The 144,179-nt window shown below is 35.6% G+C and overlaps 1 protein-coding gene across 1 annotated transcript; it reads right to left on the reverse strand.

Moving 5' to 3' along the window:
• Positions 1 to 29,194: 29,194 nt before the first annotated feature.
• LOC149535347 (aspartyl protease APCB1-like) lies at positions 29,195 to 104,594 on the reverse strand. Its single transcript, XM_089805627.1, has 9 exons — positions 104,011 to 104,594; positions 31,657 to 31,774; positions 31,074 to 31,303; positions 30,723 to 30,959; positions 30,479 to 30,632; positions 30,302 to 30,387; positions 30,057 to 30,174; positions 29,864 to 29,936; positions 29,195 to 29,531 (listed from the first exon to the last, which is right to left on the reverse strand). Exons 1-9 carry the CDS (start codon positions 104,514 to 104,516, stop codon positions 29,419 to 29,421), a joined length of 1,635 nt encoding a protein of 544 aa, XP_089661753.1. The 5' UTR covers positions 104,517 to 104,594; the 3' UTR covers positions 29,195 to 29,418.
• Positions 104,595 to 144,179: the final 39,585 nt, after the last annotated feature.

The following is a 144,179-nucleotide window of genomic DNA, read 5'->3' on the forward strand; positions in this document are numbered from 1 at the left end:
TTTTCAAAATGCAAGCATCTCCACACACAATGAAGAACCATCTCCACACACCATAAAAAACCAAGTGCACCATGCAAATGTCAAAGATGCTACTACAGAAATAGGATCTAAGATAAACCTCCAACATCTGTAAACACTCAATAAATACATTAATGCCAACAACTCTCACTCAGTCATGATACCATGTCACCCATGGCATCATAATATCCATCTCCTATATGAAGATCATCTAGGTCTACACACACAACCAAAATGTCAGTACCAAGTGAAACCAAGATCTCCTACCCAAGAAGATACAACCCAAACTAGGAACTAGTCATGCATTGTCACCTCATCACTGCCACAAGCTTCCACTAAACCATGTATCCAAGATGTCCATGAAATCATGTTGAAGAACCATCCTCTAACCACGATAATCAAATAATGCATCAAACCATCAATGAACTCGAAGTGCACATCATGACCTCTGCAAAAGAAACCAAATAACCATGATCCTCAACCAAAGATATACTACCATAACCAAGTTAGAAATCCAAACCAATGAACATCAAGGATGTACCTATATATCCAATTATATCATGCCAAAATCTACGGCACCATGATCACATCCATAAACTAAGAAACTAACTCTCAAAATATCCAACATGTCAACATAAAATAGTCAATCACAATCCTCCACCATGACTGTACCTAGTAAAAACATCTCATCTCCTCTATATGAAGATAAATCAGTGATTCGTGTGACTAAGAGAATAAAAAATCCAAATCCAAACACTAATATGAATATGCAACAATAATGAAAGATCAATAGGCAAAGACAATCCATATTCAAGCCATAAATGCAACCTATAAGTATAGATGGCTTATAACACTACACAACTTGTAGACCCAACAAGTCATCATACATATCCAAATCAAACACTGATAATCATATCATCATGAAACCAATCTAAATATAAACTGAGTATACAATGGCATCAAATCTAAATCTTCAAAATACACAATGTCATAAACTCACAATGTTACCATAGTAAATACATATCATAAAATGTTTAGATCAATATATCATCTAATAAACTATGACAAACCTGCACCACATTTGAACCAATGTGTATATCTCTCCAGGAGCTTTATTTTGACTACTCAAAGTCCAAAATTTGACTCTGTATGCCCAAGTTATGTCCAAATTTGTGCTCAAAATAAGGGCTTTTAAAACCTAACCAAATGTCAAAATCATAGAATGAAACATGTACCAAGTTGCAGTGCTCTGAATTACCTTTCCAATGATTATAAGAAGTCCAAAATCTGATTTTCTAAGTGAAAGTTATGGTCATTTTACCAAGAAAGTATTTTTACCATCTTCATTGCGATTTTTTTTTTGACAAAAATTCTGACGGAATTAAATTTGACGGCCATCACAGGATAAAACTAAAAAAACTTTTTTCGTTTCTATCAACATAATCAAACTAGATCATGATATATATCAAAATTTATCAAAAAACTCAACCCGGATCCAATGGTGAGGTCAATTTTTACCCAAGAGATCATTTATGCAAGCTCCCCCATAAAACCCTCATTTAGATGAAACATCCAAAAAAAGTATTTTGACCAATAATTTCACTTTTCCAAAATCTTCCAACAACCCATCATAACAACAAATCTAAAACCCTTAGATTTGCAATAAACAACCTACGAAACCCATATATCTTGCTCATTATTTTATCCTCATATGGGTTCAATCTAGGGTACAACAACAAAACCATAGCTCTAATACCACCTGTGAGGAAACTCGCAACAAAAATATATAATTTTTTCCCCATAACCCATAATAGATCTAAAACAAATAAAAACTTAGAATCCAAATGCAAGATAATAGACAATATACCCACAAAATGTGACACAGGATATACTCTGGGAAACTCTCTTGAGAGAAAAAAAAACCGAACCTCCAAAAGCATCCATCACCATGTATTATTCAACAAAACACCATTGTAATACAACCATGGAAGTCTTCAAATTTATAGCCACAACCAAGCAATCCATGTGAACAAGCATGAATCCACACATCCCATGTCATGCTTCCAACCTTCACAAATGCTCCATTAGCTAACCTATCATGTCAAGTCTTGTCTTGTTCAACTTTCATTTTCACATTTTCCCCTTTCATCATGTCTCTACAACTACCCTCTTGGCTACTTATATAGTAGCAAGTCTCATAAAACCACCAAGGGGTATTACATAAACCATGTACTACCTAACCCATTGATCCCACATTTAATATTGGACATTTAATTCTTTTATCTAATATTGAATAATTACATCAAATATTATGACAATGTTACAATACAACTCATCAAGTATATCCCGTGTGAATCTTTACATGTTGTGCATCCATCTAAGTTCTCCTAGATGCAACATTACATAATAAAATAAAATAATACAATATAAAAATATTATACAATGTGTGCAACACCCATGATCTCAACCTAAAAGTGATAGTGGGACACATCCACTAAAGGTGGATCACCCTCTAAAGTTGGAAAGGTGAAAGTGTCACATGTCCACTAAACTTGAATGACCCTCTGAGATGGAAATATGTGTGTACATGTTCACAAAATGTGGATTACCCTTTGAGTGTGGAAAAGTGATAAAGTGATAAGTACACCAAAGGTGGAAGTACCATTAAGATGGAAAACTGATAATGTCACCAAAAGTGGGAATTTTATCATGTGGTCCCTAAGTAAACTTAAGCAACATGTGTGTTTAGAACCTAGTAGAATGACTTACTAGGTGCAACAAATTAATACACCAACATATAGACTTTCATTAAATATCAAGTGCATGGATAAGAATAGATAGAAGTTTTAAGTTAATTGGATAGGTGAAAAAATCAATTGAAACTACTTTTTGTAATTTGAAACTCCTGTGAGGTTAATATGAAATATTTAATTTATTAAATGGATAAATAAGAAATTTTCAATTCAAAGATATAATTCATCGATGAAGGAAGCTTCTATTTCAAAAAAAGGTTAACTAACGAGGTAAAAAAATAGAAATTTTATTTATTTATTAAAAATGGATAATTGACCCTCATTAATGAAATAATAAAATAGTATTCAATTAGTAGATATATTATGGATAGTGATGATAATAAGTGATATTGATTAGAAAAGTTGAAGTGATTAATGTTGATCAATAGTTACCCCCTTTAAAGAGGCTCCAAGGATTGAGGCCATACTCAAGTACAACGTGGTTAAGTGGAAACCACAAGAACATGGGTGATTAAAAATCAATTTTGATGTTTCAATTAGAATTTTGTGATTTATCCTTAGTCTCTAATAATGTCAAAAATTCAACCTTTCCAAATTTGAGACTAAAGGGAATTTAGCCCTTGGGACTAATGTGACAAGGAAAATTTATTTACAAGGTCTGAAACATTATTCCTTGTTAGATATGCCTAAACCTTTTATTTTGAAATTATAAGTATATATGATCGATCGCATTTATCATGAGGCTACTATGGGGGTGGAGACTCTTGTGAGCTTATCAATCAATGATAATAGTGATTGGTGCAGTGTCACAACATTGATATTTAGGGAGATGTTGTATGACAAGTGAGAGTTAAAAGGTACAATATTAATCATTATCTGATCATCATGAGTTAATAGCAAGCAATTGAGTGATAGGCCTATGGAAAATACATTCAATGGATTTTAATTTTGGCCTCCCTTCTGCATGTGATATAGATGAATGAATGAAGACTTTTAATGACATCCATGAGACAAAATAGTCTATACAACCCAAAGTTGAGAACAATGATATGAGCCTAAAACAACCAACAAAATGCAAATGCAGCAAACATAGAGAAACCATTTTTATTGGCCAAGTTTCTTTTGTTGTGAATTTTAGCTAAGTAAACTCTCATCTTTACACTTTGTTCCCCTCCAAAAGTTTTAGGATGGGGTTGAGATTTTATTATCAAAGAATATTTATTTTCCCTCATCTCTAGATTGAAGACTTGACATTGTTAAGTGTGTTTGATGGAATCATAATGTGATTGCTACTTTGTCAATGAAAAATGGATTTCTTGATGGTTACTTAAACAAAATATTTATCTTTTCAAAACACAGGTGGAATAATCCTAATCATATATTGAGTTTTGTGGGATAATTCTATGAAGGTGGACCACAAATATGAGGTTAATACATATATGGTGTGTGCATTCATAGTCTCTCTATTGGACCTCAATGAGATGAAGGATATGATAAAAAACCTTTCTCATGCTTATATTTTAAAAAAAACTAGGAAATTTGAACGATGTTCTAGGGATGACTCACCACAATGTTGGTGTCCCTTTATAATTGGGTTTTTTGCTTCTAGAGATGGCCCAATGGTGGAATGCTTTCCATTCCTCTCATATCATAGTTCATCCTCTATCACCCATCTCCCCCACCAAGTTGCAAAAGGAGCTTCCTTTCTAAGGAAAAATTTACAACTTAAGCTCTGAAAAGTAATTGAATGACTAGTTGAGATCATCAACTAGGATCATTGAGTAGCCTACACTTGTTTTTTGTGATAAAATGTAAATATCTTCTACAAATTTTATAATTAATGTTTTTCTTTTGGATGTATGGTATGTGTGGCTTTGAGGTTTTGTTTCTCCTCGATATATTAGGGGAAAATAAGTTGTGCAATATCAATGTATATTCATAAGGTCATATATGTAATGTATCTCTAAGTGTTGCCTCATAGATTTAAGGGTTGAAATGTGTAGTATCCCAAAATAGAACACCTTAAAAAATGAGTACTATATAACAATGTTCCTATCAAAAAGTTAATAAATTACTCATTGATTAATTATGTGTTAAATGCTATATAATGATATGATGAGAATTAATGTTGGACATTTAGAGGAATATTTTTAGTTTCTAAAACAACAACAAAGAGTATAGAGAGAGATCAACGTTAGGCATGAAGACCAAGAAATTTGAACAAATCTACACAAGATGCCATGTCCAAGATTCCATCTTAATCAACCTTTCTTTCTAACATAGATATCCCATTTAGGATCATGTCGACCAAGATAGAAACCCTATCGTTGATCATTTATAGAAGCAAGACAAAGTCTACTCGCATTTCAAGATCTTGTGAAACTTGCAAGTATTGTGTATAGATGAGAATAATTTTATTATTAGAACTTGTATTCTATTTTTTTATTTAATATCATGTTCTATGATTATATGTTTTCTTTCAAGTCAATATGTAAATCTAAGAAGTGTTCAAAAGTGCTTGTATGCTTAGACTAATTTCATATTGGTTTGAAATTTTAATTAAAATTATTACCAATACCTTTAACACTTTGCATGGATATATATGACTAAATTGTACTAGTTTTAATGTCAGATAGCTTATTATTGCAAAGTAAAGGTGATTATAAGGTAATGTGTGAAAAAGAGACTAGAACATAGAAAGCCCACCACCTTATCTTTTCTATGGCTATAAAATTTGTAAAGGTGCAAATTGGTCCCCCTCGGCATTATAAGAACCAAATTCTTAGAGCTATTCATGTGATAAAAGGGCCCCCACATGTTATCATTTAACAATTTCTTAGAGGTCCTTATGTGCAAAGAAAGTCACCTTGCATTATTATTTACATACTAACCAATTCTTAGAAGTGCTTATATGTTAACTGAATCCCTTTTTCTTCTATATAGCCAAATTCTTAGCATATGGGTCACATGCGTGCATTTGCATCATGAGCCCACCTTGAGATTAGATGATTTCATATGAGATATATGAACTACTTTCTAGATGATAGAGAAATTGATGCAAGTGTTTTGTTATTTTTCCTTTTGTAGCTCAATTTGTGTATATGTCAATTAATTGAAGGCATGGATTTGTATACTTTTCTTCTTGTGTTGATGCAATAGGTTGATTGATAATGGTCAAGTGTTTGCCTATGTGTGATCTCAATTGGATTCCTATGAGGGTCAACAATCCACCTTGCACCTTATTTTCAACAAGAAACGGGGGAATTACTATAATGTCCCCACTATTAGGGTTAGTTTGGGACACATAATAACCATAAAGAAGTGATAAGATCACAATAATTCTAACTACATATTTCATATATCTAATAATAAGTTATCTAAATTATCATTCAGATGTTCTCCACCAAACATAGTTTGGATCACATTATGACATTCATAAAGAATGCCCTCTAATTAGATCATTTCATGGCATTCACAACGAATTCCCTCCACCACGTCATACTTGGATCATTCCATGACATTGAAAATTAATGCCCTCCACCAAGTTTACTTGGATCATTCTCCACTAAGTGCACTTGGATCAAAATACGACATTCATAATTAATGTTCTCCACCAAGTTATACTCGAATCATTTTATGACATTCACAATGAATGCTCTTCACCAAGTTATCCTTGAATCAAAGATATTAAATTCATTCTACCTTTTCTACTTCTAATTGTGTGTGTACACCATTTAATGTCACATTCATCATCTCATAAAATAAAGAAACTTATTTATTAGTTTCATTATATATCATGTCTTTAATGAATTGATTTTCATAACATATATACATACCCTTATAGGAATCTGATGCCTTTAATATACTTGAGGACCCACCATGGTTTATCTCTTTAAATAGGGCACCATCTACAATGCAACTTATATGTACCTATTTTCAATGAAAATATAAGTCCTTAAGACTATTTAACACTTGATACGAGTGCATATAAGTTGCCCTATATCCACTAGCTTTAAATAGTGCCTTACTATGATTGCAATATCTTGTCATTATTCCACGTGGATGTCTGTGGTCTTGTCTTACCCATGCCAACGTGTCATGCGATGTCACCTTATTAATTGGTGTGTTTGGAATGGTGTAAGCATGGTGTCGACTATGAGTACAACCCACACCTTCTTCCTAGAACTTGATGGTGTTCAACCCATACTCTCCATCCAGTCTGCTATCTATGTGGATGTCTACAGTGTTTCCTTGTCCCTTTTCTACAATACTCATGGCAAAGCAATTACATCCAACTTTTTATTTTAATTAATGTGTAGAGGTGGTGATATAATTTGATGCCCCTCAATTTATAATCTTAATGATTGCGAGGTCATGATACTTGACTCATAATAATAAGTAAAACATTTTATAAGTGGAAGTTAAGTATGATTACTATAAGAATTATTATTATATATAACATGATTATTATTTCCTATCATGTTGAATATGTTTATTTTTTATTAAGGAAAACACATTTTGAAGGGTGCTTGAAACCCTTTACAAATTGAGATATTTTCAATGAAGTCCGCACAAAAATACAACAACTCGAGGGTGAAACAAGTCACCAACCAAAACAAAGTGACCAGAGTGGCCTCGTAGATAACATAGTAGACTTCTACCACCAAGACAAGTTTTGAACGAGAGACTAAAACCCCATGGTTATAAAAGAAATAGACAACTAGTCCTAAACCATGTCAAACTACAAAGAACAATAGGCCAAAAAGGCCAGAAGAACCAAACAAAAAGGGATAGCCTCAAAAAGTACAGACAAGCAACAGGTAAAGAAAACCAAGCCTCAAGATTTACATGTTAGTCTTGTCTTTTGAGAACGTAAAGACATATCAAACAAAGGAGTGGAGGGCTTGACCTTTCTTTCCCTTTATTGTTATCCATCCATCCTCCAACTTCCCAGTAGCCTTTTGACATACAAGGTCAACAACACTGCAACCAACCTCCAATATCCGCATGGCAGGGAAAGAAACACCACCATCACACGGTGACAATACCACAGCAGTAGAAGGGATAGCAGTACTGTCCTGAGATAGAGCTGCAAGAGGGGCAACAATCAGATCAATAGCAACAGCAACCAAAGGTGGGACAACTATATTGGTCACCATTGTAGGGGCATCATTTGAATCATCAAACACAGCAACAGAATCTACCACCAAGGAATCATGAGAGGAGCCAACCAACCCATCCCCATTAGAGGATACTTTCAGAACCATGTAATGATCATCTAAAACACCCTTCCACCAAGAAGGTGACTTCTTTGATCTAACCTTTTTAGAGGAGCATCGTGCAGTGAGGTGGTCGATCTTACGACATTTCTTGCATCTGAAGGGAATACCCTCATAATCGAGAAGTTGAATCCAAGAGCCATTACGAGAGGCCAACTTAATCATTTTGGGGAGCCCCTTGGAGACATCAATCTCCAGAAGAATGCGAGCATACTTCATCTGATAAACATTGGAAGATGTAGAATCAAGCAGCAAGAAGTCCCTGAAGGCCTCCCCTGCAGCCTCCAGGACAAAATCCAGCCATAAGTGAAGAGGAAGATTTGACAACCTAACCCACAGAGGAATCCTACTAAAGGATTTAGGCGACGAGTCAAAATCCTTATACCAAGGTTTAGCCATCAGGGGGAACCTCTCCTCCCAAGAGAAACCGCAGTGCAGGATGACATTTCTATCTTTAGTATTAGTAAATTTTACTATTAAAAAAAACCCTTGCCACAGGGTAAATCTGAACTAAATCCGAAATGATAGGCTCCCAATATTTGGATATCCAAGCATGAAAATCCGATAAAGATGACCAAAAACCCCTAAAATGAAAGATAGCAGTTGTAGAAGAGAGTTTGCCACATATGTGGAAATCTTATCAACTATATTAGACTCTAGATCAATCTTAAATGGGTTACTTACAACAACTAGCACAGAAAGATGAAGCCCCAAACGTACAACATGACCTCCAATGCCTGCCTCATAGGTAGCCACATCAACATAAGAGATGGCTAAACCACTCACAACACCTCAAGGAAGAGCATCATGTCATAGAGCCAGCCTAGCAGGAGCCACAGGAGCATAAGCCCCACCCCTAAATACAACAGAGGGGCCACCCACTGCCATGGCCAAAGGACGAAACCCAACACCATAGCCCGCTAGAGAATGGGTGAGAGAAAACATGGATTCAAACCCAAAAATAGAAGCAGGAGCGGGAGAAGTGGTAGCGGTAGCGGGAGGCATCATAGAAATCTATTTTGTTGTACCGGTAGTAGCCCTATTGAATAACAAACATATTGAATATGTTTGTTATTGTAAGTATAAAGTATTGATTGTAAATCAATACAATATCATCTTGTTAAAATAGTTGACACTATAATTATTAATGGGTCATAGTATTTATTTAGAATGAATTGAATATATTTATATTTATATTAGTGTGTGTATTTACATTAGCTATATGTCATTATGGATTTGTGACAGTTACTTTATATTCACTCTCATGTTTAGTAATAGAGGATGGGGGAGTTACCAATTCTATTATGTAACCAAGAAATGGCTATTGATATAGACTTGCAAGAAGGCTTTGATAGTTTATAGAAAATAGATGAATCCCTAAAGAAAAACTCGAACATTATTTTCTGAATTCTTTGGAGGTTATTTAATCAAGGTTAGCGTAGGCACAAACCATTTCCTTTGTTGTCTCCCTAATTGCAGGGTATCCCCTTGGCGGAAAATATTCTTCTAAGATCCTAGAAATTTCCTTAGCGCATATAACCATTTGAATCCTTACAAGAAATAGCCTATTTGAAGATAAAACAATTTTCTACATATCATGCTGAAACTTTGAAAGAAGCATTTCTATTCTCTATGTAAAATTACGAAACAAATTTTGCAGTAACTCTAAACCCTTGAAAGGAGTCAATCTAACTTTCCATCTCATTAGCCCTATTTTTTTGAGATTGCCAATATCATTTTCCTTATCAATAACTTGGAGAAAACTTTTCCTTTCACGGCATCTTCTCCAATGTTTTACCATCTAAACTCATTTTACAATATACTAAGAATGTACTTCAGCCATGACAGTAATCTTGAATCTCCAACTACTATAGGAACCAAGATCCATACGATGTTAGTCGTAGATACAATCTTGTATGCATAAAATAGAAACATCTAATTCTTGAGATTATCCCCTACTAATTATAGAAATGCAGTATTTTTAGTTTTCAATATAAAAATGCAATTCACATCATACCTTACCACTCATATGGATACAATCATCCAAATATATAATATGAATGGTGTATTTAAGATTTAAAGAAAGCTGAATTTTTTGTCCTAGTAAACTTCTAAGTTGAGGATGCAAAGTGCTTAAAATATATGACAATATTAAGGACTTCCATTGATTCGAATGTCTAATTAGCAGAGTAGTGATGTGAAGGTTACAATAAGATTGTTCAACCTAGACAAGAGTTTCTCTAATCTCATTTATTGATTGGGATCTCAATGTACCAACTCCTGGTGCCAAAATTCTTCTACCCCAAAACAACTATGATTACCCCTTATGCTCTGTTCTAGTTTATTTAAAACAGTTGGTCCACCACAAAACACTATTCCCTAATACTCAACCTTTTTCATATTTGCCTTTGACAATTCTCATAATTTTGCCCAATTTGATCACATGTCTTAAACAAAGTGAAACCCATATACTATGCCTACATGTAGAAGAAGAACATTATTCCACCATTGAATCATCCTTCCTATGGGGATTCCCAAAGCGAATGCCACAAGTAATGCCTAAATTTTGTTCCTCAAGACTAGATAAGCAAAACCCAAGGACACCAAGATAGTGTTTCGAATATTGGATCCAGCAAGGGTCCAACTTCTTACCAAAAAAAAGGCTCTAAACTTGGGAGATAACAAGCAGACTAGCATGCACATTCTTCATTAACTTCCAAGACAAGGACTAGATGGGCATTATATGTGTCAAAATCTAGCCCAAAACAAGGACTAGATGGGCATCATATGTGTCAAGATCTGGCCTAAAACATTGTGTCAAAATCTAGCCAAGTGTGTTGCAAATGGAATCCAATAATGATACTATAGGGCAAAAAGTATGTAAACCAAACATTCCCTACGCTCATGTCCACTCGATGCTCCTTAGAAAATTCTACGTAGTAGTTTATGAATCATGTGTATCATTATCACCCATATTACTATATTTTAGGTTGTCTTAAAACAGTGCCTACATTGTACACACCTTTCTACAACTAAAAATTTAATGCCAACCTTGTGAAAGCTTTTTTATGTTTTCTAGGTTGCTTCTCCTTACCTTGTTCCTCTTCGTTTTACAAATGGTGAGTCTTTCTTTTGATTTCATTGGACACTCCCCATACTTGTATCAAATTAGAATGAAGTTAGATTGTTCATCAATTTTTTTGAGATAATTTCGATAACTTCTACAAAGACAATTGGATAGAAAAAGATACAAAATCTATGAAGATTGTCCATTAAAAAAATAGCACCAACAATCACCTAAATGCTATTTAAATAGAATATTTGTGTTGTTCCTTTTAACTTCATATCCATCTTATCATGATACACCCTTCATTAATCATTTCCAGAGTTCAAAATGAGATTTAAATAGTTCTTTAATTCTTTTAGAGAAAATTTTGGTAACTTGTACAGAGAGAATTGAATGGGATAAAATTTAAAAACCTATTTAGCTGTCCATAAACAATAGCACTAGCAGTCACCTGAATTCTATTTAACTAAAACATTTGTATTGTTTCTTTCTCATAGATACCACCAATAACCTTCAAGCTATTTAAATGATTACTAGAGTTCTTCCTCTCTCAAACAAAACAAATGTAACCATTTCATCGAGAGGAAATGTATTTCCACCAATTGGTATCTAAATCATCCATAAACCACTTTAGATGCTTTTATCATGACACATCATCTTGGGAAAGAAATTTATTGACTGCACCCTCTTCTTGCTTCTCAACTTAGTTTATGTCATTAACAAATCCTCTAGTAATTCAACCTATTTAGTGAGTAATTTAGTGAGTATCCCTATTTACAAGAAAGAATACATGCTAAGACTTCAATAAGGACACTACCCTTTTGCATTGTTTGCTTTGCATTTATGTGATGTTTCCATGAGAGGATTTGGCATATGGGAATCCTCACAATATTGAATAAGAATCTCCTCTTTTATTTTGATGCCAAATTGCTTACAGAAACGCATTGCCTTTTCCCCTGATCTCTTCTGCTTTTTCCATTTCATGGACATACCTTTCAACTCCAGGATATTAGTTTTTCCATTTTTTTGCACAAAATAATGTCAATATCAAAATTATCACAACCTGTGCAAAATGCTCCCGAACACAAATATAAGAAGCAAGAGTTTTGTGAAGATAGTGTCCCTTGCTTAGATTTTATCAATATAAGTGCCTATGATAAAACATTACTTAAAATGTGAATTACTATAAGCACCCTACAATTTGCTCATAGAATATTTAAAATGCATAACAACCCTAGTTATCCTAATTAAAAAGATCCCCATTTCAGAATCGTCAATTGAGCTTCCATGAATATTTCATCGTCTAAAATCATTAAATAATTTTGCTTCAAATTCCTTACAATTGTTGGAATTTATATTAAATATAAAATATAGTTTAGTAAAAATCAATGTCAGTTCAAAAATAAAAGTTAAAATATCCTGAAATGATCAAGTTGGGAGTTATCTCCCAAAGGCTATTGAATAGAGGGGTTGATGTACAGGAAAAAATTAAACACCTTCAACAGCAAAAACATATGAAACAAATAATCACGATGGAACAAAAATATTATAATAGCATTTGAGGTCTTATTGTAATTATAATCGAGAAAGCTTCAAGGTCGACTCAATAAATTATTTTGAGGGCTTGGTATAAAGGAGAGATATTTTCCTTGTGATAAATGACGTAAGTGTTGCATAGAAGTAAGAAAATGAATTGTAAGTGCGAGTAAGCGATTGAAGGGATTATTATGATGCAAGTTTGCGGATCTGGTATTGAGACACTGATCTGATAATGGTGTAATAACATATGATTTTCTCTTATCAATTTCAATTTGGCACCAAATCCTTAATGACAACATACACGTGGTAAACCAATGGAGATGAAAATTTTATTGGAAACGAAGACTGTAATGCCATTGGAAATTGTTGTATGCTAAGATATTTGTGATCTTGGTATTTTGAACCTATAGACTAGCATTGAAAAACCTATATGGAGTGTTGAAAATTCTAGAGAAACAACAGAAAATTTAGTACCAGGCATGAAAAAAGGAACAAAATGTTGTTTGGTGATGGAATCATATTAAGGCATTGAACTTTGTGATAGGCATTTGTTTATATCGCTTGGATTGAAATATATGTTTAAATTTGCCTAGTGTGATAAGAGGCATTCACTGAAGATGTTTAAATAGTTGTTATTTGTTATATTATTTTCATTTTTTTGTTGAAGATATTCAGGCATTTGTTGCCTATTATGTTTATCCTGACAATGGCATGCCATTCATTTATTTTTTCACTAAAGATGTTTGAATAGTTGTTGATTGTTCTATTTATCATGACAATGGTGTGCCACTTTTAATTTTATATTGTGTCAAAGTTTCTACACTTCTACAGAGGCATAAATATTGGCTAGAAAGAATGTTGAAAAAATATTGCCAGGAAAAGGCATTGGAGAAGGGTATGAGCAGGTGACATATCATAAGGAATCTGCAGAATTTGACATATCTAGTAAGTGGAACTATGCCCAGCCCGAGCACATATACTTCAGAAAGGCCGACATGTTTGAGGATTGGTGTGAAAAGGAGAATGTAGTTTAATGGTTGAAGCATACCACAAGTCCACCACATAAGCTTGGAAGCACTTCAATGGAAATGGAAGCATAGCCATAGCCTCTATGGAAGATTGTACAAAATTTGTTAAGAAGATTGTTCAAAGTAGTTGCTAGTTGCATCAGCAAAAGCATTTACTTGTAACTTATAGATGTGGGATACGAACTCCATAGATCATCTCTTATGCACCATAAAAAGTACATTTCTACCTATTTGTGAGGTATCAGGTTTATATTGTTGCCACTCTAAAATAATTTTATAATTAGAGTCTAGAGATATAACGAGATATAATGTGATTAGTATATGGATCTATTATCAGTCAAAACTAACACCCATTATTTTTTACATTTAAAAACAAACACCTAGTGCTTGTACTTCCGTGATCATCCTTGCCACATCTGCAGAGCCTCCACAAACTCACAAGCTTGCACTATTGGGTGCCTATTGCAACATAAAATGAATAAAATGTAACAAAGGTCGCAGATGAGTTTGGTTCTTGCCCCATTTGAGAAGATTTGAGAAGCACCATTGCCCTTGTGTCTATTTGTGGAGAAAAGGAGGGCTCAATAGTTTCATCTATTGTATCTATGAATAATTGAGTATGCCTCGATCCCAAGTCTTGGTGATTTATATCTATGGATAGTTAATAAGTCAGCCTCCATAGAACTGACGAAGTGCACCTATGGACAGTTGAGCATGTGATTATTTGTAATGAAGTGTTGTTTGGAATAACTATGTCTGGATTTACATGAATGGTGAACTTGGGAATAGCCAAGAGGTCGCAATGCACAAGTATTATTAGACAGTTAAGACACCAGCTAATATGAACAGTTTGGCATGTCTTGGGTGAGTGAGGAGATTTGACAAAGGTACCTCAACAAATTTCCACATGAGCTAACAAGTTCAATCCACGCAATGTTTTGTCCTCTGTTCAAATTGATGTAATTAATGTGGTGAAAGATCCCCAATCCCAATGACCTTGGAAATTGATGTTTGCTTCAAAATTTGAGACTTTGACCTGAATTTTGTACCTCTGAATAGATTTTATAGAATTTTGATTTAAATTTGGTTTTTTTCTCATTTTCAAGTTTTTAGGTGCTTTTGAAGATACATGAAAGTAAATAACAAATAACAAATAACTTCAAACTAAGGATGATGAGTAGCATTCATATATTGAAAACACTTAACAATTTGGAAATGATTCAAACCATACTAGGCATAATATTCAAATTTTTGCAATCAAAGAAATAAATATATCAAATGGATTCGTTGATGTCTACAATGAACTTGACGCCAGTTGTAGAGGGTTTTATAATCACAACAGATGGAGGGCTTGCTGCCTCAAACCCTTGTATGATCTCAAAGCTACAAAATGTGGCTGCTAATAAGAAACGACACCCACAATACAAGCCTGAGATGCCTCTGGAAGAAACGCCCAAGCTGGAATAGGCTAACTACCTAGCTAAATGTGATGTTTCCTTCTGATAAATGGTGCTATAAAGAATGTCGATCCTTACCACAAAGAATAGTACCTTCCAACTCCTATACTGAATCACCAAATCCTTTTTGAGGTTTGCGTCCCAACACTCCCAACTTAGGGTTTTCGTCCCAAGCCTCTAAATGGCTCCATTAGAGTAATTTCAAATTTCACAAGTTTCAAAATGTCAAAAGATACTCCACAATTAGGTCTTCATCTCCTTATAACTCCCAAGTGAAAATTGAACCCTAAATGAGAATAACACTTTGCACTTTATAATAAAATAACATTTTCCCAAATAAAGGCATCCAAGCTATGGGAAAAACATTACTCTATTAAAATGTCATAACTCGAAGTGCCAAAAGGTCTCTGAATAGTGAAAATAGTTTATAATAATTCAAGACCTTTCCAACAAGCTCTAACACAAGGGCACATCTAACCAAATGAAGCCATATTCCCCTTATCACTATGAAATGGCTATATAAACAGCCTTATTATAAATTATTTAAATTCTAACTTAGGAAATATTAAAACATATTAAAATATTTCCCATTTTTCCTCTAAAAGCCCAAACCAACCAAATAAAAGTGAACCTAACTATGTCACCTATCTGTGACTAATACCGGATGACATGGGTCAACTGGTAGTCCCTTCCCTATAATCTAGGGATGCTCCTATAAACTAGGGAACACACCCTGTCATCTTGAAACTGAAACCATGGAACAGTCCCATGGAACCTCACATCTGGAAACTGCCACATCCTCCTAAAATATAGGGATACCCCCTAAAATTAAGGAATTACACCCAACTGGCTCCCAACTATCTGTAAAGTCAAGCCCGATCACTGAATACCCTGTATGGGTCTCTATCCGCAACTGCTAGCCTACGAGACCCCCATGATAGGCTAACTCACATAACTCTACTAGTCAAACTAAGGATGGGACATGATAGTCCTCCCTTCTTAGAAATGCTTTCCCACATGCAACTGCAATGTTGGGTGTTGTGAAATGGAATCACCCTCCCAAGTGGTATCCTCTATGGGTAGACCTCTCCAGCATACCAAATACTCCCAAATCACTCTACTTATGAGTCGTCATTCCCTCACCTCAAGAATCTCCTTAGGAACCAAAGTCAACTTGTCTTCCTCGTCCAAAGGAGGTAAATTGGGTGATGCTACAATATGTTGCCCCAGTGCCTTCTTCAGGCATGATATGTGGAACACATTATGAATCCTACTATCAAGTGGTAACTCGGCCTCATAAGAAACCTCTCCAACTCTCCTAACAACTCTATAAGGTCTGTAAAAATGAGGTTTGAGCTTCTCAACTCTCCCCCACCCCCCACACCTGCCCCCCCCCCACTTTAAGGGTGCTTTGTCAGTAAGGTTGTAAGCATAGGAAAACTATGTCATCCACCTCAAATAACCTCTCGGTCCTATGTCAATCAACATACATCTTATGTTGATTTTGTGCATGTGCATGTTGTAAGTTCTCCCTGAGAGAACTTGTGATATCCTGGTTCTATTGTAACCAATCCTATGCCAAAGGAATTCTATTGTCACTCAAAGTCAAATCAACAAAAGATAATGCATCATAACCATAAAGATCTCTGAAAGGAGACATATCAATGGACATGTGGTGTGTAGTATTATAATAATACTTGCCTAGATACAACCAACGCACCCATGCCTTCTGCTGCCCTGACACATAGTTACAAAGATACCCCTCAATCCACATATTAACTATCTTTGTCTGCCCATTCGTCTAAGGGTGGTAGTCAGTACTAGGTGTCAACTCTATGCCCACAAGCCTGAGAAGTTCTTACCAAAACGAATTCAAAAATTTTGTGTCCCTGTCACTCGCTATGGTCTTAGGGAGACCATGGAGTCTGAACACCTCCCTGAAGAATAGCTCAACTACTTAAGATGTTGTGAAATCAACTGCAATCGAAAACAAATGGGCATATTTAGTTAACCTATCCACCACAACATAAATACAATCCTTCCCCTGTACTCAAGGAAGACCTGTAATGAAGTTCATAGAGAGTCCTGTCCACTTTTGCTCCAGTATAAGCAAGGGCTGCAACAAACTAGCCAGGAAAGTATGCTATATCTTGTTCTGCTGGAAAGTCATGCATTCACAAACATGGCATAAAACATCATCCTTGAGACCCTTCCAAGAGAATCTCTCTCGTACCACTCTATATGTCTTACCATAACTAGGGTGCCCTGTTGTAGGAGTATCATGGAGGGCATGCAAAATTTGGCCCTTTAACTATGATTCAGGAAAAAGGGAGACTCTATTTTTGCAGTAGATGACATCATCAATCACCGTGTATTTATTTGCTTGTACCAATCCATCCATGATCTCACAAGCATGCTGATTTTTGGAATACTCAACTAAAACTTGAGCCTTCCAATTTGTTGAAATCTCACTCAATGACCATAGGGCAATAAGTGATGGTTTCTTAGAAAGTGTATCAGCAACAATATTCTTCTTCCCCTTAATAAATTCTATGTCAAAATCATAGGTTTGAATCTTGTTTACCCACTTTTGATGACGATCATTGAGCTCTTTTTTATCAAGGAAATATTCAGACTATTGTGGTCAGTTCTTACCACAAGTTTGTTGCCAACAAGATACTGTCTGAATTTGGCTAAAGCATGCAAAATAGCTAACATTTCCTTATCATAAGTAGAATACCTCTCATTATCACACAACTTCCTTCTCTCATAGGCAATGGGATGTTTGTTCTGCATCAAAACAACCCCTATACCATCACCTAAAGCATCACACTCAAGTACAAAAGGCTGCAAGAAATCAAGGAGTGTTAAAACCAAACATGTGCTCATAACCTCCTTGAGTCTATCAAAGACTCCCTATGCCTACTCTGTCCATTTGAAGGCTCCCTTCTTCGTGAGATCTGTCAAGGGTGTTGCTAACTTAGAGAATCCCCTCATGAACCTCCAATAAAATTCACATAAACCAAGGAATCCACATAACTCAGTAATGTTCCTGGGATAGGGCCAATCCTAAATTGCTTGGATTTTCTTCTCATGCACCTTCACTCCATCATTCTTGATCACATGGCCCAAATATAAAATCTCACTGAGTCCAAACTCACATTTGGACAGCTTAGCAAATAGAGGTTGACTCTCCATGATGCTAAGTACCTCCTCTAGGTGTCTGAGATGGTCCTCCCAAGTACAACTATAAATCAAGATATCATCGAAAAACACTCCAACTGATTTCCTCAACTACTTGTTGAAGATATGGTTCATATAGGATTAGAAAGTGGCCAGTGCATTTGTGAGACCAAAAGGCATCACCAAGAACTCATAATGCCCATAGTGACAATGGAATGCAGTCTTATAAACGTCCTCATCTCGCACATGTATATGATGATAGCCTAAATGAAGATCAATATTAGAGAAGTAGATAGCTCCATGAAGCTCATAAAACAGCTCATCAATGCATGGAATGGGATATCTATTTTTTATCGTCTTCTTGTTCAAGGCCCTATAATCTATACACATTCATAGATTCCCATCATCCTTCTTAACTAGTACCACAGAAGAAGCAAAAGGACTAGAACTAGGGCGAATGAACCCCATGTCTAACAACTCATGAATGATCTTCTCAATCTCATCCTTGTATGCTCTAGGATGATGATATGGAGTGGTGATTACTGGCTTAGCTCCATCCTCCATCTCTATCCCATGCTCAAATCCTCTAACAGGAGATACACCCGAGGGTATATTACCAAACACTCAACCATGTCAATCTATCATTGACTGTATATCAACATGAAATCCTGAGGTGTAGGTGTCTTGGGCTTCACATAACAATGTATAGCTCAAATCACGTCATCATGTCTAATGATAGTCTCCATCTTGTGAGAAGACACCTTCCTAGGTCCACCATCTAATGTTGCCCTCAATATAGTCTTCTTCCCCCCAAAAAGGAACTCTAACTGCATGCGGTGGTGGTCAATAATGTACTATCCAACACCCTTTAACCACTGCATGCCCAAAACCACATCATAATCCTCCAGTGGAAGTACATAGAAATCATTTGTCAAGGTATAATCCCCCATCCGAATGCTAAGCTGAGGAATCCTCCTAATACAACCCAATAATGCGCTATCTACAACCTTCACCCCAAAACCAGCAAACACCTCATATTGCAAGCCACGCCTATCCACTAATTTCTTATCAATTAAATTTTGTTTGGTGCTTATGTCTACAAGGCTCACAACCCGTTGGCCCTTAAGTGTTCCCTTCAAATGAAAGGTGTGAAATCTAGGATAACTAGATAGAGTAGCCATAGTCACTTTGGTTGTCAGCAAGGGCTCAGGGATGTCTATCTCCAACTGCAATTGCTCCTACTCAACCTCCTTCAAGCTATCTTCACTATTAGTGTTACATATCTCCTCAACCCCCAACTCGGATGTCACCTCAATCAAATGAACCTTGCCCTTACCCATACAACAGTGCCCAGGCTCCAAGGCTCCTTGCAGGAGAAACATAGTTTTCTCCTTCTCAAATTATTCCTCGTCTCTTGGTCCATCCTGGTACGTCTAGCTGATGGTCCACCTCTATTATGTGAGGTATTAGCCTTCTGTGGAGGTCGTGAGTCCCTGACTGGCTTCTTATCTATCTGATAAGTAGGGGTCGTGTCTAGTCGCAATGTTATATCAATGGCATCCTTAAGAGTGGTAGGCTTGAAAGCATGTACCAATCCCTTAAGCCTATCCTACAGTCCCTCAATAAATAACATCATGCTACGCCTCTGAGGCATATCAGGTACCATAACTACAATACAGTGGAACTCATTAACTTAGGCCTCTACATGTCAAGTCTATATAAGATGCACCAACTCCCTATAGTAGAATTTTGTGTCCTTACGATCAAATCGAATAGTGAGACGCTCAGTGAACTCTGCATAGGAGTGAACCATGGCGTAATCTTGGGTGACCAATCCATGGTGCCACCAGTCATAGGCAACCCCATCTAAATGCAAGGTCGTAAACTGAATAGCATCATGCTCAGGCATGAGCCTCAAAGATAGATATATGTCCAGCTTGTGCACCCAAGCTCGTGCACTCATACCACTAGTACCATCATATGTGGCCAATGTGATCTTCCCAGTAGCTCTACTAAGGTCATTGTTATATTGTGGCCTATGGCCCTTGCCTCCTCTAAATTTGGGAGCATCTCTATGTTGTGCACAATACTGGGGAAGAGGAAAAGTGTCCCTAACCTCCAGAGCTAGGGCTCTCCACTCATCTGTGGCTGCCATAACTAAATCATGAAATTCCCCCTCGGGTGGCTCTACCTGTGCTAGCTGCTCACCTGGTACAAACTGCGAAAGTAGGGGTCTATCCCTAACTGGTGTACGAGGGCGTGCCTACCTAGTGGAATGAAGGGAGCTCCCGACTGATATGGGGGATCTATGACTATGTTGACTTCCTACGACTAAAATTGATCTTCTCCACCCCTGTCTCTATGTCTATCCAACTCCATCCACTCCAAGGTATCTTGTAACCTTTCCAAGGTCTGAACTATCATGGGTTGCGTAGTAACGAGAGTTCACATCATCTCCCTCTCTTCTTCCTCCTATTGGTTCTGTCTAGCACCTCTTTGTTCATCTTCCATAATGGGTTCTTGTTATGTACCAATTTCCAAATCGAACCAAGTTCTTCGACGAGTGTAATACATGTATAAGTCTTCTCTTCCCGAATGCATATAATATGTATTTAATCCACCAACTAGTGACTACCCAGTTACTAATATGAATTATCAAAACTTTTGATCCAGTACCCAAATGCCGAAATGAATTATCAAAACTTTCTATCCAATACCCATATACCAAATGAATTATCAAAACTTTTCTTGAAATTTGTTGACAATTTCTCACAAACCCTACAGGCTAGGAAGATGTAAGCTCTGATACCATTGAAAGACCCCCAATCTCACTAACCTTGGAAATTGATGTTTGTTTCAAAATTTGAGATTTTGACCAAAATTTTGTAGCTCTAAATAGACTTTATAGAATTTTGATTTCTTTTTGGATTTTTCTCGTTTTCAATTTTTTAGGTTTTTTTTAAGATATATGCAAGTAAATAAAAAATAACAAATAACTACATTAACATGGTGTTTTCATCTGCAACTTCGACCACTTTGTCTGCATGGGTGACTGCTCTTGTTTTTGCTATTTTGCAAGCCTCAATGCGAGCCTTTTCCTTGGACGTGGATGGTGTTGGGTTTGGCTCGGCAACTCCTGTGTTTGCCTCTTCTATTCCTGACTCCATCCTCTGCGGCATTGCCCTAGAAAGGATTCAAACTCAATCCTCTCCCGCCCTTGCCTTTGGGGTTGGTTTTGGCAGCTCCTTTGCGGTTGTTCCTGCTAGGGCGACTATTGCTCTGAGTAGTGGTGATGAGGGTAAATCCGCCATATCTTACGCTGATGTAGCCGCTTATGAGGCTGGCATTGGTGGTGGCTTTGGTGGTCAGGTTGTGCATTTAAGACTCCAGGATGTTGTGTCTGTTGCTGTAAGTAACCTGATTATGCTTCATTTAGGGTCTGATATTACTGATGAGATCTCCACTTATGTGGATGACTTCTCTTTCGCTATTGTTATTTTTCATTTCAAGGGGCTCTAGCCCTTTTGGTTGGATCTGCACGCTTGGATCACCCGTACTTTGGGAGCCCCTCATTTTGGAAATTGCCCAGATTTACCTTGTGGCAAGAGGTTTTTTCATTGTGAAATTCGCTACTACTAAAGATAGAAATGTCATCCTGCGCCATGGTTTCTCATGGGGGGAGAAGTTTCCCTTGATGGTTAAACCTTGGTATAAAGATTTTGACCCATCGACGGAATCCTTTAATAAAATCTCGCTATGGGTTAGACTGTCGAATAGGGTTGATACTGCATCTTCCAATGTGTTTCGGGCGACATATGCTCGCATTCTTGTGGAAATTGACGTCTCCAAGGGACTCCTTGAAAAGATTAAGTTGGTCTCCCCTCTTGGCTCTTGGATTCAGCTTCTTGACTATGAGGGTATCCCCTTCCAATGCAGGAAATGCCCCAAGATCGGCCACCTTACTGCCAGATGCTCCTCTAATAAATCTAGACCGAAGGAGTCACCTACTTGGTGGAAAGGGGTTTCAGATGATCACTACACGATTCAAAAAGCCCCCTCTATTGGAGATAGTGGCTCGTCTCAAGACACTTTGGAGGTGGATTTGATGTATGTTGATGGTACGAATGTTGCCCCAACGGTGGTGACCTCTTATGTTCTCCCTCCGGATACTATCACTGGTGTTTCGACTGTAGTCCCTCTTGTGGTTCCATCTTTAGATGTTGTTGTACCTGACGTGGACCAAATTTCTCCCCAGACTACGCGAGTTTTGGGGGCTAGCTGTGGTATTGATGACTTTCCGTAGCAAAAGGCTACTAGTATGGTGGAGGATGGTTGGACAACAGTTAAAGGAAAAAAGGTCAAGTCGACCAATCCAACTTTTGATATGGCATTATGTTATCAAAAGAAGGGACCGAAAGAGAAATCTTGAGTCCCGGTCCCATTTTGGCTCTCCTGGCTTCTTTTTTGCCGTTGTACTTTGTAGTTTTAGCATGGTTAGGGACTTATTGTCTATTTCTTTTTTAACCATTAGGTTTTAGGTGCTCGGTCAAAACCTGTTTTTGTGGCTGTGATATACTGTGTTATCTATGTTGCCACCATGGTCACCTAGTTCTTAGGCAACCTGTTCCACCTATAGGTTGTAGTATTGTTTGAGTTGGGCTTCATTGGAATATTTTTCGATTTGTAGAAAGGGTTTCAAGCTCCCTTCAAAACCTGTTTTCCTTAATCAAAAACAAATAACAAATAACTTCGAACTAAGAATGATGAGTAGCATTCATATATTGAAAACACTTAACAATCTTGAAATGATTCAAATCGTACTAAGCATAATATTTAGATTTTTACAGTCAGAGAAATAAATATATCAAATGGATTTGTTGTTTTCTACAATGAGCATGACATCAGTTGTACAAGGTTTTACAATCACAAAATATGGAAAGCTTGCTACCACAAACCCTTGTATGATCTCCAAACTACAAAATGTGGTTACTAATAAGAAATGGCGCCCACAATACAAGCCCGAGTTGCCTCTGGAAGAAACGCCCAAGCTGGAATAGGCCCGCCTAGCTAAATGTGATGTTTCCTTCTGATAAATGGTGCTATAAAGAATGTTGATCCTTACCACAGAGAATAGTACCTTCCAACTCCAATACTGAATCACCAAATCCTAGTTGAGGTTTGTGTTCCAACACACCAGACTTGGGGTTTTCGTCCCAATCCTCTGAATGGCTCCACTAGAGCAATTTTCAATTTCACAAGTTTCAAAATGTCAAAAGATACTCCACAATTAAGTCTTCATCTCCTTATAACTCCTCCCAAGTGCAAATCGAACCCTAAGTGAGAATTGCACTTTGCACTTTATAATAAAATAACATTTTCCCAAATAAAAGTGTCCAGGCTATAGAAAAAAATTACTTTATTAAAATGTCATAAGTCAAAGCACCAAAAGGTCTTCAAATAGTAAAAATAGTTTATAATAATTCAAGACCTTTCCAACGAGCTATAACACAAGGGTACACTGACCAAACGAGCCATATTCCCCTTATTACTCTGAAATGGCTATATAAACAGCCTTATTATAAATTATTTAAATGCTAACTTAGGAAATATTAAAATATATTAAAATATTCCCCATTTTGCCTCTGAAAGTCCAAACCAACCAAATAACTGTGAAACTAACCATGTCACCTGTCAATGATTGATACCAGAACAGATGGGTCAACTGGCAGTCCCTTCCCTATAATCTAGGGATGCTCCTAGAAACTACGGAACACACCCTGTCATCTTGAAACTGAAATCATGGAATGGTCCCGTGGAACCTCACATCTAGAAACTACCACATCCTCCTAAAATCTGGGGATACCCCCTAAAATCAAGGAACTACACCCAACTGGCTCCCAATTGCCTGGTCACTGAATATCCTATATGAGCATCTATCCGCAACTACTAGCCTACGAGACCCCCATGACAGGCTAACTCACATAACTCTGCTAGTCAAACTAAAGAGGGGACATGACAGGTGCCCAAAGGGGCCAAGGTTTTAATCCTAAGTTGTCAGTTTGGTTGTGAGTTCTACATTCGCTCAAAAAAAATTGGGCTGGGTTCGAATTCATTTTGGGATTGTCCGTACAAGATTTCTTTTTTAAATATATAGATGTGTATATATGTGTGTAAAAGTATGCTGCAACAAATAAGTTCATACACCACTATGCTAATATTAAAGCAACTTAGCAAATATCCCACCACATACATAATTTAGTTCAAATGACAACAAATTGTCAAAATACACCACCATATCAATGATTCAATTCAAAAATTCAGGCTACAAATAGGGATGTTCAACTGTGAGCAACTGTGAGTTTAATGGTCTAGCAGAGGCATAATGCTTGTGAGGCAAATGTTCAAGAGTGCATTTGAACCAATGTTCCAAGACTCTGCGAGTCCAAGGCAGAGGCGACCTTTCCAAGGTAAATGGCCTCTAGACTCGGAGTTTCCTGACAGAGTCCCGACCCCATGACTCTCAAAAAAAGAAAAAAAAAGAAAAAAAAGAAGTTACGAATTCGTGAGATAATAGATATAGAGATTTATGGAAGGTGTTTTTTTTTTTTAATGTATATTAATTTTGAAAATAATGTTGTGGTATGTCAAGAATTTATTAATGATTGAATCTTAAATAGTTTCTTGACCAATCTCAAATTATGGAGACAACAAGTTATAATGTTCTTATTTCAATCTTTTGGGTGTGTAGAAAATTATGTAGAAAGAATGTCAACTATCTAACAATATGCCTTATGCAGTTATGAATGGTTGAAATTGATTTTGACAAGCTTATTCTTAGGAAATTGTCCTTTCCCAACTTGCCCTTGTGTATAGGACTTGACACCTTTGGAGTGGGATTATCGTGGTACTAGTACAATAGTATTTAGTCGAGCAAGTAGTTATGTTATTCAAAACTAATCTGGAACTATATCCTTGCATTACAAAAGTCAATATTCTCCTATAGATTTTAGAAGAATAGTTATAAACCAATATAGTTAGCTCCCAATCTAAAAATATGAACAATATATGTCATATTATAGGAAATTTAATGTTTAAATCTTCAAATGTTGTTAACCAAGTTATAGCAACTTACACAATTGAATACATAGACATACTTGAGAGCCTCTACAATGCCCACATAAGTTGTAACAAACATATTTCTCAATATCTAAGTCTTCCATGACTTATCTTAGGCGTATTTGTAGGAAGGCATAGGCTACTATGAACCCTAGTCTTCTACACTCTAGCTGATATTTTTAATGTATGTTTTGAACTTTTGATTCCATGGATTTCAACATTTAACAATGACACTATGTTTAACTTTATATTTATGTTATTCAGTTTTTTTCTTTCAAAAATTCCCTTTTATACTTATGTGATCTATGCAAAATTCTGTATGAGTGTTAAGTAGCTTCTATTTATCTCAATTACTTTGTATTTGATGTTAATTGACTAAATGATGCATGAAAAAAATCTTTGAATTTCATGGGTTTTTCGATTTTCTGAGTCCTTGTCGAGTTTGGTCGCCGAGTCTGAGCCCAATTTTGACTTTTCGAGTTAGAGGCGAGTCTGAGTCTCGTAACACTGATCTGAACGTCGGTGGTGACAACGCTACTATATTTTAACCATCACATCATGCCTTTAATGACATTTTTGTAAACTATTATTTATATTTTATGTATAATTTTTAGGTTGATTTTATTTTAAATATGTTTAACTTCTAACAATTTTAAATATGTTTAAATTTTAATATTTTAAATTAAAAAACATAATATACAAAATAAAAATAGTAGTAGAATTTGATCCCAACTTTCCTTGTAAAATTTATTAATAGACAAATTTATTAAACATAATATATGTAAACAAAAATAAAAATAGTAGTTAAACTTATGTTTTATATCAAGAATAGCAAGCAGTACTCGTATTGTCATGTATGGCAACGGAGCTGCCAGGCATATAAAATCAAAGGGAACTCTTTTTCTTTGGATTTAGTTGGGTTTTGTTAAACTTTATTAATTTCTCCCAAGCTTTGCATGGATTTATTGTGACCAGTAAAAGTGAGCTTCAATACTTGGGTTGTGCGGTATGAGCTATGTATTAGTCGTGTTAGCCTGCATTTTTTTGTAGATGCCCACCATTTTTCTGTGGCTGAGCCTGTGTTTTGTTATAGATGATCATCGTTTTAACTTGGGGTGTCATGTAAGATAGAAGAAAAACAATATTAAAAACCACAATAAAAACAAAATCGACTTTCATCTAAAGTTCAGACCAACGAATATGGTAACTTAGTTTTAATCTATTTTACACCTAGACAATGGGTGGGTATTAAAAAAAATTGCCAAATTAAATAAGTAAAAGCCAGTAAAGTTAATGTTAATTTAGCTAGAATAATTAAATGTTAGAAAACAAGAGACGCAAAGCGTCATAGTTCCTATCTAACGCATAATAGTTGTAGAGTGTAGATGAGTGAGAATCTAAATTAACATTGTGAATGCATTAATTTTTGCCTAGAAATGCACTTGTGATTTGATAGGATTGCTCATATTTTGTTGTTAAATTCTCGTCATAGAAATGCGCTTGTGATTTGATAAGATGGCTCATATTTTGTTGTTAAGTTCTCGTGCTATATTATTATATCTTTGATACATTTAAGCCCAAGAATAAGAGGCCAAAGTCCCCAATATGGCACTAAGTACTTAATATCATACTACGATCAATACATATGCTTTAGACAAATTTGCACCTTCTACATTGACAACTTAAATTATGTGCAATGAGGAAAGATATCCATACCAATATTTGAATTATAAAACTTGAAGAAGTGATGAAGCATTTGGACTATTACATTATATGTTTAAGCATACCATGCATGCTACTAGAGAACCATAAGTAGTTGGAATAACTCCCCCAACTATGTATTATTCTCATCTTGATTATCAAATGGAACTCGCACTATTTTTAATCATTAGCACTGGACAAAAACTATGATAGAGATATAGATAGAGATAAATAGCAGTATACAACAATAACAACATAAACATATATGCAGAGTAAAAAAAAAGATAGATAATATAAAAGAGGAAGAAAAAAAGAGATAAAATAGTAAAATAGAGTGATACCAACATAAGTTGCGTGAGTGTGTGTGAGAGAGAGAGAAATAATTAAATATAATTATTTTTCTTAATTAAATAAATAGTCAAAATAAAATCATAGTTATAATAAATATATATATTATATTTTAATTAATGAAACTAAGAATTCAATTTTTATTTTGAAACTCACATTTCTATAAAAAAAAAAATGAAATGTATTGAAATATAAAAATATTTTATGAGTAAAACTAATTGTTTACTTTTACATAATTAGAGAAGGTTTACTATTTAATGTTTTGTATTTCCAAATTTTTTATAAAATTAAGTAATTTTTAATTATGAAATAATATCTATATAATTTAATATGTACATTTGTAAATAATAAATAGATGTAATACATATAAATTTGATGTTGATGAATAAATATGTTGTAATAAATAAAAAATAAAATATAACTATTTAATTTTAATACATAGTTTATAAAAACTTAATAATAATTTATATATTTTTTAGAATTGAATTATTATTTTTTTGTGATTATTTCTTTAATATATTTTTTTGATATAAAATATAATTATTAATTTAATATTAAAATATATATTTAAATTTTAAATGTATTTAAATTAAATGATAAATTGTTTAAATAAAAAATATTAATAATAATAAATGATATAATTTATAAATTGTAACACTTATCAATTATACATATTAGTAACACTTATAAAATATAATTAAAAATAATATTGTTTAATTTATTTTTATAAAAGTAAAATAATAGTAATAATTTAACTACTTCTATTAAAAAAAGCAAAGTTTTAAAAAATTTAAAAATTCAAATACAAAGATAACATATTGAAATTATATTAAAAAGACATATTTATTAGTTATATATATATATAGAAGTATAATTTGAACTTATGCATTACATGAAATTTTAGGAACAAGTTATATCAAATAGTCAAAAATAAACATTAATGTAAAACTAATAATAAATATATTTAAAATTAAAAATTAAAAATATTTAATAGATTGTGATAATTAATATTGATGAGGTGGAAGATAAAATTATTGAAAAAATGATCTTATCAACTTATCACAAATGTGGAAAAGATAAAATTGTAATTAACACATTCATTAATGCAAGATGAAGTTGTTAAAAAATATTTGTATTTTTTGTTGAAGAAAATAGTATGAACCAATAGAATGGATGAAAAATGCAGTTTATAAAATAATGAAAAATTAGAAAAAAATATAAACATTTGAAATCTCATATAATCTTTTAAATTTTTTGATTTGATTGGTTAGTGTTAATGTCATATTTACATTGACATGAATGCATAAGTATTCCTGCCTTGGCTTGCCTTGGCAGGAACTAATAATTAAGTTTGGGGTTATTTCCCATAGGTGGTTGAATTGAGTGATTACTGCACACGAAAAATCAAATGGCTTTATAAACCAATACATATTAACAATGTAATAATCCAAATGAAATAAAAATATTAAATAGTATTTTATATGCACCAGTGACCTGATAATGGTGTGATAATCTATATTTTTCTCTATCAATTTCAATCAGAAAGAATACTGGAATGTAAATTCTGCTCAAATCCTACAGGCTACAAGCAATGCCGAATTTAATGTGTTCAAGTAACAAAATCCATCCTATCCAAATTTGACCCAATAAAAGGACAGTTTGTTACTTGAATTCATATGACAACATCCCGCTTCTCAATGTGATATATGCAATAAATAATATATCATTGACTATAAAACAGGTTTTTTTTAAGATCCTTTTTCATACTCTGGTTTAATATTTGAAAATTATACACATGTAAGATCATTATAACTAAGCCAACCTCAAAATACAAGAGATATCCAACCAAATTACGTTATGTGACTGCACTAGTGCTCAAAATTTAAATAGTTAAAAAGTATAAAGTGGTGCCAAATACAAACCACGTGATCAGAAAAAGGGGAAGGACTTAAACTTAGATGGCTTATGGCAATCAGAGCGAGCCCATCCAACCTTACTATAGCCATTGTCATAGACAACCATGTACCCCTGCAACGATATGTCTGCAAAACAAATACTGCAAATTCAGAACCTAAGAGAGTAATTGTTCTGCCAACCTATGTGTTGAAAAATAAGGCAGTTTCAAATGTTGTACAAGCATCCAGAGAAACAAACATTACAGACTGCACGTATCTTACAAGCATCCAGAGAAACAAACATTACAGACTGCACGTATCTACCATTATGTTTACCAGCATCCCTTGTATGAATAAGTACAACTCAAAGCATGCAAGTTCTGAGCATCCTTAATGAGTGTCTCACCACTGAAAACGGGATGCAAAAGAGATGAAACAAAAATTCCAAAAACATACACTAAGATTCCTAATTATATTACCTCCAATGATGTTGTATTTTCCATTATTCACTTGACTTCCATCAAGTATTCCCAAACAGACATTACCCTGTGACTGTTTAGAGAATACTGAGATCAGTACTAAAGTTTGAGCATGTACCGTCCTACAGTAGGCTTACATATATAAACCAAAAAATAAAAATAACGATATTTCTTGAGGTTTCTGCACACTTACACTGATGACCAAATAACCTTCTGGAAGAATGTCAAACTTATTAGACTTGATAAGCCAAGGGCTGCTTCCAAAATCTAAGCTTAATGGCTTGAAATAGTGTTTCACGTCTGCTACAGACCTGTTGAGTTAAAATATTAAATCAACATGCAAAAAAATTGTACAGAAAAAAACAAAATAAGATGTATATTACAGCAAACTCAATACATATGTGAAAAAGAAATATTAGGGTCATCCAATTCACATACTTGATAGGACGAGGACCTTTCCAACAAACTGGCAAAGTTCGATCAGATAAATCTTGTGTTAACCTTCCAAAAAGACTCTCTTTTATCTGTTCGATCAGATAAGTGAAATCATATGCAAGGCTAAGGCAGATCCAAATCATTGATGGTATATTGTTATAGTTGAGTGATGTTACTAACCGTTGAAAAAAATGCACCGTAAGCTTGATAAGTGAAGTATGTAAAAGAGCTGCCACTATCAAATACAACACCTCCAAAGTTGTTTTCAGTGCCAGGATAAGAAAGCAGCGTGTTCCCAAGTTTCATATTTGGATAGCCCACGTGATATAGTTTCCTGATGAACACAAATAAAACTCATTGGAAGACAAATTTGCATATTTTATTTAAAATACTATGACAGATATGGAAATATAATTCAACTTACATTGAAGGCTTGCCCTGCATTTGCACCCATGTCATTCCCCATGGTACAAGGTCATTGCCAATAAACATGTAACCTCCACCTCTTTCATCTCCAGCAATACAATGACCAATTACATTCTTAACAAGTCCACCATTAGCCAGCTGTGATGGTAGACTGATCTGAGCACGGGTAAGTCCTAAAACTCCATCTGTTTTTGCAGGTGAAGTTGCCAGAGAACCCTGCTGATCATATGCACACCTGTGTCAAAATTATAAATAATATATTCAGTATCCGCAAACACTGTTGTTGAGACTTCGAAAAGACAGTATTTCAGTATACAGTTTGGTAATGACTGGCAAATCCTTGTCCTACCCAAAAACCAAACTCGTTCGAGCGATGGAGCCATTAGTAAGCAATATGCTAGCACTGTCTTTTACAAGGACTCCCATAGAAGAGCCATGATCAGCATACTCTATTTCATAATCGCACTGCTGAGAAGGGCCTTTGCACTCATAGTTGTGGTTTGCTTGCACACCCATGCACATTGGAGCTTTGCAAGATACAACTTTGCCTCCCTTAGGGTTGTACAAAGCATGTGGTCCCTGAATAGAATATTCCACTTAGGTACACTGCATCAGTATTATCCTGAGAAGATGCCAATTCTTTGCTACAACTTTAAAAACTACATTACTAAAATTAGGAATCAACCCATCTCCTAAATACCTGCTTTTTTGGAATTTGCTTACTAACAAAATTCCTGTGAATTTTTAAACTTACACAAGACTTAACAAGATTATTTAAATTTAGCTCAGAAAGATGGAAAATAGAAAAGGCAAAATAGTTCTCAACACCAACATCCTTATTCTCAGATATCTATAGCTCAAAACATATCACAAAATCCTGAAATATTGAACATCTACAATAAAAAAATCAATCCAAATACTCAGGGACTTACCTTGGCACAACTTCTGCAAGGAGCATCACACTGAAGCCATGTCAAATCGCTACCGGTATCCACATCAAGGTGATAGGGTTTTGGTGGATTTCCAATAAGAATAGAAACATAGTAAAGCCTGTTTAAAAAATAAAAAATCAACCCCATCAGGCTCTGCAAGTGTTGCTACTTATAAAACAAAATACTGCTAATAAATAACATGCAATGACCAGGTTGATTGTATAAGCTGCATCTCTTACAAATAATCTCCTTAAGATTATATAACAGATAGGAATTTTTGAAATCCAAAAGTATTCAACAAATGAGCTAGTTTTGGCTTTGGTTTTCAGAACTAAAAGTAAATAAACATTTTGATATGGGTCCCAGGGAATTTCCGGGGAACAATACCCTAAATTGATTGACCCTAAATGTGTTAAATGTAGAAACATGTATTTAAGCAATAATCAAAAACGATAAATGACATCCACGGAATAATGTATATGAATCTGTCTGACCTATAAAAGCAAAATATGCTAAATTGAACATTAGCAACATGGCACTCCCAAATAGATGTATGGCCAGTTATCTTTTTCTATCTACATCTTACTTACGATTACTATCTGTCCAGAACTCAATACATAATGATCAATGCCACAAAAGGAAAAGGATGCAACATTCCCATTTGGGTATGCCCGATCTTTTTGCCAAAAGTAACAATTCCGACAATACAACTGTAATATCCTCAAGTTTCTAAAGGCTGTAATGTAATTGGGATTCAAGTATTGCCGAATTTGTGAATGAGTTGCAGATAGCTTTACTCCATTATAAGTTATTCTCAAATTTGCTGATAGGAATAGTTTTAGATATGCACTGTAATAACCAGGTAATAGAACTTTGATGGTAATTAAGTTATTAACACGTGCATTCAATTTCAGAACTACAGTAATGTTCAAGCATGAAAGGCCAATTTGAAATGTTAAATCAGATGACACATTCATGAGCATACTTAAAAATATTGTATAAGATGATTCAAAAAAAAAGAGAGTTTTATGCAGCACCATTGCAAAGCAAGAAGCACCTGTAGCAGATGATGTGATACCAGTAAGATGGTGTTGACTCTGAAGGTAGTTTCTGGGATTTTGGTGAAAGCCCCCAACCACAGTACTGTCTCAAGCACCCAATCTCCTATAGTTTGAACGAATAATGGTTCTTCCACTAATAACCAGATATTACTTTCTGTATATTTTCACCACTGTAGCCTATACTCTGGCAGTCGGGTGCAAACTGGAATACTGCTGTCTGGGAATGAAAGTTATCCTTCTGCGTCCGTGACACTCGGCCTCTATTAAACTCCTCAGCAGTGTCTATGTATCCAAATCCGAGTAAGTGCCAATGAAACTATTGATGCGAGCTTCTCCTCACCAGGTATGTAGTTTTCGCCCACACAGTCTAGAATCTCAAGAGTGTCATTGTTACATCCCGATTTTTGACCTAATTTAAATTTATTATACCCATTGAATTGAATGGATTTTCTTTCATAATCATGTGAAAAGGGTAGTTAAATATAACCGTTGTATTCTATGAAATTGTTTGTTGTCAATTATTTGTCCAACTATTTAATGATGATGGTCATTATCCATTATTTATCATATGATGATGATAGTGGTTAACAGTTGCTTGGTTTCAGAATTATAGTTAATAATTAAATTCATTGCTAATATCTACGTTAAATGTTATTATGGATTTATTATGGCACTTGTTATTATTGTGGAAAATGTTGCACAGGTGATTGCAGGGGAAGACAAAGGGGAGAAGCATTGCTAAACAAGATCAACGGAATGAGGTACTATCTTAGTCCATTTATCTAGTCGACAAGTATGACCTCTAACTATCTTAGTAAGGACCTAGCGACTTGTATAGCAGGGTACAATCATTTGGACTTGCATGAGCTATTAGATAAACATTAAAAACATTAATAATTTTAACTTAATTAAAGTACATACCTTTAACGGCTTATGATTGACATTTCCATCATTTCATTGTAATACATATTTATGTACATGGGCATAGCTATAAAAATAAAGGTGACACCATAATATTATTTTTATACAAGATTCTATCTAATTAATATGTACATTTAAATACGTGGACAAGAAGATAAAATAATCTTCCAAATGAAGCATGTATTTAGATATACATAATAAAAGATACAAGCTTAGATAAAACATATAATATGATGTCATCTTATAAAATACATCTACATGCAAGTAGATAAATATGTTATAAATTATCCTTGGTTTATAACCTTCAAGTTCTTTTCCATATTTATTTAATTCTTAACTAAAAACTGAAATGTACATTTGGCATATTATATCGGTGTTCAAGAAGGCGAGTCATTTTCTTTAAGAGTTGTGGCTTCTTGGAAGCCTTTGATAAATCAAATGCCTCTACATATATTTGGAAGTCGAGAGAAGACGGATATGAATTTTGTCTCCACATGATTTATCTCTGCATATTTTTCCACATTTTTACTTGTTCTACCCCCTTGCTAAAGGTTGGGAATCAGATATATTCTGGATATTGCATACAGATTGCTTCTGTGAGGGAACCGTCTGTTAAACATCAAGCCAAGGCTCATGTTTCTATTAAGTCAGACAAGGTTAGTTGGTCATTTTCTTTTCGAGTGATACATCTTCATTCTTTTATTCTTGCATTCAAAATTATAGCAGAAGGAAGTACGTCCATGAGAAACCTGTACTGTATTATCAAAGAGACTAATCTTTCCGTATTGAGTCAACACTAATTGTCATGATAAGTCCAAACATCTTTATTTTACTGTTGTAAGTCAGAATCGAAGTGTACTTTTGCAAGTCTTAAGATTATTTCTCAAGCCATAAAAGTTGTGATATACTGAAACATCTAATATTCATACACTAGCTGAGGATCAGCAGAATGAGTTGGTTTACTCTGAAGTTTAAACACCTGGAACTCACCCAGCTGTATGGCCAAGGAAGAGGTGAAGAGGTGATAAAGAAATCTGCAATAACATGGAAACAAAATCAGAAATGACATAACAATTATATATTATTTTAAAAGGAAAATCGTTTAATAGCTCAAGCATGTTCATATTTATTGTTCTCCTATTGTCAAGTGAAGCGGTGGTGATCGACTAATAGAACCCATCCAAAAACCTTGGCCAAGGTCGTTAAAGGGCATGTTTGCCTTCATAAGATCACTTGATGTCAATAGTGCCAATTATTCAGACATGTCCGTCCATAACTGTACGGACATTCTAAACACTGAAAATGCTTAAATAATTGGACTTGTAGTACCCCAATCCCAGTCCCGGGGTAGGGAGAGTCTTTCTTTTCAAAAGATTGTGTGGAGATGGATATGGTCTGAGGTTGGAAGGTTGAGCCTAAGTCAATGCTTCTCCTCTTACCGAAAGTGAAGGCTTGCACAACTAGTTAAAGACTCACCAGTTACTTCTTGTATGTTTCTTCTTTCCATTCCTCATATGCATTTATATTCCTCTTATAACTGAGCATGTATTTACTTTACTATATACAAGGGAAGATAGGAAATCATTATATCTATTACTTCAGTTAATCGTTATTTCGGTTACTTCAATTAATCGTTATTTCAGTTACTTCAGTTAATCATTATTTCAGTTCCTTTAGTTAATCATTATTTCAATTTCTTCAGTTAATCATTATTCCAGTTATTTCAGTTGAATGATTATCTCACTTAATCATTCGTAGTTAAACCAGTTAATGTCTCATGAAAAGGATTTAAGATGTTCTGTTTCGAAATATTGGTCGAAGAAAACTCTCTCATTCCTATGTGAAACCAGTTATTAGTTCTTTATTTTGTTATGAAAATCCGTTTGTTACATATGGTATCAGAGCACTAGGTTCGACATTGATCTTAGGGCACACTACTTAAACAAAGACTAGTAAACCTAAAAATTCTTAGATTAAATGTACATAATGCAAGTATGTAAAATACCTCGCAAGAAGGCACGACATCCCATCTTTGTATACCTAATTAGGAACATAACGAACTACGACTACACTTGTTCCATGCCTCAGGACAATGAGACCCTAAAGCAGGCTTTGCAAAGAATGAGGAAGGAAAGAGTCAGGTGGACTCTTGCCAGTAAAGCAGCCTATAGAAACAAACTGATTCAAATTTGGAATGCCCACAAGGCCAATTCTCTTATGCACTTCCGTAGATCTTGGATGGTGCGGAATATGTACAAGTCTGAAATTGAACTGAATGCTCAGAATAACTAAATCTATAATGTAAACATCCTCTAAGGAGGAAATTTTTGTAAATAAAGGTTGTTGTAAATACAACATAGAAGTAATTAAAAAAAATTGATTGAATAAATTGGTTTATTCAGGTGCTTATCTACTCGCAATCTCTTTATCTTGTAGAATTCATGTTAAAAAAATAATACTATAACACAACAAATTGACATAAGAGTCTTGATAATTTTCAGGTCAAACCAGTAAACAAGAAATATGAGCAGCGAAGAGAATGTTGCAGGCCATGACATGGTCCATGAAAATAACACAATCTTCAACTGATTTATTACTTCAAATTTTGCAAGAAACGAAACTGAAATTAGATAACATGGAAAAAAGAATGAATGAAATGGCAGCCCAGATGGGGCATAATCAAGAGGAAATGCAATCCTTGCTCCCTCCCAGAACAGAAACAAAAGTCTCTAAACACAGCAAGAAAACCCCTCAAACTTCACCTTCCCAAAATGAAAAAACAGAAGAAACTTGAAATAGTAAGTGATCTATCCACAGATATTAAGAAGATCAAACCACCCAAGTTCTCTGGTTTTGAATCTAGCGAGGATGCAGAGGCCTGGTTAACCGAAATGGAACAGTACTTTGAAATTAGGAATTTTTCAGAAACCTCAAAATCGGTTTGGGAAACATACCACTTTACTGGAGAAGTTGCTACATGGTGGGGAAACACCAAGGTTGAGCTAAACATTAAAACCACTGAAATTCCCTGGAAAAAGTTTGTTACCATTTTTAGGAACCGTTGGTTACCCCAAACCCTTTATGATCAAAAGTTGTTGGATTTTCAAAATCTCAAGCAAGGAGATATGACCGTACATAAGAATTGGGAGAAATTCACTCGACTACTGAAGTATGTACCACCATATCAACAAGACAGGAACCTCAAGGTGAGGAAAATCATCATGGGATTGAATAATAGAATAGGAGGGGCAGTTGATGTTCTCACTCCTCGAACCATAGAAGAAGCTCTAGAAAAGATTGTCTGACAGGAATATAAAATCAAGAGAGATGATTCCATCCGGGATAATAAAAGAAAAACTGTTAGTGTAAATAATTATTCACTATTTACATTTACTTAAGTTTGCTTAAGTTAATGCATTATTTTAATATTTATTTATTTAGTCACCTAGAAGTGTGCGCACTCTTGTGAGTTGTCATGTTGACAACACAGGAGTTCGCACCTCTTTTAGGCACATGGTGTCTACAACATAGGAGTTAGCACACTAATTAAGCGCATGGTGTCTACAACATCTCTACTTAAGATACACCTTGTCATTCTTATCCTCTCATCTAGAATGATTGATAAGATGTGTGCTTGGTTGTCATGCTTATCTTATCTCCTGGCTTTTTCTAGAGACATTCTAGGTGCTTCCTGAGAGGCCTTTATATACAGGCACTCCTAGTGTGTACATTCATCTGATACAATACAGAGCAATGTATGAGGGCATACTCTAATATATTGATCATACTCCTTTTTGGTCCACAGTTGTGCTTGTGTTCGAGTTCTACAATCTTTGGCGAATATTGCCCTAAGGCAAATTCTTACATGGTATCAGAGTTACACCAAATTCTTACATGCTATCAAAGCTAAGTTGGAGAATTTCTCTTCACATAGCCGTTCGAGACCATCTTCTTGCTTCAACACCACAGCCCGAATCTGGAGTATTACAGTCATTGGGAGCGTCTAGAACCAAATCTGACCTCGCCATTGCATCCGAAATGTCGATTCAATAAAATTTGACTATAATTTCGCCTACCCTAGGCATAGTCAAAATTGAGGCTTTTTTTTTTTGCAAACTGGCACCCAAAGGCCCGATTTGCAAAATTGGTATGATCATTTCAGATCTGTACATTTAATTTTTAGATCTGCATTTTTTTTCATCTACATCTCTACAAAAAATTTTGGATCTACATTACTTTTTCCTAAAAAATTGGCCATCAAGCCCATAGGAAGGATTTTTTGCAAGTGAAAATTGAAGCTTCCTAGTGCAAATCAGATATTTGCATCACATTCAGAAGGTCAAAAAAACCCCAAATCGGATTTTGTTTCATCCAAATTGGACATCTAAGGCAAAATCTAGAGCCATTTGGATTTTGGAGGCGTGACGGCAGCAATTTAGGAAAAATAAGAGCAGAGGTGATTTTCAAATAGCGATCTCCCTCATACGGACTCTTTTTCGCGAGCAATTTTTTTTGTTTTGAGGTAGAATTTCATGATCTACACATTGGTGCAGGTGGTTTGAGATCTCTGTTTCTGAATTTTTCTGCGACTCGCAAATCCCGAATTTTGTCACTTCAAATGCTCCGTAAGGGTTCATTTGGACACATAATCAAGTTTCGTTTTTTTTTCAAAGTGCATTTTTTTTGTCTACTTTCCAGATCTGTAATCATATTATAGGTTCTATGGACAAAAATTCTACTTTTAGAAATAGGCCCTAAATTGGCAAGCGGCTACCAAGTGCCTAAATCATACATTGGGGGGGGAGGGTGGTTCTTTGATTTATTTTGCATCTTTGGGGGTTACATTGATTAGTCCATCATGGAAGAGGAAGATTTAATTATCTTGACACCAGACAACTATAAGGAATGGAGTCAATTGGTTATCCCATATCTTAGCATAATGCACTACCATATGTGAGAGGACTTACCTACAATGCGGACACAAGTGCCCTCATTTGGCGTACTCTCTTTCTATTTATGGATATGGAGGTTATGGATTCAATTGAGGACATTAAGTCATCTAATCCATATGTTTATTGGATTCATCTTTGGGAAATGTATGGAGATCCACACATTCCTCCATTTCCAAAAGATCTTTTACCTCCAGTTGCAACTACATCCTCTCCAGATGAGATCACACCTCTAGATGCTCTTGTTGCTCCTACTGATCATGTTCTAGCCACAGATGCTTTGGATTTAGTGCAGCAGAACCATTTATGTCTTCCTACTTTACCTTCATGCAACGACTTCCTTCCACACATTGCAGCTCTATTCCTGGAGTCTCATATTGAAGATGTGGGAGACACTATTGATGATATTCGTCTTCTTTTTTAGGCGAATTCTTCATCCATTGCCGCAGTGACAGATTCATGTACTTCAATACAGTAGGGTACACTTTGTCTTCCAGGTGATGACTTCTTGCCAAACATTTCAGCTCTATTTGTAGAGTCACACACAGTAGATTTGGCAAACTTCTTTGATGATCTACCGCTTCTCTTTGCTGAGGACGATCCTTCTACAATTGTTGCGAGGGCTCACTCTGACCCTCATTTCCATTCTCTACATGATCAGTTTTTACAGGCTGATGTGATTGTGGATCCTTATGTACAGCAGTTGGAGGAGGTCTCTCTATCATTTGAGGAGATTGTTGGTTCTTTGAAACAGGTTCTACATACATCCTTTCTAGATCTGCACTTCTTCTCAACAGTTTTGGAAGGAGCCACCATCAGTATCGAAACAGGGACACTTGAGTAGGTTTCAAAGACACCATTCATCATCGAGATTCTTTCCACTCCCAAGGGAAGCGTCTCACCAATACCCTTGCATTCGTTTCTTCCAAAGGGGAGGAACATCATTCAACAATCATGAATCAGCTTCTACATTGGAGCATTTCTCACTGGTCGACACCTTACTTTTAGGGGGGGGGGACTACCTTGTCTCCTTCATTTTTATGGGGGGGACTTTTTCCTCTTAGGGGGTTTTGTCCTTCTCCCATTTCTCTCTTGTATATACTGGATGTATGTCGTAATGGGGGGGTTTTGATTACTCCATCCATCCATACATCTTGTTTTCATCTCTCTTTTTGGGGAAGGGTTTTTCCAACGAGATTTTCCCTCTTTCTCCGCTTTATGAGAGATTGCATTTCATTATGTACATGGGTACCAAACATGGCCTAGTAGCCGAGACCCATTATGCATTTCATCCTTTTTTTGTGAGCTTAAGGGCATTCCCCTAAGTTGCACTTAAGGGGGGGTGTTGGTGTAAATAATTATTCACTATTTACACTTAAATTTACTTAGGTTAATGCATTATTTTAATATTTATTTATTTAGTCACTAGGAGTATGCACACTCTTGTGAGTTGTCATGTTGACAACACAGTAGTTCGCACCTCTTTTATGCACATGGTGTCTACAACACAAGAGTTAGCACATTAATTAAGCACATGGTGCCTACAACATCTCTACTTGAGATACACCTTGTCATTCTTATCCTCTCATCTAGAATGATGGATAAGACATGTGCTTAGTTGTCATGCTTATCTTATCTCCTGACTCTTTCTAGAGACATTCTAGGTGCTTCCTTAGAGGCCTTTATATATAGGCACTCCTAGTCTATACATTCATCTGATACAATACAAAGCAATGTATGAGGACATACTCTGATATATTGATCATACTCCTTTTTGGTCTACAATTATGCTTATGTTCGAGTTCTACGATCTTGGGTGAATATTGCCCTAAGGCAAATTCTTACATGGTATAAGACCTATACCAAATTCTTACAAAAACAAACTGGAATTCAGAAAGTACAGATACTGGATCTCAAAAGAAACAATTTAAGGATTATAAATTTAACAAGCCAAAAACAAAAGGGAATAGAATCAAGGATTTTTAAAGTAATTTCAATACAAATAAGAATAACAAGGGTAGTGAAAAGAAGGGGCAACCTTCAGCATGCTTCACTTGTGGAGATCGTTATGCTAATAAATGTCCTATTAAGACGAATACCAATCAACCACCCCTTCCACCTCAGCAACATGTTTATCAATAAAGGATTCATGCAGCACTGGACAATCGGCAAGCAGAACAACAGATAGGCCCGATCAAAACTTTGAGTAAGATCTACAAGAACCTTGTTTTTATTTTAATTGATACTAGAGCTTCTGAATGCTTTATATCGCCTAAACTATTAAGTAGATTTCCAAAGAGATCTAGTTTTATGGCAAAACCATTGACAGTCGAGTATTCAAACCAATCATGGGCTAAGGTAGAGTAGTGTTTGTTTGAGGCTCAGGTTGATTTTCCAAATTTCTCCACTGAATTCGACTTGTATGTAGCACCTCTTGGGTCTTACGATATTATTATAGGCATTAATTGGCTCAGTGAGCATAAGACCAAGGTTGATTGTCTTGCTAAAATTGTAAATTGTTTAAACGACCAAGGCAAACCTGTAAATATTAAAGGGGTTATACATGAAATTAAATCCAAATAGATATCCGCCATGCAACTCAAGAAATGTGGAAGAAAAGGTTGTGAGATCTTTGCAGTAAAGATCGAAGATTTGAGAGAAACAAAGGATGTTCTACATGAAAACAAGGAAAAATTTAAAAAAACTTTCAAAGAGAAGTATCCATACCTAAAGAAATATCAGGATGTGTTTCATGAAGAAATCCCCATATTATCTCCATCCCAAGTCTTTGATTTTACCATAGATTTGATACCCGGAGAAGAACCCATTTTTGGAGCCCCTTATCGAATGACCACCACAGAATTAATGGAGTTGCAAATGCAATTACAAGATATGTTAAATAACAAACTTATCCAACCCAGTGTTTCACCATGGGGAGCCCCAATATTGTTTGTCAGAAGGACGGAACTATGAGATTGTGTATAGATTATAGAATGCTCAATAAGGTCACCATCAAGAACCGATACCCAATTCCTAGAATAGATGACCTCTTTGATCAAATGAAAAGCACTACAATATTTTCAAAGACTGACTTAAGGTTGGGATATACCTCAGCATCGAGGATGAAGACATTCACAAAACCGCATTCAAAACTAGATATGGGCACTATGAGTTCACAGTATTACCCTTTGGGTTAACCAATACTCTGGAAGCTTTCATGAATTTGATGAATAGCATATTTTGAAATTCTCTAGATAAGTTTGTACTGGTCTTCATAGATGATATCCTAATCTATTTGAAGAACGAGAAAGAACATCAAGAGCATCTAGAAAAAGTCCTACAAAGGCTGAACGAACATAAATTATACAAAAAATTGTCTAAATGCGCATTTTATCATAAAGAAATCCAGTATTTAAGACATATTATATCAGCATAAGGAATAGCAGTAGATCCTTCAAAAATCAAAGCAATTAAGGAATGGCCTATACCTAAGAATGTGACAAAAGTCAAGAGTTTCATGGGATTGACAGGATTCTATAGGAAGTTTCTCAGGAATTTTTCCAAGATAGCTTACCCAATCACATCACTTCAAAAAAAGGGAAAGAAATTCCTGTGGACTAAAAAATGTCAATCAGCTTTTGAGTATTTGAAAGAAAAGTTAACTACTGCACCCATATTAAGAGTACCCGACCCACAAAAGAAATTCGTAGTCATAACACATTCATCAAGGGAAGGAGTAGGAGTAGTAATGCAGGATGAACAAGTGATTGCATATGAGTTAAGGAAATTGAAGAATTACAAGCAAAATTACGCCCCCCGTGAACTAGAATTGGCAGCTATAGTACATACCCTCCAAATATGGATACACTATTTGATAGGGAAACCTTTCAATCTTCAATCCGATCACCATGGCCTAAAATATATCTTCACTCAACCCAACCTTAATGCTAGAGAGAGGAAATGGCTGGAACTTCTAGTAGATTATGAATTTGATATTAATTACATCAAGGGTAAGGAAAACAAGGTGGCAAATCCCTTAAGCAGAAGGAAACACATTTCTGCGATGGCTGTCATACATTTCAGATTAAAAGATCAGATACTACAACATCTAGAGCATGATGAATTTTATGCAAAGATCAGCCAAGCTCTCATCAGAGACCCACATGATCCTAGGTATTCAGAATTTAGGATAGAAGAGGATGGATTGTTAAGATATCATGACAAGATTTATATACCTAACAAAACCGAACTTCGAAGAATGATTATGGAGGAATCCCATTAAGCTCCATATTCAAGACATCTTGGAGTGACTAAAATGTTGCCAAATATAAAACCACTATATTTTTGGAAAGGAATGAAAAAGGAAATAACAAATTCTATGGCAAAATGCCTGGAATGTCAAAGAGTAAAAGAAAAACATCATTACCCAGCTAGCTTTTTGCACCCAAAAGAAATACCAATATGGAAATGGCAGATAATTTCCATGGATTTTGTACAACGGTTACCTATGACACGAAATAGACACAACACCATTCTAGTAGTAGTGGATAGATTGACTAAGATTGCTCATTTTATACCAAGAAATCTAACCGATGGAGCACCAAAAATCACTCATAAATTCACACAGGAGATTTTCAAACTACATGGAGTTCCAAAGAAAATTATCTCTGATAGGGACGCTAGGATAACCTCCAGATTTTGGCAAACATTATTTTCAGCATTAGGAACTAAGCTTTAACATCAGCTCAACTTATCATCCTGAGACTGATGGTCAAACAGAAAGAGTAAACTAAGTTTTGAAGGATCTTTTAAGAGTTTACAATATGGATCGGTAGTACCAGTGGGAAATGTATCTACCCTTGGTAGAATTTTCTTATAACAATTCCTATCGATCCACCATTAAAATAGCCCCCTTTGAGGCTTTACATGGCCACAAATATAGAACTCTTGTAAGCTGGAATTGATTAGAGGACAGAATTATTGTTGGACCTAAAATGCTTAAGGAAATGGAAGAACAGGTAATCCAAATTCGCCAAAGATTGAAAGAAGCCAACGATAGATAGAAAAGTTATGCAAATGCAAAAAGGACGCCTAGAGAATTCTCAGTGGGAGAAAAGGTGCTATTAAAAGTAAAACCTCAAAAGAGTACCGTCAAGTTTGGTAAGAATGCAAAGTTGGCCCCGATGTACGTAGGACCCTTTGAAATATTGGAAATCATGAACCCGATAGCCTACAGAATTGCCCTCCCTCCAGCTCTTGCTAGGATGCAAGACGTCTTCCATGTGTCATATCTTAAGAAGTACATCACTCATCATGATCATATAATTGATTGGAAACTATTACAGGTGCGCGATCTAGGGGTGGTGGAAATAGAACCACTCAGAAGCCTTTGATAAATAGAATGCCTCTACATATATGTAGAAGCCGAGAGAAGACGGATATGAATATTGTCTCCACATGATTTACCTCTGCATATTTTTCCACATTTTTACTTCTTGTTCTACCCCCTTGCTGAAGGTTGGGAATTAGATATATTCTGGATATTGCATACGGATTGCTTCCGTGAGGGAACTGGCTGTTAAACATCAAGCCAAAGCTCACGTTTCCCTTAAGTCGAACTAGGTTAGGTGGTCATTTCCTTTTCGAGTGATACATCTTCATTCTTTTATTCCTACATTCGATATTATAGCAGAGGGAAGTACATCCATGAGAAATCTGTACTGCATTATCAAAGAGACTAATCTTTTCGTATTGAGTCAAGACTAATTGTCATGATAAGTTCAAACATCTTTATTTTACTGTTGTAAGTCATAATCGAATTGTACTTTTGCAAGTCTTAAGATTATTTCTCAAGCCATAAAAGTTGTGACATACTGAAACATGTAATATTCATACACAAACTGAGGATCAGCAGAATGAGTTGGTCTACTCTGAGATTTAAACACCTGGGACTCACCCGACTATATGGCCAAGGAAGAGGTGAAGAGGTGATAAAGAAATCTGCAATAACATGGAAACAAAATTAGAAATGACATAACAATTACATATTATTTTAAAGGAAAATCGTTTAATAGCTCATGCATGTTCATGTTTATTATTCTCCTATTGTCAAGTGGAGTTGTGGTGATCGAGTAATAGAACCCATCCAAAAACCTTGGCCAAGGTCATTAAAGGGCATGTTTGCCTTCATAAGATCACTTGATGTCAGTAGTGTCAGTTATTCAGACATGTCCGTCCATAACTATGTGGACATTCTAAACACTAGAAATGCTCAGGTGGCTGGACTAGTAGTACCCCAAACCCGATCCTATGGTAGGGAGGGTCTTTCTTTTCAAAAGATTAAGTGGGGATGGATATGGTTCGAGGTTGGGAGGTTAAGCCAAAGTCAATGCTTCTCCTCTTACGGAAAGCTGAGGCTTGCACAACTAGTTAAAGACTCGCCAATTACTTCTTATACATTTCTTCTTTTCATTCCTAATATGCATTTATATTCCTCTTGTAACCAATCATGTATTTACTTTACTATATGCAAGGGAAGATTGGAAATTGTTATTTTAGTTACTTCAGTTACTTCAATTAATCGTTATTTCAATTACTTCAATTAATCATTAATTTAGTTACTTCAGTTAATCGTTGTTTTAGTTACTTCAGTTAGTCGTTATTTCAGTTACTCCAGTTAATCGTTATTTTAGTTACTTCAATTAATCGTTATTCCAATTATTTCAGTTGAATGATTATCTCAGTTAATCATTAGTAGTTAAACCACTAATGAAAAGGATTTAAGATGTTTTGTTTCGAAAGGTTGGTTGAAGAAAACTCTTTCATTTCTATGTGAAACCAAATATTAGTTCTTTATTTTGTTATGAAAATCCATTTGTTACAGTCATCCCAAGACACTAGTTGCAGTATATCTGCAATGAGTCAACCTAACATTCTGCACTTGCCAACCTGTTGAAAACACTGAGCATGGTATTACTCTATCACTGTCTATGTTATGGCATTTGAATCCAATTCATAAGCTGAAATTACATCCAGCATCCATTTCTCCATATCAGGGTTTCAATCTCAAGAGAATGAAATTAATATGGCTCTCAATCTATCGTGATAACGAGCTCTACTACTTCCTTTGTGCATTCAGAACAAATAGCAACAAACCTCAAGCACTACCATAACAACCACTGAGGTGTCATCCAATAATTGAAAATAGTGAGGATTATTGTCCTCGGGTCAATCTCAAAATTTTGATCAGTCTGCTATTCCCGAATCTTCATATCACCTCAATGTTGTGTTTGGAGTCTAGTTACCCTTTGCTTTAGCAAAGCTGTTACACTACCATCAACATGCAAGCCAAGTTAGGGAAGGTATCATGATGAGTCTCCAATAACGGTAGAGATGGGAACTATGCAAGGCATGTTGTCCAACTGGAAAGGGTGGCCTCATATATGAACCAAGGACACCTCAATCCCAACTCTCGTGGGCCACACTAGATAACGACAATTTTGTATGTGGGTCAACTTTTAATCTTTGGTCCACACAACATCCCTCAACATACCACTCAAGCCTATCAAGATGCATCAATAGGCTTCATGGGGCGTATCTTAGTTTACAATGGGGAAGGGGACATGACAGTCCTCCCTTCTTGGGATTGTTTGCCCTTAAGCAATCGCAGTGCGAGGTGTTGTAGAATGTGCTCACTTTCCCATGCAGCATCCTCTATGGATAAACCTTCCCAATACACCAAATACTCCTTGATGGACTTGTTTCTCACCCACTCATCCCTCGTCTCCTGTACCACAAGAATCAACTCTAATTTCCCATCCTCGTCTAGCAAGGGTAACCCTAGTGACTTCATGAATTGTTTTCCAAGAGCCTTCTTGAGGCACGAGACGTGAGAAACATTATGTATCCTATTGCCTTCGGGTAGCTCAGTTCATAAAAAACCTCCCCAAAACTTCTTGCCACTCATAGGGTCCATAAAATCTTAGCTTAAGTTTTTCCATGTCACTCTTCTTCAATGAACTCTGCCAGTAGGGATGAAGACGTAAAAATACCATGTTCCCAACCTCAATATATCTCTCAACCCTATAACAATCAGCATAGATCTTCTACTGGCTCTATGCTTGTTGCATATTCTCCCTAAGAGCGGCAAGAATATCTTATTGCTCTTGCATTCAATCTTTTGCCAAGGGGGTTCAGCTATCAACCAAGGCTAAATTTGTGAACGGCAGTGGGTCGTAGCCATATATGGCTCTAAAAGGAGACATGCCAATAGTCATATGGTGAGTCGAGTTGTAGCAATATTCACCCAAGTACAGCCACTTGACACAAGTTCGTTGTTTTCCCAAAATGTAGTTGCAAAGATATCCTTCTACCCATTTGTTTACTATCTCCATTTGTCCATCCGTCTAAGGATGGTAAGTTGTGTTCTAGCGAGTCAAAAGAGTTTCTGGCAAAAGATGCTACGAAACTTGTTGTCCTGATCAATAACAATGGTTTTGAGAAGACCGTGCATCCTAAAAACCTCTCTAAAAAATAATGCTACTATTTGAGAGGTCCAATTCATGGCCAATGTGAAAACGTGAGTACAGTTTGTCAACCTACCCACCACTACGGATATGTTGTCTTGCCTTGTACTTCGAGAGCCCTATAATGAAGTCCATAGATGTGCTCTCTCACTTATGCTCCAAAACTGGCAATGGTTGTAGTAGACCACTGGGGTACACATACTCAGACTTGTTTTGCTAACAATTCAAACATGTCCTGACATATTGAAGAACATCGTCCTTAAGACCCTTCCACGTGAACCTTTATCTGATTTGCATGTATGTCTTAAAGTACCTGGGGTGGCCTGCTATTGGGTTATCATGAATGCTTGCAAAATTTATACCTTAAGTTTGGATTCAGGGACCAAGTAACTTCTATTTTGGTAATAGATAATGTCATCTATAACCCTATATTTATCGTCTTGAACTTGCCCATCCATGACCTCACATGCAAATGTTTTCTTGGAATACTCAACTAATAGTTGAGATTTCCAATCAGCTGAAATCTCAGACATGGCACAATAGATGGCACTGACTGGTCTCCTAGAAAGTGCATTAGCAACTACATTGTTCCTCCCCTTGAGGTCTTCAATGTTAAAATCGTAAGCCAGAACCTTGTTGGTACACTTTTGTCATCTCTCATTTAGTTTGTGCCAAGAAGAAATGGAAACTATTATGGTCTATCCTAACCACAAAACGTCCTCCCACTAAATATTGTCCGAACTTAGCTAGAGCATACACGATGGCTAACATTTCCTTATAGTAGGTGGAATACAACTTCTTATGATCCTTCAGCTTCATGTTATCATAGGCAATAGGGTGCCTATCCTGCATAAGTACAACTCATATCCCATCACTAGAGGCGTCACACTCCAAGACAAATAGTCTAGTGAAATCTGGTAATGCTAGCACTAGACATGTACTCATCACATGTTTGACCTTATCGAATATCATTTCTGCCTTGAACCATTTGAAATGAGCCCACTTTTGTAAGATCAATAAGTGGTGTTGTAAGCTTGGAAAACCCCTTCACAAAACCTCTTGTAATAGGAACACAATCCAAGGATTCCCCTCAAATCTAAAACACTTCTCGGTGGTGGCCAATCCAAAATAGCTTGTATGGTTTCTTGATGAACCTTGACTCCATTAGCTCCAATAAAATGCCCAAGGTACAAGATCTTTGTCAAGCCAAACTCACATTTGGATTCTTTAACAAACAATGAATGCTACTTCATGATACTTAAAACCTCATCTAGATACTTTTAGTGCTCCTCTCAAGTCCTGCTGAAAACAAAAATATCATCAAAGAAAACCAACACAAACTTACATTGTTGCTTATTAAATATGTGGTTCATACATGATTGGAATATAGCAGTCGTGTTGGTGAGTCCAAAAGCATCACCAAAAACTCAGACTAGTATACGGCCCCATGTAATTCATCCAAGAACTTGTCTATGCAGGGGATGGGATACCTATTCTTGATGGTCCTTTTATTCAGAGCCCTGTTTTCAATACACATCCATACAGTCCCATCCTTCTTTTTGACCAAAACTACTAATGAAGCAAATAGTCTTGAACTGAGTCTAAAGTGCCCCATGTCTAGAAGTTCCCCAATGGTCCTCTCAATCCCCTCCTTGTGATGTCTAGGGTGGCGATAAGTTATAGTAATGATTGGCTTCGCATCCTCCTCTAACTTTGTCACATGCTCAAACCCACGCTCAAGAGGTATGCCTAGAGGAATATCACCAAAAACCTCTTTGTGCTTATCTAGCACTGACTGGATGTCAATGTGAGGTTGTTGTCCTAAATCCGAAATAGATTTTGTAGAGATAAAACAATGTGCTGCCCACTCTGTATCATCATATCTCGGGATGGACTACATCCTATGAGCCGAGACGATCCTGGGATCTCTATCTGTCATAGCTCTAAGTATAATCTATTGATGTCCCCTTTAGCCACTCTTTAAACAGCCAAGACTACTTGTAGGTACCTCTCAGTGGGTAGTAATTGTAGGGGGCTAATATGAAACTTGTCTCTCAACCTTCTCCATCTGGCGCTGCTCGAGAATGCCTTCTTCATCGCTGTCGTCAAATTTATTGAATTCATTTTCATCATCCGAAACCACTTCTATATAGTGGACTTTACCCTTCCCTAGGGATCTATGATATGGTGACCAAGGCTCTTTGCATGTCAAGCACAAGCTCTTCCTTCTTAGCTCATTCCTGGACTCAAAATCTAACTTTGGTGGAGTAATCTTGTTCTGAATTGAAGATTTCAGATTGGTCTTTGACCCCTTAAAAGGCTTTTTAGGAGGTTGGGCCGCTGATGACGAATTATCTAAATCAAGTGTCATCTTGATTGTATCTTGGAGAGTATTGGGTTTCAACACTTTGACAAACCCCTTGTATCTCTCACTCAAACCCTCCACAAACATTGCCTTCTTGCCTTCAAACATGTCAGGGACCATAATAGATATCTGTTGAAACTCATCAATATAGGTATCCAAGGCACCACTGTGCTTAAGTTGGGCTAACTCTCTGTAGTAGACTTTTGCATCCTTCCTGTCAAATCTAGTTATCCAAACTCCTCATATAAGTTGAAACTCATCAATATAGGTATCCAAGGCACCACTGTGCTTAAGTTGGGCTAACTCTCTATAGTAGACTTTTGCATCCTTCCTGTCAAATCTAGTTATCCAAACTCCTGTCAAAGCTAAACTCTGGAGTTTAGCTTGTTGCTAAACTCCTCATATAAGTTAATCATGCCATGGTCTTGAGTAACAAGATTGTGATGCCACCAATAATAAGTTGGTCCATCCAAATGCACAGTAGCAAACTTGATTACCTCAATCTCCGACATAGGTTTTAGTGTAAGAAATCTATCCAACTTATGTATCCATGCTTCTGCTGCCCATCAAATACTGGTAAGGTAAGCTTGTTCATAGCATGCTTTAAATCCCTGTTTCCACCCCTTGGTCTTCTATCTTGCCTTGCTCTGACCATCTCTCTTCGTTGTACCATATACTGAACAAAGCTTAAAATTGCCTTTACATTATCAAGAAACAAATCCCATTCTACGTACATGGCCATGACATCTACCGAAATATCCACTACTCCCTACATTCACAATCTCAACTTCCTCATTATGTTCAGCAAACATGTGCACTAAGGGTCTATCTGTGGTACGAGTGGGTGCTTCCATGCCTCGCAGTGTTCCAACTGCACTAGCACCCTCACTGTGATGGCTTTGGGGTCTTCTTGGCCTTGGTATTCATTTGTTGTATTGCCTGTGTAAGCTGTTGCAATACATCAGCAACGTGACTCTGTCCTTTGAGGGCTCTCAAAGTTTCCCTCGCTTCTCTATCTGCTTCCTCATCCTGGTTTGCAGCTCTCTCAGCCATCAAATGAACTCCTATAACCACAGATACTGTCCTACATTCAGGAATTGGTGAGGGTCTCCAAACTTTGCATGGTCCCTTGTTATACTGATGCATTTAAGACAGTTGCCCACTAGGCAGCAGGTTCATTTCTCTGAGAGCACTGTTAACACCCTTCTCAATTTGTTCACAAATGTACAATATTGAATCTACCCAACAAGATGGCAGGTTCGATGTTCTGATACCACTGTACTATCCTCAACCTGTTTCTAAAAGTTGTAATGTGGATTGGGATTCAGATGTTGCAAATTTGTGAATGAGTTGCAAATAGCTTAACTCAATTAAAAGTTATTCTCAATTTTTTGATAGTTTATCGAGTTTTGCACTAGATTAGTTTTAGATATGTATTGTAATAACCAGGTAATAGAACTTTGATGGTAATTAACACACATCCAATTTCAGAACTACAGTCGTGATCAGTCATGGAAGGTCGATTAGAAAGGTTAACTCAGATGACACATTCATGAGCATACTTTAAATTTAAAAATAGTTTATGGAGATGATTCAAAAAACAAACTGAATTCTAGGTAGCACCATCGCAAAGTAAGAAGCACCTGTAGCAGATGACGTGATACCAGTAAGATAGTGTTGACTCCGAAGGTAGTTTCCTTGATTTTGGTGAGACCTCCCAAACACAGTACTGTCTCAAGCACCCGAACCCCAGTAGTTTCCATGAACAATGGTTCTTCCACTAATAACCAGATATTACTTTCTGTATGTTTTCACCACTATCGTCTATACACTGGCAGTCTAGTGCAAATTGGGATTTTGCCGCCTGGGAAAGAAAGTTATCCTTTTGTGTCCATGACCCTCAGACTCTATTAAACTCCTCAGCGGTGTCTATGTATCCGGATCCCTATATGTGCCAATGAAACTCTGATGCGAGCTTCTCCTTATGAGGCATGTAGGTTGTGCCCACACACTCCAGAATCTCAAGAGTGTCATCCCAAGACACTAGTTGCAATATGCCTCTAATGGATCAACCTGACGTTCTACACTTGCCAACCCGTTGAAAACACCAAGCGTGGTATTACTCTGTCATAGACTATGTTATAGCATTTGAATCCAGTTCATAAGTTGGGACTACGTCCAGCATTCATCTCTCCATATCAGGATTTCAATCTCAGAAGAATGCAAATAATATGGCTCTCAATCTGTCATAATAACAAGCTCTACCCCTTCCTTTGTGCATATAGCGCTAAATACTGATATCAACAAACCTCAGGCACTATCGTAACAACCACTGGGGTGTCGTCCAGTAATTGAAAACAGTGAAGATTATTGTCCTCTCAATCTCGGAATTTTGATCAGTCCACGATTCCCAAATTTGTAATAACCCTGACCTGGCTATATCTTGAACAACTCTAATTTCATCAATCTTTTACTAATCAGATGGTTTGACATATTGTCAAACACTTGGTGGACAAACTCAATATCGCTGTAATGTTAAATCTTGCTGATAATTTATTGCTTTGCATTTTAGAACATTTGCATACTGAATTTAAACAAACATTGGAACTATTATTGGAGTAATAACTTTGCAAACAGCCAATACTATTGCTGAAACTTCACTGTCATGATCAAATTCAATCAAGTTTGTCTACACCACTCAACTGAAGTGTAACATCAGAACCAAGATGAAGAACAATGGGCAGTTCCTACTATCATTAATTGGACTTGCAAAATAGGCATCTGCAGATTACAATTCAATCAATTTCAAATGATAACAGTGAACCTGTTGGTGCAAGGCACGTGAATTTCAGACCTCCAGAATTGATCACAGCCTCCTAAATCCCAACTGCAGAGCCTTTACTCTGTATGCAGGCTGCCAAACATAGGTCACAACTTCCAATTTCTGAAACGCTGGTCCATTAGATTTGATTGCAGGCCCTGACTGATTGGCTGCAGAACTTGCAGCAGACCTCTAACAACAAATCACAGGCCTCAAGATTTGATCGCAGGGCATATTGAAAATGACACAGGCCCTCTAGAATCACCCCGAGCCTTTCCTAAGGCAAAAACAGCAGCATAGAAGTCAACCGCTGCCTTGAGAGGAGACAACAGCCTTTATGTGTGCACAATCAATTTTCTAGACTTAAATCACAAGTAGGAATAACCAGCAGCAATGAAATCCCTCTAGATTCCAGTAAACTCCATCACCATTTAACACTTCTCAGCTACACAGATGAACAGTACAAAAGTTGGGCAAACTTAGCTATACCTCAGCAGCTAAATTGCAAAGAGATTGCAAATGCAATTTTTAGAATTAAAACCCTTATACTTCAGCAAGGGCATCAAAACCAACAACTTCAGAAATGTCACTAAGACAACGAAAGCAAATAAGATAATCCAATAATTTCCCCATCAAATGGGCTCATAATTATAATCTCCAAATGGCACAAAATTTCCCAAATGCAACTTCACTTAAGAAGCTTCCTCGACACATCATTTTATGATGTGCCATATAATATAATTTATTAATACCTTTTGGCTCCCAAAAATGACCTTTTCAACCATATCATGAAATTCTTACACATGAGGTCATTGTTTCTTGTGCTCGAGATTTAAAAAATTTCAACCCGGTTCCAACGAGCTATGACACTCAGGGGACCAATAAACAATACCAACAAAAATAGCAACCTCGACATATTTAGACGAATAATAATAATTCACCCGTCTTGCGGAAATGACTGAAAAAGAATTAGAATTGAAATCTGACAACACCAGGGTAATCCTGATGAAGAAAGACAATGAATGAATTCGACAAGGTGACTTACTATAAATAGACGCTCCCTCCAAGATTCTTGGAGACCAAACTAGAAGTCCGAAATAAAAATTGAGAGCATCACTCAACTCCTCTAACTCAATTGAGCTTATCAGAACCAACTATTGACTTATTATAAATAGTAAGTCCCTCAAACAGAGACAAAACACACCATAGGCTGCTAGAAAGCCTACAACCCCACAACTAAGACCGTCAAATACCATTGTCAGCTCACAAGGGTTGCAATGATGTACTAACCAAGCCAACTGCAGGAACCTGCTAAATATGGGGACATTACAAAATCTTCGTATCACCTCAACATTGTGTCCGTACTCTAGTTACCCTTCACTTTAGCAAAGCCTTTACACTACCATGAACATACAGGGTGAGTTAGGAAGGGTGTCACGATGAGTCTCCATTAACGACAAAGATGGGCATTACACAAAGACATGTTGTCCAACTGGAATGGGCAGCCAGGTCATCACAATGCCATGACCACATCATCTACTTACCAAGAACACCTCAATCCCAACTCTTGTAGGCCACACTAGACAATGACAATTTTGTATGTGGGTTAACTTTTAGTCTTAGGTCCACATGGCATCCCTCAACATATCACTCAAGCCTATTGGGATGCATCACTAGGCTTCGTGTGGCATATCTTGGTTTCCAATAGAGAAGGGGCCATGACAACAACTTATTTACAAACAATATTCTATAGATAAATTACAAAAGTGCAACTAAACTTAGAGAAACGTTATTCATCAACGTCAAACAAAATGGTCGACATGAATTCCTATTGGAAACTGATATATCTTTGACTCTAATAATGCTCTGAATCTGATTTAGATTTAAATTTTTGCTCATGTTTTGCTTCACCATAATGTAACATGCAAGATAAACAATATAGACTTTCAAGGAGATTAATTTGATGAAATACTGAGAATCATAATTAGCCAATGGGTATTCTTGTGATATAGAAATGTATTGCTCTTTACAAACACCTGCTATTGTTACAAATCAGAGAATGCACATTGCCATCATGTGACACATACCCAGAATGCCTCCATACATAATAACAAACCCTCTGAAGTACTGCCAGATAGATCAACAAATCTCCATAAAAACTGATCAATGATGTGTAATTGTGAATCCTAGGATAAATCTACCAAGTGGACTGATTTGGGTCTTCATCCAAAAGGCCAAAACCTCCAAGGTTTTCATCCTAGGGTTTACTGAACCTGCAAGTTGAAGTTCTTAAAGAAAAATTTCTTTGAAATAACAAGTGAAGAATGAATCCTTATTTCACCTTTTCCTCCTTTTATAATGCTTTTACTTTTCGAAAGTAATTTTATTTCTCTTTTAACTTACTTTTTTCCACTGAATAGTGACTTTATAATTTGTCATTGACAGTATTATAAAGTCACTTAATAAAAAGAACATGTCCACCTGCTAATTAATTAAATTTAATAATCCCAAAGCACTTCGGACTATTTAATATTAAATGGTTAATTTATTCCCTTAAATACATCCAATTAGCCTATGGCTAATTATCTCCTCTAGGTGATCACTTGGGCAAAAAGGGACATTACAGCCCTGTGATATCCCTAAAAAATAAGTATACAGAAACAATTACAAATAAGGCAAGGGAAATTAAAAATGTGCCTTGTCATGTAAATAATACCTGTATAATACTTAGGATCTCATCTGCATTTCATTTTCAGACATCATCTGTTGCATTACTCACATTGATGCACCCGCACATGCATGAACTTCCATATATGTATTAGTACTCGTGCATCTACATACATACATACAGGCATATCCGCACACATACACATATGCTCATCTCATACATATACACATGCATGTATCTACATACATGTATTGCACTCACATACATATATCCATGCTAATACATATGATTGCATCTCAGCATATATGTCTGATACACATGATGGCATTCAAATGGCAACCTTGGTATATGCATTTATTAATACATGATCATTATAACCTGTATGGATATCCATACAGCAATGATGCATGATGCTCACGTATTATATTCTGATGGACTGTTAAATCCATAATCGGGCATCACTGCTGATATATGGAATGAGTAAATCATGATCAGCATGACTACTCATAAAAATCAATAATGAAAATTATGAGTAATATACACTATTCAGCCTTGATGATTATCGGCACTTGATCATTTGTTATCACTTGCAATTATGTCATGATCATACCTTTTATGTCCACACCTAATGGAATTATGTTTATTATATCATTTGCAGTGTTAACTAATAACATCAGCCGACGCGACCCTACAACACCTCTTTGGAAATATATATATATATATATATATATATATATATATATATGTAGGAAGTTTGATTGATTGATTATATATTTTATTTCTCCCTTTGTGGATTTATTGCTTGGACTGAGAAAGCATGGTTGATGACACAACCTTCCAGTATACATGTCAGGATTATAAAGTTGAATTCTACAAAGATACATGTTATATCATAGATCCTCAAACTCTAAAAGTGATTGCTCATGCTAAAATGGATAATGACAATTTGTTTAAATTCCATGAATTTGCTAGTTCACGATATTCTTTACATACTTCTATTGATTTCAATATATGGCATGAAAGACTTGGCCATTTAAATTCCGATTATATTACTTTCATGCAAAAGTATAATATGGTTGATGGCTTGCCTCACATTATTCCTTCCAAGATTGCCTGTACACGTTGTATGAGTGGTAAGATGCATAGGGAGCCCTTTCAAGTGGAAAATCATGGCGAGCAACTCATAAGTTGCATCTTGTCCATAGTGACCTTTTGGGCCCCATGGAGAATAACTCCATCCAAGGTTCTCGGTATGCACTTACCTTTGTTGATGATTTTTCTAGACGAACTTGGATCTATTTTTTGCATAGCAAGGATCAAGTTCTTGATATATTTATTGAATTTCAGTTATATGTTGAAAGGCAATCTGGTTTTAAACTTAAAATTCTTAGAACTGATAATGGGAAGGAATATGTGAATAATGCTTTTCATTCTTATTTGAAATCATGTGGAATTAAACACGAGCTTACTATTCCTTATACACCACAACAAAATGGTGTGGCGGAAAGAAAGCATCGGACCATTGTTGAAATGGCTAGAAGCATGTTGCATGCTAAGAACCTGCATTATAAATTTTGGGCTGAAGCCATGTTTTGTGCAACTTATATTCTTAATCGGACTCCTACCAAAGCTCTCAAGGCTATCACTCCAAAAGAGGCTTGGTCTGGTAGGAAACCTAATTTACATCATTTACGGATATTTGGTTCTATTGCTTATGTTCATACTCCTAAACAGAAAAGGCATAAATTAGATGCTAAGTCATCTCCTTATATGTTTGTTGGGTATGATGAAAACACTAAGGGTTATCGTGTTTATGATTCCACTACTAACAAAGTTCAAGTTGCTAGAGATGTTTGTATTGCAGAAAATGGAGTTCATGATTGCTCTACTACACATGATGCAGAATTCAGTAGCACTAAAATTGTGCTCGTGGAGGACCAACCTCCTTCTCTTAACCCTACTCTTTCTCTTAACCCTTCAAATCAAGTACCACCTATTATTTCTGCTCCTACAACCCATGATACTCAAGTAGATAATAATGATACTTTTATTACTAATGATTCTTCCTCTAGTGAAAATTCCATTACAACTAAACGTAAACCTAAATGGGCTCAAAACTTAATCAATGAAGGTGATGATTATATTTCTAGATTTGGTGGAATTAAACATAGAAGGATTAATTATTGTAATTATGCTTTGATGACTACTATTATGAATTCTAACGATCCTAAGTCTTTTGATCAAGCTAACTCTCAACCTCATTGGCAGAAAGCCATGCAAGAGGAATATGATTCTTTAATTGCTAATCAAACTTGGGACTTAGTCAAGTTACCTCATGGAAAGAATATAGTTTCATGTAAATGGTTATACAAAACAAAATTGAATACTAATAATGAAATTAGTAAATTCAAGGCTAGACTAGTTGCTAGAGGTTTTTCACAAATTGAAGGATTAGACTATAATGAAACTTTTGCTCCTGTTGCTAAAATGCCTACTATCAAATTAGTTCTTGCTTTAGCATCTAAAATGAATTGGCCCATTCATCAAATGGATGTTAAAAGTGCCTTCTTAAATGGTGAGTTACATGAAGAAATCTATATGGCTCAACCTCCTAGATTTGTTAAGAAAGGTAGTGAAAATCTGGTTTGCAAATTGAACAAATCTATTTATGGTCTTAAACAATCACCTAGAGAATGGTATTCTAAAATTAATTCTTTCTTTATTTCTCAAGGTTTTGCTAGAAGTAAGAATGATCCTAATTTGTATATTAAACATACTAACGATGATATTATCATTGTTATTGTTTATGTAGATGATCTAATACTCACTTCTAGTTCAGACGCTTTGATTTCTGATATCAAATTTCAACTTAAACAGCAATTTCAGATGACTGATTTAGGTATCTTACATTACTTCTTAGGTATGCAAATTTTCCAAACTCCTAAAGGTATCTTTCTTTCTCAAAGCAAGTATGCTTATGATCTTTTAGAAAAATTTAAGATGAATGACTCTAACCATGTTTCAATTCCATGTGAATTAGGTACTAAATTAATGACTGATATGAATACTCCTTTTGTTGATGAAACTTTGTATAGGCAATTGGTAGGAAGTTTAAATTATTTAACTCTTACTAGACCTGATATTGCTTATAGTGTTGGTTTAGTTTCTCGATTTATGTCTAAACCTCAACAAACTCATTTTAAAGTTGCTAAACACATCTTAAGGTACATTAAAGGAACTATTAATATGGGATTATTTTATGATGCAAATTCTGAATTTATTTTACATGGCTATACTGATTCCGATCTAGGTGGAGATCCCAATGATGGGAAATCCACTTGTGGTTATTTTTTCTTTGTTGGTTCAGGTCCAATTTCTTGGAAAAGCAAAAAAGAACACTCTATTTCCCTCTGCTCAACTGAAGCTGAATACAAAGGTTGTACCAATGCAGCTAAGGAAGCTTTGTGGATTAGAAGACTTCTTGACGATTTGGGTCTACCTCAACAATCACCTACACTATACATTGTGACAATCAAAGTGCTATTGCCTTGGCAAAGAATCCAGTTTATCATGCACGAACCAAACATATTTCACTTCAACATCACTTCATTCGAGAACAAGTTGAACACAAGCAAATTATTCTTCTTTATTGTAAAGGAGAAGATCAAGTCGCTGATATTTTAACCAAACCACTTTCTAAAGAGAGATTTCAGTTCCATTGTAAAAACTTGGGTTTAAAACCCGTTGATTTAAACTCCCCAAGTAAAGATTAAGGGGGGATGTTAGAAAGGTTAATCTTTCTTTGGATATATTAATTGGGATATTCCAAGGGTCCCTAAATGTAGTTTGTCCTCTTGTACACGTGGAGGACATGTCATTGTTTGTCCTTTATTCCACATGTAAGGACAACTCTTGTTTATTTCTTTATTTAGTTTATCCTCCTTAAGAGGATTGTGACACTTTGCACACACCTATTATGAATGTGGCATTCATAGAAATGGGAGTTACAAATGCAACTCCTCTCTCATCTCTATATAAGAGATGCTCCTCCTTCTTTCTTCTACACTCTTAGCACTTGATGTTATTGTATTGAGCTACTTTTGCTCCAACACTCTCTCTCTCTCTTCTCTAGGCATTTGCCTTCATTCATAATACTCACAAGGGGTTTTCTTTGCTTTCCCCTTATAAATCCTTGTCTCCTTTGTTGAACCATCTTGGTGTATGCTCTTGGAGTTGCTTATCTTATGGTAACATTGTTTCACACTTAACTTACTTGGATTGTTTCTCGTTCCTTGCTCAACATTATTATTTCTTACATTTATGTTGCATATATACAGTTTTGTTGCATTAGGCACATTTCTTATTATTGCCTAAAATAATTGAGTACATGCTCAAAGAATATTCTCATGCATATTTGAGCACATGTTTGCACATGCATACCTAACTTAAATCCACTAAGTTAAGCTTTTGTTGAGCCTAGTTTAGTTTAATTCAGTCTAGTTGGACTCCAATTTGCTTTTTGAGCTCTAGTTCGCATATCTTAACTTTTTCAGCTTTTTCTCTATTTTTAGAAACAGGTTTTCCTATAAAAGCATCAGATTGTATTCATTGTAATTCATCCTGCTTGTAATCATAATCCTCAAATTGTGTAATTTTCGTTTCTTGACAAATTTAGCAATTATATTATTGCTGCCCTCATTGTGAAGGGTGTTCTTATTTTACTATTCGATTCTGGACATGCTTGTTTTGCAAATTTCAAATGGCTCCATAAATCCAATATGGTGTCAAAGCCTTGATTCAACAAACCCCTTCTCAAAACTTCTTTTCTTTTTCTCAAGAGCATTATAAGGTCTCCAAATTCAACTTCTGTGTGGATTTGCATTTGTGCAATTTTCATCAGCTTTTTTAAAAAACGATATAACAAAATTTTTGGTGATTTTCCATTTTTTAAATTTTTTTTATTTTTGGAAAGTTTTCATTTTTGAAAAGTTTCCATTTCTGGAGAGATTCTAATTTTATAGATTTTTTGGTTTTGGAAGGTTTCTGTTTTTGGAGATTTTCTGTTTTTGGAAAGTTTTTCTTTTTGGAAAGTTTCTATTTTCAAAAACTTTCTACTTTTGAACAACCTTCAATCCTTCCAAACCCTAATTGACATATAGTTGGTTTTTCACTTATAACTTGAGCGTACGGAGTCAAAATTGTGCAAACAAGCTATCATCGGAAATATAATTCTAACGCTGATCTGAATCTGCAGGTAGTTTTGTCAGAATGTGCACCAATTTTCCATAGCGGGCCTCCAAGATCAGCCTTCACTTTTGTGCTCTCAGGGCCATATCTTGCTTATAGAGACTTCATTTTTCAACTTTTGCATATCATCAGAAAGCTCTCAGAATCTTCTATCCAGAACTACAGTAAATTTATTCGTCTGTATTTAAGATTCCTAGTTGAATGGATTGTTAGAGCATGCATTTATGTTGCACATCTGTTATTATTGCATACAATAATTGTGCACATGCTCAAAGAATGTTCTCATGCATATTTGAGCACATGTTTGCACGTGCATGCCTAGCTTTAAAACACTTAATTGAGCTTTTGTTGAGCCTAGTTTAGTTTAGTTCAGTCAAGTTGGGCTCCAATTTGCTCTTTTAGCTCTAGTTTGCATATCTTAACTTTTCAGCTTTTTCTCTATTTTTAGAGACATGCTTTTCTATAAAAGCATCAGATTGTATTTCATTCTAAATAATCCTACTTGCAATTGTAATCTTCAAATTGTGTAATCTTTGTTTTTTGAAAAATGTTACAATTATATTATTGCTGCTCTTATTGTGGAGGGCATTCTTGTTTTATTCTTTGAATCTGGAGGAGTTTTTGTTTTTGGAAAGTTTCTATTTTTGCAGAGTTTCTGTTTTCAGAAAGTTTCTATTTTTGAAAACTTTCTACTTTTAAAAAGTCTTCAATCCTTCCAAAAGCCCTAATTGACATATAGTTGGTTTTTTTCACCCATAACTTAAGCATACGGAGTCAAAATTGTGCAAACAAGATATCATCGGAAATCTAATTCTAACGCTAATCTGAATCTGCAGGATGGTTTTGTCAGAATGTGCACCATTTCTGTAGCAGGCCTCCAAAATCAGCCTTCACTTTTGTGATTTTGGGGACATATCTTGCTTATACAGACTTCATTTTTCAACTTTTGCATATCATCAGAAAGCTCATAGCATCTTCTATCCAGATCTACAGTCAATTTTTTCATATTGTGCTTTACGTAAATTTAATTCATTTTTTTGTATTTTCACTAGCAGGTCAATTACTTAAACGTTTTAGCACTTGGAATGGATTTGTTTGCTTTGGATGGCTTCCTTTAGCTGTTCTACATGTATTTCTGCCAGTTTGCCCTATTTGAGCATTTTGAGCATCTTTTTCATGAACATTTTTGTTTGTAGACGAACAGTTAAAGTGCCACTCTTTTGTATGCCTTTTTGGTGATTTTGCACATTTTGTTGTGCCTTATTTTGTGTATGCACTGTATTATGAAGTGTCATGGGGGGTTGTGTAGTGCTTTCTTAATGCCATGGTACGTTTTTCCAGAAAGTTTCCCTCCACAACAACATTGAATCCTAGTGATTCTTGCCCATACATGTGTGCATTGGATGTATACCCCTTTTTAGTTGCAGGTACTTTCTTGTTCACGTTAAAATTCTCCTTCATGCACTACTTGGAAGACACAGTTCCAATGAACCTATCATGTCTCTCCCTTGTCAACACTATGGAGGGGTTCTACTGTTGGTGATAATGCTTCTTCAATTTTTCTTTAGAGTGAGCTACATATTCAGTTTTTGCTCCTATATGCTAGTTGGATGCAATGGTTGTATTTCGATGATATGGAGATTTTATTATATAGACAAACTTGCATCCAGTTTTTTGGAGGCAACTTATCCTCAGTTGATTAGTTCTTTAGACTATTAGCACCTATATTTTCAACTAGCAGGTTATGTGTGAATTCACATGTCATATATACCTTCGACTAACATATGTTTTGCTATAGTTTTCCATCTATTTGAGTAGTTTTCTAGGGGGCACTCATGCAAATTGTTGTCTTCTTGATCCTCACCGTCATCTTCTTTTAGAGGAGGTTCTTCATTCAGCACTTTAGCATAAGCAATTATCATTTAGCAGTTGTATCCAACTTCTTTGAGCTTCAGAGGATGTTCTTCATGTTCCTATTCTTTTGGGACATTTTCTTGGAGGCTTCTTCCTTTTGCATTTCATGTTTCTTCCATGTAATGTGTCTCTCACTTTTGGAGAAGAGTTCTCTCCCACATGGTTTTTCTCATTTTCCTCTACTTTGAGAGGCTTTCATTGAACATGGGCACCTAATCAGGCCTTTAGTTGTCGAGACCCATTCATGCATTTCATGCTTAGAGCTTTTTGTCTCCCTAACTTTCACTTGAGGGGAGGTGTTAGTATATGCATTTATATTGCACAAACATAATTTTGTCCATTAGGAGCATTTGGTATTGTTTCATAAATTAGTTATGCACATGCTCAAAGAATATTCTCATGCACATTTGAGCACATGTTTGCACATGCATGCTGAGCATAAGTTTCCTTTGTTGGGATTTTGTTGAGCCTAATTTAGTTTAGTTCAATCTAATTGGGCTCCAATTTTCTCTTTTGGCTCTAGTTTGCATATCATACACTAGTTTGCATGTCTTAGCTTTCTTAGTTTTTTCCTCTATTTTTAGAGCCATGTTTTACTACAAAAGCATTATATTGTATTCATTGTAATTCATCCAGTAATCCTCCAATCATAATCTTGCAATCGTGTAACTTTTGCTTCTTGAGAAATGTAGCATTATTTTTTTGCTACTCTCCTTGTGGAAGGTGTTTTTTGTTTTGTTATTTGATCTTGGAGATGCTCATGTTGCTAATTTCAACATGACTCCATAACTCATGGATTAATTGATGAACATTAATAACGAGATTTGTCTTAATATTGAATCAAGAGCAATGTAGTTGGCCTTATTTTCCACTTAAAGAGAACTATAAAACAAATATTATTGGTTGATCTATTTCTAGGTCCCACTCCAATAACTTAATCTTTTGCAAATATTAATAGAATCCACAGGATGTTGAAGAATATCGTCTATAGATTTGTAGTACTACAAGAAATCATTTTTAGTTTTCACTATTAGGAGGGGAAATTTTCTCCTTTGGTCATATCATCAATCTCTCTAATTTCCTCATGATACTCAACTTAGTTGTGAATAAATTTAGCTTCAAAAACTTGATGTTGTGGATGTGTTGTGCCTCTATGACTTTATTCTGCAAATAATATTGTGATGAATTGTAGACTCAAGCCTTCTATTGAGTTACAATTGTATTGCACCAATTGATCCATGTAATGTGGTGTAGATGCTCTCATTCTTACTATAATCATGCTGCAAATGCATCACAACGATGTTCTTAGACCTCGACCAAGGCATCTTCAAATCCCTTTGATTACTATGGTATCTCAAATTATGTCCCACTTGTACTAAACTGTGTAGCAAAAGGCTATAATGACCATGTTGTTGAACATTTATAACTTGCCATAATTGGAATTGGTTAAAAGGTTTCATTTTTTAAATGCAATGACGAGAAGAATAAAATGATGATTCTGAGAAACGTCTCCTTATTTAATTTAAGAAATAGAATATCATACTCTTATGATGAGTTCCCTGTTAGTTCATATATTCTTCAAAGAACTATGATACTTTGTATAGGTTCTCTTCCTGTGACAGTAAAAAAATTCATAGCTAGGGATGGCAATTTCATTTTAACCAAGAATCATATTAATAAACCTTGATCACCAAATGTAGATTTCCTCGGTGTTGGAAAACACTATTACAGGGTGCTAGTCTTGCATTAAAAGTATAAATTAGCTGAAATCGAACAAATGCATAGCTATATCCAAGTTACAAAGAATAAATGTAATACACAAGGAAAACACATAAGGTGTGAGGCCTACACAATTACACATAGGGCAAGAAACGTACATACAATTACACTTGACAAATAAAGAGTGCACATGATACTTGTGAGGTAGGAAACGTAAATGTAAGGCATGAATCATAATACATGCAAGGCAGGAATTATGCACATGAATACACATAAGGCATGAATTGCATGTTGAATGCATGTGAGGCATGAATCACACACATCAATATATGCAAGGCATGAATCATACATGAATACACCTAAAGCATAAATCATACACGTGCATACGCAAGGCATGATTCATACACATGAATAAACATGAGGCATGAATTCTACACATGAGTAGAAATGAATGTATGTAAAACATAAATCATACATAAGCCATGGAAACATAAAAATGCATGTAAGGCATAAAGTATACATAACACCCATTAAGCAATAGATACATGTCAGACACCTAAAGCATGAAGCAATACATTTAAATACAAGCCAGATATGTAAGGCATGAAGTTGTACATATTTACTTGTCAAACATAGGAAGCAATACATAAGTATGCATTAGACATGAAGCAATAAATACACATGTGACATGTAAGGCATGAAGCAATACATAAAAGCATACATGAGGAATGTTCTAATGGAGTAAACATGCATGAAGTCCATTAGTTATGAAGCAAACACAAGGTATATGTATGAAGAGTATGCACATAAAATGCTAAGTAAGCATGTTTATACTAGACAAGAAGTAGTTCAAGGCAGATACATATACAAACACAATTTGGGCTACTTGACTACATCTTTGACCTACTTAAGATAAAAGGTTGAATTGCTAAATCTAACTAGATGACAAATAAAGTAGGGTTGTCCAGCAAGGTCGTAGGATTATGGTGTGATACAAATTGTAGTGTCTCCTTCCTAATTTTCCCTAAATCACAATTGCAACAAAGTAAGGATTGGGGCTACATCTCACCAATAAAATATCTTAGTAATTATGTACCCCAAGGCTTGAACCCTACAATCATAGACAATATATACAAATATACATATATATCTAATTGGGGTTAGGCACACCACATCATATTCATTGATTATCAAGAATGCTACCTAACATATTAGGGTTTGGAGGCGTAGACATGGTGGGTTTACCCAAAGCCATTTCTATACCAAGTCCAAGATGGATGTCTATCACAACACTCTCACTTGGCGTGTACCTTCTTTCGCCATCCTACCTCATCCTCAAAAAACACTTACCATCTTACGAAGTTGGGCGGAGACCATAAGTGGATTCCTTGGCATTTCTAGTCCTAAGAGTTATTATGGCCAACGCAAGGACAACCTACTTACTTGGAACTCTCAACCCCTTTTTCTTACACCTTGAGCCCTTCCTTTTAAGATGGATTCCAATGACGATTAGACAAGCCACATCATGTTCATAGATTTATCATTAATGCTACATAAACATATTAGGGCTTGGAGGCAGAGACATGATGGCTACTCAAAGCCATTTCTAACACTGAGTCCAAGAGGGATGACTATTGCAACCCTCTTGTTTGGCAATTTGTACCTCCTTTCCTATCTTGCCTAATCTTCGAAAAAGCATACCATATTGTGGATTTGGGCAAAGTTTGTAAGTGGGTTCCTCACCCCGTCTTGTCTTTGGAGCCATTATGATCAACTCAATGACCTACTTACCCAACCCTCTCAATCCCTTTTCCTTACACCTCAAACCCTTCCTTCAAGATGGGTTCCAGACAATCAAACATTTCTCACATATTTTTCATCATTAGCACCATAGTCATCAACATTGATATTAATATATGACAATCAACATATCTTGAGCATTATTATTGAATATATAAGCAATGTACATTTATCTAATAATCATGATGGGCAAGGATGTTCACATAATAAATATACTGATGAATATGAGGTTGATGACTAGTGAGATATACTATTGAATATGAGTTTGATGACTAGCATATAATAGATATACTAATGAATATGAGTTTGATGACTAGTATATAATAGATATACTAATGAATACGAGTTTGATGAGTGGGTCCCATTGTAAAGATGAAGACCTTGCTAATTGTTGATGTCAGTTTTGGTACCACTACATAACATATAGCAATTGAATATTTGATACGGAGTATCAAACACACAATACCTCTCTTGAAAAGTTAATACTTATGAAGACATAAGCAAAACTCCAATGTTCCTTAACCTGTGGATACTAACTCAGTATATCGATGTGATTTGTTGGTAATCACGTAGGTGGCCTTACACTATTTGTTTAAGGACAACTTGGACTTTTGGTGAAATGATGGTGATGGTGATTCGGTGTGAATGCCAGATGATGTTGATGGAGAAGGTGATGGTGATGGAGGGTGAATGTTCTTATGACTTACGCCTTCCTAACTTTCCTCTTCAAAACTCCAACTCCTAAACTCCTTGCTATTCTACTCCTACTCCTATTAATGGAAAGATTAGCAAATGGACGGGGATCAAATCTAATGAAAGTTTACCAATGGCTCTACCTTCATAGATGCAATGATTCAAAGGAAAATGAACTAGTTTACTACACAAGGCTGCATAACAAGCCACTAGGATGCTAGTGGCCTAGTTATAGATCCCTATCAAACATCTACTAATACTACCATGCAACTATCCATCTACTTTTAATCTTACTTAGCAACTTCTTGAAATGAGATTTACTTTAACAACTTCAAAGAAAACCTTATTCTAATTAGTGGAAGTCGAAACCATGCAACAATACCAAAAGTTCTTAATCACCATGCAAGTCACAACAATGAGAAAGAAAAGCGATTTTGGCATTATCTTAGCAACAATTTTCTCTGACCTTTTACAAATGAGAGCAAATGGCCTTATATAGAAGCCAGAATTTACAACCGAGGGTAAAGATAAAGAGGCAAAACCAACGATCCAGATTGGATCCTAGAAACCCTAATTAGGGTTGCCACCCCATCGGCCAATGAGAAGATGCCACCTCATCAATGGACCAATGAAAAAAAAGGAAAAGTGGCAACCAATGAGAAAGCACCAAAATGGTAGCCAATCAGAATTAGACACTTGTCCTATCCAAGAAGAAAGAGAAATTGCCACTTGGGCTTACATTAAATGATCTTCTAATATAAATCTCCCTTTTTCTTTCATCCTTTTAGCCAAGGCAATGAACTTAGCTAGCCTTTCGTTGACTTCCTCCATGGGAGGGCAAGGTGTGTGTCTCATCTTGAGCTTGATTGAATTCATCATGTTGCTTGTTGCTTGCAGTGTCTTCTCATGGCCCTTCTCATATTCCTTGGCATATCCAATAAAGGCATTGAGGAAGGCAAGGGTGCCCAAATGTTTCTTCTCGATAGCAACCTTCCCCAACTCATCCAATCTTGATCCCAACACTGTCTCATTGATGCTCTCCTCTTTGATATCTTCAAAATCAAGTGCTGCCCCAACGTTGCTCATCATGGTTGAAATGGAAGTGTCAACGCCTGGGCGGTGTTGTGCAATCGCATTCTGTATTTTCTCAAATGTTCTCAATCTGGTTGTCAAGGCAACAAACCAAGACTCAACTGTACTCAATCCTCCTTCATCAACCAACTTGGCCCTTTCCAAATATTTTTCTGGTAGCCCAATGAATGTCTATAGCCTAGGAATGGCTAAGCCCTTGACTGGAAGGAAATCCTTCCACTCTACTTCAAATATTCTGAATTTGTCTCTAATAGTCACTAATCACCAGAATGTCGAGATAAAGGAAGGCAAGAAATTTCGCTCGTCTTGGATTGTATCATGGCTCCAATCCTTGACTTCATGCAGCTAAGCCGATATCTCTTCTATGTTGCTCCCGCTGTCTTGAGGAAGGGTTGCCTAGTGCAACTGTTGGATAGGCTGGCTATCTCTCCAATATTTGTTCTCGGCCTCCAACTTCATGATCTTTTCATTTGCCTTCCTCAACCTTTCTCTAATTGAAACTATACCCTCCTGGATCTCCTCACATTCCATGTCATCTGTGTTTCTTCCCAAGTTGTGCTCTATTATTTCATATTCTTAAGCTGCAATCTCATCCAATGCCTTGTTGACTGTTGATATAGCAATCTGAACCTTTCGGTGACCATCACTGTCGCTCCTAATCACCTTTGCCACTGTTTTTGCCATTTGTTTCTGGTTCTCGCTATCACTCTTTTCCATTAATCCTTGGATGTCTTCGCCTATTCGCACAATTACTACCTCACCTCTTGGCATAAGTATTTGCCTTAACCATAGTGGTGCGGTGCATCTCCCCAAATTTGGATTTGTTGCAATTAGCCGATCATCACCAACGGCCACAGGCGCCTGGCTTACTTCCTCAATATCAATCGACCCATCTTCTACTCTAGTAACTGCCATATCATCTCCACACTGATTCTCTGAGAGAGAAGAGTACTCGGTGCTATCACTGTAACCACTTGATTCTGAATCGGAGCTCACCTCTATCGCGGCCCTTTGTTCACTTGTGTTATCTTTTTGGCCTCTAGTCTCATTTATGCTTTCCCTTGATGGCACTACATTCTGTCTCTTTGCTGGAGGTTCCTGATGTTCTTTAACCTTTTCAACCTCCAAACCTCTCTTCTTGCTTCTAACTATTCCTTGTTGCCGACTACTTCCTTCACCCCTCTATCCGACTGATTCCGTTGGACCTTCCTTTGGCTTCATCTTCTCATAAGTAAGGTGTACCCTTTGACTTTGTAATTTCCTCAACTTCCTATTGTACCAAGACTTGGTGTACAAATCAACTGCCCTTGTAACTGCCTCCAAGGAAGGATCTGGGTGATCATTTCAATTGACTAGATTCAACTTTGTTCCCTCCACTGTATTATAATCTTCTCTAAATACATTTTCATCATCTTCCAATTGATTGGGAATATCAAGGCCTCTCCATCTGATATCTTTCATCATGTTCACTGACAATCATGAGAAAGCTAGCTTCCTCACACGAAAGTCATCCCGTGCATTGGCCCAAAAATCTTCTATAGTAGGAACATGTTTGAATGTATTTCCATGAGATGTCTTGATAAGACCATTAGGATCAAATCCTTGCCTTGCTCTATACCATCCTAGATGATACCATTCCAATTCTTTCTCCGCAGCTGCAAAGGCAACAGGATTGGGGCAACTATCATTGCCAATTCCGAATGAGAAGGTAATGCCTATCTCACCTTTGACCAACTCCATCAAAACTACCTTTTCGAGTGGGTATCTTGGAAGCCTCTTGGGACAAATTGTGCTTCCTGCCACTCTAATGTATGTGAATTGCGAAAACTGGATGAACCAACTCCCATATTTCTTAATCTTTGCTTATGCTTCTGATGAGAGCGTCTTAGCAAGTGTCCCTTGTAATACCCTTACCGTCTTCATGGCAAAGGCATCACAAAATCCTTTATAGTCTTTATTGTTGTGCAAATGAAGTTGTGGATAGCATTCATGCACCAAACATTGCCTCGGCCCATTGCCAATTTTTTCTAAGGCCTTAAGTTCCAGATTTTCATACAACCTCGCAATCAAATAGAACAGATAGGACACCATATAGAATTGTTTTTGGTTTTGCACAGTCCTAAGTTGCAATTCTCGGTTCTCACTTATGATCCTAGCCCAATCAAATCTTCTTTTCCCTTTTTCAATTTCATTAATAAAGAAGTACATCCAGTTTTTGAATTGGATATCTTGAGCTAGGCCCATGATCCTGCTGAGAAGCACAATGAGATCGCCATACTCTAGTTTGAAGTCTAACACGGTAAGCCTAAATGATTTGGTGACTCCCTTCTTTCCTTCATGTAGCCAATCCTGCTTTAGATGCATGAAATAAGCCTCTTGGTTATCTTGAAATGACTTGGTCACCTAGAACATCATTACTACTATCATGCTTTTGTACTGGGGAATGTTAAATGCTTCTTCGATCACCTATCCGCCAATGTTGGCCAACACTCTTTTCCCTTCATCAAAAAATGATGGATTTGCTAACCAAATCAAACCTGGATGCACCTTCCATCACCAATTCCGGGCAAGGCAAGGTAGGAGGGAAGGCCGTCACGTGTGCAATTCCACTTTTTTATATCTTCCTTGCCATGGGGGATTGCCCTTCCTTCAGTCTGTTCTTTAGCTGTATCATGTTTACTATACTGATATTGGTATCAGTTATTTGCCTCACTATTGAGAAGGTGGTCTTGGGCATCATGTCCTCTTTTTCTTTCTTGGTGTTTGTTCCCTTTGGGTTCTTGCTTGCACTAACATCTACCATCCTAAACACTTATTTCTGCCCCTTCGTTCTAAGTGATATGGACTACCCTTATCGATCATCAACCTTCTTTCTATCAATGGATTCTAACTTATTTCTGTCTCGCCAAGTCCTATCACTACACTTATCAATCTCCAATCTTCAACCTATGGGTGGGACTACCACTTATTTCTACCTCTTTGTGCCTTAGGATGGACTACACTTATGACTCCCTCTCCAATACCTAGGGTGGTCTAGCTTATTTCTGCCTCGCCAAATGTCCTATCATGGATTCTACACTTATCTCTCCAATCTTCAACCTATAAATGGGATGATGAAGTGGTGGATGATGAATGCAAGAAAAACATAAGGGAAACAAAACCGAGCAAAAACAACGAGTGACATCCGCTTAAAAACCACCTTTCAGCTCTAGAATGAATTGAATTTACCTTTACCAATAGCCGGGTCTTCTTTGAAGTTCGAATCAGATTCTAAAGAAAATTCAAATCCCCTTGCAAAATCAAAATTCTAAGCTCTTTGAAACTGCCCACACCTTGCCACCAATCAAGTCTTGGACCAAATAACTTCCTCACAAATAAAATCGCCCAACTTCATAGGCAAAATTCACACTCCTTAAATAGGGAAATCAGACCTTCACAATAAATCGCCTAGGGCGAGAAATTCTGATATGCCAAAAGAAGTCACCTAGGGCAGAATTGCAGCCCTCATGGAAGAAAATCAGATTGCCAACAATGAAAATCTGCCCTTGCACAAAACGCCAAAATCTAGAAAAATTGCCCAAAGAAGGAAAGTTTGCTGCCCTCTAGAAAATTCGCCCAAGCATGGAAAAGGAGGATGGAATGAATGAGGAGGTAAGAAGGGGGGAGCCCTTCTTATACCTCAATCCACTTGCTCCCTCTAGTTGGCCGACTAGCCTTGGGAGAGACAAAAAATTAAATTAGGCCACCATTCATGGTCCAAATTTAAATGCCAAGCTAGAAAATTAATTTTGCCTAAGTGAAATTTGCATTTTTAATTGCTAGTTAGGACCAAAATTGCAAAATAAAATTAAGAAAGCCTTGGAAATGTTTAAAAATTTCATTTAATAATGTCATAGGTAATTAAATGTCATTTAAAATCGGATTTGGCAAGCCAAAATCAATTTTTCAATTTTAATTTACCAATCATTTTTAATATCTTTAAAATCTTCAAGGCAATTTTTCCAATTTAATGCAAAATTTTGCAATTTAATCCATTTTTTGATTCTACAATGCAAATTAAAAAAATTTCAAGATGAATCATTTTTCTAGCATTCCAAAATCAACTTTTCCCATTTAATTTCTCTCGCAAAATTTCCTTCTTCACCGAAAAATTCAAGATTTCCAAAACAATTAAATCTAAAAAAAAATTCATTTGAAAATGTTCAAGTCTATAGAATTATATCCAATTTTCAAAATAAACCATCTAAGTCCCAAAAATTTGTAAATTTACCCCGCCAAATATTGTTCTAACCATCAAGAAAAATGTTATCCTTGAATTTGTTTGGCTTAAGGATAAAATTACCAGTTCCAGAAAATCAAGTTAAGACCAAGTGAAAAACAAATCTAACCATTTCTCCTAGCTTGAAGGTGTCCAAGGCGTAAAATTTTCAAAATCAAAATTTTTTGGACAACTCCAAAAATTTTGCCCAAGGCGATCAAGAAAAAAGGGGGGTCCCCAAAATTTTGGGGCGATGGTGTGAGAACCTCACAACACTAATGAAGGCATTTGTTCTAATGGTTGTTGTCTTTTCCTAGATCATGAATCCTTCAAACCAACTTATGAGAATTTGTTTTGAAATAGACTAATCATTGCTCATGTCCAAAAGAGAGAGGAGCTTTCAAAGAGGTTGATTCAAGTCTAGGTTATTGGGTCCATGCCTTAGACCCCTTGCTGTTGATCCAGTTGAAACCAGGTATGGATTCACATGTGTTCCAAAGTAATTCAAACAAGGCCCCTCTTTCTCCGCAGATTTGAACAAATGAGTTTCTAACAAATTCCTAACAGCTTTTTGACAAATTTGGGACATTTTCTTATTTCCACTCCATGTTAAAAGTAACCTTGTAATGTTTTATGAACTTGTGACATTTTTGTATTTTTGCAATGTTACTATTCCACTACATTGTTATTAATTTTGCATTGACATCCATTCATTTGTGAAGTTTTACGTATTTTATTTTTTCATTATTAGTTTTGCATAGTTATTTTCACTGCATTGGATTTGTTTTTATCTCAAGGCCAATGTTTACTTATTTGCATTGTTACTAATTTAATCAATATTTTTATTATTTTATTATTTTATTGTAAATATGTAATATTATATATTGGTTTTATAATTATGTTATAATATTATATAGTAATTTTATTCAATTATCTTCTATTAATTTTATTACTTATAAATCATTAATATTGATTTTCTTTTTCAATTTTATTGTATTACATAATATTAATATCGTATAACATTTATGATCGATATACTTAGAATGGCTTACACGCACAGGAATTACTACGAAAAAAAGGCATTTAACAAAATTGACAAATCCACTGTGCAAAGGGCAAACAATGGAGGGAGAGGACACAATTTGATTGAGTTAAGCAATAAATTTCTCCCTCTTGCATCATTACGGATTGAAAGTGAGGGTATCACTCAAGCAAAAACCCTACTCATAGACCAAGGGAAATTCTTCGCGTTAACCAAATACACCATCCAAAATCCTCGACATAGACATGCAAAACAAAATTCGGAGGATTGTTGTTCAAAGGCCCAAACAAACACAGAAGGGCATCTCCTGTTGGACTACAACTGGCAGAATGTGAGCCATCAAAGGTAAAGAAGATTCATTCCAAGATCTCCACCATCCAAACTATCGAACTAATGGGCTATTTTGTTATAATCGGTCCTACCCGATTTCACTTCATGGGCTAACTAAATTACACTAGGATCTTCTACAAACCCTAAGCACAGTATCCCATCACTAAACCTCCACAAATCCCAGCCAATCCCTAAACTCATCTCCACTAAAATCCCCCACAATCCCCACTTCAACCCATTTTCCAAACACTCCAAGCTGCAATGTTCATATCGAAGAGAAAGATACACTAATCATCAACAACATTTACTCAGATGTCATGTGGAAGAGATACCACGCACAAGGTGTCTTTGCAAAATGGGATGGTCAATCGTGCTCAATGCCTTTGTTAGGCGAATGGTTAAAGGATTCCCTCGGGTGCCACGTAAGTAATACAAAATTGGCAAATAATTTCCTTTTTCTAGATTGCAATGATCAAAATCTTGTTAATGAACTTTACTTAGTAAAGACATCTATTATGAGGGTTATAATGTCAGTTTCCACAAATGGTAACCGAACTTTGATCTGTTCACATAGAACGAGAAAGGGAATTACAAGTGGGTTTGCATTAGGAATTTCCCAGTGGAATTACTTCACCATAACATTATCAAAAAAATTAGAAACCTCATTGGGAACACAATAGGAATAGAGGCTTCCTTCCTATACGATTCTACCGTCAAATTTCTAATTCAAAACCATCAATCGCTTAACCCTATTAAAGTCATTACAAATCATTAAATTTATCATTTTCATCCAAAACTCTACGACGGGCATATTAATGATATTGCTTTCTTTAAACCCAATGTGGACAACAGATATACCCCAATTAATAAAACTACTGATCTAAAGTTTAAATTTGGTTTGGAAGATAACTTAGATGTCTCTGTTAGCCAAGGAGGCTTTACGATTACCAAATCCCCTTCTTCTAACAATTTGTTTGTGCTTTAAACCAGCTCAATCTACTTGACCAGCTCCAAAGGCTCAACACTGTGACTATAATCCTACTTGTTAACCTAGATTTCTCTACAACTAAGCCCAATGTAATATCCCAAACCCTTGTCACCAATTATGAAGCAGAATTTTCACTTTTAAATCCAATACCTATTTCTCCAACTTACAACAATATGCCCCCAAAATACATTAATGAGTTAAATGAGGATCTTTCCAAACCAATCCTTATACACTCCCTTAAACCAAGGAATTAAGAATAACCCTCACAACCTCAATAAGGATGGAGAACTTACTTTAACTCCTGATCACAGAGAAAGTATTAGTGAAGAAATTTTCAAAGAAAACATAAATGAGATTGTGAGTGAATTCATAGATATGGATGCCATCAATAAAGAGCGGGAAACTCTTATCAATAAAATTTTGGAATTTGAAGCTTGGGAAAGATCTCAACAGATCTTAGAAGAGGAATTATTGGAGCTGGAAAATATTGAAAATAATCCTGAATCATCTAATCTGGGGATTGCTATTACTAAAAATATCACAGTAACCCCCGATTGTGCTAAAATTCTGAAAAAACATGGGAGGAAATCCCTGGCTGAATTAAAAAATAAAGATGAGCAATCGGAAAATCAAGCCAAAATTACTTCTATGTTCAATGCAAGGAGGGAGAAGTACCCTCCCAAGAACCAATGAAAATCCTTTCGTGAAGCGTTAGGGGCAGCAATGCCACTAACAAACAACATATGACAAAACGTTGTATTAATAAATTTAAACCTGACATAATGTTAATTCAGTAAACCAAACTAAGCATTAATGAACTAGATAATTTTCAGAAAAAGCTAGGATTATGGGAAATCAATGGAGTTCAAGCAGGAGCCTCGAGTGGAATTGCCATTCTAATTGATCCCAGGAAGGTATCTTATACACCACTAGGCTGTAATATACATTGGATGGCAAGAAAAATCAAAAGCTTAAAATCTAATCTAACCTTCAACATTATATATATTTATGGCACCACCCAATGGTTAGACAAAAGAACGGTATGGAATGAGCTGAGCACAGTCATAGACTCATCCTAACCAAACTTTCTTTCTAGGGGTCACTTTAACACCATTCTTAACCCCAACGAGAAAAGAGGTGGTAATTGTAAATGCACAAAACCGTAGATCACTTCATGTCATGGATCAATAGGAATCATCTAATGGACATCGAAACTTACGAGGGTGTCTTCACTTCGAATAATAAAAGACAAGGCCAAGACAATGTGGCTAAGAATCTGGATAGATTCCTCTTTAGTGGTAATTGGGTAGAATTCCCTTTCTGATGCAGCACCAAATACCAATTCAAATTAATATATGATTGAAGATTGAAACAGTTAATTGACATGGAAGAATTATACAGAATTCTGAAACTTTACTATTCTTCCATTCATTCGCCCCCTTCTACAACTTTCAGCCACTGATTAAATAACCAGAAACTCTCTAAACTAGAAAAACTAGGAAATTACCTCTTTTGGCAGATTTTTACAATTTTTTAATTTTGCCATGTTTTGTAACATGCCAAAACAACTCCTATAAATCTGAAAATGAAACTGGGCTTTCCTTAAACTACAACAACTAGATCTGCCAACTAATCTTCAAATTTAGAAATACCCGTTCGAAGGTATTACAATAAACAAAACTCTAAGAAAGCACAAAAATTATGGAAAGTGAGTTTTAAGGGCCTAAACAGAATTTTTGGCCCTTGAAAAAATAATTTTTCCTGGCCACAATAGAGTTGAGTTGAATTGGCAGACCACCTAACTCCTCCTAACGAAGCTGCTGTACAAATTTGAGAAAAAACCCACATCCAAGTCAAACGTTATGAGTCCTGGAAGTTGATGCATCATTTTCCCCTTCTTGAAAGGCACACAGCTCCTGCAAGTGACTATTTGTGAATTGTTGCAAATTGGTAGGATCCAACTGCATCACTGCCCACTCAGATAACCATGTACTCTTTGTTTCTAGTAATCCATCCCAATGTATCAAAAATCTATTGTGTTGACCATGCCTTGTGGATGTAGTTTGCTTGTCTAGAATTCTGATAAAAAAATTTCCTTCTTATTGGGAAGGTAATGTTGCCAGTCCATTACCTGTCCAACATCCATATCTGGTACATCTCCATTGAATGCATACAAATCAACAACATTAACACAGGAAAGATGTCTAGATTGTCTAGTAAGCTGACCTCATAAGCATTATCATTAATCTTCTTGGTGATTTTACAAGGGTCAATCTTTTGTACTTCAACTTATGATATGTCCTAGTAGGGAACCTCTCACGTTTCAAGTAAACCATTACCAAGTCACCTTCAGTAAATATTTGTCGTCTTCTAGTAGGATCTGCAGCAATCTTGTAGTTCTTATTATTGTCTTGTAACTTATCTCTTACATCTTGTTGGAGTTGGTGAAGGTGTTCAGCAAAAGCTACCCCATCATTACTAATTCTATCTCCTTAGTGGTAGTGGCACGAGATCTAAAACACCTTGAGGGTTCTAACCAAAGACAATCTGAAAAAGGGACTTCCCTATAGACCTATTAACAGAACTATTATATGCAAACTCTACTTGGGGTAGAACCAAATCCCACCATTTGGGCTTCTCACCAACAATGCATCGTAATAGATTTCCCAAACTTTGATTGACCACCTCTATTTGCCCATCAGTTTAAGGATGATAGGCACTACTAAACTGTAACTCGGTTTCAATTTCTTCCATAAAGTCCTCCGAAAAAGACTCAAGAATTTATCTCTATCAGATGTAATGGTCTTGGGAAGACCATGCAAATGAACAATTTCTGAGAAGAATAAGTTTGCTATCCGAGTTGCATCATTTGTCTTTTCACAGGCAATAAAATGAACCATCTTTGAGAACCTATCAACAACTACAAAAATAGAGTCATTACCTCGCTGGGTATGTGGAAGTCCCAACACAAAATCGATACTCAAATCAGTCCATGGTTCAGTAGGTACTAGTAAAGGCACGTACAAGCCCATATTATGGAAGTGTCCTTTAGCAACTTGACAGCTTCTGCACCTTACCACATATTTAGTGATATCCCTCTTCATCTTTGGGCAATAATACTTATCTTCACCTAAATTTATTGTCGTATCCTTGCCAAAGTACCCAGCCAATCCACTACTGTGAAATTCCTTGATAATATTCTCCCGCATAGAGCCATTTAGTATGCATAGTTACTTCCCCTTAAAGAGATAACCATCATGTATGAGATAGTCACCTTTTACATGATTGGACTCACCAGACGAGGAAGCCTTTAGTTGTTCCATACTTTCCCAGAATCATCATCAGTCTCATATAAAGTCTTAATAGCATCAAAGCCAATGACTCCAATTTCAATGGTAGTTAACAATATAGCACGCCTGCTTAGAGCATCAACAACCTGGTTTTGCTTTCTAGACTTGTGCTTCAAAACATAGGTATAACCCTGTAAGAAAGAGAGCCACTTGGCATGCCTACTATTCAACTTCTTTTGTGTGTTGAGGTATATCAAAGCAATATGATCAGTAAATAACACAAACTCTTGTGGAACCAGATAGTGTCTCCAATGCCTTAATGCTTGAATAATTGCATAGAATTCTAGATCATTGGTAGAATGATTCTTCCTCACTTCATTCAATTTTTTCACTAAAGAAAGCTACATCCTTACTTGCTTGACTAAGAACAACACCTATCCCAATATGGGAAGAATCACATTCTACTTCAAATACTTTGTCAAAATTTGGAAGTGCAAGTATAGAAACCTCTGCTACCTTCTTTTTCAAAAACTTGAAGCTTTCCTCAACATCTTCTATCCATGCTAATTCCTTTCCTTTGATGCAGTCTCTTATAGGTGCTACAATGCTACTAATATTTCTGATAAAATTTCGATAGAAAGTTGCCAACCCATGGAAGCTCCTAACCTTTGTTATGCTAGTGGGACTAGGTCATTCCAAAATTGTTCTAACCTTATCTGGGTCCATTTGAACACCATCTCCAGAAATGACAAAACCTAAGAAGGTCAAACTATTATGCATGAATCTGCACTTCTTTAAATTTGCATAGAGTTTTTTTGTTGTTAGCACAGCCAGGACAGCACGCGGGTGTTGTAGGTGTTCCTCTTTATTTTTGCTGAAAATCAAGATGTCATCAAAATAAACAACCACAAACTTACCAATGTAAGGTTGCAGTACAGTATTCATCAACCGCATAAATGTACTACGTGCACTAGAAAGCCCAAATGGCATAACCATCCATTCATACAAACCATCCCTTGTTTTAAATGTCTTCCACTGATGGCCTTCTCAGATGCGCATCTGGTGATAGTCGTTTTGTAGATCAATCTTGTTGAAGTACTTCGCTCCTACCAACTCATTCAACATGTCCTCTATGCGAGGAATAGGAAACTGGTACTTAATGGTAATCTTATTAATTGCTCTACTATCAGTGCACATCCTCCATGTGCCATCCTTCTTTGGAGTCAATAATGCAAGCACTAAACATGGGCTCATGCTTTTTCTAACCAAACCTTTATGCATTAGTTCTATTACTTGTCTATTCGGCTCTACATGTTGTGTTGGATTCCGCCAATAAGCTGCCTGATTGGGAAGACTTACTTCCGGGTTGAGATCAATATGATGTTGGATATCTCGTTTTGGTGGGAGACCATAAAGTCATTCTTCTAGAATAACATCAGAAAATTCCTCTAATATTGTGGCTGCCTTTTGTGGTATTGACAAGTCTTATTCCTTCTTTCTCACTGCCCACAACACCCAATCACCCTCAGTTCTTTGACAGTCTCCTCCTCAAATAGCATACTTTCTACCTTCCCATCATCCTTGAGAGGTAACAAAACCACTTTAGACCCATCCTTCCAAAAAGTATGTGATTTTCTTCCCATCATGGATGACCTTCCTATCAAATTGCCAAGGTCTCCCTAACAAGATATAACAGGCATCCATTGGAATAACATCACACCACACTTCATCCTTATAGATATTGCCTACAAAGAATCTAACAAGACACCTCTTATTACTAGTCACTTCATTTCCCTTTTTGAACCATGCAATACAATAGGGATGAGGATGCTTTTCACATTTCAAGTTTAACTTTTCTACCATCTCTTAGTAACCATATTCTCACAACTACCTCCATCTACAATTACTTGACATGCCTTACTGCCTGAAGTGCACCTTGTGCGAAATATGTTGGTTCTAAGCCACGAATTTTCAAGGCCTTTTCCCTCTACCTTCTCCTTGGTTGGAATCACCATCGTCCTTCACATCATGAGACTTTCTCCAATATCTAGAGGCACTTCACTCTCTGCTTCCTCTTTGTCAACTTGGGCTAGGTTCAACTAAGATGGTCCTCCATTCTCATCTTGCATGCTATATTCAAATCACTAAAAATCTCGCCTGCCCTCTTCTCCACATCTAAAGCAAGTAAATGGTCTTCTTTGACCTTCCCATCCTCTACCACTACCATATCCTTTGCCTCACTGAAACCCTCGCCCTCTCTATTGATTTATCTTGCATGCTATATTCAAATCACTAAAAATCTCGCCTGCCCTCTTCTCCACATCTAAAGCAAGTAAATGGTCTTCTTTGACCTTCCCATCCTCTACCACTACCATATCCTTTGCCTCACTGAAACCCTCGCCCTCTCTATTGATTTGACAAGTTCTGGCGAGTTTTTTCTTGTTTTTCTATTCCTTGTGATGAATCTCCTCGACCATAACTTGAACCACCACGAGAGGGGGCTAATGTACCTCTCCTTGCTCCTTTATTCCTTTGGAAATATTGGCAGCTCTTCTTTTGTTTTGCTTTCAAAGCAAATTGGTATGCCTCTTCCATGCTAGTGATTTGATGCATGCTCAACTCATCCTAGATAGAAAGCTTTAAGCCATTAATATACCTTATAGCCATTTGTTCATCATTCTCATTAGGGTCTACCCGAATGGATAGCTTGTAGAATTCATTTGTATAAATCTTCTATAGTGGATAGGTTTTGCCTCAAATTCTGGAAATTTCAAAAAAGGTTCTGTGTATAATCTAAAGGGAGGAATTTCCCTATTAGTTTCTTCTCCATCTCTGCCCATGTCCTTTTCTCCTTTGTTTACATTCTCTCCTTCTACAAGTGATCCCACCAGATCATTACATGCCCTTTCAACTTTGTGCAGGCAAATTTCACCTTATTTCCTTCTACCATATGCTTCCATTCAAAGAACTTCACCATGCTATTTAGCCAATCTATTAAGTCTTCTGGTTTAAGACTTCCTGCATAATCAAATACCTTAATCTTGACACTTTCACCTCTTGACTTTAATGCTCTGATCATTCTGTCTTAAAAGAAATCCAATTTTCTTGTTCTCCCACTTCTTCATTTTCTTGCCCTCCCACTTCATTTTCTGCATGTGGAGGAGCTCCTTTTTGGTTTGCTTCTTCATCAAAATTGTCTCCTCTTGGTGTTAACCCTTGGGTTGTGAGAAGTTATGTAATTACTGAACCTTGGCTCTGAGGGTTTGCATATCCTTCTACCACTTTGCATTACCTGTACCACGTCCTCTCCCAGCCATCATCCCGCTTTGATACCAAACTATGCAATACCAAATACCAATTCACACTAATTCATGATTGAAGATTAAAACAGTTAATTGACACAAAAGAATTATACAAAATTCTAAAACTTTACTATTCTTCCATTCATTCACCCCCTTCTACAACTTTCAGCCACTAATTAAATAACCAAAAACTCTCTAAATTAGAAAAACTAGGAAATTACCTCTTTAGGCAGATTTTTACAATTTTTGAATTTTGTCATTTTTGGTAACCTATCAAAACAACTCCTATTAATCTAAAAATGAAACTAGACTTTCCTTAAACTGTGACAACTACAATTGCCCACTAATCTTCAGATTAAGAAACACCCATTCAAAGTTATTACATTTAACCAAACTCTAAAAAAGCACAAAAATTACAAACTTCTAACGAAACTGTAGTAAAAATTTGAGAAAAAGCCCACATCCAAGTCAAAAGTTATGACCCCTGAAAGTTGATGCATCACTTTCTCCCTCAAAGCGGAAATCATCCAGTTCTTTGGATCAGATCACTTCCCAAATCAACTCAATATATTTGATGACCCTAGACCACAAGAATGTCCCTTTAGATTCGAACAAATGTGGCTTAAGGATGAAAACCTCTTAACTATGATCGAACAATGGTGGTAGGATACTAAGGTCAAGGGTTCAAAGTTATTTTGCGTAGTAAATAAACTCAAAATAATTAATAATTAACTTTTAATTTGGAATAGAGAATGGTTTGGCAACATTTTCGAATTAAAAGAGAAAGTCGAACAGGAAATGGAAAACCTTAATGAGATTATTATTGAGCATGGGATGAACATGGAAATATTCCAAAAAGAAAAAAAACTTCACAATTGAACTAAAGAGTATCCTAGCAAAAGAAGAGATATTCTGTAGACAAAAGTCAAGAAACTTGGCTAGCAACATGAGACAAAAATACGAATATTTTCATAACCGCACTAAAGCAAGAAGAAATAACAATAAAATATCAAAAATTACTAATACCAAATGAGATCTAGTGGAAGAAGCCAAGGCAATTGCAAAAAAGGTTGTAGAATACTTCCAAAATATTTTAAACAATTATGAATGTTCAAATTTAAGCCAACAGGAATTCTTACTCAATAACATTCCCAAAATCATAAGTCAGGAACATAATAAGATACTTAAAGCTAATTTCATCTAAGAAGAGATTGAATCAATTCTAAAACAAATGCAACCTGACAAGGCACCAAGTCCCAATGGATTCTCGGCCCTCTTCTTTCAAAAGTGTTGGAACTTCTTAGGCAATGAGGTCACAACAGCCTTAGAAGGTGTTAGAATCTCTAGAAGCCTCCTCAAAGAAATAAATAACACATTCTTAACATTAATTCCCATGAAAGATAACATGGACGGTTTTAATTATCTCAAACCTATTGCACTGTGTAATACTATCTACAAACTATTATCAAAAACATTAGCTAACAAAATGCAGAAAGTGCTACCCATCATTATCAGCAAATAACGAACAAGTTTTGTTCAAAGTAGATCCATCTATGATGGGGTAATTGTTGCCCAAGAATCAATACATTCGGTCCAACATAATGGTAACCCCAACATGTTCATTAAACTTGATATATCTAAAACTTACGATAAAGTTGACTAGCGATTCCTATGCAAAATATTGGAAATTTTCAAATTTGACAACCAATGGATTAATATCCTTTTTTAATGCATATCCACACCCAAATTTTCCATCCTTTTAAATGGATCACCAAAGGGATTCTTTGACTCATCCAGAGGGGTAAGACAAGGGGATCCATTATCACCCTTCCTATTTATCATAATAGTTGAAGCCTTGGGTAGGAACTTAAACAAAAAGCCAGAGTGAATGGAGAATTAGAAGGTATCAAAGTAACATCTGTAAAGTTTCTGCAAATTCTAAGTAATCAGATCTGAGATAATACCTTTCTGTATGGTGGTTGTTCTGATCTTCCTTCTATCTGACCTTGAAATGAGATGTCAATATTAATTGTTATTCTGAAATATATTTGTCTCAGCTAGTATTCGATTTGTGGCAAAGTTGCTTAAAGGAGCAGACTTGATATTCTATTGTGTGCTCTTTAACTACAACTACACCTTACTCATATACCATAACCAAAGTGCGTGCCCCTTAAAGGGACATGACCCTATCTAGGTCGGCCCACAATGCTCTCCCATAAAATGGCGCCTAGAAGGAGATATAGTTTAACAAACAAACATAACTAAATTTAGTTAAGGTTAATGCTAACATATACTCATTATAATAAATCACCGATCATGCCTAGACAAGGTGCAATGTGTTAATAAGTCTTTAGACGGTATTACACGAAAGATGGTCGATGAGATCTGCACAGTCAAACCAGTATGATGATCATAGTTATAGTTTTAACACTCCCTCATAAACTTGATAATTATATTGAGAGATAACATATCTAGCATCATCAATTATGATGAATAAGTATAGAAAGATACTCTATATCTATCTAAATCTGCTTAGCATATGGTATCATTGAACACATGATACTATGTCATATTACTATATTTGTGATATGACATATCACTGATACTAGTGATAACAGTATTGCAATAAATACAATATACATGATAATATCCGGAGAATAACTAAATTCTTCATTTATCCAAGTTGTGACTCATAGGTACTAGCAATCCTATATCACAACATGATTCTGAGTTAAGATCTGCCAGAACACAAGATAAACTCTGGAGAATAATAAAATTCTTCCTTTATCCAAATTGTGACTCATAGACATAACAATGTCTACATCACAATGTGATCTTGAACTCATCTAGATCTGACAGTAGATCTCTACTGTTTAGCACATTATCTAAGAGATTGTCATCTCTCATAATGTCTTTCATACAAGTGTTCATTATCTCGGAGATCATCACCTCTAAAATAATTAATACAAATGGTGGAGCCCATAACAGTCAATAGTCAAACAATAAAATTATTTTATTAATAATTTAAAGAATACAAATGAATTACAATTCAATCATACCAAGTCTTTTCCTGAAGTGATCTATCTTCACTCGAGAGAGAGGTCTGGTAAGAATATATGTTGTTTGATCTGCAATGCAAATGTATTCTAATTTTACAATATTCCTGTCTAACATATATCTTACATAATGGTAAGGAATTTCGATATGTTTGGATCTGTCATGAAAAACTGGATTCAGAGAAAGCTTGATTGAACTTTGATTATCACAATGAATAATCGTAGGATTCATGGCTTGACCAAATAATCCCACAAGTAACTTTCTAAGTGAAACTGCTCCCCGAGAGACCATCGATGCTGCAATGTATTCGGCTTCTATGGAACTTTGTGCTACTGAAGACTGCTTTCTACATATCCATGATATCATTGTCAAGCCTAAACTGAAACAGCATCCTAAAGTGTTTTTCCTATCAGTAACACTTCCAGCCCAATCTGAGTTGTATCCATGTAGGTCCAATTCAACTTTCTCATTCTTGAGCCCAAGGTTGAGAGTGTCTTGTAAGTATCTCATGATGTGTTTGACTGCAACTAGGTGAATCTCCTTTGGCTCACACATAAATTGATTTAATGCATTAACAACATAGCAAATATCAGGTCTTGTATTTACCAAGTACATATGGGACCCAATCATCTGTCTGTAAAGAGTAGAATCTATGGAAGGTGATTTTGTTGCTGCTTCCTTAAGTTTATTTAAGTTAGTCTCCATGGGAGAAGACATAGGCCTGCAGTTCCACATTCCAAATCTCATCAAGATGTATAATGTATACTTTCCTTGATTGAGTATGGTGTTGTTAGAATTCTGCCATACTTCTAATCCCTAGAAGTAATGAAGGAATCCTAAATCTTTCATCTCAAATTCTCTTATTAGATCTTCCTTGTATTGATCTAAGAGGTGAACATCACCTGTTATTAGTAAATCATCAACATACACTATCAAAATTACCATCTCATCTTTATCCCTTTTATAATATAGATTTGGATCAGCTTCATTCTTGGCGAATCCTAAGCCGGTGAGATACTTATCAATTCTTTCATGCCATGCCCTTGGAGCCTATTTAAGCCCATAGAGAGCTTTCTTGAGCCTACAAAGAAAAATTTTAAGATTATGAGTTTCAAATCCTTCAGGTTGCTCCAAATATACCTCTTTTGTAATCTTTCCATTCAAAAATGTTGTTTTTACATCCATCTGATGTACTTTCCATCACTTTGATGCTGCGATAGCTAGGACTGCTCTTACGGAGGTGTATCTGGCAACAAGAGCAAAGGTTTCTTTTTAATCAATCCCTTCTTTCTCAGAGAATCCCCTGGCCACGAATCTGGCTTTATATTTTTCAATGCTACCATCAGCAACGTGCTTGATTTTAAATATCCACTTGGAAGAAACAACAGATTTTTCTTTAGGTCTTGTAACAATTTCCCAAACATCATTCTTCATAATGGATTGGTATTCTTCTGCCATGGCATCCTTCCAAGTTGTATATTTAATAGCATCTGAAACATTGGTTGATTCTGATTTAGACAAATCATTCATGTTTGCTGCATAACTAGAAAATCTTTTGGGTCTTTTGCTTTCTCTAAATGTTCCAGATGGTGCAGCGAAGTCTTGTGCTTCCTCTACTATCTTAATGACCCAAAGTGGTCTTTTCCTAGAATTTTAGGTTCCTTCAAGATTGAGGCTTTGAAATTCATCTTCAATATTCTTCAATGTCGGGATGATCCACTATCAATCACCCATGCCTTGCTTGATACTTCATTTGATAGTGTCGAATACAATACACGATTCTCAGGATCATAGTTATCTTCTTTAGTAATGTTTGTACAGTTTACTTCTTGTTTAGAATTCTCAGGGCAATTAGATCTATAGTGTCCAAATTTTTTGCATTTGAAGCATTTTAATTTGGAAAGATCTTTGTTACGTTTGTCATTCCTTTGATTACCCTTCTTCTTCTTGAAATGTTTTTTCTTACTTTTATAGGAATTTGTGTTGAGAACATGAAGTTCTTCATCTTTGGTTTTCAATTTTCCCCCTTTCTTAAGTTTTCTAGATTCTTTCTAAAGATAATCTCCCTTAAGTCTGTTGAAGTCAGGAAGATTGTCTCCAGCCACTTACCTCTTGTGCAAAAGTTTCCCATGAATCTGGTAATCCATCTATAGCCATCAGTGTTAGTTCCGTGTCATTAATTATGGTTCCTATACTTGCAAGTTCATCTCTTAGACTAGCAACCCTTACAAAGTAAGAATTCATTGATTCTCCCTTCTTTATCTATTTATGATTTAGTTGCCTTTTTAGTGGGAGGACTCTAGTTGCATTATTAACCTCATATGCATTTAATAATACTTTCATCATATCAAATGTTGTTTGATGTTTCATTAGCATGGGTACTATTTCATTTTTCACTCCATCTAATATTGATCTGTATGGCTTTCCTGTTTCCTTTACTCCAGATAGTTTTATTAGGTTAAACAGCAAATTGTTTGGATGCTGAATCAACAAATTGTTTTACATCATTTTCTTCAAGAATCATCATGATTCTGAATTTTCAAGCATCGAAGTGTTCTTTCGCATCAAACTTGTCCTCGGGTTTGATTGTGTATGTCATTGAAGATAGGAGAATGATGCTAGATATACTAAGTCTGATTGTTTAATTTGTAGAGCCTAGGTTTGACTACCAGAGCTCTTATACCATGTAAAGTTTCTGCAAATTCTAAGTAATCAGATCTGAGATAATACCTTCCTCTATGGTTGTTCTAATCTTCCTTCTATCTGACCTTGAAATGAGATGTCAATATTAATTGTTATTCTGAAATATATTTGTCTCGGCTAGTATTCGATTTGTGGCAGAGTTGCTCAAAGGAGCAGACTTGATATTCTATTGTGTGCTCTTTAACTACAACCACACCTTACTGATATACCATAACCAAAGGGCATGCCCCTTAAAGGGACATGACCCTATCTAGGTCGGCCCACAATGCTCTCTCATAATTGGAGCCTAAAAGGAGATATGGTTTAACAAACAACTAAATTTAGTTAAGGTTGATGCTAACATATACTCATCACAATAAATTGTCGATCATGCCTAGACAAGGTGCAATGTGCTAAATTGCTAATAAACCTTCAGACGGTATTACATGAAAGATGAAGTCTATGTGATCTGCACAGTCAGACCAGTATGATGATCATAGTTATAGTTTTAACATCTAACTTGGAACGTATCACACATCAAAAATTTGCTTTCGACACTACGCTGGTTGGCTGTAGTTCAATCCAGGAGGCTGAAAGGATTAAGGAAATCGTCAATGTCTATACCAAAGCATCAGGACAAGAAATTAATCAATCTAAATCAGAAATCTTTTTTTCTCAATACTGACCCACAAACTGAACAGAATATCTACAACAGGCTTAATTTCAGGAAAGGGGCACTCCCGTGCAAATATCTTGACTTGGCTCTAGACAAAGGATCTAAATCCACCAAAGCATGCGACCCCACGATTGAGAAAATCAAGGAGAGATCTGAATCATGGAAGGGCAAATGGCTAACTTCAGTAAGCAACACGGTAATGATTAAATCTGTCCTTTCAGCAATCCCCATCTACCAAATGTCCTGTTATCACCTTCCTTCCAACAAAAAGGAGGAAATCAATAAAATTTATAGAAACTTCTTTTGGCAATGGCCAAATGATCAGAAAATACTGCCTTTGATAGCATGGGACAAGTTATGTGCCCCCGCAGAAGTCGGAGGGCTGGGTTTCAAAAACATCATGGAACAAACTAAAGCCTTTGGTGCTAAATCTATATGGCATTTATACTATAATTCTGATCTTAAATAGGCAAAGATTCTTAGATTTAAATACCTTAATGAAAGACAGTCTTCAAGCTAATTTCGCATGGCTACACCCCCAAGGGGATCTAGACTATGAAATTTTATGATGGAATGCAGAAGCATTATGAATAACCACCTATCATGGAAAATCAAAACCAGGGAAGAGGCCCTATTTTGGGAAGATTCATGGGAAGGTCAGCCCCCCATCACTACATTAGCAAATTTAGATTTAACCAACACAACTCTTCAAAATCTCTGGGGGAAGCAGGTCAGAGACTATCCCATTCCCCCTCGGAGACCTGCCCAGATAACCCAAAATGGGAATCTTTGGAAGGTATTGATATTCCTATTCAACAAAAGAGATCTTACTTATTTATCTAAAAGAAATGACCATCTAATTTGGACAGCATCAAATAACGGAAATTACAACACCAAAGATGGCTATAATCAAATCATTAAGGACCAACATAGATCCAAAACTGATATACCCTTTCATTTATGCTTTGACAAGGTTTGTCTCCCCAAAGTGTGACTCTTCACATGGTTTGCACTTCAAAAGAAAATTCTCACCACTGACTGATTCATTAGAATGGGGTATGAGGGCCCAACTAGATGCCCCTTATGCAAAAAAGATAATGAGACTGCTGACCACTTCCTTCTAAATTGTCCATTCTCAAGACACTGCTAGACATGGCTTTGCTCCTAACTGGGCTTTATTTCAGACTTGTCAGGGAATATCATGAGTTTGTTTAAAGCTTGGCCAAACTACTTCAAAGAAAGCATTTTCAACATTATGTGGAAAATCTATCCTTCTATCCTTATTTGGGAGATCTGGAAAGAAAGGAACCAAAGAATTTTCCAGGATAAGCACATGTCAGTTTCCCAACTTATTCATTAGATCAATGCCATCATCATTGAAGTTGTAAATAGCAGACTTATGAACTTCCCGCAGTCCAATTAACAAATGACTAATTGGGATGGGCTAATGAGAAATCAATGGATTGGGTTGGAAACTCCCTCCTTTACCAACTCTCAAACAAGTGATAAAGAGAAAGCTAGAGCTGAATGCATATGGACTCCTCCAAAGGTAGGATGATTCAAATTGAACTTTGAAGAGGCATCCAGAGGCAACCCCGGAAAGGCAGGAATCAGTTGTGTATTCATGACTCCAATGCGGCTGAAGTTGCTTCCCTGGCCAGACCTCTTGGCCCTGCTAGTAACAACACCATGGAAATCGAAGATTTGGTTGAAGGGCTTAAATTATGCATCAAAATGGGGATTTCAAATCTGGAAATAGGAGACTCCGCCAACATTGTTAATGCTATTAGGAAGGAAACAACCCCAAATTGGAAATTAAACTCACTCTTTATCACACACCCTGAAAATCTTATCGAAATTATATAATTATAACATTAATTGCATCTATTGAGAAGGAAATTGTACAGTTGATGAACTCGCTAACTTGGGAGCTGACAGAATCTCCTTGTCAACATAAAGGGTACCCAACAACTTAGCAACGATTCACAACAAATAACTATTTATAGATAATGTTAACTTCAACATTATATTTAAAAAGTTTGAAAACTGGTTGGAAGGAGTGATATTTCTCCCCTTTTTAAATACTATTTCTATTACATGTAATAAGCTTAGTCTTAACCAACAATTTTAGACTCCATTAATAAACAAACATAAACCTCCAATATATATAGCAGTTCAAAATTTCTGTGAAACGTCATCTAAACATTTAAAGTTGCAAGTAACCAAAATAAAAAAATCACTAGGGCCAATCAGTCCTTCCAAGAATAATACTATTACTTGTTAAAGTAATGTTGCTATACCATTACCTTAACTGTGTGTGGAAATACATAAACACGGATTAAGTTAGTTTTGTGGAACGGAAACCTTAAACCCATCAATGATCTTGCAAGATGGGCTTTGATCAAAGCCTATGGTGATAAGTATTTTGATTATTCATTCACACTACATTCTAATGGTGATCTAGTGGGCACTGTGATAGCATGTCTTGTTTCGGCAGAGGTATGTAAGCCTAAATTCATAGCTCTATGTCATAAGATAATCATAGACAAAAATTTAAATGGCTTAGAGAAAGCTGTTTTTTGCATTAACTCCAATAGAAAATTTCTTTACCCAGAATTGTATGTGAATGTGGACATTGGCAGTCTAGTGGGTGTAGATGCAATTACTTGGTATCCCATTTTGGTGGTAAGGGTTTAGTCCATCTTCAACATTCATTGGCCTGAGATGTAGAGGAATATTAACTTCTTATTAAGATGGCTCAAGGTAGTGCCCAACAGTGACTGTGAGTGGATCTTCCACTTTCTCAACTGCTGAGGGTTATTATGCAACACACCCCCCCCCTAACCCACTTCCCTTAAAGTAATGGACATGGAATCTATCAATATGTAAATACAGTATGCTCTGCCAAAAAGAAGCCCTTTAAAAAAAAGAAATAGGGAAAATCAAGGTTTCAATTGGGATGAAGAAGCTGATAGTTCTGATGAAGAAATTATACTTGTTCGTCGCTGTTAAACTATGGTTCAGGCATATCAAGTCACATTTTCTCTTAAGAGAAACTTTACAAGGGTTCCTGCCTATCTAGTGTACAGAGCGATAGCAGTAGGAAGTTTTTAAACTTAAATTTTGGTTTGAACTACTGTTAAATAGAATTCTCCAGTAAGGACCCCTACTGTATTAAGACTTAGTATACCTGTGTGCATAGCAGCAGTTTGTTGTATTATCGGACTCAGTATTATTGTTTATATAATTGTGGTTTGTTAATTATTGTTAGTTGGACAGCTATTATTTCTGACCCAGAAATAGCAGTAGTATTTATGGGTAGCTTGGACAGCTGTTCGTCCTTATCTATGTATAGCAGCATTAGTTATGGGTAGTTTGAACAGCTGTTTGTCCACTTGCCGAGAATTAGTAAATGGTTGTTGCAAGGATAATTATTTAATAATTTTAGTGATTCCCTTTTGGACACTTTGCAACCAATTCTATTATTGGCTATTGAGTTGTCTTAATCTCAGCTGTTGGTTTCATTTAATCTCGGTCGTTGATTTTTCCAATAGGGTAGTATAAAAAGGGGTCATTGGGTCATTTGAATAGACAAGTTTTGGAGAAGCATTTTGCAGTGATAGCAAATTGTCTTGCAGTGTTAGCAAGGGCACAATGTTAGCATGGGGATAGCAGTGGGGAATATCAGCGGGAGAAATTAGGAGGTTGTCGGAGTTCTGCCAGTGAGAGGCAAAGAATTTTGTATCTCTTGATTTGCTGAAGTTTAATATAATTCCTCATCTATAGAACTGGTTTTCCCTTAGGGGTTTTTCCAAGGACAATTTGTCCGAAAATATTGTGTTCATTGTGTTGTTCATTTCTTTCTGTATTATATAAGTGAAGTTGCAATTGTGTTATTTTTCAATATTAGCTGGAAATTTGTTTTCAGCAGTTTAATAATCGTTTACGATAGGAGATTAATAATCAGTGACTGCAATAGTTGATTTTTCACATGGTATCAGAGCATTGTTAAGGGTAGAAGAGTTTTGCCCTAGGAAAGAAATTTTGATCTTTTTAGATTTATTATTGCTTTAAACCCTTGAGATGGCTTCAGCTGGTTTGAGAGATCAAGATAGATTGGATGGTGCCTCAAATTTTGGTGTTTGGAAGGCCAGAATTTTTTTATTGTTGGAAGAGAATGGTATCAAGGATTATGCTACCAGTGTTGTACCTGTACCAACGGATGCAACACAACTTGCAGCATATAGGAAGGAAGATGCCAAGGCGAGGAGGATAATCCTTGATGGTGTCAAGGATCATATTGTTCCACATATCACAGAGCTAGATACGGCGAAGAAGATGTGGGATGCCATTCTGAATCTATACCAGAATGCTACCACCAACAGGAAGTTGATTCTCAGAGAGAAGCTAAAGAATACCCAGATGAATCAAGGAGAAGACGTCACAAGTTACCTCACTAGGCTCAGACTTGTCAAGGACGAGTTAGCAGCTGCTGGAGATAGCCCTAGTGATGACGAGCTAGTGAGAATAGCCCTAAATGGGTTTACTAAACAATGGAGTGTCTTTGTTCAAGTTGTCAGTGGACGAGATACTTTACTGAGTTGGGATCGACTGTGGATTGATTTCACTTAGGACAAGTTTAGACTAAGTCTTGTCAATGGGGCCAACAAGAGTCAGAAAAATGAGGTGGAACAAGAGAACATTGCCCTAGCGGGTAAAGGGAAAGCAAAGAAGGGATCTAGCAAAGGATCAAATTCACAAAGTGAGAAGAAGAAGAAGGACCTTTCTAAGGTCAAGTGCTTTGGATGTCACGAGTTTGGCCACTATGTCAGTGATTGCCCAGAGAGGAAGAAGGGTAAGAAGCAAGTGGCAGCTTCAGCAAGTGCAGAAGAACTCTCCAGTAGAATGGAAGATGAGTTTGCACTCATAGCTTGTATGGTTAGCTCAACCTCATAGTGTGTTTGGTATATAGATAGTGGGGCGTCATTTCATATGATAGGAGTTAGAGAGTACTTCTCCAGTTACAAGGAGGAAGACACCAACATCCAGATTTCTACGGGAAACTTTTCCAAACTCAACCCTGTTGGGAAAGGGACTATTCAGTTTCAGAGAGAGAATGGAAAGATAATCCCACTTCATGATGTGTTATATGTGCCAGGCTTAGGTATGAATTTGATTTATGTATCTGTTCTTCAAGATAGGGGGTATAATGTACTCTTTAGAGGGACAAATGTGTTGATTAAGCACAAGGATTGGAAATCACCCATAACTATTGGAGTTAGGAGTGGTCGCCTTTATAGATTGCAGTTTGATACTCCTAAGGCACTCATGAGCAACAGTAATCCTAGAGATCTTGGAGAGCTATGGCATAGGAGGATGGGCCATATTCATCATGGAGCACTTAGATTGCTTCATGAGACGGTGACAGGTGTTCCAGAGGTGAGCACAGAGCATGACAATGTATGTAAGGGATGCGTGTTCGAAAAGTTTGCGAAAGCATCTTTTCCAAGGAGTGACACCAGATCTAAGGGTGTTCTTGATCTAGTACATTCAGATGTTTGTGGACCGATGTCGACGAAATCTCTCAGAGGATATGAGTACTATGTTACTTTTATTGATGATTTCTCTAGAAAGACCTGGATATACTTCTTGAAGACTAAGGATGAGGTTTTCAGTCGATTCCAAGAGTTCAAGGCTCTTGTGGAGAACTCGACAGGAAAGAAGATAAAGGTTCTTCGATCAAACAATGGAGGCGAGTACAAAAGAAATGTCTTCCAGGAGTTCTGTACTAGAGAAGGAATCAAGAGAGAATGGACTGTTCCTTACAATCCACAGCAGAATGGAGTTGCTGAGAGGAAGAACCATTCTATATCGGAGGCAACAAGAGCTATGCTACATGACCAGGACATGCACTGTTACTTATGGGCAGAGGCGTGTAATACAGTAGTCTACATTCATAATAGAGTTCCACACAAGGTGCTAGGGAAGATGACACCAGAGGAGGCTTTCACAGGGAAGAAGCCAGATGTTAGTCACTTCAGGATATTCAGGAGTTTGGCATATTGTCATATTCCTGGAGATACACGTACAAAGTTAGATTAGACTGCAGAGAGGGGGTACTTTGTTGGGTACAATGAGACCTCAAAGGCATATAGGATTTTCATTCCGGGGACTAAAAGAATTATTGTCAGACGAGATGTCAAGTTCATGGAGGACAAGGCATTCAAGAGATCCAGAGATTTGCCAGTAGATGATCAGAGTGAGCAACCAACAGAAGTTCCAAGACCAAGTCAAGAGCATCAAAGCTCAAGTACAGTTACCAGTACGAGTGTAGACTCAGTTAGTGAAGATTCACAGAGTATGGAGCAACAGGTGCAACAGGAAATGCATCTAGAAGACTTAGAGGTTGACATTTCATTCTCTACAGTTGGCAGCGAGAACCATGTGGTTCCAGATACACAGAGGGATACTTAGGAGTTTGTGGGAGCTCCTAGGAAGAGTACTAGACAGCGAAGACAACCAGCCAAGTTCAATGACTATGTGGCATTAGTTAGTCAATTGGTAGATAGTGAGCCTTCTAGCTATCAGGAAGCTGCAGAACATCAGGTATGGCGAGATGCTATGGTTGAGGAATATTCTTCAATAATGCAGAATGATGTGTGGGAGGTAGTACCTAGACCAACAAATAGGGTTGTAGTTGGATCACATTGGATCTATAAGATAAAGCACGATGCAGATGGTAGCATCGAGAAATACAAGGTGAGGTTCGTAGCAAAGGGGTTCTCTCAGAAGGAGGGAATAGACTATGAGGAGACATTTGCTCCAGTTGCCAAGTATACTTCTATACGAGCTGTAATCTCACTTGCAGCACAAATGGAATGGCAAATCCATCAAATGGATGTCAAGACAGCATTCTTTAATGGTGAGTTGAAGGAGGAGGTATACATAGAACAACCAGAAGGCTTTGTAGCACACAGCAAAGAGACCCACGTGTGCAGATTGAAGAAAGCATTGTACGGACTCAAGCAGGCTCCTAGAGCGTGGTATGAGAGCATTGATACATACTTGCAGAAAATGGGCTTTGTGAAGAGTGAAGCAAATGCTAACCTCTACTGCTTGATGGTTGGGGGTGAGATTCTCATTCTTGTTCTTTATATGGATGACCTATTTCTTACAAGTTCACTAGGGCTCATAGTGGATTGCAAGAGGAACCTTGCAGAAGAGTTCGAGATGAAGGATTTAGGACTTATGCACTACTTTCTAGGCATGGAAGTGTGGCAGACAGATGGGGAGATTTTCCTTGGTCAAGGGAAATATTGCATTGAAATCTTGAAGAAATTTGGGATGGAGGATTGCAAAGCCATGTCTACACCCATGATCACGAATTGGAGGAAGGTAGATACAACTAAGGAGAAAGATGTAGATCCCACTTTATATAGACAGTTGATTGGTTCACTTATGTATTTGGTCAACAATAGACCAAATATAGCATTTACAATAAACTCTCTTAGTCAGTTCATGGTTGAACCAAAGAGAATGCATTGGATAGCGGCTAAGCACGTGCTACGTTACTTGCGTGGTACAGTCGAGTATGGGATCAGATATGTTCGAGGTGAAGGTATCAGGTTGATAGGCTATACTGACGCAGATTGGGCAGGAAGTACAACAGACAAAAGGAGCACTTCAGGGTGTTGTTTCAGCTTGGGATCAGGAGTTGTATCTTGGTTCACCAGGAAGCAGAAGTCTGTGGCTCTAAGTTCAGCAAAAGCAGAATACATAGCAGCTAGCATGGCGACATGTGAAGCTATATGGGTTCGAAAGTTGTTAGTAGCCTTGTTTGGTCAGAAGGTTGAGACTACTGTGATACATTGTGACAATCAGAGTTGCATCAAGTTGTCTGAGAATCCAGTGTTTCATGATAAGTCTAAACATATAGATATCAGATATCACTTCATCAGGGATTGTGTACAACGAGGTATTGTTCGACTACAATACATACCTACAGATGAGCACGTAGCAAACATTCTGACGAAGGCTTTGGGAAAGGCCAAATTTATCTTTTTCAGAGATAAGATGGGTGTCATACAGAACAGCTTCCTCGTTAAGAGGGAGTGTTAATTATTGTTAGTTGGACAGCTGTTATTTCTGACCCAGAAATAGCAGTAGTATTTATGGGTAGCTTGGACAGCTGTTTGTCCTTATCTATGTATAGCAACATTAATTATGGGTAGTTTGGACAGCTGTTTGTCCACTTGCCGAGAATTAGTAAATGGTTGTTGCAAGGATAATTATTTACTAATTTTAGTGATTCCCTTTTGGACACCTTGCAACCAATTCTATTATTGGCTTTCAAGTTGTCTTAATCTCAGCCGTTGGTTTGATTTAATCTCGGTTGTTGGTTTTTCCAATAGGGTAGTATAAAAAGGGGTCATTGGGTCATTTGAATAGACAAGTTTTGGAGAAGCATTTTGCAGTGATAGCAAATTGTCTTGCAGTGTTAGCAAGGGCGCAGTGTTAGCATGGGGATAGCAGTGGGGAATATCAGTGGGAGAAATTAGAAGGTTGTCGGAGTTCTACCAGTGAGAGGCAAGGAATTTTGTATCTCTTGATTTGTTGAAGTTTAATATAATTCCTCATCTGTAGAACTGGTTTTCCCTTAGGGGTTTTTCCAAGGACAATTTGTCCGAAAATATTGTGTTCATTGTGTTGTTCATTTCTTTCCATATTATATAAGTGAAATTGCAGTTGTGTTATTTTTCAATATTCGCTGGAAATTTGTTTTCAGCAGTTTAATAATCGTTTACGATAGGAGATTAATAATCAATGACTGCAATCGTTGATTTTTCACAAGTTTGTTAATGATAGCATGTTCATAATAATGGGACTGTCAAACAGCATAAGACTAATCCTTTTGTGAACTCATATTTCTCCCTCACAAGGGAATTAAATATTATAGGCTTTAACAGATTTATAATTTATATCATAACTAAGGATTACAGTCAGATTTCTTGAACATTATACTAACGGCTGGATGGCAGAGGGGCATACAAACGAAGGCATTGAGGAATGAATTGATGATTATTCTTTGTAAATCAATCATAGTTTGATCATTAGTAATAGATAATACTAACCAACTCATGTTGATGAATTATTCATAATCACCCTGCTAAATTTTATATATACCTGAGTATATAAGGAATGGAAAAATGGCGCGTCATTGAAACAGGTTAAATGGTAAAAAATAGGAGCATCATACAATTAGTTTAAACGGTCTTCAGTGTGTATAAAAGGTGATACTAATAAAATAAGGAAGCTTATGTCCTTCAGAAGGATCATCTCTAAGTTTGAACTGCTTAAGTAACTTTTGATAATCAGGGAAGACAGCCCAATTCTCTTATAACTGGAAAAGTAAACTATTACCTTATATGGTCTAAGGTGATGATCTTTGTACTCTAACATATGTTGCATACAGCTAACCGTTTATAAGTTATATTGCTATACACACACTCTGTTTTCACATATACACAGAGGAAGTGCCCCTGACAGAGCCTCAAACAAGGAGAAACAGTTAATCTCTCAGTCAAAGGCAAAGTTTGCAGGTCTTCAAGGATCAGCCCTAAGAAAGTTAAAAGATTAAAGATCACATTCAGAAAAGCAATGAGAAGAAATCAGCAGCACATTATTGTAATGAAATCTAATTTGATTAATTTGTGTGAAAATCACATGCCTATGTAAAAATGGCATGTGCCTCTACTCTGCCAAGGGGTATGCCCCGCTTCCTATCTAATTATGTAATTTTTATGAGCTGGACTGAGGTCCCGGTCTATACCGAAGGTTTTTCTTGCCTCCATTCTTTTCCTCTGGTGCCCGCACTGAACCGGGAGATAAAATACAAAATATTGTAATCTTTTAATAAAAATCAAGGCTTTTGCCATTTGCCGAGCAAAAAAAACAAAAATCAAATTTAGACCTGATTTTGTTTTCTTATTGTTTGCCCTTTTATGTGTTTATGGACAAATGACTTGAAAGTTTTGTCTTGATGTTATATTAATGGTCATTTAGGCATATTTGGTCTATTAGGTAATTTCTATTTTCTCAGTTAGATAACTCTAGAATCTTTCTTATTAGTTATTTAGAATGTTTTCTATTGTATTTCTCGAGAATTTCTCTAAATAAGAAAATAGCAAGGGTTTACTTATTGTTTGTGGCAAAATTCATTGAGTTAGGCTTCGAAAATTGTCCCAGAAAGATTTCTACAGTTAGCAACCTTAGAACTAGTAAGTGGCTGCATTGAGGCCAGGCACAAAGCTTTCAATTAACAAAAGCATGTTCTATTTATGTTTTCAACAACCAAGAGCTTGAAATTAGGCACAACAGTGATCAAGTGTGACCAAGGGCAGATTGTAAAGGACTGGTGGATTTGTCACTGACTGTTAACAAAAATGCAGTCTGCCTATACTTGGTTGAGCTTGTGGGCATTAGTCCACTTCACAAGCTTTTCCATGAAAAGGCATTTGAGGTAAAGGTCAAGGATTCAATCCATATCAGCCCCCTTGGATATTTTGTTGGACTTGCGTGCATTGGCAATGGCATAGAGAGGAAATGGCAATTTGTAAGGGTTTGACATGGCATCACCTAATTGAGATTGTACTGTCAAGGTGGAAAATTAAAATTTCTAAAAATACGACAATTTCAGATTGAAAGGTGTCTGACATGCATGTGAGTAACACAGCCAATTTTTGATGATTTATTCCAGTTTACCTAGTCAACCCAATTGGCAAATAGCAATAAGACAAGTGGCAGTCTAGTCAGCAAGAGCTGGATAGTTAATACATAATCAGTCGAGTAGGTTGCATTATGGTGAGTTCGAGAGTGACGAGTGGTGTGATCAAGCAATTTTCAATCAATTTCAAACTTTGATTTTTTATGTGTTGACTTTGAATTATTTATTGTTTTTACAAGGAGGTTCGTATTTGGTACTAGAGCTTTCGGAGGCCATATAACTTTATATGAGGAATCTGATCAGACAGATTTTCAAGTATTTAGAAAGAGATTTCAGGAAGCTTCAAAGTTTGTATTGATACTGTTTTGATCAGCATTCATACTTCTTCAGTAGCCTTAGTTCCTGGGAAAATGAAAATGACTCCAAGGATCCCTATGTTTACAGGACATAATTATAAGGCATGGGAATCTTTTTCAAATTGCTTTCGGGAGCAAAGGATTATGGAGGATTATGGATGGCACTGGGAAAGTTGATTATATCAACGGAGAGGGTCAATCTACTAGGTTTCATCCATATTTCAACTGAGCTCATTTTCATCTTAAGGATCAAGCAAATTAATGATCCAAGGATTTGCAGATTGAAACAAGAGCTTTGTGCTCTTGATACATTAGTTCTTGATAGGACTGAAAATGAGTCATTTGAAGGGCCTTTTTTAATTGGAAGAATACTGCAAACTTGCAAAGACTACAACAAGGACAGCAAGATTGTTGAGATTGTCCTTGAGAGCTTGATGTTTTTCAATCTAAATTCATCTCTACAAAATGCATCATGAAGAGGGAAGGAAAGACAATTTCTTTTGCAAGATTGTGCCCTTTATTAGTTGCAGAAATCGAGCAGTTAGATAACAAGAGGGTGCTTGCTTCATGGCAGCATGCCCATTGAAAGCTAATTCAAGGGAAATGTAAGTCAAATCTTTAAGATAAACCAAGGCAGGGTGATGCATCTAAGGGAAGGCCAAAGAAGTAATAGCAATGAGAGAGAGAGAGAGAGAGAGAGAGTGTCACCCTCACAATGGTGATCTCAAGAGTGGCCACAAGGGCAAGAAGAAGAAGCACATGGAATGTACCTATTAAGGCAAGCTTGTACATGTTGAAAGCACCTCCTACAAGAAGGTATAGGATTTTGTAGGGAAGTTAGAGGAACAAGGACTGCTAGGGAAAAGACATTGAGTAAAGAGAGTTTTAGCTTATAGTTCTCATGCTTTTCATGAACAACCATCCAAATGTGAGCTAATTTTAAATTTTAGTTGCACACATTATATGGCCATTGATGGAAATTTGCTCCAAATACTTCAAAAAGAAGATGACTCAATTCTTCCTATTGTTTATATCAGTGATATTGTGCTAGAAGATGATAGGAACTCAACAACAATTCAGATTTGTGCATGAATTCAATGAATAGATTATCAAATAATGAAACCATGTTGTATAAGCAACAATTTTCAGGTGCCAATGAGTGATGGACTTGAAAAGAAAATTGAGGCTTACACACTTTTAGATTTCAATGATGTTCCAAAGGGATTAAGGTATAGACTCCAAATGCACTACTGGTTAAGGTAATTAATGCCTAGGTCACCTAAATTTCATAATCATGCAATTAGTTGGATGAAAGGATATGATCCATGGGTTTCATTTTGTTGCTCCATCTATAGGTGTGCATAAACAGTTTATCAAATAATGAAACCAGGTTGTATAAGCAACAATGTCAAGTGACATCTGAGTGGTGGACTTGATTAGAAAACTAAGGCTTACACATTTAAAGATTTCTCTAATCTTCCAAAGGATCATGGTCTAGACTCTAAATGCCCTAGTGACCAAGGTAAATAATGCCTAGGGCACATTAAGTTTCATAAGCATGCAACTAATTGGATGAAAGGATATGATCCATGGGTTACCTTTTATTGTGTCAAAAGAAGCATCATCAGCAATACTTCAAGACAAGGAAATTGTGCGCTAGCATGCATCTAGAGATTGTTCATTTTTACCAGTGCACTATGAAGCACCCATCTCTTGCAAGGTCAAGGAGTATCTTGACCTTCATTGATGAATTCTTTAAGGACACTTGAATTTATTGCAAAAACTAAGTCTCAAGCTTTTGAGAAATTCATTGGGTAGAGAGATTTCAAGAAATTCATTGAGTGCAGAAGTTTAGTTTAAAACAATCTAAGCATATGGTCAAAACTGTGGGGTCAAAACATGGAGGCAAGTAAATTAATCAGACTTTGAAAGTATCTTGCTCCAAGCATGGTAGTTTGCAGCAGCATGCTGTTACCCATATTTCCCAATCAAATGATCTTGTAAAAGGGAGAAAAGGCTTTAGTTGAGATGACACTTTCTATGCTGGAAGAAGGATTACATTACAGATCTCATTCAAGGAAAGTTGTCCATAATATGATACAATATAAGAAATGGTGTGGTTGGAAACTTATTATAGTAAATACAGAGAGTTGAAAGTGTTGATCGAGCCCACATACAAGCTAAGAAGAGCAAGTAGATTCTAAGAAAGTCCAAAGCCTCTTGATCATAAGATCCCACTAATCATCATTGAAAGGGATGTCATCTGTAATATGATGGATTTGTTTCAAAATGCTTCCAAGAACATGGATATTCCTATCTATATTATTGATAGAGATGTGGATCAAACACCCAGTCCCACTAAGATTCCAATTTATTGGGCTAAATTTCTACGTCTGTTTTTCTTTCTGTTTTTAGAACAAGAGAGGCCTGTTTATAGGCTAGGAAAATTATAAAATGATCTTTAATGTTCCTAGTTATATAAAAAAAATTCCAACTATTTTAATCGTCCGCCCATGTTTGATTCATCTCGATCTCCCCATCTACACTTCTTCCAGCCTACCTCCTGCTTTATGATCAACTTCTATTCACCCTTTTATAGTTGTTTCGACTATCAACAACTTTATTTCTGACCTATCCACTAACTATACTGTATTTCTATCAACCCACTTGTTTATCAATATAACATTAGTAAAATTATAAAATTATCTTTAATGTTCCTAGTTGTATAAAAAAGTTTCCAACTATTTTAATTGTCCACCCATGTTTGATTCATCTCAATCTACCCATTTACACTTCTTCCAGCCTACCTCCTGCTTTATGATCAATTTCTATCCACCCTTTTATAATTGTTTCCACTATCAACAACTTTATTTCTGACCTATCCACTAACTATACTGTATTTCTATCAACCCACTTGTTCATCAATATAACATTAGTAAAATTACTAATAATAACAGGAGTCTTTTCATTTTCTACATGCTTAGAGAGAACTGTTCCCAATTTCAACAAATAGATATAAACTACCTTGTAGTTTCAATGGTATGCCAGAAGAAAATGGAATATTGCCAAGTGCATGTAAACCACAAACAATGTTGTGGAAGTCGCTAGATAAATAAGAAGTAAAAGCTTAGTTACCGGATTCATGCCCTAGAGGCTGGATCCGGATCCATGGCTGGATTCGTCCGGATTCTTCCAGAATTTTTTTGATTTATTTTTTGTTTTTTAAAACAATAAATGAGTTTTCTTTTTTTCTTATAATCGTAATGCATTTGATCCATAGATTCATACTTTGAAATGATTTAGTTTTAGAATTATGTATATTTCTCTCATTTTTTAGTGTATATATATATATATACACACACACGAATCATGATTGGGAAAAAAAAATCACAAGTCCACGGATCTGATTCACGTGCCTGAATTGGATTCGTTTCACGAATCGGTAACTAAGAGTAAAAGTTGAAAGAAGAGAATTCAAACGAGTGGAAAGTGGAATATCTTAGAAACTGTCAATGTTTTCGATCCTCATGAACAGATCTAAGCTCCAAAAATTGATAATTTACATGGCACAAGATCATTGTATTGAGGAGATATTCATGTATCAAGGATACAGTCGAACCTAGGTCATGGATTCAAGCAGAGAGGTTTCCAAAAACAAACCTGGTGGATGTCCTGGCTTAAGAGCAGAATCCATGATAGGCAATGAAGAATGCAAATAAGATTAGTACGGAAAGACTTGTGAACAAAAATTCATATTTGTATGCTTCCATCTTTGACACTTGTAGGACTGATAAAGAAACACGGTGTTGCTAGATTATGCACAACTGATATTGCAAGAACGAAAATCAAAAACCCAAAAAAATTTAGCAATACACAAAAAATTATTTTTTAACTTAAAGCCACATTATTAACAGAAATTTTACAGCCGAATTTCACACTAGCAAATTTTACAGCATAAAAAAATTGATTCAAAGATCTACACAGAAGATCTGGGTGCTGAAGACACAATAGGTATATCAGAAGAAGCTAGAAGTTAGAGTCAAGACAGATAAAGAGGACATATAGACAGAATATATAGCTAAGAATATCAACACTAAAGATTTTGAAGCAGAAAATTGACACGAAAAAAAACTTCAGAAGAGGATTCAAAGAAAAAAATCTCAGAAGGAAATTGAGAACAAAAAATATACGGCAAAAGTTGTCAACAGAGGGTGAAACAGCAATTTGACCATAGATATTAAACATCAAGGATCTTGAAAACGTAAGAGCCAAATAAAGACAAGAGCAAGAGCAGTAGACACTGTAATTAGAGTTCCTACCTAGGATGAAGAGATAGCCCAAACAATTGTAAAATGCAAGATATGATTGTGTGGCTCTAGTACCAATTAATATAACTCATTACTGGAGTAACATTTGAAGTCGCTAGCTATTTACTTCTCATTTTCAGACATTCCAGCTATATTCCTACTTCCAATTAATTCCTATCTTCCTTATATGTGATTTCTATCTACTTTGCTAGAATTTCCTATTTATTTCTACCTACTTTTCTAGAATTTCCAATTCTTCCATTCTGCCCTAGTGTTTCCTTCTAGACACCGTGTCAAACGCCTTTCGAAATCAACAAAGCAACAAAAAAAGTTCTTCCAGTTCCCCCTATGTTTCCTGAAGCTCTTCCCCCCAGTTTAAGAATTCAAAGTCCCAAGCCTTGCCAACCACCAAAAAGTTAATCCCTCCTTTTATATCTGTAGTGGAGAAGAGTTTGGGCCTTAGTAGGTCTTTATTTTGGACTCTTTCATATAAAGCATTTTTGCATAATCTATCCATTGAATGTATGCTCTACTATTCTCGGCATTTGTTATAGTCCACTGCAATTTGCTCCACAAAAACCCGTACATTGTGCTTCCCTAAATGAACTCCTTCCTCCTTACTCTCTTGTGTTCATTTTTTAGATCCCACATAAGTTTCATGCACTTTTTTACTCGCTACAGTATTCTGGCTGCCTTGCGCTCTTCATCATACAAACAGATTTGCTGGTCAAATGTTTTGATATCTATTCTGGCCCTACTTCTTTTTTGCGTGCTATTAGAGTTTTGTAGATTATTGCCAACAGGTTATTGCTGCCAGCATCTTTTATTTCCTGTAACTGTTTTTCAGGCAAAACCTTATAAAGTTAATATGCAACATCTAATAAAAGGAAATGATATGTGATAGCCAATTAACAAGTACGCAGTAAGGCTTTTAAACTTTGGAATCTATGGCGCAGACTACCACCAGTTCAGAAGCAAAAGCACATTATCATGTCCGCCAATTGAACAATGCGTCAGTATTTCAAAAGATTGACTTTCAATCTGATTATCATAAGGATGAGAGATATTAACTAACACAACATAAATTAATTGTAAGAGATTTCCACAATCCATGATATTCTATTTCTGCTTCTGGGTAAGATTGTGTGTGAGTTTAAACTCACACACAATCTTACCCAGAAGCAGAAATAGAACAACATAAATTTCCAAACCCATCACTCCCCCTCTGATTCTCAGTAATGCGACGATTAAAGCTCCTGAAATATTACAGCACACAGCACTGTAATTGCTGGGGCAGACCGGTTCAAGAAAGAGAGGACAATTTATAGATAATCAACTTCAATTTTAGTTGTATTCGTCTTGTATGCCTCCATTACGGATTCTGTGTGTCCATTGTAATCGTTACTAATATCCACACATTATATTTAAATTTCTATCCCATTATGAACAAAATTGATTAAACTTCCCTTCCAAACAATCACCTAAGACCCTGCACAAGCCAAATTTCTAAGGTCCTAAGAACAACAAAAGAACAAGCATAGAAAGCATGGAAGGGATCTGCAACATACCCATCTGGATAGACATCGCCCTTGATAGGAAAGACAGTAGAAGAATTCACAGAATTGGCAGATGAAACTTTAACATCCTTATTCCTGACCACATCCCTCTCGACAAACATACCCAACTTCAATTGAGGATTATCTCCCACAGGGCCACGATAGTCAACTCCATACTTAGGAAACAGCTCATACACCCCAATCTTCTTATCATCTTCCTCATTCTTGGATTCATCGAAATTAGAAGACCACTGCCAAATTGCCAGGGCCAATACCCCTGCCAACAGAATAGCAGACACCTTCCTCAGATTTAGGCCCCTCCTGCTTAACAGATACCTTCTGGAATTTGAACTGGGTATCTGCTGATGATGTGGAAGCTGCGGCTGACGTCGCAAAACAGAATCCCATCTGACAATAAAATCTGACCAGATTGTTTTTCCTTCAGATGGATTGTCTGGAGGGGGCAAGGAGATTATGACCACCCCTTTCAATTCCGGCTGCTGCAATGACGAAGCCATGTGGGCAAATGTATATATACAGAATATGCATAAACCTCACTTTAGCTGACCCCCATCAGAGGACGGACGGATATACGCAAAGACCTCTGTGATACCCAATATTCTTCTTATGCAAGATCTCTGACCCATTTCCCGCCTGGATGAGAGAGTAGCGAATTTCTACGAAATGTAGCCTTGCGGGACCCACCACGTCAGACTCTGCCACCCGAATCAAAGCAGTGGTTTCAAGAACGATGGTCCTGTAGCCGCCATTTTTAAATGTTTTAGCTGCAAGATACAATCACAAATTTCTTAAGACTATGAATAGAATGATGAAATTCACATACGCAGAGGCTTTTACTTCATTATCCTATCCCCATTCTGCCAAGTAGATGGTCTCATCGACATTCGTAGTCCCTTTGGGTACTCTTTCATTTATATCTATTATCACGTTTGAAATTGGAAAAACAAAATCACTATAAAAGGCAATGGCATTAGAATGAGGATAAAACCTTTTCTTCAGTCGAGTCCACAGCTCTAAAGGTAGATTCTATTTGTTCTCCTTAGTAGCTTCAATGAAATTTGGACTAGCATGCCCTATATTTTTATAGAGAATAATGTGCATCAACAATGAGTAATGGCAAAACTTAAAATTTCTCAATTCTCCCTTTTAAGTTGCCACAATCTCATCATGCATTCTATCAATAATATACTCCACAAGGTCATATCCAACATTTTGATTTGGGTCCTGGATATCTAGAGCCATGATGTATATGTACCCAAGAGCATCCATGGTGTCATCTACTCCCACCACTTTGTCAATCTTGAATATGGTATATCTGAAGTAATTGCAGAAGAATTCAAGTGGCATAAGATCTCCTATCTTCTTTGGTAGTTCACCCCTTTCCTTCTTTGCTTTGGGGATGTATCTTCTCATGACCCTTCCAGTAAAGAAGCTCTTCTCGCTCCTTAAAGTTTCATTCATTTTCTCCTTCTCAATTGGTCTTTTCATAAGTCCTTCTAGGTCAAAAACTTCAATGAAAGACTCCTTGTCCAGTTTACACAAGATACTCATATCCTTTCTATGAAATCCCTTAGTTGTAGGATTGTATGATTTGATCAATGTCGTCATTAAATCAACATCTATTATCACTTCTGGCATTATCAACTTTGCCATTTTCCTGATCCAAGGGTTGTAGATTGGTGACTTTTTGAACCTATTGTTACAGAAATACCAAAAAAGTTCATTTCTGTTGGTATCAGGTACAATTGCATCTCTACAAAAAAAGTATGCATCCTTGAATATACAAGAATTCATGGTTTGAGCATGGAAAGATCCTGGAAGGAAATACACTCATTCTTCCACGTATAAACTTGCCAACTTCGGTTTGGCCTGTTCAATAGCTTGTGAAGATTCTTCTACATCAACCTAGGCTAGATTTTGCCTTCTTCTTGTGCCATGATTTTATAGTCAACTTTTCAAAATAAAATCTCTATCAATATCAACTCAGGAAACTCTGAACGTATCTGCAAGCTCTAAAAACTCTTTGTGCTAAAATTTCTATCTCTGGATTGTGCAAATATTGTAGCTCAGAAAATCGTTATGTCAACTATTAAATAAAGAATGAGCAACAAAGAATCATTTATGTGTCTTTATGTCAATGTACATGAGAATTCTCGAAATTTGTAAAAGTGTCAAAATCGACTTGTGCTACTAGCCTTTCAAATCCTTTTATGCACCTTTTGAGAAAACATCATTTTTTAATCATGATGAGACTCTTAATAGTCATTTTCTTGCCTGCAACCTAGTGACTACTCTTAGTCGTCATTTTGTGGTCAATTTTTGTCTTGGCTTTTAAAACCAGAGACCAGGAGATCATAGCTTCAAACCTTCATCATTGCTTCGCAATCTAGTTAATGTTTTGGATAATTAACTGCGTGACTGAGCACCTTAAGGAATTTAACCATTTTTAGAAATTCAATTGTGTAGTTTCTCCATCCTATCAATATTAGCACTTATTGTTTTTTACCGTGCAATTACCTTTAACAGTCACAAAGTTGTAGCTTTGGATGCATTCATTTATTTAACATCTCTTTCACTGTAATCATGCAATCATTCCCCTTTCATGGTTTACATAAGGTTTCGCATGGTCGTGGTTCTTCCTTCTTTATAACAATCTTACCCCACAATCATGCGAGTAAAGGACTCTTTATGTGCTCTTACCCCAGTCATTGCTTCGCAACTTATCCTGACCAATGTTTACTTAACATCGTGATTGTGCGATTAGACTCATTCTTCTTTTAATCTAACTGTATTGCCTGGTCGCGATCTAAATACTTCATATTCATTTTAACTGTGCGACCATGCGAACGGGCACCCTTTTACACTTTGTAACTATCTTCGCCAGGTCGCAGCTTATCTAACTTCATTTGGCTTAACTTTGATGACTATGCGACTGAAGATTATCTTGGATACCTTTAACTTTATCGCTCTTTCACAGTTAAATTTCCTAACTACCTGCCTACCCTTGTGACCATGCGAGTAAAGGTTTTATATGTGCCCTTACCGTTTTTCCCCAATCGAGGTCATCTTAGAGTCTTTATCTTTTAAGGCCCCGACCATGTGAGCATAGCAGTTCGCTTAGTCATTATGAAGAATTGTTATGTCTTTTTATTTAGGTGACCACACGATTGAAGCTTAATCTGACTGTTTCACTCAGTCGCAGTATAAAAAGCATTTAAGCACTTAACTGCCACGACTCAATGACCAAAGGAATCCTCACCACTTTGTTGGGTCGCACCATAAATTATTGCAGTTTGATGATATGCCTCAACCGTGTGATCATCTTGGTCGCATGGTCATGCACTTCAAAATTTTAAGAGCTCTCATTAAAATGCAAACACATCCTAAAACAGATAAAACCACTTGACCCCCTTTTCAAAAAAATAATAAAAAGAGCACATATAAAAAAACAAGGGTTTCTTAAGGCAACCAATTTTATGAATTTCAAGGAAACCCTAATTACAATGGATAACAAAAACCTATTCCTCAACAAAAATGTTCATGATAAGGATCAAGAGGAAAAATATGCCAACATACCCTTCGAAATGAAAGGGGAGAAACATATAATGACAAGCTACTATTGAGGGGTTTGGCTACCAAGTCTTTCAAATCCTTCTTTGCCTCTAAAGGAACTGACACAAGCAGATACCATGACCAACTTCTACAAAATATCCCCAAAGTAATTACCATTGAAGACAATCAACACTTTTGGAAATGATTTCAGATGATGAAGTCAAGGCAGTTGTGTTCTCCGTGAATGATTACAAAGCCCAAAGCCCAGATGGCTTCCCCCTAGCCTTCTACCAAGAATTATGTGACATTGTGGGGGTGGATGTGTCTAGAGTGGCCAAGGACTTCTTCAAGACTGGTAAAATGTTACAATAGCACAATAAAACCTTTATTGTGTTGATCCCTAAACATTGTACCCATGTTAACATTAATGATTATAGGCCTATAAGCTTATGTACCACATTCTACAAAATTCTCTCCAAAGTGTTGGTGAACAAGATCAAGAACATCTTGGATAAACTTATCAATACTAATTAGAAGGGATTTGTCCCAAGAAGGCAAATCCTGGACATTGCCATTTCAGCTCATGAAATCGTCCACTCTATGGACAAAAGTAGGAATGCGGGTATGGCCCTGAAACTTGATATCTCAAAAGCTTATGATAATGTTTACTAGTTGTTTATGTACAAAACTCATTCTTGCTTTGGTTTCAATAACAAAGCTTTCAATTTGATTAAGAAATGTGTTGAAAATGCTAACTATTTTTTAATTGTCAATGGCACTCTGGGGGAGTTCTTTGGCCCCAGTAAAGGCCTTAGACAAGGGGACCCCCTCTCTCAGAAGAATTTTGTGTCCCAAACCTATAGTGACACATGACACATTGTTCATTTGGCTCGACTTGTATAATTTATGAGCAATGACTCGAACAAAAAACTTAATCATATGGTCTTCAATAGTTGTGATTGACATCCCTTTGTCATTCCATTTCGCATTGGTATTAGCTTCAATCACATATTTACCTTGACATCGAATTGATTTAATTGTATCTGTAATAGGGTAACTCATATCGTGTTGCACAATCCCCCTAGTCATCTTTACCGGTCCATTCTCAAGCCACAACTTCATGTCATAAATGTGACTCAATACAATCTTAGTCCATTCAACTTTAAAGTTCCTCGAGAAATTTAGGGCATGTGTTAAGCCTTTCTCAGCTACTAGCTTGTATTCATCTTTCAATCTATCATTTTTGCATAACTTGTCATACATATTCCTTATCTCAAACACACCAATTTCTCTTATCTTGCACATGTAACATGACCTCACATCATGAACCAGAATTATTTAAGGTGGAATCGATGATAGCATGCCAAAAGAGTCTCCCTTCAATGTGATATTAGGGTACACCTTCAACTTTTGTGGAGGGAAAGCTTTATTCCTCACCAATTTGTTGATCTTGGATTGGTTTTGACAAGTGAGTGTCTATACACTTAATTCATTTACTTTGTTCATACCAAACAAGTGGTATATGTCGAGCACAACATGTATAAGATAGAGTATGTCAAGTCCACAGTGAATGTCAAGTCACTCATATGTTGAATCACTCAAGTGTCAACTAGACAATGCATGTCGAGTGATTCAGGAGCCGAGCAGACAGTACATGCCGAGTCATTCAGATGCCGAATCACAATATAGAAATCAAAGCATCAGAGACTTCAAATGTCGAGTAACACAATTTTGTCATAGTTGTTTATAATGGCACAAACTACTATGTAAACTATTTTTGAGTCGACTTACAAATTAAATTATGATATTTTGATGATAAGGACGAATCTTAAGTTTGGAATCCCTATGAAGTACATTTATCCAATCAAAAAAAGGAAAGGTTTAAGCAATAAAATGGATGAATCACAGTCATTGATTCATACCTAACCCTAAGTCACCTAGGTCTTCTGAAGGACAAAAAACCCTAAACTTTCAAGTATGTGTGGAAGGAATGTGAAAGGAGAAAAGAGAGAGGTTTGCACGTGCAAATAGAGTATTCATGGTGGTTAAGGAATTGTGAATTGAAATTGTTGAATCAGTTAAAGGAGAGTAGAGGAAGGAAATAGTACACAACAGAGAGACATCTAATCAAGAAGCATTATGAACACATTGGTTTAGAGGTGATCTGTCATCAAGCAAGAAAATGCTAATCGCAGGATCAATGTTGAGACATTTTAACAGGTGAATCAGTTAAATCTCTTAAGAGAGTAGTTCTAACAGGCTGTATTGAAATCCTCTAACAAGGTGCTTACTTAATTGTGAGTTAAAGTCCTTTAACAAGGCACACTTCTAATAGGGTGTTGAAATCCTTTAACATGGTAAGACCTAACAGTCTTTGTAAGCCTTTAACAAGGCAAACTTTTCACAGGGTAGATCATGTCTCATGATCAAACATTGTAACCTGCATTGGATACACTTTATTACTATACTAGTGAAAATTTGTGGGCGTCATCCCCACCCCGATTTTACCTTCTCATTAGAGGGTTTCTAGGTAATCATATCTGGTGTCATATATGTGTGAGTGCTTATTTGTTTACATGATTTAGATATACATGCTTTACATGGTATTTCAATTTACTTATTGAATGTATGAGATGGATGTGTGGTAAATGTTTTATGGGTCAAAGTTGGGAAAGATCATTGAGAATCAGGGAATTGAAATAGAACTCATTCTACATCAATTGAACGAAGCAAGAGAAGACTTAAATAAATCTTTAAAGAGAAGGAAGGAAATCACTATTCAAGAGATGACACACAATACAAAGAGATGGACACTACATTAGTTATTTGCTAATGGAGACTCCAATGAATTTGATGCAGTAGTTGTAGATCTAATGGAAAAGAACAGAGCCCAAGTTGAAGAAATCAAAAATCTCAAGTTAGAGCAAGAATCACAAGCCATACTACTATGTGAGGTGACTGAATAGAAGAAGAAAGCTATGGAAGACAAAGCCATGATTGAAGATGACAAAATAATTTTGACCAGCAGACTGGAAGAGAAATCATCAGAGCTAACTAAGATTGCTAACATGCAATTGGATAGTCTGAGTCAAGTGATGAATTCCAACCATCAATTGAATGTCAAGGACATTGAGATAACAACATTGAAGTTGTAGAATGAGCAATTGAACAGTGACCTAAAAAGGGAAAAGGAATTTGCTGAAATTTTTAATAAACCTAATGAAGCCATAAAACACTTTGAGCAATTATTGAGATCCCCTAGATCCAATAATGATACATCTAGATTGGGATACATAAGTATTGAAGAAGAAAAGTCATTCAAAAGTGCTGAAGAAAGGAACAACAAAGGTAAGAATTCCAAACCTACTTGTCATAATTGTGGTAAGAAAGGACATACTGCTAATGTGTGTAGGAGCAAGACTGTAAATCAGAATGTCAAGCATAAGAGCATGGTTCACTACCATAAGTGCAACAAACAAGGTCATTAGGCACAGGAATGCAAAATTAAGACCATGCACACTCAAAAATTTGAAGGATACTATTATAATTGTCAGAAGTATGGACAGAGCTTTTGAGTGCAGATCCAAACCCATGTGGTCATCAGACAGGCAAACAAAGATAAAGAACAATGACAACTCTTACAACTAGGATTATAATACAAGGTATAGTTGTCACTATTGTTAAGAGCATGGACATGTTCCTAAGAATTATATTAGAACACAGTTTAGAAGTAACTACAAAAGGTGGTTGAGTCAAACTACATGTTTTAATTGTTTAAAGATTGGCCACATTAGCCGATATTGTCCAACAAATTCAAAGGCACCAAGTTGTGATTTCAATAAAGGGAAAGGCAAGGCAAATGTTGAAAATGTCAGAAATGAAATGAACAAAACATGGAAGAAAAAGGAGGATTACAACACAACAAATGGAGAAGGGATCACTTCACCCAATGGGTCATGATCACACCTCATCAAACTAAGTAATCAAGAGGTATGTTGGACTAATATTCAAAAGTTATATCATACATCAATTCCAAAGGATTTAGTACTAAAAAGTCCACATAAGCATGAATAAAGATGCAAGGTGCTGTTAGAAATTTTTTTTAAAAAAATCTTTAAGTTTTTCGTGTTACTACCAAGCATGAAAAGTTTCCTATGATTGCTGAGTGAAATGCTAGAGGATATCGAGCTAACAGACTGGCTAGTTGTTGTCAAGATCATAATGGTTGTCAAATGAATAAAAAGACTAGTGAATGCCAAGTGAGCCTAAAATCAGTTGATGCCGAGCTTACAGTTGTGTAAGCACTCAACATTAATTACAATATTTCAAAAGGGTGTTTGATTGATTTTAGCTCATTTTACATCATTTCAAAATCGAGAAAGAGCAAGAAGAGCTAGAGGTGATCCAAAAACTCATCTGAAGCAATTGTAGGAGATTTGAACAGTGATTCAACATCATTTCATTAGATTTTGGAAGGTATTTATCGTGTGTCGAGTTATACTATTTTAAAATTCAAAAAACCTAGTTTTGTAAAATGGCATCTAGTTCAAAGGGTGTAGAGGGTAAAGAGATTTTGAATGTTTAGTTGGTTAGTAATGAAGTAAAACATTCTATTTTCAAAGCCATACTGGACATTGCATATAAACAAGATCCCTCTGGTGCGTTATTCATGATACCACCAAAAGTTCTAATGATTTAGGATGTCAGAAAGTGTTACAACTACAAAATTGGTAGTATTGGCGATATGGAGATTAGAGAAGCATATGGTAAACTATGTGAAAATGGTGTGCTAAGGGAAGAATTCAAGATTGTAGAAAAGAAAGGGCTAACTCATGCCCTAGATTTCCCTAATGTTTTCAAAACTGAATGGATTAGGATTGTATTGAGTAGGATTCATGATAATTTACTATGGTTAGACAATGGGCCAATCAAAATCACCAAAAGAATAATCCATAGGGTAATAGGGTATCCAACCCTAGATTGACCAAAGACTTTGAGGAGCAAGTCAAAATAAATTATTGAGAAGAACACAGGAGCTATGTGGAATAAGAGGGGAATGACAATTGATACCATCATAGATCCACTGATAGATTTTGTAGTAAGGGTAATTGCACATAAGTTTTACCAATCAAGTAGATTGAACAATGTGCCATGTATTGTAGTGGATGAGGGTTACAAAATTGTGAAAAAGGATCATACATTGATCTTGCTGAGCTACAACTACAATAATTGATTGAAAACCCAAGAACAATAAGGAAGTCAAAGAGTGCTCAGTGAAAATTTGGATCTATTTTGATATGTATCTTCTTTTATGTTCATAACACATTTCCTACAATTAGCACTATGGCATGGAAGACAAACAGATCTGTGGCAGTTCAAATAGGAGGGTTCATAGAACAACTAGGTGAGAATTTTGAGTCAATAATGACCAGTTATTTTGAGGACTTCAAGCAATCTATGAAGAAAATATTGAGGATTCCAATTAGTGGAAAAACATTATGATGATGTTTGTTTCCTAGTTGATGTTGATTATACATTTGTTCAAGCAACAACTCCAAGAGTAAGATGGCTAAGGCCATTAGGCTATGAAATTAATGCAGATGAGGCCTCTATAACAATAACAACATTACTTGCAAAAGAAATGGATAAAAATGCCAAAGCATTTGGTAATTATGAGATGGCCAAACCTAAGATTACCATGGAATTATATACTACCTCTGTCATCAAGAAGAAGGAGAAATTAGTTAAGGAATTGAGAGCTAAATTAAGTGAAGGTGCCAAGGAGGAAGAGGATGAAGAGGAAGAAGACCCTCAGATCCAAGAACCACTTGTATTAACACAAGGAAAGGGTGAAGATCAACAAGAGGAAGAAACAAAAATTGCAAAAGGTGCCAAGGAAGAAGAAGCCGAGGAAGCACCTACTACTATTGATAAGAAGAAGAGAAAGGCTAAAGCACAAATAGTGACAAGACTCAAGAAGGTTGCTAAACCAAGCTAGCCCAAACCTAAAACACTTACCACAAGGGCTAGTGCACATGTCACTGCATAAAAGGCTAAAGAGAAAGCCAAACCTATAGAGCAGGAAGAAGGAGCTCAAAAAAGACCAAGGAGAAAATACATTTCTTGGGTTGAATCTGATGAGGAAAGAACAAAATCTGATGACAATAGCCAATTCCAAGTGATGATTCATAGTCCATCTTTAGATTTAGACAACCTATGTGAAAATGTTAAAAATAATGCAAATTTATCAGGATTTTCTCACATTGATTTTGATAATCTTGGAATAGTTGAAAAGAATCAAATGGAGGAGGCAATATATGCCATGATGGAAGATTTTAAGAAAGCACCTTTAGAGATTGCCAACTCTATGCCTAAAAGCCTATATGAAAGAGTTGAGAAAAAATGGCATTATCGTTTGAACGTAGAAAGGCAAATTAGGGAGACGTCCCTTGCTCAAGTTATGTCTAAACTCAATAAGGCACAAAGTGCTAAAGCCATAAAGAAATATGTTGTTAGATTTGTCCCTAAATATAGAGCCTTCGGCATATTGCAAAACAATATTGAAGATGTTGTAAATAAGACCACACAAATGTGGAAAATTATATATGGACTAGCTACAGTAAAAGAAGGAGAACAAGAGCCTATTGAGTTTAAAGATGATGAAGAAGATGACAACAATGAAGACACAATTGAGGGAGGTATTGAAATGAATGTAGATAGTTAAGCAATAACTAAGGTAGAGCAACAACGAGAACAAAGTGTACAAGATACACAATTGCCAAATGTCAGCCCTCAAATAACAAGTGTGAATACTGAAACAGTTACAGTAAAGGATGTTTCTGATCTCACTATTCAGAACATCAATCCCTTAATAGAGGAAGACTTGTAAAAGATACTTGATCAAACTACACTATAGGCTAAATTGTGTGACAACCCTATATTAGTGAATGTAGATGAAATTCAAAAATCAATGACTGAAACTAGAAGGGAAGAGGTGAAAACACAAGAACCACCTACCATCACCCCTCAAGTCACTAGTATATAACGTTCAGACAAATTACCTAAAGTTACATGAGAAAAGGTTGATACAATTGGAGCAGATAAAGTGAAAACTCAAGGCACTACTAAAACACAGAGTCAAATAGGTCAGATAGACTTATATGTACCTCCAACACAAGTTCAAGGTGCAAGTCAAGATATTGTGGTAGAAACGGACAAGCTTGAAGAGACCAACTCGACACCCAAATCGAAGGAGAAAGCAACAATTCAAGCCTTGGTAACTTTACCAAAATCTAGCACTCCTAGTCACACTCTTCAAAGGCCAAGCACAGATGCAACACCTTTGCAATTCTTAGTGTCGAGTCCAAGTTCATCAAAGGTAGAAGAGGTAATACAATATGGAGATGTAAGCCTGGATGAAGAAATTGTTTTGCCAAAATATGATTATGCCACAATAACAATAGAGTAGATGGGCATACTACAATAAGCCCTGGCTAGAAAGAAGCATCAAAAACTACTCAGAAGGGAGCATAGGCAGAAGCAAGCTTTGCATGATATTAAAGACATCTTCCTAGATGCATTTAATCTGCCTACTCTAGATGAAACAAAGCCACTCATTGAACAATTGACAAATATAGTGGAAAAGCTAAGTGTTGTCGACCTTGATACTAATGCAAAATTATTAGAATGGTCTGAAAAGAAATTTCAAAGAAAAGTGAATGAGAAAATATCTGGTGATATAACACTTACACAATTTGCATTGGCAACTAAGGTAGAAAGTTTGAAGAAGGTACTTGAGAACATTTTCTCATTGTACATCACATTGCAGAATCCCACACTCTTCACACAAGAAATAAGGAATCACGTCCTAGGCTTGGAGAGTGACATACAGTCATCAGGAGCTAAATTTCCCATGACTTCATCTCAAAGTGAAAAGCATTTCAGGACTTTATTGCAAACCCAGAGTCAGTTAGCAGCATTATCTGCAGATGAAGCCAACATTAGGGCCAAACTATAGTGACTCCTCACATGGAGATTTTGCACAAGGAGTTAGGCTATGTAGAAACTATTATGAAGAAAAACCCCAATCTTTCTACATTAGATGGCCTAGTTCACCTTGTTGCCGAGCTGGCCATCCAAATTAAGTCTTTGGATGTAGCTTGTGAAAATTGGGACGCCACTCTTAAAATTATTCTTGAGGTCCATAAATCTTTCTTGGACAGACACACTATCAGTGTATAGTCCATTGACATCAATGTCAAAAGGGGGAGAAAGAGAGCTGATCAAATGGGGAGGAAGTTAGCTTAACCAAAAGGGGAGAAAGAGTGCTAAGCTAAGATAGAGTAAGAACACGGGGGAGCAAACAAATAAAGGGGGAATAAGCAAAGAATGAGGGAGCAAGCAAATAATAGTATATAATATCTACCTTGCAGGAGGAACATTTTCAGTTCAGCATCAAATCTAACAACTCGAAGGAAGTTATCAGATTTTGAGGTATAAGTTGTTTTCAAAGTTTTGTATAGAAGCCGAATAAGAGATATGTTATGCTCGTAAGAGTCGGGATATTAATGCATGACCAAGTGTTTTTGACACTCATGTCAAAGGGGGAGATTATCAATCTCAGATTGGTTTTGACAAGTGAGTGTCTATACACTTGAGTCATTTACTTAGTTCATACCAAACAAGTGGTATATGTTGAGCACGACATGTATAAGATATAGCATGCCAAGTACAAAACGAGTATTGAGTCACTCATATGCTGAGTTACTCAAGTGCCGAGCAAACTGTGTATGTCGAGTGATTCAGGAGCCGAGCAAACAATACATGCCAAGTCATTTAGATGTCGAGTCACACTATAGAAATCAGTATATGTCAAGCATTAGAGACTTTAGATGTTGAGTAACACAATTTTGTCATAGTTGTTTGTAATGGCACAAACTACTATGTAAACCATTTTTTAGTCAATTTACAGATTGAATTACGATATTTTGATGATAAGGATGAATCTTAAGTTGGAATTCCTATGAAGTACATGCATCCAATTAGAAAAAGGGAAGGTTTAAGTGACAAAATGGATGAATCATAGTCGTTTATTCATACCTAACCCTAAGTCACCTAGGTCTTCTTTAGGAGGATAAACCCTAAACTTTCAAGTATGTGTGGAAGGAATGTGAAAGGAGTGAAGAGAGAAGTTTGCATGCTCAAAGAGAGTATTCATGGTGGCTAAGGAATTGTGAATTGAAATTGCAAAATCAATTAAAGGAGAATAGAGGAAGGAAATAGTACACAACAGAGAGACATTTGATCAAGAAGGATCATGGACACATCAGTTTAGAGGTGATCTATCATCAAGCAAGAAAATGCTAACCTCAAGATTAATGTTGAGACATTTTAACAGGTGAATGAGTTAAATCTCTTAACAGAGTAGTCCTAACAGAATATATTGAAATCCTCTAACAAGGTGCTTACTTAATTGTGAATTAAAGTCCTTTAACAAGGCACACTTCTAACAGGGTGTTGAAATCCTTTAACAGGGTAAGACCTAACAATCTCGGTAAGCCTTTAATAGGGTAGATCATGTCTCATGATCAAACATTGTAACCTTCATTAGATACACTTTATTACTGTAGTAGTAAATATTTGTGGGTGTATCCCCACCCTAGTTTTACCTTCTCATTAGAGGGTTTCTGGGTAATCCTATCTGGTGTCATATATGTGCGAACACTTATTTGTTTACATGATTTAGATGTACATGCTTTACATGGTATTTTAGTTTACTTATTGAATGTATGAGATGGATGTGTGGTGAATGTTTTATGGATCAAAGTTTAAACTACTAATTCACACACCCCCCGAGAAGTTTACCTTTCCTATTGTAATTCCAACACAATTATGTATTGCTTCCTATCAATGCAGCTTTCTTCTCGCTTGCAGATGCCATTACATAACTAGGGTTTAAATTCCCAAGCTTCACAACTTGATTCACAATAAACTGTACACAACTAACCATGTCTTTCTAATGACACACAGTGAATTCTTTCACAAATTTGCTCACTCATTCTTCAATTGCCTAGCTATCACTTTCATTTCATAAAAAAAAGACAAGGTTAATTAACTAGGTAGGCAAATCATATTACTTAGCTGACAATAATTATTAAAAAAAATATAGAATGTAGAATATAATTATTATTGAATGATAGGGCAAGATACCTATTTTTCATTCAAACAGTCTTTTACTTCATCAAATATAGAGCATCTTAGGGAAGATGCAAGCTCAATCTTCATTTGGTTATGCTCCTGCATCTCTTTCATCAACTCAACAATCATAGTTCTTGGAAATTCAATGAATTCATTTTTAAGATAGTAAAGTGCAGAATCTCCAATACTTGATAGATGCAACTTCATCATCCTTTTCCATCTAGAAAAATTCTCCTTTCTCAGCTTGGGTATTTCTCTCTTATACATCTTTATCTCTAGCTTTAAGTCCTTTAAACTTTTACACAAGCACCAAGAGCTTTGATACCAATTGTTAGAATATTTGGAATAACTGGGGCGGGGTGGGGGGGGGGGGGGGGGCATGGGCAGGGTGAATCAGTTATCAGGTCCAAATTTATAAATCAAACATTTAAAAATTGAACAAACTTAACCCAATAAATCACTAATTAAAATTGTTCACTATAATCCAACTTATTCATTCCATCATAGCTCTCTATTCTATATGTATCGACTTGCAAATACTTATCACAATCAACAATAAACTTAAACTTAAAAATAGTAAGTAGCATAAACACACAACAAACATCCACACAATGTTTGATACCAAGATTTAACATGGAAACCCAATTTGGGAAAAACCACCAGTAACATGCTATAACTTTTTAACTCTTTCAAAGTGAGCTCTATTAGGAGCCAACCTTGTCAAAGGTTACAAAATGCACTATCAGGTGTGATCCTTTTATAGGATTTAATCATCTTATTAGGTGTGGACTTGTTTGATGCAAGGGCATCCAAGGTTCCTAAAGATTCTCACATTTTTGTGAAAGATTGGAGGTACTTGACTATCTCTATGGTATTTCTTAGTTAGAGGCTTGACTAAATGGGCTCTATGGAGAAGCTTGATGCTTAATCAAAGAAGAGGTGTGCTCGATCATCATTGAGTTTTCATGTTGGCCAAGGAGCTCAGTCATTGAAGGATCTCGACATATATTATGTTTCTTGGCACTCCCTAAACTTCCCGATGTGTGTTGGTTGTTCAACACCTGAGGAACTCGACAATGCTTATGGGAGCTCAATCATGCTTGGTGGTTTTGTTGACACTTGGTAGTGTGGCATATTGAATGGAGTTCTTGTGGATTAGATCGGCTAACTTAGTGTATTTAATGTTTGTGGTCATAATGTGGACCAATCATGGAGATGTGCGTGGATTTATTTGGGCCTTGGATCTTTATCCTAGGTGCATTTAATGGGTGTTGTAATCCAACTAAGGCATTTTGTATTTAATATCTATTGCAGGCTAACTTATGGCTTAAATAGGTATTTAATATAAGCGTTTATTTAATTTTTAATTTGCTAGGCTAACTTGTGGCTTAGTTGGGTATAAGTAGAGGGTCTTGTGGAGTCTCAAGTCATTATTCAATTCAACAGGGAGTTGTTGAGAGGAGCAAAGTTGAGAAGAGCTAGTAAGTTGCAGCTTCAGAGATAAGGAGATTGCTTGGTGGCTTGTAAGCACAAGTTTAGATCTCACTGGAGGTTTCTACCAAAGTATTGTTGTGTTATAGATCTGGACTAGCTAGGGCTTTGGTTGGATCTTGATGGATCTTGCGGAACTATTACTTGCTTTGTATTTTGTCGCAACTGGGAAGGCCTTATACCTTGACACATTACATGTAATTAGTTGATTTATAAATAAAAAGTTGTGTTTGGTTTCAGATCATGTATCTTGTGTTGTGTTTCTATTATGTGGTATTTTCTCAAGGCTAGGACATCTTGCCTTAACTACATTAGATAGTATCTGAGCTAGTTTTCGTGAGTGTGTGGACAAATCGTTGAAGTTGAGACAATTTGCGCTAGAACTTGGGGTGAATATTATCATAATGAGGTTGGATTTGGTTGGAGATTTGTTCAAAGGGTTTGTGAAGATCTTGGAAGATGCCTCTAAGATGATTGGACCCTAGGATGATTGCAAATCTCTGTAATGTGGTGGACACGAGGATAAATGAAGCAATTGATCAAGTGGATACTACTTTGTTTAAACAAGTTGATGAATAGAAGAAGGAAGTTGTATGTTACTGGAGTTGGAGTTTATCGATCCAAAAGTGAGTTGTATACCAGTTAATAAAGAGGGCATGACAAGGTCAAGGTAGAAGTTGGTTTTGTTGGATCAGTTTGTGGATTCTGATATGAAACTTATAGAGCAACTTGTGGTTGTTTTTGAAGAGGTTCCTAACCTTGTTGATGTTAGGATGGAGATTTTTTCTCATGATCAGTAGGTTGAGTCTAATGTGGAGATTGTAGAGAACTTAGTCATGGATAATCAGGTTGTTGTGGGTGATGATTTGCATATTTTAGAGCATCTTGGTGTGGAGATTTTGGTATGCATTGGTGATGGATTTCATGTTGCCACTAGTGTGAATTTGGTTTTGGATTTTCCTATTATTACTACAGATGTAGAGTTTGATACTCTTGTCACTGAGATGACTTATGTTGATAAGTTACATGTTGATTAGTTTGTGGTGATACATATAATTCTGGCATTTGGATGGATGTTGTAGGTGTGGGTGATTCACGAATTTATTCTTTTCTCTGTCATGGATTGGAATCCTTTGGTGAAGATGAAGTGGACATCATGGTTTCATGAAGGAACAAAGTCTGGGACATACTTTTCTTTCTACCTCAAGAGTCTAATGCAGGGGAATCCAAGGTTCTTGAAGATTCTAGCATTTTTGGTGGAAGACTATAGGTGCTCAACTATCTCTATGGCATTTCTTAGTTGGAGGCTTGACCAAATGGGCTTGGTGGAGAAGCTTGGTGCTCAATCAAAGAAGAGGTGTGCTTGGTCATCATTGAGTTGTCATGTTGGCCAAGGAGCTCAGTCATTGAAGGAGCTTGACATATACTATGTTTCTTGGCACTCACTGCACTTCTTAGTGTGTGTTGGTTGTTTGACACCTGAGGAACTTGACAATGCTTGTGGGAGATCAGTTGTGCTTGGTGGTTTTTCTGACACTTGATAGTGTGGCACATTGAATTGAGTTCTTATGTATTGGATCGGTCAAGTTAGTGCATTTAATACATGTGATCATGATGTGGATTGATTGTAGAGATGTGTGTGGACTTACTCGGGCCTTGGATCTTTATCCTAGGTACCTTTAATGGGTGTTGTAAGACAACTATGACATTTTATATTTAATATCTATTGTAGGTCAATTGGTGGCTTAAAGAGGTATTTAAAATAAGGGATTATTTAATTTTTAATTCTCTAGGCCGACTTGTGGCCTACTTGGGTATAAGTAAAGGGTCTTATGGAGTCTTGAGTCATTATTTAGTTCAACATGGAGTAGCTGAGAGGAGAAAAGTTGAGAAGAGATAGTAAGTTGTGGCTTAGGAAATAATGAGATTTCTTGGTGGCTTGTGAGCACAAGTTTAGATCTCATTGGAGGTTTCTACCAGAGTGTTGTTGTGTTATAGATCTAGACTAGCTAGGGTTTGGGTTGGATCTTGAGGCATCTTGTAGAACTATTACTTTTTTTGTATTTGGTTGTAATTAGGAAGGCCTTATGGCCTGACACATTGCATGTAATCAGTTGATTTATAAATAAAGAGTTGTGTTTAGTATCATATCCTGTATCTTGTGTTGTGTTTCCATTGTGTGGTTATTTGCTGGGGGCTGGGAAATCTCCTCTGGGGATTCTCTTGCCTTGTACTACATTATTGTTAGAGGACTTAATAACATTCCATTAGAATTTCACCTTAATTAAAGGATTTACAAATGACTATTAGGTCAACCTTACCAAAAGGATTTTACAATTGCCCCAATAGTTCAAAAGTAATAGCATAATTATGATCTGATAACATATAACTCACTTTGTAAATTTAGATATTTATTTGACTCAACTTTGGTTCATTGACTGGACTCCATCATTCTCATCATCTCAGATCTTCTTGGCAACTCTTCAAGCAATCCTTCACCTCACAAACTTTTCACTTCTCCTTGCAAGTATGTCTACGACTTGTCTTCTCAAGTTTCCAGTCCAAAAACCCTTTAAAACATATTATATACCTCTTTAAATAGGTAGTCTTGATCTTTTGTGGCTTCATCACAATCATAGATCTTAGGGTTTACAATCATATCCAAAACATTCAATGAATCTGCCAATCTTCTTGTTCTTCTTCTCTTCTTAAAACTTCTATAAATATCTCCTCAACTATTAGCCTTTGATCACTTAACTAATACTTTCCTTGTATTAAATAATACAACTCATCAATCCTTATCTTCAACACATTTTGCTTATTCCAAGGTTTCAAGTATGTCAACCACAAATCTTGATTCTCTCATAAAATGTTATTGTGTTATCGCTCGGTCAACACTATGCCTTTCTACTCAGTCTTCACTAGATCACTTGGTCATTGTACAATTTGGTCAATATTGTCACTCGACAATCTCTATCACTCGGCTAATATAGATACTCAACCAACTTTGTTTTGATAGACAATGCTTAAGTTGCTTAATCTTTTGCTTTAACTCCTCTAGTGATTGTGCAACATTGTTACTCAATCAAATTTATCATTATGACTTGTTTCAACTTTGAGCATCATAACAACTATCACTTTTACTTCATTTATTAACTAAACAATAAGTTATCTTGCCAAGTACTAACTAATCAAGTGCCCATTGTAATTCCATCTCACTTACACATATCAACTCAATCCTTCACTAGGTCATCTCATGATCTCTTATTTCCAAATCCTCTTCATCAATCAAATGATATGGCACTCTACACTATTAGTGAATGTCTCTCTATTAGATTTGACACTTGTCTTACCAATAGATTTGACATCGATGAAAATATAACAATTTCTCTAGTTAATCTCTCAACAATTGTAGCCCCAACAATCTCCCTCTTTGGAATTGATGGTAACACCCTCAAGTTATCATGTAATCCAAAAAGTAGCACAACACCTTAAGTATGCAACTATATTGCATTGCTCCCTCCATGTTCAATAGGTAGATCTTTAGTAATATCCTTAGTTTTCTTCAGATGGTCTTCCATAACTGTCTATAGTCTTCAACATCTCCCTCTTTCTTTATGGATTAATATCCCTGTCTATTTCCATCTACCTATATGGTATCTACCTACAATCTTCATTATCATCTCTCCCTCTCTTAAAAAAAATGCCAAAGACATCTAAGTCACTATATCAACATTAGGTGCATTGTCCCACATCTTCTTCATGTAAATATCATCAGTCTTATTCAACTAGACTTTCTCCCTCTATCATCAGGTTCATCTCTACAGTCATTTCTTCACATCATTTCACACCTTTAGGAAAATCCTAAAGTGTGATCTTTTGCATCAATGTGTATGATATTTTGATAATAGCATTTGATGCAATGCCACATCTCTCCTTAGTTAGCTTCAAAGAGAAGAAATTCCCCTAACTTGTCTCTTAGGTACTCATGTCCTTCCTTAGGTAATTCTTTAGTAAATATGTTAGAAATTTGTTCCTCCATGTTCACATATTCAAGTCTCACTTCTTTGTCTTGAACCAATTCTCTCAAGTTATGGTACTTGATCTCAATATGTTTTGTCTTAGTATGCATCACATGATTCTTTGAAATATTTATAACACTTGTATTGTCACAATATATTACTACAAGCTTAGTAACCTATTCCTTCATACCTTTCAACAATTGCTTTATCCAAACAATGTTAGAACAATTCACTGCTGTAACAACATATTCAACTTCTTCTCTGGATTGAGAAATGCAATTCCACTTCTTGCTTCTCTAGGAAATCAATATCTTTCCAAGAAAGAAAGCGCCTCAACTAGTGTCCTTTCTATCATCAACATTTCTAGCCTAATTTGCATTAGTATACATCTTCAACTAAAATTTATCATTATTCTTATACCATAGACCATAATCCTCTATTCCTCTCAGATATCTCATTATCCTTGTCACAACCATCATGTGATTTTCTTTAGGATTAGCAAAAAATCTTGCGATTATTCCAACTTCTATTGCAATGTCAGGTATGCTATGAACTACATACTACAATTTTCCAATCATTGACCTTTACAATGTCTAGTTCCTCTCTTTAGAATCATCATTCTTTGAAAGTTTATGTCTAGTAGCCATAGGTGTTCCAATTGGTCTTGAGTCTTCCACACCAAAAAAATTCAGTATCTCCTTGATATATTTTGATTGTGTGATGTAGATACCTTTCTTCATCTGATATAATTGTAGATCGACAAAGAATTTGATCTCTCCAAACATAAACATTTCAAAATATCTCTTCATCTCATCAGAAAATGATTTACACAATTCATCTTCTCCTCCAAATATGATATCATCTATAAAAAAAATTAGCTAACAATAACTTGCTCTCATATTCATTCTTCAAATATAGATTGTTTTTGTCATTTGTTTTTGCAAACCAATAATCACCAAGTATGTGTGTAATCTCTCATACCATGCTCTAGGAGCTTGTTGCAAACCATACAAAGCTTTATGCAATTTACATGCTATGTTTTTCTTGCTATGATCAACAAAACCTTTAGGTTTTTCAATGCAGACTTCCTCTTCAAGTATACCAAAGTATACCATTTAGAAATGTAGACTTCACATCCATTTGATAAACTTTGAATCCATTATAAGAAACATATACAAGCAAAATCCTTACTCCTTCCAACCTTGCAATTAGAGAAAAAGTTTCTCCATAGTCAATTCCTTATTCTTTTGCATATCCTTTGCAAACTAGTCTTGCCTTGTTCCTTGTGACTTCACCTTTCTCATTCATCTTGCTCCTGAATACCCACTTTGTTCCAATCACATTCTTGTCCTTTAGTCAAGATACTAATGTCTTTTTCTTTTTAATTTTCTCAATCTCTTCATTCATGGCTGCAATCCAATCTTCATTCTCAAGTGCATCTTCGACTAATCTAGGATCATACTCGCACAATAAGCATGTATCACTCCTTAGTATTTTTCTTGTCATAACTCCTAAATCTTTGTCTCTAATGATTTGGTCTGGTGCATGATTTATTCTCAGATGCTTTGCTAAGATAGGTTATTTTCTTCCTTATTCTTGTTGATATTCACTAGGTTCACCTAGTTCAACATGTTCAATCACTTCAAGTTCGTCTTGTTATATTCCTATTTGTATCAAAGGTTCATCATTCTGAAGGTCAACATACTCTTCCTATTGCCCATCTTCTATAGTCAAACACTTAGTAGGTTGTTGTTGCTCGACATGACCTCTCTGTTGTGACTCAACATTATTCACATTATATATTTCTTCAGCTTATTTCTCAAGTTCAAGAAGGGTGTTAGTTTCTCCTTCATAGACATATACAAAATTTCTATACTCTCCAAGTTCTTTTTTGCATTCTACCTCGTTCTTCTCTGCAAATTCATCAACTTTAATATTTGCACTTTCTATAGCATTGTTAGTATTATAATTCAAATATTTGTATGCCTTACTCTTTGTGGAATAACCTAGAAATATAACCTCATCACTTTTAGCATCAAGCTTTCCATTCCTTGAATCTTTCAGAATATAACATTTGCTTCCAAAAAATTTAAAATAATTCACATTAGGTGCATGTCCATACCATAGCTCAAAAGGTGTTTTGTTTGTACCTTTCTTGACTTGTACTTAGTTCAGTGTGTAGACTGTAGTGATGATAGCTTCTCTCCAATACTTTGATGAAACATTCTTTTCCATCATCAATGTTCTTACATAGTCCTTTATGGATCTATTCCTTCTTTCATATATACCATTATGTGGTGAACTTCTAGGTACAAACATCTACCTTTTGATTCTTCTATCATTGCAGAATATGTTAAACTCTCCAAATATGAACTCTCCACCTCTATATGGTCTTAATCACTTCAAACTCTTACCTGTTTCTTTCTTCACTCTAGCCAAATACCACTTAAACATTTGAAAAGCATCAATTTTTTCTTTAAGAAACATTACAATCATCATTCTAGAGAAGTCATCAACAAATAATATAAAGTAGTTATATCCATAATAACTTTGCACTCCAATAGGACCACATAAATAAGTATGAACTAATTCCAAAATATCATCAGAAGAATTTTTTTTCTCTTGAAACTATACTTAGTCATTTTTCCCAATTAACATTGTTTGCACATCACTTTATCTGGTTTAATCAATCTTGGCAATCCTCTTACTTTTCTTTTCTTGTTGTTCTCAATCAAACAACCAAAATTCACATGGCACAACCTCTTATGTCATCTAACAAATCTTCATATTGTGAAAATAAGCACATATCTTTAGATAGGTCTAGATAAAACAAATTACCTCTTATTTTCTCTCCACTTCCAATTATTTCACCAGTAGCATCATAGATATTTTCCTTCTTGTTTAGAAATTCAACCTTGTAGCTAAAACTGATCAACTGTTCCACACTCAATAAGTGATATTTCAGGCTATCAACCAAATATGCATCATCACATCTGATCTTATCATTCAGAATAATTGATCCTTTACCTTTCACATAACATGGTGCATTATTTCCAAATTTAACACTATTACCATTGTACTAAATCAATCTTTCAAATTTACTTGTATCACCAGTCATATGATGTGAACATCCACTATTACTTATCCACCTGCCATTTTTTCTTATATGTGAAATCAAAGCAGTCTTTTCACATCTTTCATCTTCATCAGAATCATCTTTCATAGCAACATACACAATGTATGCTAGAAGAAGTGACCTATTGGGAGCATGAATAAACAAGCAAACATTAGTTCAAACCAAAATATGCATCAAGTATTCACCAAATGAAATGAAAAACTAACTAATGCTTGTTTGAGTTTTGCAACTCAAAGCAGCCAATCAAGCCAAATCCTCAAGCAACCTCTAAAACTCAACAAAGAAACCCATGAGAGGCCTTGTTGGTGTGTTAAGATTGGAGGAATGTTTGGTGTGCTCTCCCAAGCACAACAAGGTAGTGAATCTCTTGAATGTGGATGTGCAAATGTGAGTGATGATAAAATATGAACCTAAGCCACATGAGATGAAGAACACCTCAAGAAATGGCTATGGTGATAGCCATACTTGAAGGCATTCAAGGATGAAAATAAAATGCAACCAAGAAAGATATCTAAGTATGCAAGCTACACTAACATGTAAATGCAAAGGAAATGTGAATGCATAAGTAAACTAGATTAATAATGCAAATGAAAAGTTGAACCAACTACCAAATGGTTAATATGCATCTAGAAATCACCATGAAAACTACCCTTAAAAGCTACTATGAAAGCTCAAACTAGCATGCAAGCTCAACTGTAATGAAAGGTCAAATCTCAAACCAACATGGTAACAATGCAATAATTAGAGATACAAATGCTTGAGACAAGGCCTCTATTTATAGGCTTGAGGGAGAGCTTGGTTAGGTGGTATCCATGTAGGTGCCACATAAGGTGACATGCAAGCCATGGAAGTGGTTAAATATTCAAATTTTGCTCACACATGTGTGAGCAAACTTGAGAAGAAGAGTGAGAGACAAGAGTACAGAGGGGAGTGTGTAGGCATGCCTTCTCACACATGTGTGAGCACACACTTAGGCTAATGAGGGGGATTAAGATGATTAAGTGGGGTTAGAGAAGAAGTAGGCTTAAGAGGATGAAAATGATGGGTGTAGGCTAGGTTTAAGATTAAATTAAATAGGATTTAATTTAATCATAGGTTTAGAAGAATTAATGGGATGCAGAGATTTAAATAAATAAAATTTATTTAAAAAGGGGAAACATGGAGGATCACGTGTTAAATTAATTTAACACATTAGGGCTAGGAGTATTTAAATTAAATTTAAATACTTAGGAGAATGAACTTAATTAATTAATTAATTAAATTAAATAAGTAGAAGAATGTGACCAGTATAATTAATTAATTAAGAATTAATTACAATGTCATAGGCAATATTAATATAGTCTTTATACACACAACTTCTTCATCATTTTCATCAATATTACTACCAGAATGTTCTTCAACAATGTAACAAGATTTCTTACCTTTGCCTTTGTAGTCTCTATTACCTATGTTGTCTCTGTTATCTCTTTTGTCTTGGTACTTGTTGTCCTTCCTCTCATCCTTATCTTCTCTATCAAGACACCTTGCAACAATATGCCCAGCTTTATTGCATGTGAAACAAATAATATGAATTTTACCTTTGTATTTACCTTTTCCTCTAGGTAGCCTCTTAGCTAGTAACACCTCGAGTTCATCAAGTTCTTCATCTGAGTCATTGTCAATATTCACATGTCTTCTTTTCTTCTCCTTTCTAGAACCATCAAGAGTTAGTTCTTCTTTGAAAGCACTTTCAACATTAGCAAGAGAATAATTATTAAAGTTATCCAACTCAAACATTGTGAGTCTACCAACTAGACTATCCAATGTGAAATCATTTCCAGGTGTGCATCTCAAATCTTGGATTGCAGATACTTTAATAGCATAGATATGAAGTAAAAGTTCTTAGTACCTTGTTGGTCACCGTCTCCTCAGATATTTAACCTCCAAAAATCTTGATAGAACTCACAACTTATTTAATTTGTGCAACATATTGTTCTATATTCTCACCATCATTCATTCTTATATCATCAAACTTTCCTCTTAGACTTTCTACCTTAGCACTCATCACATCTGTGTCTGTAATGTTCTTGAATTGTTGGGTTTGAAACTAAATGATGCTAGAAGATTGAAATCAATTTCCTTCTAAGATAATCTCAAATAATGCTTCAAGATCCCTTATATACTTCTCATACCTAAAACAACTTGTCTCTTAATATTAATTTTGTAGCAGTTAAAAACTTAATATTTGTTTATCATAGAAATCATTTATGTTATATCATTATGCTATATTCAATTTTAGATTTTAATGGTATTTATAGTTATATCACAATAATATTTGATATATTATTATTAAATACTATGGTAATATCAATATATAAGATCATATTTTATTTATTTTCATTTATTACTATATCAATAGTGAATGATACTAATTTATATTGAGATCATTTATTAAATACCATTATTATTTTGATGATATCATAGTAATATGAATATTTATATATAATTTAAATATATAATTAATATTTTTGTAGGGATATTACATTCCTCCCCTCTCAAATTTTGCTTGTCTTCAAGAAAAACTCAATTACACATAACTTTTCTTAGAGAATCAATAAATGAAGCATATAAGTGGATGCCAGATGATGTATGGTATGTATGAAAACATGAAGCTTTCACATAAATACATGAGGGAATGAAGACACAAAGCAAACATGATGTATACATATAGTATGCATGTTAAAACTTTGTTAGATACTCTTTTTGAAATAAGAAAAGGTTAAGGAAATATTTTACCAACTTTGGTTGTGAATGTCGTGCATCTGCCCCACTGTTTCAAAATGTTTGTCATATAGATTTCATCAAATTCCATCACTTTTCTCGTTACTAAGGCTATTCTTAAGATGGTAGAATTACTGTGTGGAGGTCTCGTGAAATAGACTACAAGTGGCATCCCTCAAGGTGTAAACATAGTATTGAGATAATCTATCATGTGCTTGAAATTACTCTACCTCTCCCTTCCACAAACTCCCTACCTTAAGATACCTTCTCGTAATGATCCTTTTTTTTAATATACTTGACCCATTATCATAATATTTTCCAATTAGGGTTATTTGCATTATGGAATAATTAAACATATTATCAAATTTGAAGTCCAATGAATTTGTTCACTTTTATTTCTTATGCAAAAAATTCATTACTTTCTCTAATTACCAAGGTCATTCTTAGATGGTAGGTTTACTGTGCGAAGGTCGTGTGAAACATACTACATGCAGCATCCCTCGAGGCCTAACCCTAGTATTGGGATAATATGTCATGTGCCTGAAACTACTCCGCCTTTACCTTCTAGAAACTCCCTGTCTAAAAATACCTTAGTAAAAAGTAAGTAATTTAATTTTTCCATGTTTAAACAATATTATTTTATGATTATGTTTCCTTTTGGTATTGTGGGATTACTAGACGTTATTATCAATAACTATTTATAATATACATAATCATATTCTTAATCAATAATATAAATGTTTGATGTTATGTTTATGATATTATCTCCATTGTAAATATTTATATTAAAAGTCTCCTTACATGCTGATGTCACCAATAAGAGTATATGTATATAATATTGATTTTATATAATAAATAAATACCCTAACCATATTTTTATGGTCCCATCCTATTTGTATAGGATTTTGTCAAACTCTATGCTCACCATTAGTCTTGGCACTTATTTCAATGCCAAACTCGAATTCCATTCATTCTATCTTTTAGGGTTCGTTTGGTTGGTGGAAGATGATGAGAATTGACTTTTTCATAACTCGGATTTGAATTTTTTTACATTTGTTTAAAAATTGGAAAACTGGAATTAGAATACTAGACTTCTAATTTGTCTCAAAACCAGGTTACAAGGCTTCCCACTAGCAACTAGGAATTGAAAATCAAAACCTGGTTATATTTTTTAAGGAGTGTAAATTTTTTATATTGGACTATTTTTTGGAGTCTACCTTCATCTCCAAGCTTATGCATAAAAATATATCTTTCCACTCATCTTCTAAGTGAAACAAATGATAAAAGTAAAATCCGAAAAATAGGAATGAAGATTTATAAAACCTTGATTTGGCTAAATCGAGATTTAAACAACTTGGCATACCCGTTATCAACATCTTGCTTGCTTGTGTGAAAGTTGGAGATTTGGAACAAAATATGAACACCCATTGTAAGATGTTGTAGTTGCAAGTGGACATTCTACAAAATTTTAGAAGAAAATACAAGGCACATACTGTTTGCTAGATTGCCACCAATAAATCTATTCTTATGGATGAGCTACATTAAACGTTTCATCCCTTATGAGAATCTTACTCTTGTCTAGCCATTTTATACCAAGAGGAAATGCACAGTGCTTTGTACAAGAGTTTTTCTTAGACTTATTTTTGAAAGTAATGGAAACCGAATTGTAGAAATCAGCAGAATGTTCTTTCCAATGGTCTTAATAATTTATAAGTATTTCCATGGAACTCTTTCTTTATAATGACAATAGGTAGTAGATCACAAGAAAAAATAATTCACAGCATAGGATTTTTTATTATCAAGTTTGATCGAATCAATCAGCAGTCAATGATAGTTTTTTTAGATGTTTGGTCTATTTTGGATAAATAGGTTTGTTGTTATTAGAAAAAAAAATACATAACTTTTTATATAACCAAGGTTTTTGCATAAAAATTTAAATAAAATATATTATATAATTTTTTATTCATTGTTTTATAAATCTGTCCTTTTAATTATTATGGGAATATATTATTGGATGGAACTCTTTCATCTCTTATCTATCAAAAAGAAGACTACATTACTACATGTAAAGTGAGTGACTTCATCACTTCCTTAAAAATGTGTCTATAAATTTAAATAATGGAGTGTATAGATATAAGCTGAGAACAAAATAATAAACTACAAAAAATAAGATAGATCTTCCCATATTGTAATTATAAAGACATCCTTGGTTGTCGTCCCTTGATCTCTCTAACAATGGTACACATTATAAAGTAAGCACCCCATGAACCATGGGAAAGTTTAGGGACCTTATTCCTAGCTATAAAATCATGTTTGAGCCTCTTGTATGTACAAGCTAGCATGTTGACTTTTAGACTATATTTTTTCCCATATGTCTTTATATCAATGACTATCAGATTCCACGAATGCAATAATTGTCTTGATTCCTTATCACCTATGAGATAAGTGGGAAGGATCCTCAAGATGACCCTTAAATGGTTGAAATAGCCTTATCCTTGATTTATATGAGATTGATCCCTCGCTTCCCAAAACCATGTCATTGAGATTGCTCCTTAGCTTTCCAAAACCCTAAAGTGAGATCATATTTGAACTAATCCTTAAAGTAAGAAGTCCATTTATCAAATTTCAACTAGCCCTTGCATTAATAGGGGACTTCCATCCTAAGATATGCACTCCAATAATTCTACAAATGTATGAGTGAGGCTCCACTCTCCTTGTACATAGGGAATATATAATGTGACTTGATTGTGAACCTAATGACTAAAAATGTTATATAACACTATATTGGAAGATAACATTAATGGTCTGTCACAACCCATTCCAATACTATCCTCTCTAAGAATGATTGTTCTACATATGTAAGCCTATACATATTATCAAAATTTACCTTTAATTTATTTCTTAACACCAAATATATCTATTCTATGAAATAAGTTAAAATGAATCCCAACCATATCTTATGCCAATAAGATTATAAATTCTCATCAAAGTACATATTCTTTTAACCCATTTTCTAAAATTATTTTTTTGAAAAGGCCATGATTTTTAAACCATTCTCAACTTTCTCACAACTAATAGGGCAATTATTTCAATCATCTCTTAGTGACAAAAAGTTTAGAAATTTTTACCAAAACAAATCTTTTTTACTCATTTTCTAAATTATTTTTTTGAAAGCTAATGATCTTAGACTCATTCTCAACACTCTCACAGTTGATAGAATGATTATTAAATCATTATGGTGATTTCATAGGCACCACAATAATTTGTCAAAATACTATGATGGTTGTGAAACTAATATCTTGTGCCAAATTGATGGTTTTAATGTATATTAACTAAAAAGTAAGGTTTAATTTTATACCAAAAACTAAAACAAATTTAAAATTTCAAAAACATCTACATGATAAGTGTGACATAACACACATTTTGGTTCAAATTTTATTCTATTTAGTAACATATGTATCTAGATCATATTGATTTTACATTTCAAATAAAAATATGTTTATGTATGTGTAACTAACCTATTTATCTCTCATTTCACCAGCTAGTGCCATTCTACAAGCCTAATCTTATGCTTATTGATTTGATCATACATTTGTGTAAAACCTTTGCAATAAAATATATTTAATCATTTTGAAGCTTGCATAGGTTAAAATTAATAGTATTTAATCCATTTTTTAGTATATTTAACCCTAGATGATGCGTATCAACCATTTTTATAGGTTTTAATTATTATCATCATCAAGTATACGTATAAAGCTCAATTAGGGACAAAGGTAAAAGGGAATTACAGAAGGGGAAAACATCAAATCACTAAGAAATTAGATCAAGATATGATTTTAGTCACTATATTTATATTATCTATTATTTTGATTTTTAATAGTGGTATGATGGATATTATAATGAAATATATGATAACTATTAACTTGTATATGATGTAGAATAATACACGTTGTTGTAATGTATAAATTATATATTTTTTAAATTGGGTTTACATCTTCCAATTTTAACAATATGACACGTATGATGGCTCCCTTTATGATGACACGTTATTGTTAATGATTGCAAGTAGGTTAAAAGTCACATTGGTAGAGATACCCCAAGTGGGGCTAGGAGGCTAGATGAAGGTTAGAATTCCATGCTCCTAGGCTAGGTGCAACAAGTCGAGGCACCTTATATGGTCTCCCAACCAATACACCATAATGATAATAAGTTGGATGAATAAAACATTAAGGGAATCCCATATATTGAATATTACAATAATGAATTGAAATTCTATTTATGAAATATTGACTTGTTCTCTTACTTATATTGTGATACTAACTTGGTTACAAGACTCATGTTAGGATATTAAAGAGACAACTCCCACCTGCACACATTGTTAAAACCCTAAAAGAGAATTTTAGAAAAAATGAGTTAAGTTCTAGTAGAGGACATACTGATTGGTAAGTTATAGCATAATTCTTCCACCTTGTGAGAAATAGTTGATGCAATCTAATTAAAGTGCTCAAAATGCTTTAGAAAGAGAGATAAGGAAGCTCATATCCGTTAACATTATTAAACCAAACAATACCATGATTGAATATATGAGAAATAGATTTAGGACCTTCATGGACAAAAATCCTCAAGCCCTATTGGAATAAAATGTGAGAAATGAAGTAATTACCAAACTTATCCTCCAAGGCATTCAAAATACAAGTAATAATTGCTAACCCAACCCACCCAATAAGAGGGATACTAAATCCAACCACTCTAAGAATAATAACACTTGGACTTGATGTTGGTGAACCCTAGACCAAAAGGACCTCCCTTCCTACCAATGGAGGAACACATTGAAGAGGTGGAGGCAAACATCCTACTCATGAATAATATTGATTAAACTATGGAAACATATTCCAAACGTGACCCTTAAATGAGGAGAAATACCTCTTATAAGAACCATTATAATGCCAAAATAAAATTTGTCTCTATAACTAGAAAATGATGTTGGGAAATCTGATGAATATTTAAAAGAAAGGATTAGAAAGATAAATTTCCCCAAAATTCAATGGATCAGGGAGACAAATTGCACCAAGCAAAAATTTGACAAAGAATTATTCTGATTAAAATTACACTAAAAAGACATTTGAAATTAGATAACTAGTAAATTTATGACTATATAACAATATAAGAAATCCTCCATCAAGGTGAGTGGATCAGAAAACTAAAGCCCCAAGATTCAATGGACCATGTAAAATTCTAATGAGGGTTGGTGAAGTAGACTGCAAATTGGAGAACTGCCCCAAAATAGCCATATCCACATATTCCACATATATTGACTGCAGAAACTAATAGGGACAAACATGTAATCCCATCTGAAAAGTTACCCCTTCTAGATGGTGAGGATAAAACTAATCTTGGAACCAAAATATATCCTCAACATAAGGGATAAGTGGATGAATTATTGGTCAAATAGAAGGACTTTCCTAAGAAGGATGTTATGTGTGAAGGAGAGGAAGTTTTTAATCATCCAAACTTGAAATTCTTGATCGAAATAAATCTTACGAAAGGGAGATAACTATGACCCAATGGACAAAACTATAGTTAGAATCTGTACTAGCTTAAGGATTAGCTATCATTAATAAATATAATGATTATGGATTTTTTTTTATAGAGATGGTAATTATAGTTCAAGAATGATGAATACATTTGATATGTTGTGTTAAAGAGGGGTATATATATATATATATAAACATAACATGTATGATTAGCTATAGCGATGGGTCACAAAGGAAAAAATTTCTACAAGTATTACAACTCTTAAGGGATATTTAATGATGTATTTAAAGCTCCTTTAAGGAGGAAGGTAAAAGGGAATTTCAAAAGTTAAAAATATTGAATCACTTAGAAAATAGATCAAGATACAATTTCAGTCACCATACATGTATATTATCTACAATTCCTATATTTAACAATAGTATGATGGATGTTATAATGAATTAATATGATTAATATTAACTTATACCGATGTAGAATAATCCAACTTGTTGTTTATGTCTGAATTATATATCTGAAATGGGATTTATTTCTACTAATAAAAAAATGACACATTACAATTATCTTCATGATTCTAATCCATTGGACTATCTCATTTTTTAGGAGAGACCTAATAAATAGAAAGGATTGTAATGAGATAGGAAGCCACATTGATATAGACACCCCAAGTGGTGCTAGGAGGCCAAATGAAGGTTTTAATTTTGTGCTCTTGGTCGACGCAAAATTGATTGAGGTGTCTTGTATGACCTCCCAATTATTGCTCCATAATGATGATAAGATGGATAGATGAAACACCAAGGGCCCGTTTGGTTCATGGATATCAACAAGAATTAGAATTGCGCATTCTAAAAAAATTGCAATCCACTGTTTGGGTCGACGAAATGAGAATTGGAATACGAAAAAATTAGAATTCACAATCCTCATTTAGCCCCCAATTCAAGGATTCAGTCTTCCTCTCAAATAGTTGGTATTGGCCAAATACCCATTTTAATTCCAATTTTGGATAAAATGAGCATTGCGAATTAATACAAAATGAACTTTTTTGAAGTCCGACAGCCCTAAAATGTTGTGTTTTAGGCACTCAAACTTATTTTCTACTGGATGATATTCGTTTTCCCTCCATTTTAGCGCTGCAAACATTTTGCTCCAACGTCTCTGCTAGCTCACGTTGCAAGGTGCACTCCATTTCCTCTGGTTGCAAGCTGGTTCACGATCGGCATTGTTGGAGTCTTCTTCCCAGTTAACTTTGAACAAGGTAACTTGCCAATAATACCCTCTTCTCTAAAATGGTTTGCATACCATCTCTGTACTTCTCAGACTAAGATCTACAATATTCATGTCTGAACTTTCACATTGGTGCGTTCATCTCTGCTATGGAAATTTAATTTCATCTTTCTCCAACCAAAACATTTATTTGACCTTCTAGATCAAGCATGTTGTGATAATGGCATTCTTGACAAGTTTCCTTCATGATTCTCCTAAAACAATTTCTAGTCATACCCCACTGGTTTGAGAAATCCTATTAAAATGGTGTACCTACATGGAATTATTCTTAATATTCCTTTAGCCATGTGTATAGTTATTATGATTCAAGTTTCCTTGAATCATAAAGTAAAATTTAACTCTAGAGTATAGATTTATATGAGTTTGGATCTTGACAATGAGATTTCCTATTAGAGTATGGAGAGGTATATTAATGATTAGGTATTACTAGTGTTTCTGATATGTGCTGATATGAATATTAGTATTCTTGCAGAGTGTTAGGGAGAAGGTTACTTACCTCTTCATCAATGTATAGTTGTGAGAAACCAGAAATGCTTGTTCATACTTTGTAATGAAGGACACACAACTCTACATACATAATCCTTGGCCATAGTTAAAAAGGGCATACAACACATACAATACCAACCAGTGCTATATCTAATGTAAGGATAATTCATTGGTGCAAATTTCATTGGTAGCTCACCATTAATCTAGAGTATCCTAGCTTTATAAGTTAGACTTCATTTAATGATACTTAACCTTTTCCGACCTTTGAGTTCCATGATTAAATTTAATCTACTCATTTTTAAACATAAAATTAAAATAGGCAATTCATCAAAGGCATCTTGTTTCGGCTAAATGATCTTGAATAGACAATGGCCAAACTTGTGAGGCAGGCTAACATTGTTTCCATATTTTTAGATGAACAGGAAAGCTTTTTGCTACTGTATTGCTATTTATAACAACAAGGGAACAATGGATTATATATGGATAATAGACCTCAAGAAGAAGCCTTGTCTCACAATCCTTAAACCAGTTTTGACCTAGAAATATATGTCACACATTTATGGGTAAAATGCTTTTCGCTTTGGGAAACTTAAAGGTAACTTATTTTTTGTTTTACTGTTATAGCAATGCCATTTTAAAAGAGTGCTCAAACATGATGTTAATTTAATGTTCTAATAGTTAAAAAGTTAGAACAGGATTTATAAATCTATTTGAATTAGCTGTTAATTATCTCTATTGAAATGTCCATTAGTTTTACTTAGTTATCAATTATATTTTGTTTTCTATTTTTATTAGCATAATTATAATATTTTACTAAACTGAAATGATTCAATATATTTCTATTTTTCATGTGTTGACATACTTCACTTTAGGGTTTTATCATGTGAAACTGTGTTTTTTATCTCTTTTTGTTGGTGTGCACTTATAATGTTGCCACTTAACCTGCTGTTGTATTTCCTTGCTGAGCATTGATCAAAGCATAATATGTAATTTTATACCTTACACTTCCTTTGGTACAAATTTACATGATTCATCTTAAAACTACTACACTTAAGATGTTTTTGGAGCTCTATTGGCTGGCCACTAAAACTTGCCCAACAATTTGATCTTTGATTCATCTGATGGGCTTTGTGGAGCTGTCATCAATTTTTGTTTGAGGGTAAAATCACATTTTTTTTCTGATTTTATGTCAGCAATTTTTCTTTTAGCATATGCTAGCACTCTTTACTTCATGGTGTGTTGAAATTTACAATTTTTTCTCTCTGATATATTTTCTCGAATCAGTTTTTGACCATATCAGTAATCAACATTCATCCTACTTTCACAATGTGTCTTTTATTGCCCAGTAAATAGTCACTGTTTCTGATTTTTGTTTATCTCTATATAGGTCTTTATCATCTTTTTAGATCTGCTTATGTTTCTTACTAATGAATAGACATATATTCAGAAAGTTGTTCATCATCATATTTTACCAAATCCATGGATCTAACGAAACGTGTCTCTATATTGGTTTTAGGTTACTAATGGATCTAATGAAAGATAAAAACATTTTGGGGCACACTGCTAGGAAGAGAAGAGTCATTTGTGCTCTTGTAGTTGGCCTTGCAGCCTTTGCTGCATCTATAGCAGCGACTGCACAAGAAGGTAGAAGAGCAATATGTAAGCGCAAAAGAGGCGAGATTCCATTTTATAAACATATTATCTATTCGAATGAGACTGATTGTCATGATCAAATTTGAATGAGTAAACAAGCCTTCTTTCATCTAGCTAATATTCTTAGGCAAGAAGGAAGTATCAAAAATATGATGCACTTACCACTAGAAGAACAATTAGTGATGTTTCTCCATACTCTTGGCCACAATCTGAGGAATCGTAAGATTGCTCATAACTTCGATCACTCAGGGGAGACAATCAATCGATATTTCCACAAAGTTTTGATAGCAATCTTGGCACTTCATGGAAAATATTTTTTGCCACCTGGTCCAAGCACTCCTCCAGAAATTAGTGGGAAGGACCGTTTTGATCCGTACTTCAAGGTACATACCCCTTTGGTACAATTTGTTTTCCTTCACTTTATAGTTAGTTTATTCTATCCCTTTGATTATAAATTTTCCCAATGTAGGATTGTGTGGGAGCAATTGATAGAACTCATATTCTAGTCACAGTCGATGTCGACATGCAAGCTCCATATCGTGATAGAAAAGACAATTTATCTCAAAATGTTATGGGTGTGGCTTCATTTGATTATAAGTTTCATTACGTCCTTGCTGGATGGGAAGGGTTAGCTGCAGATAGTTGTGTTCTATCTTCGGCCCTGTTAAGATCCGATTAATTGGTAGTTCCCCCTGGTATGTCTAGTATGTTTATATACTGATACATGTGACTTTCTTAAAAAGTTATATTAATAAAATTTTATTCTTATGTAGGAAAATATTATTTAGTGGATGCTGGGTATCCCAATGTACCTGGATTTCTTGCGCCTTATTGTTGCACACGTTACCACCTAAAAGAGTTCTCGAGGGCAAACCCAATAAACAGCCCGCAAGAGTTGTTTAACCACCGCCACTCATCCTTGAGGAATGCAATTGAACGTACCTTTGGCATTTTGAAGCAGCGCTTTCCTATCCTAAGACATGCGACGTCATATCAAATCATGACCCAAATAAAGATTGTTTTGGCGTGTTGCATACTACACAACTTCATTACCATAGAAGATGGCATTCTTGAAGTTGATGTTGAAGAGGAGGATGATCGTGAGGGGATAGATGTACCGATACTTGAGACATATGGGATGACTCAGCGTCATAAAGATGATTGGGGGAAATTTAGAGACGATATAGCCAAAAGGATGTGGGATGATTATAGAACTTGATCTTAGTTGTGATTTGGCAAGATGATGTTACAAATTATGGTCAATGATATGGAAAGATGATTCAAATGTATTTTAGTTAATGCCATATGGAAAACTTTGCTTTTGTCAAATGCTATTTCATGCCATATTTAAGAGAGAAAAAAAAGACTTTTTAGAGCACTATCATTTTGCAAAGGTGGCATGATAATGAGAATACATATGTTTAAAGGATTGTTTTCTATTTGGATGACCAAAGTCTTCAGCATATATTCCTTGCTTACGTATTCACATGTATTCTATAGGTACCTTTCATGATGGTGTAATTATGATAACCTACACTCGTCTCTGTATACATTTCTACATTTCTTGTACTCTCCTATTCGATGATTTGATCTCAAATGATAAATGCTTTGATTGCTAGTTTTGTATCCTAGATGTCATTATATAAGTTAACAAAATTTACATTCATTTGTTAATTTTTATCAACATTTGTTGAACAATGCTCAAAATAACCTTCATGTGTAAGGCTTTACTTGTCAAATTTCAAAATGAACTACACAGATGCACACAGCTATCAAGATCTTAAAGAGCAGAATTATCTTCCCTTGCAAGACACAACATTAAGACTAGATGCTCTTCCTCTTCAATCCCACCCTACTGTACTAGATTGAGGGAATAAGTTTACAGATGCTGCAGTTCCTCCTTTTTGCCAGGAAAATTGCAACTTGAAATTGTGGCAAGTGTTAGCAACAAATTTGCTTCTCCTCCATAGATAACACACTTCTCAAAAAGATTGAATACTCTCCTTTCATCCCTATTTAGATCTAGAAAAGAAATTCATCCACATGGTGAAAGTCTGAAGCTGAGATTGATTGGTGTTGGACAGCCCACCAAATTTATCACTCAAAGATAGAGCTTCTCTTTAGAAAATGAGGGGGTTTCCGGTTCTTTTCCTCGAGTTCGTCCAACTTTTTACGAAATATTTTTGCTTTTAATGTATTTTTGGTGGAAACCCCAATTGGGTTTCATATCTATGTATCTATCAAAACAATGGTTTTCCAATCATTTTAATACAGTTGCCTAAATCTTTTGCTTAATCTTTCATTACCTGATCGATCTTTTGAGCTTTCTAATCTATTTATAGGCACAGAGTAGGTTTCTTAGATGCAGAAATGGATAAACTATAACATCGATTTTTCCAGATCCATATCATGTGAGAATGACTTTAATAGGGGACTTTTACAATTTATCTTGAAAGCACCAAAGTGCTATCTATTTAGAACATTGTTTTAAAATGTGACCATATTTTAATAAAACCATTTAAGCTTATGCCCAACCTTCAGTTTTGGACTGAAATTTTTGAAGGTTTTGATTATCTTATTACCTTTCAATTTTTTTTCTATTTGATACATCTTGGAGGCAGAGTTATTACTAATTTGTGACAAAAGAAATCAGTTTCATATTTAATAGTTTATTCACTGTCAACAGATGAGATCTATGTACTAATAAAAGGAAATAGAGATCTAAACATATGTTTTGAGGAAGACATTTTCATTGAAGTCAAAGTTCTATATTCGTTTTTGGAAATAATTTCTCCCTTGCCAACTATTTCCACTACCTCAGTCCAAACTACTGCTTGCACCAACTCTATGGAATTTTCTACCAACTCTTAGTCTAGACTTTACAAACTGGCATACATTCACAACTTGCAATCCAATTACCAACTTGGGAGCTCCAAGTTACTCAACCATTGATATGATCTTGTCTTCACATTTATGTAGTTCTTAACCAATAAGTTAATTGAACAACACGTATGCAATGTAACCTCTTCAGTATGGTTATAAATACAACGGGGCCTATATGTAATGTTAAGGGATGTGTGTAATCAAAGAATTTGAGAGAACTCAGAAGTCTGTAGAGTTCCTTTGAAATATAATCAGAGAAGATTATGTTTCTGTAGAAAACATACATTGTGAGACCATGTAATTGCATTGTGAGAGAGCATAGAGCTTACTGAGATTGCTATAGAGTTCATATTTTGTATATTCTGTTCTCAATTAATAGAACTATTGTTTGTAAGCTGTAGCATACTGTTATCTACATATTGTGTTTAGATTAGTTTATAGTTGGCTCTATTTTATTTTAGTACCCTATTTTATTGTGATTCCCATGTTCTCTTCATTTGTAATTGGTACTATTTTTGGATATCTTACTGTGACAATTGCAATCACTGTATGGGTCGAAGAGTACAATGACTATGATCGTCTATCACAATTCTTAAACAAGTAAATGACTATGTTCATCTTCAATAATTGTTCCAAGTATTTCTCAAAGTCCTATCGATTGAAAAGGAAAAACAAGGATTGAGGAATAGTTAGAGACTCTGCACAGCTGCAAATGCTGACCAGATACTAGGACAACAATGTCAACATAATAGGGAGACCACAGGATCCTCCTGAACTACTCTCAGCCTTAACAATTCTTCTCCATTGTTTCCATTTCTTTAGTAAGGCCTCACCAAAATCTTTGGTAAGCTTAGTTTTTTGGATTAAAATGATCTTAGCTTCACAATTTTATAGCTCTTTCCTGGCTTCACCAAGTTCCATTTGTTAGGGGCATTCAAGATTCTTTACATTCTTTGATAGTATGATCATTGCTCATGGGGAGGAAATTTCACCCTCTTGGATCTTAGTCTAGAAAAAATGCTAAGTACCATTTGAATCCTAGTAATAATTCACTCTTCTGTGACATCTTTCTTTGATTTCCTTGTTTTCCTTTCTATTTCACAATTTGCATTGATTTTTAGAGACTTAGATTAACAACTTATTATTTTTTCTCCCAAAAGATTGTTAACTCACCAGTTAATTGGTTCCTCTGATACCAAATTAATATGATTCTGTAGGTGTTCATGTTTTTATCTCACTCTCCATGGCCTCTTCTCTACTTAGCTTTCATTTGTCTACATTGCAAATGTAATGTCCTCTTCCACATGACAACTGGGGAAGAATTTTCCTAACCTTTCTCATTCGTGGGGTTAGTAAAATATTGAAAAATAAGAGGGATTAGTGAATAGTTATCAATTGAATACTAGCCCCAAGAAGCTAAAGTTACTTGCAATATATTTAATTATTCATTATGATTATTGTTGGGGCCACAAGTTATAATTATATTACACCTAGCAAGTACCATAGTGATAATTAATATATATGTTTCTAACTTTGGGAATTATGCTTGGCCGCCCTTGATGAATAATCTAGATAAATTACATCATTTTGAAATGGCCTGGGTTTTTATAAAGAGGGTCGATGCTTTCAAAGGAAGAAAGATTGGTCATTATTTTGTTTTCCTCTTCATCGAATATTGAGTCCTACCACCCTTAGTCTACCACAGGATGATATCACTGTATAAGTTGCCTGGACATAGCCCCAGTCAGTTATTAGCAGTCACAAAAATTAACAAGAAAAATAATTTTATGGCATGAGAGTCATGGTGAAAGTCTGAAGCTTACAAAAAGTTTTAGGCCATTTAAGCAAGCACATGGAGTAAGATCCCATAAATCCAACAATCTAAGCCAGCTGACTTAAATTCTATTATTTCTATCTGACTGTGAGTTAGTTTTGAATATACTTTTATGAGTCTTATCCATAAATACACTGCATATTATCTCTTCCTCCGTTATATCCACTATATCCTACACGTGATACACAAATTGAATCACAAGCTCATCACCGCGGATTATCCTTGTATGGAAAAGATCCAGGACCTATAGGGCCAAGATCTTCTCTATCTGCACCTTCACCAGCACCAGTGATTACCCAGGTTTGTATTTTTTTCATTAGAAAATTAAGAGCGACTTCATTTAACTCCTGTAACTGATTACATACATGATAGAACTGCTGAAGATGTCCTTGGAGTGCATGGGAAATTTTTGTTTGTAGTTCGCTGATGTTTGAATTATCATGGACTATGTTGTCTGTAAATATTTGTTAAATCAAGGCCTCATATATACATTGAAAACCTATAATGTATCCGACTTCGCGTACAGGCTGGTAATGTTATTCTTGCAAAAACAATTTAAAAATTCTTATTATCCCGAGTGACTGTTTCAATCTTTTACATGAATTATATCTAAATCATAGCGTTTCTCATGTAATAGTGGGGTCATATGTTTGAACTCAATTGTTTTGTCTACAGGTTAGTCTGTATTTTGCACTTGGAACAGTAAATAGAGTTGAATTGCATTTCTTTATGGGCCTGTTGTTTTCTTTAGAGTTTTAGCCTGCAAAGAGAAATAACATTATCAACTTAGGTGTATGACGATCTAATACATGTTCTATATTGTGTAAGGATAGCAAGTCATATTGTAATAATGTTATCAAGATTCAAGTGTGTAGTTTTGAGCCAAAATTTATGAAATATAGGTACGAGTTTGACTCAAAAAGTATACATTTCAACCCTGATAGCAATTTCACAAGAATGCAGTCAATCCTGTGTAAAAATGTAGTCAATCCCATGTAAAAAGTATACAGTCCAATCCTGTGTAAAAATGCAGTCAAGATAATTTTCTAGAATAGAATTTTAAATTTTGATAACCAACTTAATTGGTCATTTTCGGTTTGGATTTTATTTTTGATCTTTAAAATATAATGTTTAAACAGATCCTTGCCATACACAATGCTCTTGAGCATGAACACTGCTGATGTTCAAGTTGTTGATACACTTTCTTCCAAGAAGGTTTTTTGGAAGCCATGCATGGAGAGAAATTTTATAGACTTGCTGCATGAACAAGTCACTCTTGGTAGAAAGGGTGAGGGAGGGTTTAAAAAAGAGGCTTGGACAACCATTGAAC

The sequence above is a fragment of the Cupressus sempervirens genome, chromosome 10 (genome assembly GCF_028749045.1).
Source record: "Cupressus sempervirens isolate cs-2001-9-10 chromosome 10, ASM2874904v1, whole genome shotgun sequence".
Taxonomy (NCBI): Eukaryota; Viridiplantae; Streptophyta; class Pinopsida; order Cupressales; family Cupressaceae; genus Cupressus; species Cupressus sempervirens.

Excerpts from the sequence above, each read along its gene's own strand:
- LOC149535347 (XM_089805627.1), bottom strand. The coding sequence starts at position 104,516 with ATGGCTTCGTCATTGCAGCAGCCGGAATTGAAAGGGGTGGTCATAATC. Across the intron at positions 31,775-104,010 it reads GGCGATGTCTATCCAGATGG|GCTTTACTATGTTTCTATTC; the intron begins GTATGTTGCAGA and ends TTTTTTAAACAG. Across the intron at positions 30,633-30,722 it reads ATGCAGGGCAAGCCTTCAAT|GAAACTATATCACGTGGGCT; the intron begins GTAAGTTGAATT and ends TGTGTTCATCAG.